General features: G+C 35.0%; 18 protein-coding genes, 2 long non-coding RNA genes, 3 other non-coding genes and 1 pseudogene across 30 annotated transcripts in view; 13 read left to right on the forward strand and 11 right to left on the reverse strand.

Moving 5' to 3' along the window:
• Positions 1-917, forward strand: part of LOC7465067 (BTB/POZ domain-containing protein NPY2) — a 5,277-nt gene extending 4,360 nt beyond the window's left edge. For all 3 annotated transcript variants that reach the window (XM_024596099.2, XM_024596095.2, XM_024596104.2), the window contains exons 4-5: positions 1-44; positions 237-917. The exon at positions 1-44 is cut by the window's left edge and continues 1,132 nt beyond it. In XM_024596099.2, the coding sequence (XP_024451867.2) occupies positions 1-44; positions 237-773 (581 nt within the window). In that variant the 3' untranslated portion in view covers positions 774-917. The remainder of the gene's footprint in view (positions 45-236) is intronic.
• A 4,007-nt stretch (positions 918-4,924) lies between these two features.
• LOC7478651 (LOB domain-containing protein 38) lies at positions 4,925-6,052 on the forward strand. Its single transcript, XM_002300225.4, has 2 exons — positions 4,925-5,317; positions 5,479-6,052. Exons 1-2 carry the CDS (start codon positions 5,134-5,136, stop codon positions 5,913-5,915), a joined length of 621 nt encoding a protein of 206 aa, XP_002300261.1. The 5' UTR covers positions 4,925-5,133; the 3' UTR covers positions 5,916-6,052.
• Positions 6,053-9,727: 3,675 nt separating this feature from the next.
• LOC7478650 (QWRF motif-containing protein 2) lies at positions 9,728-17,293 on the reverse strand. The gene is made up of 7 exons (XM_024592480.2): positions 16,923-17,293; positions 15,282-16,834; positions 12,562-12,681; positions 11,390-11,506; positions 11,198-11,287; positions 10,242-10,349; positions 9,728-10,154 (listed from the first exon to the last, which is right to left on the reverse strand). The coding sequence occupies exons 2-7, from the start codon at positions 16,719-16,721 to the stop codon at positions 10,074-10,076; spliced, it is 1,956 nt and encodes a 651-aa protein (XP_024448248.2). The 5' UTR covers positions 16,722-16,834; positions 16,923-17,293; the 3' UTR covers positions 9,728-10,073.
• Positions 17,294-22,207: 4,914 nt separating this feature from the next.
• LOC112326613 (uncharacterized) lies at positions 22,208-23,029 on the reverse strand. Its single transcript, XR_002980362.2, has 2 exons — positions 22,851-23,029; positions 22,208-22,665 (listed from the first exon to the last, which is right to left on the reverse strand). It is a non-coding gene; the product is annotated as an uncharacterized LOC112326613 (long non-coding RNA).
• A 6,575-nt stretch (positions 23,030-29,604) lies between these two features.
• Positions 29,605-30,761, reverse strand: LOC7478649 (40S ribosomal protein S29). Its single transcript, XM_052446240.1, has 3 exons — positions 30,596-30,761; positions 29,881-29,980; positions 29,605-29,801 (listed from the first exon to the last, which is right to left on the reverse strand). The coding sequence occupies exons 1-3, from the start codon at positions 30,655-30,657 to the stop codon at positions 29,793-29,795; spliced, it is 171 nt and encodes a 56-aa protein (XP_052302200.1). The 5' UTR covers positions 30,658-30,761; the 3' UTR covers positions 29,605-29,792.
• Positions 30,762-32,365: 1,604 nt separating this feature from the next.
• Positions 32,366-35,000, reverse strand: LOC18095178 (FAD-linked sulfhydryl oxidase ERV1-like; annotated as a pseudogene).
• Positions 35,001-37,932: 2,932 nt separating this feature from the next.
• On the forward strand, positions 37,933-40,424 carry LOC7465065 (probable polyamine transporter At3g19553). The gene is made up of 3 exons (XM_006369676.3): positions 37,933-38,199; positions 38,290-39,325; positions 39,703-40,424. The coding sequence occupies exons 2-3, from the start codon at positions 38,355-38,357 to the stop codon at positions 40,244-40,246; spliced, it is 1,515 nt and encodes a 504-aa protein (XP_006369738.2). The 5' UTR covers positions 37,933-38,199; positions 38,290-38,354; the 3' UTR covers positions 40,247-40,424.
• A 1,279-nt stretch (positions 40,425-41,703) lies between these two features.
• On the forward strand, positions 41,704-43,644 carry LOC7465064 (uncharacterized). Of its 3 annotated transcripts, none has more exons than XM_024584521.2 (2): positions 41,704-41,871; positions 42,136-43,644. In XM_024584521.2, exon 2 carries the CDS (start codon positions 42,284-42,286, stop codon positions 43,358-43,360), a length of 1,077 nt encoding a protein of 358 aa, XP_024440289.2. In that variant the 5' UTR covers positions 41,704-41,871; positions 42,136-42,283; the 3' UTR covers positions 43,361-43,644. The 3 variants fall into 3 exon arrangements, with proteins under 3 accessions (XP_024440289.2, XP_024440288.2, XP_024440293.2); XM_024584520.2 differs by having other exon boundaries at positions 42,152-43,644; XM_024584525.2 differs by having other exon boundaries at positions 42,160-43,644.
• Positions 43,645-44,946: 1,302 nt separating this feature from the next.
• Positions 44,947-47,052, forward strand: LOC127905648 (uncharacterized). Its single transcript, XM_052455165.1, has 2 exons — positions 44,947-45,121; positions 45,444-47,052. Exon 2 carries the CDS (start codon positions 45,581-45,583, stop codon positions 46,655-46,657), a length of 1,077 nt encoding a protein of 358 aa, XP_052311125.1. The 5' UTR covers positions 44,947-45,121; positions 45,444-45,580; the 3' UTR covers positions 46,658-47,052.
• A 225-nt stretch (positions 47,053-47,277) lies between these two features.
• LOC7478647 (uncharacterized) lies at positions 47,278-50,377 on the reverse strand. 2 transcript variants are annotated; one of them, XM_002298731.4, is made up of 4 exons: positions 49,831-50,357; positions 48,553-48,781; positions 47,825-47,949; positions 47,278-47,720 (listed from the first exon to the last, which is right to left on the reverse strand). In XM_002298731.4, exons 1-4 carry the CDS (start codon positions 50,182-50,184, stop codon positions 47,634-47,636), a joined length of 795 nt encoding a protein of 264 aa, XP_002298767.3. In that variant the 5' UTR covers positions 50,185-50,357; the 3' UTR covers positions 47,278-47,633. The 2 variants fall into 2 exon arrangements, with proteins under 2 accessions (XP_002298767.3, XP_024440307.1); XM_024584539.2 differs by lacking the exon at positions 47,825-47,949 and having other exon boundaries at positions 47,573-47,720; positions 49,831-50,377.
• Positions 50,378-50,693: 316 nt separating this feature from the next.
• LOC112325282 (uncharacterized) lies at positions 50,694-52,868 on the forward strand. Its single transcript, XR_002979337.2, has 2 exons — positions 50,694-51,895; positions 52,123-52,868. It is a non-coding gene; the product is annotated as an uncharacterized LOC112325282 (long non-coding RNA).
• On the forward strand, positions 50,706-50,866 carry LOC112326325 (U1 spliceosomal RNA). Its single transcript, XR_002979967.1, has one exon. It is a non-coding gene; the product is annotated as a U1 spliceosomal RNA (small nuclear RNA).
• LOC112326336 (U5 spliceosomal RNA) lies at positions 51,131-51,249 on the forward strand. The gene has a single exon (XR_002979972.1). It is a non-coding gene; the product is annotated as a U5 spliceosomal RNA (small nuclear RNA).
• On the forward strand, positions 52,514-52,673 carry LOC112326309 (U1 spliceosomal RNA). Its single transcript, XR_002979957.2, has one exon. It is a non-coding gene; the product is annotated as a U1 spliceosomal RNA (small nuclear RNA).
• A 1,239-nt stretch (positions 52,869-54,107) lies between the features above and the next one.
• LOC7478646 (leucine-rich repeat protein 2) lies at positions 54,108-56,937 on the reverse strand. Its single transcript, XM_002298730.4, has 7 exons — positions 56,587-56,937; positions 56,173-56,305; positions 55,972-56,043; positions 55,493-55,636; positions 55,322-55,393; positions 55,149-55,220; positions 54,108-54,524 (listed from the first exon to the last, which is right to left on the reverse strand). Exons 1-7 carry the CDS (start codon positions 56,663-56,665, stop codon positions 54,458-54,460), a joined length of 639 nt encoding a protein of 212 aa, XP_002298766.1. The 5' UTR covers positions 56,666-56,937; the 3' UTR covers positions 54,108-54,457.
• A 5,021-nt stretch (positions 56,938-61,958) lies between these two features.
• Positions 61,959-63,765, reverse strand: LOC7478645 (uncharacterized protein At2g23090). Its single transcript, XM_002298729.4, has 3 exons — positions 63,521-63,765; positions 63,396-63,436; positions 61,959-62,275 (listed from the first exon to the last, which is right to left on the reverse strand). The coding sequence occupies exons 1-3, from the start codon at positions 63,591-63,593 to the stop codon at positions 62,135-62,137; spliced, it is 255 nt and encodes an 84-aa protein (XP_002298765.1). The 5' UTR covers positions 63,594-63,765; the 3' UTR covers positions 61,959-62,134.
• A 526-nt stretch (positions 63,766-64,291) lies between these two features.
• LOC7478644 (uncharacterized) lies at positions 64,292-67,587 on the reverse strand. The gene is made up of 5 exons (XM_024592090.2): positions 67,232-67,587; positions 66,616-66,774; positions 66,363-66,535; positions 64,553-66,278; positions 64,292-64,456 (listed from the first exon to the last, which is right to left on the reverse strand). Exons 1-5 carry the CDS (start codon positions 67,376-67,378, stop codon positions 64,397-64,399), a joined length of 2,265 nt encoding a protein of 754 aa, XP_024447858.2. The 5' UTR covers positions 67,379-67,587; the 3' UTR covers positions 64,292-64,396.
• A 470-nt stretch (positions 67,588-68,057) lies between these two features.
• Positions 68,058-72,449, reverse strand: LOC7465063 (probable prolyl 4-hydroxylase 9). 2 transcript variants are annotated; one of them, XM_024592097.2, is made up of 8 exons: positions 72,109-72,449; positions 71,895-72,008; positions 71,218-71,438; positions 70,998-71,100; positions 69,535-69,630; positions 69,047-69,112; positions 68,839-68,958; positions 68,058-68,298 (listed from the first exon to the last, which is right to left on the reverse strand). In XM_024592097.2, exons 1-8 carry the CDS (start codon positions 72,217-72,219, stop codon positions 68,212-68,214), a joined length of 918 nt encoding a protein of 305 aa, XP_024447865.2. In that variant the 5' UTR covers positions 72,220-72,449; the 3' UTR covers positions 68,058-68,211. The 2 variants fall into 2 exon arrangements, with proteins under 2 accessions (XP_024447865.2, XP_024447871.2); XM_024592103.2 differs by having other exon boundaries at positions 71,218-71,375; positions 72,109-72,442.
• Positions 72,450-81,019: 8,570 nt separating this feature from the next.
• Positions 81,020-81,815, forward strand: LOC7465062 (uncharacterized). Its single transcript, XM_024595686.2, has 2 exons — positions 81,020-81,178; positions 81,416-81,815. The coding sequence occupies exons 1-2, from the start codon at positions 81,135-81,137 to the stop codon at positions 81,699-81,701; spliced, it is 330 nt and encodes a 109-aa protein (XP_024451454.1). The 5' UTR covers positions 81,020-81,134; the 3' UTR covers positions 81,702-81,815.
• Positions 81,816-83,929: 2,114 nt separating this feature from the next.
• On the forward strand, positions 83,930-85,932 carry LOC18095179 (probable E3 ubiquitin-protein ligase RHY1A). The gene is made up of 3 exons (XM_006369677.3): positions 83,930-84,427; positions 84,784-84,962; positions 85,407-85,932. The coding sequence occupies exons 1-3, from the start codon at positions 84,200-84,202 to the stop codon at positions 85,849-85,851; spliced, it is 852 nt and encodes a 283-aa protein (XP_006369739.1). The 5' UTR covers positions 83,930-84,199; the 3' UTR covers positions 85,852-85,932.
• An 11,583-nt stretch (positions 85,933-97,515) lies between these two features.
• LOC7478643 (probable protein phosphatase 2C 63) lies at positions 97,516-101,017 on the forward strand. The gene is made up of 4 exons (XM_002300218.4): positions 97,516-98,032; positions 98,672-99,045; positions 99,796-100,032; positions 100,434-101,017. Exons 1-4 carry the CDS (start codon positions 97,765-97,767, stop codon positions 100,701-100,703), a joined length of 1,149 nt encoding a protein of 382 aa, XP_002300254.2. The 5' UTR covers positions 97,516-97,764; the 3' UTR covers positions 100,704-101,017.
• Positions 101,018-103,090: 2,073 nt separating this feature from the next.
• Positions 103,091-106,956, reverse strand: LOC7478642 (pentatricopeptide repeat-containing protein At5g02860). Its single transcript, XM_024588704.2, has 2 exons — positions 103,800-106,956; positions 103,091-103,416 (listed from the first exon to the last, which is right to left on the reverse strand). The coding sequence occupies exon 1, from the start codon at positions 106,484-106,486 to the stop codon at positions 103,997-103,999; it is 2,490 nt and encodes an 829-aa protein (XP_024444472.2). The 5' UTR covers positions 106,487-106,956; the 3' UTR covers positions 103,091-103,416; positions 103,800-103,996.
• A 2,382-nt stretch (positions 106,957-109,338) lies between these two features.
• Positions 109,339-112,077, reverse strand: LOC7465059 (zinc finger CCCH domain-containing protein 44). The gene is made up of 2 exons (XM_002298725.4): positions 110,798-112,077; positions 109,339-109,663 (listed from the first exon to the last, which is right to left on the reverse strand). Exons 1-2 carry the CDS (start codon positions 111,098-111,100, stop codon positions 109,544-109,546), a joined length of 423 nt encoding a protein of 140 aa, XP_002298761.1. The 5' UTR covers positions 111,101-112,077; the 3' UTR covers positions 109,339-109,543.
• A 4,839-nt stretch (positions 112,078-116,916) lies between these two features.
• Positions 116,917-119,018, forward strand: LOC112327206 (classical arabinogalactan protein 9). 2 transcript variants are annotated; one of them, XM_052445503.1, is made up of 3 exons: positions 116,917-117,278; positions 117,309-117,544; positions 118,643-119,018. In XM_052445503.1, the coding sequence occupies exons 1-3, from the start codon at positions 117,008-117,010 to the stop codon at positions 118,721-118,723; spliced, it is 588 nt and encodes a 195-aa protein (XP_052301463.1). In that variant the 5' UTR covers positions 116,917-117,007; the 3' UTR covers positions 118,724-119,018. The 2 variants fall into 2 exon arrangements, with proteins under 2 accessions (XP_052301463.1, XP_024454909.2); XM_024599141.2 differs by having other exon boundaries at positions 116,918-117,544.
• Positions 119,019-124,644: the final 5,626 nt, after the last annotated feature.

The raw sequence follows: 124,644 nt of genomic DNA on the forward strand, positions 1-124,644 counted from the left end.
CTGCTCATGATGCACTTTACAGGGCAGTTGACATGTATCTCAAGGTAATCTCGAGATTTTCTTTAAATTCGCATCAAAAGTTTTCAAAATATAATAAACAGCATGTTTTACCCCGCAAATCCACATTCATGATTGAAATAAAACACGTTCAGTGAGTGTAGCCAATCATAAAACTTGGGTGCATTCTATTTCTTAGTGGTTACTGATGTGTAGAGTGCTGCTGTTCTTTGATGCAGGAACACCCAGGGATCAGCAAGAGTGAGAGGAAGAGGATATGCAATTTGATGGACTGCAAGAAGCTATCAGTTGATGCATGCATGCATGCGATGCAGAATGACAGACTACCATTGCGTGTAGTCGTGCAGGTACTCTTCTTCGAGCAGGTCAGGGTGGCTGCGTCATCAGGCAGTAGCACTCCCGACCTTCCTAAAAGCATCAGGGATCTTAACAATGGGTCTCAAAGGAGCTCAAGGTCAACCACTACTAACACTGAAGAAGATTGGGATGCTGTGGCCACTGCTGATGAGCTCAAGGCTCTAAAGGAGGAGGTAGCTTCCTTGAGATTGGCTAATGGTAGAAATGGTGTAGATAAGGCTGCCAGTAACAAATTGAAAGGGATGCTTAAGTCGAAGAAGATCTTTACTAAGCTCTGGTCAAGCAAAGGAGAAAAGGGTGAGAAGAGTGGCTCGGATTCATCAGAGAGTACTGGTTCTGCTAACATGGAAGAAGCTAAATCTACACCTTCCAGAAATAGGAGGCATTCAGTCTCTTAGTAGAATTTAGTTATTATGCAGAGTAGTTTTCTTGACATGTTTCTTTATCGGCCTTTTACCTATGTTAATGACTCCAACAGCTTGAAAAGAGCGGTGTTTTATCTTCTAAAAAGAGCAAAATGAAGTGTATACTTTGCAACGACAGTTTTTCTTTTTAAACAGATTTGCAGGGAAGAATAAATCTGTGAATATTACTGCTGCAATAAACGAGTATATTACAAATACTAGCAAGAACATCATGAATAGAATAAAAGTTTCCTGCTGACATAGATTATTGGAATTCCTTAGCAAATGGGAATAATTGAGAATCTAAATAGTTTTGATACGTTCATGTAAAAAATAAATTAAAAAAAAAGAGAGAGTAAAATGCGAGTTGAGTTGGGCCCTATTTTAATTGATTTGGCTTTCTTATGGATCCATGGTTTTATTTATTTGGGCTACACCTGACTTGCAAGTTCGGGCCACGATTTAAATGAATGGTTGGACCACTAAACTGGGCCGACTCTAGTTCAAGTTTGGGGTTGGAAGCATTCCTTTATCGTCTTTCTCACCGGTCACTGTCACTTGGCAGCCGGCACCGCCCTGTGTATATTTTACTGGAGAAACGGACAAGAAAAGTGCAGTGAAAAAGAGGTGAGGCTGCTTCGATGATAGACTAGGAATGTTTCAACCTTATTGGCATAAATCGAACAAAACAAGCTTAAGAATGATCGTAGTTTGCGCCGTCTGCTCTCCACATAATCGACTCTTTGAATGCCACTTTTCTACACGTCGAGTGGAGTGGGTATATATAATTCATAGAGTGACATTAAGGAAAACCACAAAGCACTGCCTTTCCTTTTGACACTTTATTCTTTCTTATAATTTGTCAAAATCTTAACTGCGAAGACATAACTCACTGAAGCACCAAGATTCGAGAATGGTCAAATACAATTTCTCGTATTTCCGAGGAATTATATGCAAACAAATCCAGAGTTTTTAAACCCGGTTCAAGGCCTAGATCACTTGGATCAACCTCTGTTGTTTTGGTTAAAAAAACAAATAACCAACGAGTTGCAAACAGATCTTTAACTTCCCAGATCTTGCCAGGTCGACTCATTAGAAGAAACCAGGTTTTAAAACTATAAAAAACCCTAACATCTTTGTACTGCTAACAGTAGCTAAGATCTAGATGTAATGCGGCTACAAGTTACCCAGAAAGAATATGGTTTTAATAATTTATGCAATCCAACGTTACTATGAAAGTTGCCAATAAGATAATCTTGTTGTTAATTACAATGAGTTGTAAGAACTGGAAGCTTGTAGTTTTGCTTGCCGTTAATCTCAAGGTAAATGGCCAGTCTAATGCCTAAAAACAGATTAAAATTGTCGCAATTAGTCTTATTTCCTATCGTTTATTACATAGGAAGTTACCAAAGTACAAAAAAACCAAGTGCCAAAAAATGTTCCATTTTTTCGTCAAATTGTTTCTTTCTTTTTTTCGCGGGGGAGGGCGGAGGGACTGTAAACTACGTACAAGACAAACCACTATTATACTATAAGGTTTACGAGTTCAGCGAGTTTCTCCTTGACATAGCCTTGAAAAATTATTTTTTTTTAATTTAAAATTAATTTTTTATATTATTTTGATTCATTGAGGTTAAAAATAAAATATATATTATTTTAATATATTTTTAAATAAAAATTATTTTAAAAAACAACAACGTCTACACCTCAAACTATTTTTTTTTTTTATAATTACCCCCTCGAGACTTATAGAACGTTTGGGAAAGCGGCTGCGGCTGCGTTCCCAAAAAATTTGAATTTTTTTTTTTGCTAAAATTTAATATGATTTCTACGTTTTGGATCGTTTTGATGAGTTGATGTCAAAAATAATTTTTAAAAAATGAAAAAACATTATTGACATGTATTTTGGCATGAAAAGTTATTTGAAAAGCACCCGCAACCATACTGTCAAACACGCTCTTAAGCTTTGATTTCAAAGTCATATCTCCGTTCAATTTTGCTTCGTTACTTTTATCTTTTGTGGTTCATGGATAACATAATCAATTTGTTGAGGGCTTTCAAGTAATATAATATATATATATATATATATATATATAGACACACACACACACACACAAAGAGTCTTTTTTTTCCCATTTGGACGATTTCGGTTTGCTCGAGGTCGAAATTTGGACTAACCTCGTTTGACTTTCTAAGCCAAGGAGAAGACAGACACTTATAAAGAGAAGTGCATAAGGATGGTTCATAGAATTGAAAACGCCAAAAACAGTACCTCATTCTTATAGCTAATGTGAGAGCATTGGAGAGTGCTTTCTTGGCAACACGCATGTATGAAGCCAAAAGTTATTTAGTTGCCAAAGCTTTTTTGAGATTTCATGTTTTTTTTTGCACATTTTAATCATTAGCTTATCATTTATGTCAGAATTAATTATGCACATTTTGATCAATTAATTAAGGCTTGTTTTGGGAGCATTTTTGTATTTTTATTATTCTTAATACGGTAAAATCACGAGATTAACTTTTACATCAGAATTGATTTAGGCTTGATTTAGGGGCAATTTTGTATTTTCAAGTAGGTTTTTTAGTTACAAGCATATTAGTAGAGAGGTAAATTGGCTTTCTAAATTAATTAAATAAATATATAAAATAACTTGTCAGGCGCATGAGAGAAGTTGTTGTGCTTCGGTGGCGCGTACGCCTTCATACGACCAAAACAATGCTTCTTTTGTATTGGATTCCTCACGAGGTCCTCTTCCATCCCAGGTGGCGCATGTTGAGTTTTGATTGATGGATATCATCAAAACTGCTTTTTTATTGTCTCTCTTTTCTCTCCTCACTTGAGATTCATGCCTTTTATTTAAAATCTCAGGGTAGTCCCCTTAGTTAGGTATATTTGGGTATTGATCTTTATTTTTTTTATTTGTTAATTTTTATCCTTGATCTTTTTGTAAGTTTTTTTTTCAATTGCATCCTTCAATCTAGATTTTTCATGTTTTTCTTTTAAAATTTGGTCCTGATTTGTTTTCTCTTTTCATTGTCTCTTTTATAAACTTTTAGTTTTTTTTTCAATTTTATCCTTTAATCAAAATTTTTAATTTGTTGATTTTTAAGATTTGGTCCTCATTCTTTTGGTGGTTCTCATTCTTTTAATTATTTATGCCTGGCATTTAAAATCTCAAGGTAGTCCCCTTGGTTAGGTATATTTGGGTATCGATCCTCATTCTTTTGATTTGTTAATTTTTATCCTTGATCTTTTTGTAAGTTTTTTTTTTCAATTGCATCCTTCAATCTAAATTTTTCATGTTTTGATTTTTCAAATATGGTCCTGATTTTTTTTTTCCTTGTCTCTTTTGTAAACTTTCAGTTTTTTTTTCAATTTTATCATTTAATCAAAATTTTAATTTGTTGATTTTTTAAGATTTTGTCCTCATTCTTTTGGTGGTTTTTCTTTTAATTATTTAGTAAGATTAATTTTTATCCTTTAATCCAAAATTATTCACCCTCTCATTTTTTTTCTTTAAAGTTTTTTCCTCATTCTTTTAATTAGTATTTTTTATTTTAAATTCTTTTTTGTGATTTTGTTTTTAATTTTGTCTCTTAACATTTGATTTTTTTAATTTTAGGATTTGTAGTTTTTCTGGATTTGATGCTTCCAATCAAATGGTCGGATCACGAGTTTTATAAACTGACATGGGTTCCCATATTTTTTTGGACTTATTTTATTTTTTGGTCTCATTACTAGATATTGGTTTTTAAGAAAAAATAGGATTCATGGTTTTTATTTATTTATATGATTATCCTATAATCATGACATGGCTCATGAGTTTAACGGGTTAAACTAGATGTTTCGTTACTTTTTTTTCTCCTTTTAATAATTGTTTTGTTTTTGAATCCTTTTATATTATTGATTTTTTTTAATTTTATTTTTTAATATTTAATTTATCAAGAATTTTTCTTCATGGTTTTTTTATATTTAGTGCTTCTGATTATTTAGCGCTTCCAAAATGAAAGAAGAAGAGGGAAACAGAAGAAAAGAGAGAGAATCCATTAGATGAGTCAAATGGCCCAGAAACCCGATTATTCGCGGAAACACGCAGCTGCTCTCTCAGACTCTCACCCTCTTCCTTGGAACTCAACCCGACAACAAAAATAGAGTCTTAATTTACTAAACCACGGTTAATTAAAGCTAACCATAATTAAACCTCTCCTCTATATATGAATACCTGTCCCTTACTTTTCTCTCCTGCTCAAACACCAACTATTCTCTCTAACCAGTATTACTCGTTACCAAAGTCAGAAACCTATTTTTCTTCGCCTAGAATCTTACTTTCATGCCCTAGAAAATTCTTGAACAATGAGCTGCAATGGCTGTCGAGTTCTTCGAAAGGGATGCAGCGAGGATTGTGTTCTTAGACAAGGCATAGGTTGGATAAATAATCCCCAAGCTCAAGCTAATGCCACCGTCTTTGTTGCCAAGTTCTTTGGCCGTGCCGGCCTCATGTCCTTCATGTCCTCCGTGCCCCAAAGCCAACGTCCATGTAAGTCTCGAAACCATACATCACACTAGAACAACTATCAGATCTGAAGTTCAATTCTTTTGCATCAAAAGCAATCTTGGCTAAATGAGAGCCATTGATAATATTTATTGAAGAACCATTGAAGCTAAAGGTTCTGTTTTGGTGTGGTCTGGTCTTTTCAGCATTGTTTCAATCGCTTTTGTTTGAGGCCGTGGGGAGAGCGGTGAACCCAGTAAGTGGAGCAGTGGGGCTTCTCTGGACAGGAAACTGGCATTTATGCCAGAAGGCGGTGATGGCAGTGCTTCGACGCGGCACAGTAGAACCACTGCCAGAATTGGAGGGCGGAGTCTCGGGACCAGAATTCGATAGTGTTTCAGAAAGTGGTGGTTTTAGGCCGCCGATAGATCATGTCAGTTCAGGATCACAAAAATTGAAGAGAAAGAGGAATGATGATGGAGCCAAATACGGACAGACGACTGATCTTGATCTTCGCTTGATGTACCAGGGATCAGAGTCACCATCAGAAGAGTCTGAAACCACGACATTGGAGAGTAGTTTAGGGGATAATTGCAGATTCCACGAGGGAGGTGAACCAAAGCTTTTGAGACTGTTTGTTTAACAAGCTATAGGAGCAGCTGAACCATAATTACTATTATAATTACCTGTAAAACGATGATTCTGCCAGAGAAACATATGAACAGTTACTCATGCACTACAGTTGAGGCATTCCTGTATGATATGATCAATCTTTCCACATGAGCGATTGTCCAGTTCATTCTTTTCCTTTTTAACTCTAATTTCTTCTCCAGGGCTTCCAGGTAACACGAACTCGAGGGTTCCTGGAGATTTTCCGAATAGCAAAAGTATCATTTCCCACTTAATTTTATCTAGAGAGGGGTTAGCATGAGTTGTTGATAGCATATAATTATGAGTTTTCTTACAACCTTGACATGCAGTGATTGATTAAGATTTGATCATACGAGGCATATATGATTTGAGAATGTTCGTATAACATAAACTTTGAGCACTTAAAGCTGGGGGTTAAGCTCAAAAGAGAAAGAAAACATGATAGTAAGTTTTATTAAACTCCCACACATGGTGAGTGTATTGGCTAAAAAAAGAAATGACAATCAAAACAGGACATGTGAATGAACAATTAAAATGAGCTTTTTCTTGTCTTATCGGAGAGACAAGAAACATCATAAGAATCAATGAAAGGTTTTGCTTTCTTTAAAGATTCGGCAATGTATTCTATTCTTATTCTTATTATTATTATTATTATTATTACACATTAAATGAAATGAAATGAGAAAATAGGTTTGGAACTTTCACGACTCCATGCACCGGCAGCTCATGTTGATGGTGGGGTCATGGACTGTAGCCCCGTTTATTCTCGTGGTTGAGTTGTGTTTTTAATTTTATTTTTATTTTTTTAACTTTAAATTTATTTTTTTAATTATTTTAATGAAAAAAAAGTAATAATAATAAAAATAACAACAACAAAAAAGTTAAAAAGAATGAGACATGAGCTCATCCATATTGGTTCCCAAATCCTAGCTAGGTGGAAGAGTGAAATTGTAAAAAAACAAAAAAAAAAAACCTTATTAAACTGGGTGAACTCGCAAATTCCGCGATTATGGACATAAAATTAGGATAATCTCTTAAAAAGAAAAGCAGAAAAAAAATATAAGGGTGAAATTGAAATAAAACAATTTGAAAAAGTAAAAAACAAAAACAAAACAAAAGCGAACTTGCGTTAACATTTGAAACCGGTGGGTCTAGTCATGAAATCAGAGCTAACTCATAGAAAGCAAACCGTAAAAAACAAAAAAAGTAAAAAAATAAGATAAAATAATAATACATTAGCTTAAAAAAAAAGGGGGGCAAAACTAAGCAAATCCGGACAAATCTCTTAAACCTGATCTATTCTCTAAAACTCGTAACTCATTCAATCAATTTAATTTTAAAATAAAAAACTTGTAAAAGCAAAAAAGATAGCAACATAAAGAACAAGGATAAAGTTTGATAAAATAAACCTATGGAGGATGAAATTAAAAAAAATAAAAAATGATCCCAAACAAAAATAAATATCAATCAAAAGAATGAAGATCAAATTTAAAAAAATCAAAAAGGGTGCAATTGAGAAACATTTGTGATTTAATATATTATTTATAGATTAAAAAATGACAAGAGATGAAATTGAGAAATATTTATAATTTTATAGATAATTCAAAATTAAAAAAATAACAATAAAAAAAGCATGGATCAAATGTGAAGGGAAAATAAATTGCAGGGGCTAATCTGATTTTTTGAAGGGGTTAACATGAAATTCAAGGTGGAGAGAGAGAAAAGAATAAGTTATCATCGGCACCAAAAACAAGGAGAGTTTGGGGCACTTGCCACCCTATTATATCAGGGGTACCGAGATCTTTTAAACGTTATCGTTGAAGGCAATGTTTGGTAGCCGGATGACCTCACACGCGTTACTTGAACGACAATGGGCTATCAACATGTTAACGAGTGCATAAGCCAACATGTTTTTTTTAATAATATTTAATAAATATAAATTACAACAATGCTCCTAAATAGCTTTAGAATTTACAATAAAACTAATATAAAATGACAGAAAAACCCTTGTAAGAGAGTTGTGTTGGTTTTGTCTTTAAGAACATTAAAGCAATTGCATTATTCTAGAAAAACTAGAAAGACAAAAATATCCCTGGATAATAAGTATTATATTATTTTATTTTAGGGTTAAATTAATAATTTTATTATTAAAAAATAAAATAACTTATCTAAACCATGTACAATTTGTAAAAAACAATTATATTATAGTGAAAACCACCTTACCTCCGTTGCCTAGTTTAAGGGTTTTATAATTCAAAGGTAATTTTATTATTATTCTATTATAATAAACAATATTTTGAGTATTGGTGTAAAGTAACTTTTATAGGAGAACTAGTTTTTCTATTCCAGTTTTGCCCATATTCATTCGTTGATAATTAGAGTGAGGCCCATCAACCATTTCCTTGCTAGGCACCGCCAAGCATATGCATAATTGTGATATTTAATAAAAACTAAGATCCATTGTGCATCTAGATATATACAGTATAGTTATTATTTTATCCTTTCAACAAAAAATCAATAATTTTACTATTGAGGATAAAATAGTTTTTTTGGGGTACATTAATTATTATAAGATTGTGGACAATTAGATCTTTTATTTTTTAAATGCATAATATAATGATTATATTACTCTAAAAAGCAAAAGATATTAAAAGTTTGAACCGGGGCAATTCTATCTTTTTACTTTTTAAAAACACTATGTAAAGATTATATTTATCTTAAAAATAAAAATTATTAAACTTGTATCTAGGGGTTTTTTCATTTTTTCAAAATTTTTTTTTTAAATGGGTTGACACGGGAGTAATTTGGTTTTTTAATTAATATAAATATTATTAAAAAAAAGTTGGTGGCGCGTGCATTGCAGTGCTAGCAAGCGGACAAAGTGTGTGACATCGTTCTACATCCAAAAGCAATCTTACAGAATGGTGTTAGAAGCATCTTGACGTCCTTTTTTCATTGGTGGCACGCGTGTATACAATGAGAAGGTGGTTGGGTTCTAATGAGCTTTTTCTCCTCCTTCCTCTTTTCTCTCTCTTCTCCTTGAAAAAAAATATAAAGGTTTCATTTAATTTGATTTTTTATTTTCAATTTGATTTTCATTCTTTTTATCAGTGTTAGTTTTGTTTTTTAACATTTTCTTGATTGATTGTTTTCTTCAATTTTGTCCCTATCATTTGATTTTATTTTATTTTTACATCAAATTTGGTTCTCATTTTTTTGATTGTTTTTTTTTTTTGCATTTTTCTAATTGAATTTCAATTTCAATTTCATCCCTCGATATTTGATTTTAAATTATTTTTATATCAAATTTAATTCACATTCTTTTAATTATTTAAAAATTAAGCTTTATAGTTTTATTTAGTATATTTTCAACAAGATTACTCCAATATCATAACCAGTTTATAGATTTTACATGCTAAAATAAATATGCTCAAGTCAAGGGTTTTTTTTTTTTTGTCAATTATTTACTATTGCTTTATTTTTTTATTTGTATTATTTAAATTAGACAAGTTTGTATAAATTCTCTTTTATTTCCCGACCAAGTTAACAACCTGAGCATTGAAATTATTTTTAAACTTTTTAGAAATACTTGCATCACCTTATTACTTTTTTTACATTGAAAGCTAGGCCGTGTCAAAGCGCACGGAATAAAGTACACAACATGAACATTTGGCAAATAGCCGTCACCATGATTGGTTTCACTCAACTCAGACGCTGTTTTGCGACGTGCTCACTTGTTCAGTGAACTACTACTAATTAAGAAGCCTTGTGACCAGACTTCCAACCGAAAGACAAAGAATGACAAGTTCACAACACCATGTTCAGATTACAAGATCAAGTAGGCCAAGAACTACATAATTTTGAGTAATCAGATGAACCACCGTAAATGTTACATATATATACACAATTACTTTCTTTTTGCATTGTATACAGCTAATTAGTAGGAGGCGACAAACCACTTCCTGTCATGGGATATAAAGATACATGGAATAAAAGAGATACAAGACCACAAGTGGTTCAAAAAATGCCAAACGTGAAGCCAAAACTAACTACTCAGTCCATGTTTATTACCTTCACCTCCACCCAATGGAAAAGGAAGAGTCGGGTGTCATGTTAGCATTTTAGAGTGAGTGGTCAAGTGAGATCAGTTCTACACATGTGTTGTCAGGCTGCTGGTATTTGGCAAACGATTTAGTTGTAATGTATGTGTTCTCATGCTACAGTCCTTAACCTGTTCGTATATGTATAATCTTTCGTAAGCAGATGGAGAGGAAAATAATCCACTAATCCTAGAGTAGCCAGAAGAAACAACCGTTACCTGCACGATTGCTAAGGCGGATAAGAAACCTTTACATTGTTCAAGCATGCGTCTTTCCTTAGCAGTCACATTCAAAAGATCAGCCACCAACGAATTCATGTCCTCCACCTGTGAATGACAAATTTTTTTAGATGTGAAGTACATGCATCTCTAAAAAGTCCATGAAAGCGGCAACCAAATGATGGTGAGCAAATCTATTTGCATTGGTACATCTTTTTCATGCCCCTTTCCCTTGATTTATCAAGTTCAGAATAAATCAAGTTATTTCCAGCCATTAAGTGGAGAAGTTGACAGTGAACTCTCAATAAAATTGTTGGCATTGTTCTAGATACCACATGACCACGATGACACAGTAATGGTGCTATTGGGTTTCAGGAATGAGAGTTAATGTCATAGGAGATGAAGATGGAATGACTTCGCTAATGTCTCGATGCCAATTGCCAAACAATAAATTTCTGTTCCACTGACTTGAAAGGACAAGACTGATTTTATTTCAGGGAGAATGCGATTTTAGGTCTTAAAGGATAAAAAAAAGAGAGAAAACAGGACCTGTCTTAGTGCCAGTACATTAAGTCAAACAGGACTTAGTGTACTTGCCAAACAATAGTAGTACACTGCACTTAAAAACAGGACCTGTCCAAGGTCTTCCTAGTCAAACCAGGCAAACCATGAGCCAGACTGCGCATAATCCAGCAAACTCCCTCAAACCGGAGTCAAAACTGGGTGACCGAGCTAGTTAGCAAATCCTGACTCTTCATCAACATAGCACTAAAAACATCTTTTAATGCTTTATTGCTCATATATTAAGAAATTAGAAGACAAGCTAAATAACTTAAAGTTTGTTGTCGGAGCACTCTGCTATGTTTTAGAAGAATATTTGGCATGCTTGTCAGTTAAACAACCCCTTTCTTGAGTTCAAGATATTACATATAACTATGATTACAAGAATGAGTTACCTTTGATGATAGTGAGCATATTGAGGACGCCATTGCTTGCATCACGTCAACAGCTGAACCGACAACTTCCTTCAGATTCTGTACATCGGCCTGTAATATAGAAAAGTAAAGTTTGTTAACGTCGGTATTGCTAGTGTTGAGCTTGTAAAATGCTGCCTTTCATCTTAGATGATTAAAACTGAAGGCATGTACCACTGCTTTTCCAACAACTGGAAGGCGAAGGGTACTGGCCTTCAGAGCTTCAGTTGCTCCTTCAAGGGAACTTGAATGATCTCTATCAAGAAGAGACCATTCTTCTAAATGAGCAATCTGCATTCACCAAGTAAAATGAACTTAAGTGATGAAGATGAGAAAACCAGAATGAATAAATACTAAATATGTTTCCGGATGTACCAAAATAGAGTAAAATAACACTCATCTACTTCAACACAACCCTCATGACTAATCCCTGGGTGTTAGTAAATAATCATTCATCATGGCATTGGAGACCCTTGATATACAAGGCACATGACCAACTTACATTAAAAAGTTACTCCTGAAAAAATGATCGATAAACTAAAGGAAATCTAGATAAAGCTCTACAAGCATCTATAGTATACGCAAACATCAAGGCCTGTAAATGCTTCACCAGTTCATAGGAAATTTTTTAATCTCTCAAAATGATTTTAGAAACAATTTTATGGTCTTAATTATTATTAGGTCAGGTTCCAAATAAAAGTAAACATTAGAAAAATGACTCTGGAAGGCATCTGGGGCACAGTTGGCTGGTAAGAGCAGGCAAACAGTATAGATACTCCAAAATCTGTATGCCACTAAGTTACATGAGAGAGAAATTGATCAGTCCAAATCCGACAGGTATAAATACCAAATGATATGCAACCTTTAAGGGCTAAATTGATCTCTCAGGTTTAACTTATCTACTAATTCTCAAGGTGTGAGTTTTCGAGTAAAGATATACTATACGCAGGAAAAAAGATGAAATGGCTGAAAAATTAGGTAACATGGGACAGAAAGGCAAAATGATGGGTTTTTATACCAGGTGCCAAAAATTAGAAATAAAAAGTTTTCACTATTCCCTGAATACCCCCAGTAAGATGAGACAAGTGTCTCATACTTGGTCATAGAATTCCGAATCTCTGTAGAATGAAGTTGTTGATTTCTAAACATTTCCAAGTTACTTCCAGTTTACATCACTATACAAATTGAAGTTCCCATTATGCATTGCCAGATCAAAACATCAAGATTTAAGCTTAGCATAAATTAATGAGGGCAAGAGATAATCCAGTGGTGAATACAGATAGTTTATAAGAAATATGAAGAGGTTCAATACTGTAACAAAAGTTAAGTGAATCTCTTAATCTTACTTGTCGCTTGAGGATAGAAGTTAGCTTCAGCTTTTGCCTCAGCAATATTAACTTGATTCTTCTGAGAGTGACAGAATGCCGTAGTTCTGAGATTGTTACCCATGCATTCCACAAATTTTTCTGGTAGAAAGAATAGCATTAAGAGTGTGAAATCAAAGTAATATGTCTGCTACACTTATCCTGAAATTTTGGCAACAAAGTAACTCATTTAAATAAATTGTTTCAGGATAGGGTATAGGGCTTAGAAGCCAGTAGAAACAGAAGTTTCTGTAGGCAGTACTGCAAGAACAAGCTCCTGAATCAAAGCAATGTCTCACAAGGTTAATGCAAACAAAAAATAGTCAATGAAACACAAACCTAGATGCAAAGTATGAAGTGGAGGGCGGGAATACAGTTATAAAATTATGAGGTGCATAGAAGTCCATTCATGCTGAATGCTGGTGATCCTATTTGGTTCCTGTTCCATTTTCCTGTTCTCTAAAATGTATTTCAGAAAACAAGACAGAAAAAACTGATGAAATTTTTCTTAATTGTAATTTTGTTTCTTCATGACCTCTCTTTAGTAGAGCTTTTGGAAACACATAAAACAACCTTTTTCCTGTTGTTAATTATGGAGCTTTTTTTGGAGAAACGGATTTTCAGAAAATTGTTTTCAACAGCTAGCCAAACAGGTTTTTCAGTCTGAAAAAGGGTTTGTCTCAAGAACAAAAAACAGATTCAGAAACACGAGCTAAACTTACCCTAAACTTTAGACTTTACTAGCTTGAGCCAAACATGCCAGGCAAGTATGGCTAGTACACAAACAGAAACAAGGTTAGACTCTAACTTTAGGATGCACTTTTCCATCCATATGCTTTTGGAGGAGAGGACACCACGTAAGGAGGAACAACCCTGAATTACTAAAAGAAGTTAAATGATAAGTCAGCCTTCTTTAATCTTGTACAAACATCAAAAACTGTTGCATCCCCAACATCACAAACTCTGAAACTATCCAGAATGGAAGTGTTCGCACCCACTCTCAATCCTGTACCACCTTCTAAACCTCAAAGGCAAGGAGACGAGAAGATAATCAGATACTGAAGCCTTCAAGCATTCCTATAACAGCATCAAGAAATAATTCTCAAAAGCAGGTCATTGACAACCATTAGCTTAATGAAAAACAATTATAGAAGAAGGGATTTAAAAGTTTTTCCACTGCACTCAATGCCAAATCAAAGCATCTCTCATAACATCCAAATAACACAAGAGGTGAGAATGAAAAATATCCCAACCTCCAATATCCGTCCACTTCCCTTGTTTGAGTTTACAATCCATCTCCACTAACTTCCCTTTCCCATGTTCATAACACCAAAATTACAGAACTAAAAGCGCTTTGCTCAAAGAAGCAACTTCCATATCCTATTTAAAATATCTATACTGACATTTACTGAAATGAAATCAGAACTTGTCTCGTATACCTCCTCAAACTGCCCTTTCCCACGTTCATAAGACCAAAATCGCTGATCTAAAGGTCCTTATTCAAAGTAGCAACTTCTTATCCTATTTAAAACATGTATACTCACTTTCACTAAAACAATATTTAAAATTGTTTTGTGTACTCCCTCCACTTTCCCCTTTTAGTACTCTTCCAACAGAAACATCCCTTTGAACCTTTACCAATCCCTTATGCACTCTTAATCTAATTGTGAAAACTGGATTATATTAAAAGGGAAGACTTGTATAGTCAACAATCTCTTTAGACAAATACAACTTCTGCCCTGCTAGTTCCCAATTTGTCTGCTCCACTGTTGCTTTTGATTCTAGCATGGACTTGAATGAGGAATCCAAATGCAATCCAAAGTAATGCATGGGCCCATATATAGGAATTGTTATTGATTACATATACAATGGCAAATGTTTCTTTAAGGTACTCATGGCATGCCTAAGCCCCAGAACTCCACTTAGGTTTTTGTGTAAATGATGCAGATCTCCTAGGAATAAAAGGGAATGGAGTTTTGGCCATTCCTTTTATCTTAGAGAAAGTACTATGATGTGTAGAATACTGTCTTAGGCATGAAGATAATCATGTCGCCTTGCCTCTTGGGAATTTAAGATAGCATAAATCCTCAATTTAAGCACGAAGTCTGTCCTTGCCCATAGTTATGCAGCACACTTTTTAATAAAAAGCATGCCAAAGCCATCCAGAAAGTAAATCCCATCTCTAGCAAGTATTTAATCAAGTTTGTAAACTCGTTAATGCTATCCTTTTGATTGTGAACCACCTTAAGTCAAGGTCCTTATTCTTAACCTATTATCTCCACCAAATTCTCAAAAATACACACAGAAATTTACTTGGTTAGACTTATGGTTCATGCCCCATTGTTTGGACTCTGGAAGCCAATTTATTGAACACTGTCCTTAATTTTTCCACTCCATAGAGTACTTTTGATGCTAAAAGTCTAAACAATATACATCATTACAAAGCAAATAACATACAGAAGCTAGCACCCGGTGAAAGAAAATAATAGCATTTTCATCGAGCATTCACTTTCAGATTTGAAATGGACGTTATTTTCACGTTCACACACCAAAATGAATACATCAAATATTAGCAATGAAAAGCGAACATCAACTATTACCAATGAAAAGGTGCATCCACAGGACATAAACTAAGCTAAAAAAAGAGAACTGAAATGAATAAATTGAAAACAACATAATCTAGATATTTCAGTTTATCATACCTCTGCACTCAGTCTTTGCACCATGAAGGTAGCATCTGCCCTTGCATTTACAAATCGCCATTGCAAATAACGGTTATACAGAAGCCTCAACATGTGTGCATCAACAATTCTATCCTCCCCCATCTTCCCTCTCCTTAAATCAACAGAGAAACTAAGAATGGAAGGTGTACTGCTGCTCATTGGTCTCACCCTTGAAGGACTAGACATCCCTCTAGACGGAGATGAAAATGAAGATGTCCAAAGCTTACCAGGAGATGCAGGCCTTGTAGCTCCCCTAATAGGTGATGCTGCCATCATTCTTGGAGAAGCCAAAGGACCATCACTACTAAACCTTTTTGATTGAATAGCCTTTGGTGAAACACCCATTCTAGAACCGGGACTAGTAGATAAGGGTGAACCTGGATCCTGCAACCTCCTCATTCTGCTATTAGTTTCCTGCCAAAACCTTGCCGAAACAGCAATGCCACGAGCCCCGGTTTTCCATTTACCAATTTCTGTCACTCCAGAAGTGCTACCAGAGGAGACACTATCACTATCAGAAGCAGTGAGATCACCAGTATAAGATGACTCATTAACTGAAATAGTATCTGGGTTTTGCTTAGCAATATTGCCTAAATCCAAACTCAACCTCCTACCCTCACCAACCATCATAGACTGCTGCAATGACTTAACCCCCATTAACCCAGATCCAACAACCCGCTTATCTCCACCACAACCAACAACAACACTACAATCCAAACTCCTAGACAACAGTTGATTCCGCTCCTTCAAATTCCCTTCTCTACTCCTCCCGGGCCACCTATGGTGATCCACAGGCCTAGAATTCTCACCCTGATCCCCCACAGGAGTAGCTCTCCTCTTCTCAGGAGTGGCTTTTCTGGCCACGTTATTTTGTGGTGGTGTCACAGACTTAGCTTTACTAATTGGAAGTGAAAAGGCCTCACCTTGAAAAGAAACTGATAAACTCCTTGTTGAAGTAATCAACATCTTCGTCGCAGCTGACATTTCAGCATTGCCTTGTGGGTTTGGTGTTGTTTCCCTTGAAGAAGTAACAGGCCTCCTTCTATCAACAGATTGGGATCTTTTAGACCCAGAAAGAAAAGGACTTGCAGTTGTTGTTGATGGTGTGTGTGAAGTTCCAGAATTGGTAGACCTTGAAAGTAACGGAGAAGGAAGTCTCTTTGGAAATGAAGAGCTTGAAGATGAAGAACTTGAAGTGGTGGTGGTGGTGGTCGTTGTCGTAGAAGTGGAAGGAGAGGGAGAGAGGTACCTAGAAGGGACTTGTTTGCCTCTGGGTTTTCTTGTTGCAATGTGTGTACTACCATTGTTTTGTTGTTGGTCTTTCCCTGAAGGTAAAAGTGGGGGTCTTGTTAGATTAGGGGTTTTGTCAGTTGAACTAGTAGCTGCTGCTGCTGCTGCTTGAGGAAAGGCAGCCACCATTCTGTGTGTGATGAATCTGGTTTACGAGTTTCTCACATTGCCTCTTGAAAAAGCTTAGGTTTTACGCTTCTCTCACATTAAAGACACAACATCGTGGTTTTCATGGTTAAATCCTGCAAAAAAAGTTGGGGAAAGTTAGGATTTTGAGCAAGAAATAGGTAACCCAAAATGGGTTACAGATGGATTTGTCTGCATTTTTACCTTGTACTTCTGTTCTGGGTTTGAGGGGGATCAGAGAGAGTAGGTGAGAGAGGTGAGATTTGCGAGAGGAGAATCACAGGTGGGCTTATGCGAGTGTGTGTGTTTTGGGTGTAGGTTTTGGTGAATCTTTGGAGAGAAGTAATGATAATTTAATTGTGTTTGCGCCATTTTTTAGTTCTGATAAAACTTTCAATTACGGTTAGAGCATGGTTTTCCTTTGGTTTTTCTACTCTACTCTACTCCACCCCTTCATTTTGTATAGAGCTCTGGTATTTGACTGAGAAGGTTGGTATTTGTTTTTTAATGGTGTCTCTGTCTCGCGCTACACCTACAGACCAGAGGAAACTCGTTATCCTTTGCTTCATTTTTCTTACTGATTAGGTATTTAGGATTGTGACGGTGATAACACACTTGAATGAATCAAGCATCTGTATAATAACATCATGCTTGTCATTTGTTAAGTACATTCATGATCATGCTCCCTGCCAAGCTATATAATTCAAGAGGGATTTAGTTTTTTTTTTTTTTCAAAGGTAATTCGGTAAATGATGTTTTCAAGTATGCAGATTTATATCATTCTAGTTTGTGCGAGAAAATATATATGATTGCCGAGAAAACAAAAAAAAGAAACTGGACACCGACAGTAATTGAACTGTTAATTGCTTTCAATTAATTTATTTTTGTAAAATGATTACGGGAGGTTTTCCATATTTACTCACAATTATAGTTCCCTGAAAAGGTAAGAGAATCAAAGCTGGGCTGCTGGGGTCATTTATTATAGATTTTTATCATCACATTACTTGATTTATGAATCTTTCCAATGATGCCCGTGAACCAGGTTCTTGGCCCAAAGGGGTCACTTGAATGAAAACAACGGTCAATTCAAAAAACAGAGAGCCTGAAGAAGACCCTCGTGTACCGTCAAATGAGCATGATTGAACAGTAGTCTTGATGAGAATTAGACAGTAGAGTTACGAATCTACCTGCTTCAGAACAAAGTCAAGTAGGATTCTGGAGCAACCACATCTATCCAACCGATCCACAAGCAAGGAATTGTTTTGTTTTATAACCTTGTGTTCATACGAATAATTGAAAAATTGGCGGAGCATCCTCCCACGTCCATGTTTTTGGCATTTTCCAAGCCACTCGTTAGGAAGTCACTTCTTTGCTGGTGGATTAGCGAAGAAGGCAGGGTATAAGTCAATAGGCTTTCAATATAGAGAACAAAAACCAATGATTTGGTAGCCTTTTATGGATATACTTGAACAATAATCTCATAAAAAAGAAGAAAAAAACAGTCAAGAACTTACATGTATATGGTGCAAGAAAAAAAACCAGTAGAAGGTAAAAAAACGAAAACAAAAAACAATTGTTTGTGGTGACAAACCTCCTAGGTCAATCAATAAATATACGAGGCTGCTGGAAGTGCAGAATTAACAAGATTAAAGAGCACACAGAGGTAGAGAAAGAGAGGGGTGGCTGAGCTAGACTGAGAGAGACAGCCTTGATGAAAAGAGCTCTCGAGCAGACAAGGAGGGAGTATGCTGGTGTCGTCAATATGAAAATGCTACTATATTGAAGAAAAGTTTAAAAAAGGCGACAAAAACGCCATGTGATTTTTGCAAGCTAAGCTACACAGCCCATTTGTTAGTTAATAATTTGTTTTTTTATGCTAATTAATGATGCAGTAAGATGCAACATCTCATTCCATCTTTCTCAACCTCTCTAAAAACCCTTGCTTTTAACGCTTTTTTAATCCTGTATTTCTTAGAATTAATTTCTCCCCTAATCCTGCTCAGATTACAGACCACTAGCCTTGCTTTCTTAGATCTAGGTTGTACTTAGTATTCCATTATTATAAATTTACTAACCTAGGAAAAGATGTCTTCAAGTATTCTTTTTTTTAAGTACTATTGTAGCTGTGATAAGATTATAATTTTTGCGTTTTTTTTTCTTTATATACTTGGTATTTTTATCATTTTACATTTAACCTATGTATCACTAATTTTTTTTTTCTTATATATATTTAGTTTTTTCTACATTTTTTGAGAAAATATTATTTTTACACTTTGAATATTTATCGTTCTACATTTGACGTATTTATATTATTTTTTGTTTTTATTTTTATTCTTTTATTTTTTTCTTTGCACTTTTTTTTTTGAAAACTTATTATAAGAAGATTATGAAAATGATGTTTCAATGTAACAACTGCAATTTTTTTTTATTCTTTTGTTATGTTAAAAATAGTTTAAAATCTTATATGTTTTTATTAACGAATATAATATATACTATATTTTATTATATGTAATCATTAACTTTTTAATTCACGGTTATATTTTTTACTTGATATCAAAAAACACGTTAATAACACCTATACATTGATTCTTTTGCATTGGAGAAACTAACTATTAAAGTTGCATCAAGGCGAGTTGAATAGATACATTTAACATTTTATTGTTTATATTTATTGACACAAATAGTTCTTGATGTCTTTAATTAAATGCATGGATAGATTTTTTTTTTAATTTATAATTAGATTTTCTTTAAAAAAACATATTTGAAACAATAACTATTTAATTACTAACTGAAAAAGTTTCGGACAAGAGGCAGCTTAATTGCCTGAATTCAACAATTATATATTGTTTCCAAACCATGAAACAATAAATTACATGTAAACAAATGAAGGTCAGCTTCCCTGGAAAATTCAGCAAAGTTTCCTTTTCCATTGAAGTTGTTTTCAATTTGGTGGTCGGTCCCTATGAACCCATATCTAGTTGACTTGTTGTGGCCAAAAAAAAGTGAAAGCAATTATAGTCAACTGTAAAAAGGGAATGGAGAGATGTAGGGTCGTATAAATTGATGCTTCTGGAGTACTTTTAATCCCCATAATATATTTCTTAAAATAAATACTTTATTGGTAGACAATACTTGAGAGCACAAGAAAAGAAATATAAATTATTTAAAAAAGAATTAAATTTGGTGATAGGTAATGATTTAGAAAGGATAAGATTTAGATATCATGGTATTTTGATAGAAAAAAACAGGTTTATTCCATAATATTCCAAATAGAGGGCATCAAAGGTTACTGAATAAAGACATCTTCCAAAAATTATAAAAAAAAAAAAAACCCAACCGAAGGTTTGGTCGAGTGGTTGTTCTGTCATCACCGGCTCTTACAAGCTACAAGGACGCCGATTAAACTATCATCACCCTTCACCGTGAACAAGCACAAGAATTGAACGGCGACCGCTAGAGGAGAAGGAGGCCAGCGGCTACGAGCAAAAATATAATTATATATATTTTTATTCCACAGGTGACTTCGACTGCACATGGCCACGTAATTATTTCTCTTGCCCTTTATGTTGGATCAATTTTATCTCTAAACATATCTTAAACTTTTCATATAGATAAGATTCTCAAGTTAACTCAAGGGATTAGACACATGATTTACTTAATAATCTAAAATCTTAATATATGTTCAAATAATCTAAAATCTTATATATGTTCAAATATAAATTTATTATTGCTGGTAAATTGATATGAGAATCCCATATAAATATCATATTAAAAACTTAACTTAGTTTTAAGAATAAAAGTGGCTAGGGGTGCTCGAGAGTGTAGTGGTGATTGTTTTTTAAAGTGTTTTTTTGTTAAAAAAATATATTAAAATAATTCTTTTTTATATTTTAAAAAAATTATTTTTGACATCAGCTCATAAAACTTTATGATCCAAAAACATAAATTTAAAAAAAATCAAAATTTTATAAAATGTCATTTGAAATGTAATTCCAAACGGAGTCTAAATTAGAAAAATATATAGAAGAAAAAACCCCCATTAAAAGTGGCTAGGGGTGCTCAGGAGTTTAGTGCGGTGGCTTTTTAAAGTGTGTTTTTACTAAAAAATATATTAAAATAATACTTTTTATATTTTTTAAAAAATTATTTTTAATATCAGCAAATTAAAACAATCCGAAAACATAAATTTTAAAAAGAAAAAAAATCAAATTTTCATGAAACAACATTTGAAATGTAATTCCAACCGACGTTTAAATTAGAGATATTTCAAAGAAAATACCCCCATTATATTGATACATTGAGCCATCAAGTCTAGATTTATGTATTAAAAATTAACAAACAACTAAGAATCAGTAAGGCAATTCAACATATCTAAAGATGAACATGGCGCATTAAGAGCTCTGTTTGTTAAGCTCTGGCTATATGGAGAAAAGAAGATAATAAGACCTGTGGAAGGAATGTGACTTAAAATAAACTCCATGCTACAATTAATTTAAAAGCAAAACAGAGCACTTAAGTGATGTTTGTTTAATTTGGTACCAATTAACCCACTTTGAAAGGGAGAATATAATTGGGAGTGCGATTTAGTCTAGACCCATAACTATCCAGCAATATTGGTTTACCTTTCCACCTCAACCCAACCCCACATATAAGAAGATTGCGACTACTTGTTATTAAAGAAAATTATAAAGAAAACAATTGGGAAAGCGATTTGTGGTGCATGCATTGAACTGTGCTTCATAATTTCCTTAGAACCGAAGATTCAGAGGCAACTAAAAAGAAGCACTGGGTAAAAAAACATGAGGGCAAAGTCTTGAAGAATTTACACAACCTCCCTTTTCGACCATTGCAATCTAGATCTACCATGGCTGACCTACAGGTTTTCTGGAATGAAAACATATTAAACAAACAGCTTAATCAGCATGTGTCTCTAAAATGTAAGAGATGCACTACTTGAACGCCTATAAGATTAAGATTTTATGTTATAAGAAGTTTCATGGATGACACGATTATATTCTCTCAGGGATTTGCATTCCAGGTAATGAGGATAAGGTTCAGGGCTCAGTTGTATATATCCACGAGTAAAAATAAATGATAATGGTGGGGAGGAGGAGGAAATGTGGTGTAATCCCAATTGGAGAGATGAAGCATTCATGAAAATCCCAGATGCGTGCTTCAATGATAGAGATGATTGATTGGTGCTTGAAAGAAATGTGAAAAGGGCACACAGAATACCTTGGAACAGAAGAAATAGTGGTTAAGGAGGTTGGTGAAGGAGATTATTGCAGTCACTTTTAGCTTGTATGTGCTTTTATTTCTCATTTAGGTGATTGCAGTGTATGTGACCATTTAAGGTTACTTAACAGCATGCATCAGTAGTTAAATATTGTTCGGCTAAACCTTATCAGCTGGAACGATGCCTGGGCACTAAAAGAAAGCAAACTGATGCCTAATTCAAGGTTTCAGTTTCAGGAGTCACAGAATGAGTCTTAGCTATGCAAAACAAATGCCATTTTCAGAATCTTCAAGCCAAAAACAAGCATTAGAAAAGTAAGTTTGCTACAACGGAGTATGCATGTTTGCCTTTTAGACCATCATACAGGCAAACAAACTAAGGGCAGCTTGCGAAACATGCTGACCCTGATTTAAGGCTTCAGACAACAACCTGAACTTTGAAATAGCCCAGCCTTTCAAAACTACTAAGGACTTGCTTTTGGCTGGAGATAGAATGTTTAAGCAGGTGGAGGTGAATCGAACCTGTCATGCTTTGGGGGATACGGTGGTGTCGGTCCTGGAATGTAAGGTACGATAGGAGTGCCATGCTCAATTGGGCTGGATACTGTAGTGACAGTAGATTTCAAAGCTGGATCAATCTGGCTGTGGCCCTCGAATCTTCGTTGTCTGTCTGAATCTCCTCCCTAGAGATTCCCTGTCTCTAGCTTCCCTCCTGGATACAGAGAAATCACATAAATAATAGGAAGAAAATCCATTAATTTGACATTTAGCAGTCTTATATTTCAAGATTCTGAATTTCTCATCCTACAGCACAAACAAATGCCTTCTTGGCAACTTCATAAATTCATGTACGGGGCGGATTTAGGATTGAGTCAGATGTTAAAGAATTAAGTATACCTTTAGTTCTTTCATTGGTATGCTAGCTGTCATACCATCTTCAGTTTTGGGGAAATTCACATCTGGGTTTAACGTGATATAACAGAAATGATCAGAAAAGAGACAACATCGGACTTGAATTAACAATTTGAACATTTTTTATGTCACGAGTCATAATCAATGTTCAGATGATCAGTGCAAAACACTCTGATGAGCTCGAAATAATCGATCTCGTATGACATCTCCATTAATATGGAAAAGGTAGGGCCACTCACTTTATTAACTATGTGCAAAGGTGAACCACCTATACAACTATGTTCAGCAGAATCATGAACTGTCATGTTCATTGTTTAGATCCACGTAAAGCTCAACTGGAATCTAGGCTTCTATATATTTTCCTTCGGCGCCTTTTTTTCCCCAAAGCATTTAACATCTCTAAAAGGGTGCACAGGTATTTGTTATTATCAGGCGATCTGCTCGACTTGTAGCTAGTAAATAATTGCAGTAACAGTAAAAGAAAATGGATACGCTCTGACTAAGAACAAACAAAGAATTGGGAAAATTTAACATGAGATTGGCAAGCACAAATTTAACTTTACATGTTTTCTGTGGTGTGTTTATGCATGTCATCACAGAAACCAGATCAAATAATATGCCCGAATTTGTTAAGAATTGATAGGGTGATTACAATAAAAGGTCAGTCCTCCATCATCCTCAAGGACACACCAGAGAAAATGGACTTTATCCACTCCTATCTTCTACGTGATTATCAGTGGTCCTGTTTGGCGAGTGTGAGATAAAATTAAGAATCATTATTGTTCTGGTGTCAGGGATCCTATATAAAAAGATATCAGTCCCTACTCACACCCAGTTCGGGCAAAGTGCTCAAGAATAGTTGAGTTGAGTAAACGTTTGCAGTTTCTCTTTAGCTCTACACGGATGATAAGAAACAGTCTTTTCGCAGTTCGGTGCTTCTATGTCTGTTGGTGCAGAGCACGTTCCATGATTAAGGGAAGTCCATTCAAAGTGCAAGCATAAATTACATGATAGCACAAAAAGGAATGTTAGCATCATCAGGGTCAGGACCACTACATATGTGCTTGTTAAGCAGCCAGCTAAAATGGAGAGGACACCACACGCTGTAAAGCATTGTCAAATCATACAATACATAAAGGTAGGATAAAAGTAATGATATGGAATTCTTACGTCAAGAGCTCATTCAATGTAGATCAAGGAAGTGAGATAAGGGAAAAGATAGTAAACAAAAAGATTTTACACTATTAGAGCATAATCTTCGAACACACAGTTGGAATTTGCGGCAAAATCTACAAGGTTTAAGTGCCAAAAAGAATTGCCTCCGGTCTTCCTCCAGTTCTTAGCTCTATAAATGATAATTCTGGATCCATTACTTAGTAATGATGGTGAAACTTAGATCATGATCCTTTAATTACAGACCTTGCTATCAAAAGAAAACACTTGGTGATTGCTTACTCTACTTTATGCTCGACAGGCACATGCATAGATGATGGACCGTGAAAAGGAAATTGTTGGAAACAGAAAGATGCATGGCCCAGTGGTCCAAGGGGCTCATTGCTTAAATGGTAATGGAGTTCGCAAGGGAAAGTTTATGCATTACTTTGGGGTTTGGCAACGAAAGCGAGTCCATATACAGTCGTCTAAATAAACTATAATGGTACTATTAAATCAATCAGAAGATCAATAGTTTTTTTTTTAAAAAAAAAAACATATTTTTAGCTTGTAAAAGACAATGACCAGAACAAAAATAGTGATACCTCGATGAATATGAAAGCATTTTGACACTGTACTTTTACCAGCACAACACTACAAGTGTTACAAATACAGCTAAACTGTGGCAGAGAAACAGAGGGAAAATATGGCAAGGAGCAAGGAACTTATAGTCGTTCCTCTTGAAAATTTACTTAGAATCTATATGCAAAGATAGAATAAAATTCAATGAACAAGGTATTAAAATGGAACTATATATATATATACCTTGGGTTAATAGAACTTACCATGAGAAGATGAATGACTGGAAGACATAAAGGCCGTCCCAGCAAGGACACAATAAATTTAAAGTTTTGTCAAAATAACACTATTTAAAAAGATTTTTAGTGAAATAATATACTTTGTTCGTGTCGCGTTTTAAAAACATGGTTTTAGTAAATATTTCTATTAAGAAGTGCAACATCAATTAAAATTTAAGCTTTTATTGTTTCGAAGAATACACAAACTAGATGTCTTCTCTCTCTAAAAGCCAAACAACACCCTTATAGTCTCCCTAAAAAAACCCATCAAATACTTTTATTTTTCCCTTAAAACAACAAAAAATCAAACACATTCTAGTCTTTAAGTATCCTCATACGTGTTCTGGGTTCAAAATTGATCGTTCCCTTTATTGTCATCGTTGTCACCACCTCCCCAACCCTTTTTCTAGTTTTACAAGCAAGGTAAATATACTACATTGCTATGAATTTATGTTTGGTTTGGTTGAAATGAAATAATTATTTAGGTTAAATTTAGGGTTAGTTGAATTAATATTAAATTAGTTAACAATATCATCAATTATGGTTGATTTGACATGGTTGAACATGGAAAAAAAAAGTTAAATTAATTATGAATTAATTACTTCAATTAGTTATGTGTTGCGTTTAATTGATATTAAGTTTTTGAATTTAAAATTTTATGTGTATTTTTGGAATCAGCTAATATTGTAATTAACTACATTTGATAATATCATATAAGAGAGCACAAATGCAGTAGAATTATGATGAATTACATGTTACATTAAATTGTTGATAAGTTGATGAATTTGATATTTTCTTTGAATTATATTAACTTGCTATGAGTTTGGGTTTAATTTAATGCAATTAAGCATAAAAATATCAATTAGATTCCGTATCATTAATTATGTTTATTTTTTGTTGAATTTGCTTTAACGTTAAGTTTTGGGAATTTGAGTGAATTTGATATGGATTTTGCCAAATAATGTTGGGGTAATGCAATTTAGTTAAAATTGCATCCAATTGACCAAAATCTGATTATTGTTTTTACAGAATATCTTATGATATATTTTTGTTATATCATTACGGTGGAACTATTGTTCATGATGTGAACAGTGGTATCACATACAATGACGGGAGTAATTTATTGATAAATGTTAATTTAGGCATGTCATATACAGAAATGAAAGAAACAATTTGTTATGGATTTGGGTAAAATTATAATAATATTGATGTTGAAATAACTTGGAGGTGTCAAATTAGTGAACATCAGTATTATCCTGTACCGATTGTGTATGATGAAAATTTTAAGATAATGATTGTTTCTTTCATCCAATACAATGACGGGAGTAATTTGTTGTTAAATGGTAATTTAGGCATGTCATATACAGAAATGAAAGAAACAATTTGTTATGGATTTGGGTAAAATTATAATAATATTGATGTTGAAATAACTTGGAGGTGTCAAATTAGTGAACATCAGTATTATCCTGTACCGATTGTGTATGATGAAAATTTTAAGCTAATGATTGTTTCTTTCATCCAAAGTGGTTTGAATATGATGGTATTATATATGAGTAATAGATCAAAATCTATATATGACTCAACTTTTGTTGGTCCTTCAAGTTCAAGTTCAATCAGTAGAGGTAAAAATAGTTTATTGTCAGATGATTTGTTGTAAAGGATAGATAATATTATGTTTGACAATCCATTTGCTGATCAACATAGATTTGATTATTTTGAGCCTAGTGATAATGAAGATGATGATATGTTAAACTCGAATGTGATGGTAAATGATGATGATGATGATGATGATGATGATGATGAAATCATACCTTCTATTCCTAAATTTATAGATGTTTTTTGGTCTAGTTTTGATGTTTCTAATGATTAGGCTCTTAATCATAGACATACGCCAAGAGGGTCTGATTTAGAGGTTGGACAAACATTCAGTAATAAAAATGAATTGGTTAATGTTATTAAACAATTATACATTACACATTACACAAAATGTCGACTCCAACAGTCGAACTCTATATTTGTTCAATTACAATATGTGCAAACACCTAGATGTAGGTGGTATTTGTGTTGGGGTATCATAAAAGGTCAACTTCATTTGAGATAGAAAAGTTAAAAGGGCCACAAACATGTGTTTCGGCCTTTGTAAAAAACAAAACCATTATCAGCTTGATGCAAATTTTATTGATAATTCTATATCAACCCTTATAATAAATAAGCTTTCAATAACAGTTGCAAACATACAAGATGAAATAAAATTGCATTAAAAGTATAAAATTTCATATGACAAAGCATGGGTTTCAAAACAATAGGTGATTAAGCATCTTTTTGGTTCATATGATAAGTCTTTTGAAAAATTATCTGGGTTGTTATTGGTAATAAAATAATCAAATCCTGAAATAATTGTTGATTAGATATACAAATGAAATATTGATGATATTATAATGGTTTTTGGTAGAGTTTTTTAGTCATTTGAACCTTATATTGAAGGTTTCAAGTATTATAGATCGCTCATTAGTTTTGATGGCACATATTTATATGAGTGATATGATGTGAAGTTTTTTATTGTAGTTGTTTTTTATGCAAATAACATGTGTGTTGGTTCTTTATCATAGCGAGCTGACAAGTAACATGTTATCCATGTATTTTTCGAACCATTTGTTTAATAGAAATCATTAAACTTCACCGAATTATTGTTTTTTAATATTTAAAAAAATTATATTAGACACCTTATTCGGATGAGAAATTAGCGGTTTCTTTGACGTTTCCATTAGCAGGAAGGACATATGGACATTAATTGTCCCACTGATATTTTTTGAGATAGTCAAGCCACATTGCCCAAACCAAGTAATGTGGCAATTCAACTACAAAGTCTAGAAAACATATTCCAGTTAATATTGATATGAGTGATGCATTGCACACAATAACTCGTCGGGGTAAAAAAAATGATTACAATTAGTTAAGCCTTCATGAAGCTTATATATCACAGTGAGATGTACAGAGAAATGAGATATTTACATATATACATCTTGTGATTACAAATGGGGAGTATTTGATTTAGTATATGAGTATCACACGTTAGGTTATCACTCTCGATCCTAAGCATGTTCTTCCACCTAGATACATGTAGTACGAGCAATATCCCCAACATATTTAAAATCTTGTAAGTAATCAAATCTTTTAATAATTAATATATGTTCAATTTTGATTTTTATGTATTGATCTTTTAATTTAACAATAATGTTTTATTAATATTAGGTTGGCTTCATGCTACAAGAGGGTCGAGAGTCCGCATCTTTTCTTCGTGAAACCAATGAAGAAAGCAAATGTCACACAATTGCATCCCAGTGGCTAAATGTTTGTCGCTTGATACCATTAGAGAGAGGTTAACTCTTGATGATGTCATGACAGAGGATAAGGCTACTCAGGCAGGTTCAAGAGCGGGATCCAGTCGTGCTACTTATGAGCCTAGATCATCCAGTAGACGATGTAAATATAGAGAGATAGATGAGTTATGTTTATATATTCTGGAATTTCAATTACTTGAGTATTGTATTATTAAAGAATTTAATATTCATTTTGCATATATATGTTTTTTTTTTTCATTCCTGAAACTACTTGTGATTATGAAATTTAATCATTTATTGAGTTTAGTTATTTTGATTTTTTGCATGATTTTTTTAAATGGAACAAAGTTTTAGGTATAGCCCTTGTATAATAGAAACCTGTCTAAATTTTGTTAAAATTATAAAAATTTTAACTGCAAAATCATTAACTAAATTAAATGTCAGGTTAACAAAATAAATAATAAATCTCATAAAAAAACCTCTTTTTTTTTTGTTATATTGAGTAAATTTTTTGGTTATATTGAGGAAATTTGTTGTTGTGAGTGGCAGTATAGTTCAGAACAACAATATTTAGATATTGCAATTTTGATTCACAAACTCCAAAGCTGGATTAAGAAGCAATTAAAATATCACATTTCCTTTTCACGGTTATCATCGGCAAACGATCTTCCAGTGGCCGATCGGTAACCACATTCGCCAGATACTATTCTAAGCAATATGGATGGAAACAATCTCCATACATGATTATTGACAAAGTCATCTCGGAAAACAATTTCTCTGACCTGTGCTCCATTTCTCTCTGCCAGTCATTCAAGATCGCATTGAGTAAAACTCTCCGCCTGATCAGTACCCACATTCGCCAGACTAGAATCGAGCCATGCATTGTATGTGAAATTGAGCCGTGCATTGATGCAATGCATATGAACCTCTCTATTTAACAGCTTTTACAGATCAAGCATACAAGGGGATCCGAGCGGAAAAACTGAGTCATCCAACAAACTCTAACAAGGTTCGCTCAAGAGCTTGTTTGTTCAGGACAAAGCCACAAATCTTAATTACACTAGATATCTTGGATTCAAAAAAGAGCCTGATAAATCCTCTCCAGCATTACCATGGAGAATATTAAAGAAAAAATTGGAGGCCGTTAATATGTTCATCCACATTTACAATGCACTCTCTTTCTAGACAAACCATACGCTGGCTTGCGAGGACCACTGGCGGTAACCATGATTGAAGTATTGGCATTTTGCAAAAATCTTCAGCTACCAATAGATGGCAGCTATCACCAGATCATTTAACAAGTACGTGATCTGAACAGGTGCATGACACAGTTGAAAAAAAGTAGTAGGTTTGGAATATGATGCAAGACAAGTTTAAGAGAGACAAGTATAACCCAGGAGACAATTCCAAAATGTTATCAAGTAATTCGAAAACATTCCATTCGCAACATCAATCCAATTTCAGTAATACATCAACTAAGCAAAACATTGTCTTAAGAGTTCACTTCAAACATAAAAATTCTAACAAGATCATACTTGTTCCAGACCCATCTGCTTCTGTGGAAGACACCATCTTCTTCAGCGGTACTGTAAAAGAACCAATGCATAGAATAAGAATGAATTACAGAAATTAAATGCTATTCAATTAATACATAATTGAATTTACCTTGATGAATCCAATTTCCTTGGCATTGCTACGGAAGCACTGTCTGCAGCACATAAGCCCGTACTTCCTGATAATACCGTGGGGATTTCCACACACACGGCTGACAAATCAACAATAAAACAAACATCAGAACACATAATTCAATATTTCTTGTTTCTATCCAAACCATTACAATCTAGTAACTCAAAATAAAAGGAGAACTCAATTTTAGCTTCATCTAACTGAATAATAGGAGAAGATAGTAGCGTAGAAAAGAAAGGTTAGGGATCATTGGACTTCAAAATTAAACTCTAACCAACACATAGCTAAAATCATCATCTTAAGCACTAGCTAATAGCTCTCATAAACAATAAATCATCATATTTTCTGGGAATATCCAAACACAAACATAGATCCGCTTAGATCCCCAGTTACGCACATGAAATAGAAAAGCTCTTAGGATAACACGAACATGAAAATAACAGAACAAGTTCCTAGAAACCACACTCCCAAGGAAAACTCTTTCAGACCCAACGCATATTAAAGAAGCATAACAAGAAAAACTGATAGAACCCTTTCTGTCGTAAAGTAAGCAAGTAAATACATCGATTTAATATAAAGTTATACTTCCATTCAAGCAGAGAGAAGGAAAGTATAGGTTACCAAGTGCGAGAACCAGGGCGTTAATATAAAGTTTAACTTCCATTCAAGCAGAGAGAAGGAAAGTATAGGTTACCAAGTGCGAGAACCAGGGCCGTAGTTCTTGGGGTGAGAGTTCCAGACATTAGAGTGACCCATCCTTTCTACTACCGATCGTTATGGTGAACGAAATCTTGAAGCCGCTAGGGAGAGCTGGAGTTTGCAGAGGATTTTTGAATTTGTGAAGGAAAGAGAATATTTATAGTGGTGGTACAAAACCCTAGTTTTCTAGTGGGTGTCATACGAGCCATGAGGTTGTCGGGTTTGGGCCTTTTTTGGTATTTGACCCAGAGTGACTACTAGTTTGGGCCTGTAGCTCAGAGGCTCGGAGCCCTCTGTAGCATAGATTTTAGGCCCTTCTGTATTGATCCGCTCCCAATTTTTTGATATCAATGTATTATGGTAGTAAATTAGACTCTTTAAAAATAGATAATTAGCTACTCTCGCTGTATGATTTTTTTCACTAACAGGAATGAAAATGGGTCATATTATTAATCGTCTTTGAATTTCATGGAGCACTGCCTTAAAAATCTAATCGTTTCTTATGTATGGGTAAAAGAGAGAACAAAAACAATTTCTCGGAAATTGTGGCAGTGATTGCATTTTAAAATATTTTTTTATTTAAAAAAATTATTTTTGACATTAATATATAAAAACAATACAAATTTATAAAAAAAATAATTTTTTTAAAAATAACAATGGCTTTATAATTTTTACCTTCAGAACAGTAATAAAGGATTTATTTGTCCCAAAAAGACGCATTTTGTACATAAATTTTACTGATGAGCGTTGATTGAGTAATTATTTGACAGATTCATGCAATTGAGAATTTTTATTTCTCTGGGGTAAATTATATTTTAGTTCGTGTAAATTCAACAATTTGGCACATAGTCAAAGACATTTGACACTAATTCCATGTTGTTTTTAAGAGATTCCATTGCGACTCATATTAACTGTTAAATACCTAATAAAACTACCGATAAGCCTACTTTATTAATTATTATTATTTCAGTTAAAAGAAGTCTTTAGAGTGTTATCGTATCTAAGGGAGTTTGAAAGGAAAATATTAGAGGAAATCAAGAAAAAAGAGGAAAGAAATAAGCTGTTAGTTAGGCTGCCTGAGCTACTCGACAGCCATAGACTAGACTGGAACTTACAGCTATAAGCTCGTAACTTTTAGCAGTCACTGGGCGGTGTCGTTTCAGGCATCCCGAGCTCTTTCCTAAACCTTACCCATGAACTTCTTTATATTTCTTCTTTCCCCGCTTGTATATCAGGGCTGCGTAGTTAGCAGGAATTCAACTGGGTTTGATGTTTCTGTTGAATCAAAATGCAAAAGAAGAAACCTTGTTTATATTTTCGTGACAAGCATTTTGTGAACGAGGTTGAATTTCTCTCTTGCTACCATCCATTGAAAGCTATTTAATTTGATATATTCCATCTTACATCGACGAATTTTCTTGCTGCTATGAGTCTGGCAACTATCAAGCTTTAAATAGTTATATGGTCAGCCTGCAATATTCCCAAGTGACCCATTGCATTTCACAGGATGGAAAAAATTGCAAGAAAGATTTCAAGCAGTTTTCTTGCTGGTATGACAAACTGTCAAGCTTTAGAGCGTTGCAAGGTCAGCCTGAACAAGATCTCTCCAGTTGCACATCCCATCTTGCTAGATGGATTAATTGCAAAAAGTTCAATGGAATATGAAAAGAAACTGAGCAGGGGGGCCTGGAAAAGCCTACTGAATTAAATTTTGTCTTGCATCTAAATGCTAACAGAAGAGTCGATCAAAATGATGAATCATAAGTTGAACCAATACAAAACAATCAAATGGATATTGCCTCAATAAACTGTCATTGACAAATAATGTGTATAACTCATAGCATGGTTTTTGAACTACAGTGCAGCGGTACAGAGGTACATAAATCTTCGTCAAAATTTGTGGTACCTTGAAGATCACATGCTCGTCACTCACATTCTAGCTTGCCCCACCTGGCATCAACTCGTTCGTAAGGGAGTACAAGTTTACCAGGGCTGTTCAAATTACATGTTAGCAAGAATACATAGTCTTGCCAGGATTATTAAGCAGTTAGTCTACAAGTCCAATGGTGAAATTGGCATCTTAACTCACCTTCTAATAACTACATTATGCAAACGGCACAGCCATTGTGAGAACTCAGTATGGGTCCAGCTTGTACAGGATTTACTCTGTCAAACACATAAATGCAGCCATAACTAACAATGTTTGAAGAGACTTGATAATCATAAGATTAGAAGTTACCCCTTTGTAGTTTATAGCATCATGGTGAAATCAGATATAATAAAGTGTCCATAATAACAGAGTATCAGATAGAAACTAGATGGAAAGGATACTCGGGCAATGTAAAAGAACCATTTCAGAAAGAGGGAGTATAGGGTGTAGAAAACACTTGTAGCCTAGAACACCATATCTGGAGACGGGTACAAGTTGAAAAAAAACAAAAACAAAAAACAGCATTAGCATACCTTAGAACTTCTTTAAAGTGATCTGCACATTCCTGGCAAGGTTACATCCCTGATAGAACTGCCATCTGAATGCCAAAGCAATCCTGTTACTTGCTCTTAAAAATCTTACAAGCACACTGAATTGAATCTGATGTTCTATTTTAGACAGGATAAACAAGGATAGAGAGAGAAGTGAAAATTAAGACATCTAGTTATATATTGATGAACCAAATGGCACAGCATCATGAACTTTACAAGCACACAAGAATTTACCATTTGCGTATCAGCTTCCCCCAAAATGGCTGTTCATGTCCAGAAATGCAACTGAAGACAAAGGAGATTTTCCTCAAGATCATCTGCCAAGTCTAAATACAGTTGGGTCACATCAATGGCAACTACTGGAACAGTAGAACAGAGCATACTTCAACTACTAAAATAGAACAAGCTTCCCACGCCACAGGTATACACTTTTGGTCAGGATTATAGAAAGCTCCTGCTCTTTGGTCAAGACAAATCATAGGTACTCATAATCAAATTTGGTTTTTCTAATATTTTAAACGAGGTTCTCTAAGTCTTTACTGTGCCAGGGATTGCAAATGGTTGGTTTGCTATTTCGACAAAACTCACCAAGGCTGTGTTAGAGAATAGTATAAATTATATTTTAAAACCTCACCTAACAGCTTAAGCTTTTGGGTTGAATTGATTCTTTGATATGATATCAGAGCCTTGATGACCAAGTAGTTACGAGTTCAAATCTCATCATCCCTATTTATTTGATAAAAATCAAGCATAAAATGGTGTAGACCTATGTAATTTTCAAGCCCAAAGGGCTTTCACTTGGAGGGTGTGTTAGAGAATAATATAAATTATATCTTGGAACCTCACCTAACAGTTTAAGCTTCTGGGTTAAATTAGTTCTTTGACAGACTGAACTTAATAAACAATTGAGTGACAGATTTAATATGCGTAGGCTCAAGAATGATAAATTCACCGGTTCAAACAAATTGAAATAGTTACTTAAACAAATAATAATAATAATAAACTCCTTTGCTGAGTGCTAGCCATCAAATTGAAATAGTTACTTTAACAAATAGTAGAACCGCATGCAGCGAGGATAAAAGATTTACCAGTTCTTTTACATCCTTCTTTTGCTGTCCTGTTGGATGTTCAGGATACTGAAAAATGAAAAAAAAAAAGTTTTAAAAACAACTCCTCGACACCGTATGATTAAAGGGTTGTTTAATTGTAATAGATAATTGATGCACAGGGCATTTAGGGGGTGAAGCTGCATTTTGAGTGTACCTGAGCAGCAAGCGTGTGCGGGAAAGCCCAAGTAGTTTTTCCAAGCTCTTCTTTGGTTACAGCAGCAGCAGACTTTCCCTAAACAAATGGATAACAGAAGTTTAATCAAACATGGTAGTTATATAAATGGCTGAAGCAAAAGCAATGCCAACTAAAACTGCATGAGATTAAGGAATTCTATACTAATCCGGACACCATGTCCACATTTTACAAGTCTTGACGTTCACCTTTAATAGTCTAATTCAGGCAGAGGAAACCTATACTGGAAAACTGATCGTCAAAAACACAATAGCCCATTCAGGACTTTTGTCAAACAGTTTGCTGAGTTTGATATCCTTTCCATATAAACCAGCCAGACATATATAATTGGGAACTCAAATTCAAATTCGATGAAGGTTAGTGATGATCTAAGAAGAGACAGTAAATGGGGTTAGCTTGTTAAGAATGTCTACAGGTCGGACTGTAGGAGTGTCAATGTTAGCTGGGTATGTTTTGGATGATGAAGGTGGTGGTGATGTGAGAGCTAAAAGAGGCTTCTTGCTTGTGGATGGTGATGGGTTTTGAGGTTGTCCTGTGAAATTAGACAGATGGGCTTGGATGCAATTTGAGACTTTCTGAAAGGTTTGGAAGAGATTCAGCAATGGATTGTCAGCCATTTTTTTTGCAGACACAAGAAGGCGGTAGAATGTCCTAGGATGGATTAAGGCTCGTTTGGTTTATGTGTACAAGGTATCGTTTTATTTGGTACTTTCAAGAAGTGTTCATCAGTTCAACCGACGTGCCCATTCAATCAGATCCGATTTTATACCTGGAAAAAGTTTTTTTTTCCCAGATTTTTTATCAAATAATACGTGACCTGACGACCTTGAAACGTAGTTCTTGGTCGATTCAGATAGGCTAAAGATCATTAAATTCTTAGAACTGGATTGTTCTTGAGTTAAGTTTATGTTTTTTATGTAGAGAAGCTTGAACATTTTAAGAGTTCAAAGAGTATTTATAATTTTTGAACGTTGTTTTTTTTCTGGATAGAGAGATTGAAGAATAATTTTATAATGATAACATTTATAAAGGATAAAAATTTCTTACATAAATATTAATGAAATAAAATATTTTTTAAATAAGCATTAATGAGTATTAATATGAGATGATATCTCCCCCACAAACATTAACGACTATTAATTGGAGAAGAAAAAAAAAGCACATAGGACATGTTTTTGGGTTTAAAGAGAATGTCAAGATTTAACGAGACACACCTTTGAAAGTTGGGCTTGGGCTAGCACCCGAGCCCATTTGAAAGGATGTTGGGTGAATACCTAGCATTTAGGCTTGGACGTCAATCAAAGCCCACCCCGATATCTTGGCTCAGGTGTTCTACCTGAATCCATCAAAGATGCATGGAAATGGATCGAAATTTCGGATCATCATCGTTATGTATTTTGTGCTAAAAATGATATATATTATTTATTTTATTTTATTTTTTTTGTTTGATACATCATTTTCAAAAGAAAATTAAATAAATAAAACTTGGTGGTTAGTGTTGTCTATACAATTATATATATATAGTATTTTCAAATAGCCACCACCCCAAATGTGAATTACTCGTGCTCTATTCTTTCTCGTTTATTTTTTAAATTAAGATATGGTGTGCATTTTCAATGCCTTAAACAAGCCTCTAGGTTTTTGGCCTTGAGGATGCCATCGGGGTAGATAAATATCCTTGTTTATAGCTTAAGTTGAACTGGTTTTTATTAAATTTGATTTTTTTATTTAATATTTTTTTTTAGTTTTTCTAAATCGTATTTACATACTGATATCAAAATAAATTTTAAAAAATATATATTATTTTAATACATTTCTAAACAAACAAAAAACATTTTAAAAAACAACTTAAACAACAATCACAAATAAACCCAAAACTAACCCATTATCCTATGTCATGTCGAGTTAGAGCAAAATGTCTTTTCAAGCACAAAAAATAATTATCTAAATATTGCCGCATTTTTTTTAAAATAAGTTTTAACCATGAATTAAGATTAGCTAGATATTAAACGATATTTTTATTAAATATTGAAATAAAAACACATTAAATTTACTTGGATCAACACGAGTTGACATGTGAAACTCGCATAACAATATTGAAAAAAATAAATTGAAAAGTTACTCTAACAAACTCATTGTTGAAGGAAGAAATTGGTAAAAAAAAAAAAACACTTAATTAAAAAAAACCCAATTGAACTTGAGTCAATAAACCAAACTCGTGACGCAAGTCATGTATATTATTGGATTAAAAAAATATCTCATAAATTATTCTTCATTTAATTATACAACAATAAAACGCATGATACTTTTTTTGTATAGAGTATTTTTTTAAAAAGGAAAAAAACCACGACAAGCGTGTTGGACTAAGATAGCAAGAGTAGATCATTGATAACAAAGGATGAAATTATATTTTTTTAGTTTTAAGTTAAATAAAAAAAAGTAAATCATGGATAACAAATGGTGAAATTATATATTTTTTTAATCAAGGGACAAAAATATATATTAAAAAAAAAAGATCTAGACTATAGACTTAATCGAGTTCAATAATTTTTATTATAAATTTATATCTAACCTAAATATTATACAAAGAAAAGAGCCCATGTGTTTGGGCCTTCAAGCTAAGGCCTGCATACTAAGACTTTTTTTTTTAATCTTTTAAAGAGGAGGATGATCTATATACACCGGAATGTGGAACTCTCTCTTTCTATTCTTAACAAACTACGAACTTAAAATGAAAAAAATAAAGTTTTGTATTAAAATTGTATTTCCAACAATTAAAATGATGGATTACCTATTAACTAAAAAAAAATAAAAAAAAAATGAACTTTTTAAATAAAATTCAAAATTGCAACCTATATTTCCATTTTTTTTTCACTTTGGTCATCTGCATTTTAATTCAACCATTTCTTAAAAAATAAAAGCAATTAGGTATTAATTTGGGCTCAAACAAAAAAAATTTAATTATAAAATTAAAAAAATTAAAAATTCATCATTTTATTTTACAGTGATTTGTGAGAAAATACATAATTAAAAAACCTCACGAATTAGTTTTTTTTTTTTTTGGTAATATATCAACTAAGTTTTGCATTTGAGACCAACCAAAATATATCGACTGGGTTCAATTTCTGGAACAATTTTCATGTGGGGAATTGCAATGGAGCAAACCTTAGTTTTAGTGAACAAAAGAATACCTTAGTTTTAGTGAACAAAAGAATCTTATTAAAATTTCAAATTTGTTTAAGAAATTTTTTAATTTGACAATAAGAGGCCTTTTAAATAATTTTTTACTTAATTGAAATATATTTTTTCAAACGATTTTAATAATATACCTTATATATATTTTATACAAAAAATGATTTTAATGGATACCCATTCCAAAATTCAAACTCAAAAAAAAGAGAGAAAGAAAATATGTTTGACTTGTAGTTACCGTTAATGGCAAGTAACAATGCATTTTGGACAATGTTTCGGTTTATTGACATCTTTAGCCCTTATAATATGGGATACGGGGCCAATAAGCATACTTGAGATACTGGTAATTTAAGCTCCCGAATGCCAAAAGTCTGTTGCGTGGTCAAATCTGGCACCCATGGAAATTATCAGTTAAATTACTCCCTACGCCCTTCAAGCAGGAGACGGGGGCACAACTTTCCTTGAGTTTCCGAGAGAGAGATGATAGACTGATAGGAAGCCCAAAGCAAAGATTTGACCTCCTCATAACATGAAAAGCCGACCGGGTCTACCTTTTGTTCATTGTATCTAAAGATCTAATGGAGAAAGTACTACTACTTGGTTTCTCTTGAAATTCAGGCACAGGTACTTTCCTCGGACAAATTCTTTTTACTTTTATTGATCGGTGTGAAGAAACTAAACTAGCTTCATGGATCCATAAATATCTGATTTCAGGCAAAACCCAGTTCAACTAAGTCCAGGGTCAAAGTTTAAACCTCCTCTAGATCCTGTCTGTGTGGATGGGTGAAGAGGGAATGGCAATTGATGCAGAGAACAAAGCTAGAACAAGTCCAAAACTAACTCTATTGCCTCTTATTGCTTTGATATTCTATGATGTATCTGGGGGTCCATTTGGTGTAGAGGATTCAGTGAGGGCTGGAGGTGGCCCTTTATTGTCTTTGCTCGGTTTCTTACTATTCCCTTTAATTTGGAGCATACCAGAAGCTCTAATCACCGCAGAGCTGGCCACGAGTTTCCCTGAGAATGGTGGATATGTTATTTGGATATCTTCAGCTTTTGGTCCCTTCTGGGGTTTCCAAGAAGGATTTTGGAAATGGTTTAGTGGGGTTGTGGACAATGCCCTTTACCCTGTATTGTTTCTTGATTACTTGAAGCGTTCGTTTCCTATTTTTAACCATTTAATAGCTCGAATTCCAGCTCTTTTAGGCATTACAGTTTCTTTGACATATTTGAATTATAGAGGTCTGCATATTGTTGGATTTTCAGCAGTTTCCCTTGCTGTTTTTTCACTTTGTCCATTTGTTGTAATGAGTTTTCTTTCGATCCCTCGAATCAGTCCTAAGCAATGGCTAGCTGTAGATTTTAAGAAAGTAGAATGGAGAGGATACTTCAATTGCATGTTCTGGAACCTGAATTATTGGGATAAGGCTAGTACTCTAGCAGGTGAGGTTGAAAACCCCAGCAAGACATTTCCAAAGGCACTTTTTGGTGCTCTGATTTTGGTGGTGTCTTCATACTTAATTCCACTTCTTGCGGGCACGGGGGCATTGAAGTCGCCCTCTAGTGAATGGAGTGATGGGTACTTCGCAGAAGTTGGGATGTTGATTGGAGGGGTTTGGCTCAAATGGTGGATCCAAGCAGCTGCTGCTATGTCTAACTTGGGATTGTTTGAAGCAGAAATGAGTGGTGATGCTTTTCAACTTCTTGGTATGAGCGAGATGGGAATGCTTCCATCTATATTTGCTTCAAGGTTAGTCATTTTGTCTTAATTTTTTTTTCTTACTGATTTGGATTCCAATAATTGCTGTTTTCTTTGTTATTTGAAATTAATCTATTATGAAGCAATTCAAGCAAAATATTCCCCATGACCTAATTCAATTACTTGAGACAATGTTAACAGGGTGAGGCTCAAACATAAATGCTGCACATCAATTTTACTTTTTCAGTATTTGAAGTTGACGTTTTCTTATATTTGCCAAATAAGCTCTTTTAGTGCACCTTAAGGATGTGGATTCCTCATCAAATTGATTGAACTACCTATGCTTCCCAGGTCCAAAGATGATCAACTAGACCATAATATTTTGCACTTTTATCACATCATTTGAGAACTTTTATGTGTTTCTGCAGGTCCAAATACGGAACGCCTACCATCAGCATTTTGTGCTCTGCTACTGGAGTAATCTTCCTCTCTTGGATGAGTTTTCAGGAGATCCTGGAATTTCTGAACTTCTTATATGCTATAGGAATGCTCCTTGAGTTTGCAGCTTTCATAAAATTGAGGATAAAGAAGCCAGAACTTCACAGGCCTTATAAAGTTCCCTTGCAAACACTTGGTGCAACACTGCTTTGCCTGCCTCCTGCAATGTTACTTGTTCTTGTTATGTGCCTGGCTTCTGTCCAGACATTCCTAGTTAGCAGTGTCGTTATTCTGCTGGGGTTCCTCTTATACCCGACTTTAGTTCATGCCAAGGATAGGAAGTGGGCCAAATTTGATACAGATGAACCAGGATTGCCTTCCAGCACATCACTAGAAGAGAACTCGGTTCTGCTACAGCCGCATCAGGAAGTAGCAGATGAGGCTTCAGTCAGCCTTCTTTCAGACTTGTCACCAACAAAACTGGGTCAAGAACGCGGTGAAGTTTTGGTGGAAGGAGTTGTGAAAGAAGAATGAGAAGTCCATGTATATTTTTATGCTGTAGATCATACTAAGAAATTAGCTTCAACGTTATCACTAGTTTATAAAATACGTCAATTATCTTCATGGCTTGTAAAATGTTATTCTGAAGTGCCGGACGGCTTCCTTGAATTGCAATAGTATTTCGATGTCTTGGTAGTTGAATTTTTCTCAATGAGCTCCAGGAAACTCTGTAATTCTGATTCTTGCCACCAAGTAACTTCAGGGCAGAAAAGGGCGTGTTTCAATCAGCAAACCAAGTTTTAACCTCGGTGGCTTGAAATCAATAGACTGGCAGTCTGGAAAGGATTTTCAGTGCCTTGGAGAACAAACTTATGTTCTTGATGGAATCTAATTATAATTCTTAAAAACTTTTCAATGTACTTCTGGCTTTTAAGCAAGCCTTGTTAGAACAAGAGTTAGAAAATAGATCCCTGAAAATTAGAAAGGGGAGGCTTATAATTAACAATAAATGACACCAGGGGTAACAACTTTAACCCTGATAATCTACTGATAGACTGACATGCTGTCTTCAAAAAATTATTACACCCCGTTTTTGGGCTGTATTCAGAAAATTATTACAACCCATTTTTAGAGTTCAACTTCCGCCTTATTTTTTAAATTGTCTTTTTTTAAAATAATATTAAATTTATTTTTTAAATATTTTTTATAATTTTAATGTAAAAATATATATAAAAAATATAATCTTAATACATTTTCAATTAAAAAATATTTTTTCAAAATATCACCTTTTGCATTACTAAACATACATATAATAGAATACTTAAGCGATCTTTTATAGCCTAAGACTAGATTTATTATTATTATTATTATTATTATTATTAATTTAAACGTTCATTCATATTTGTATTAAACAGATACTAAATTTCTTTTTAAATATCAAAGCAAAATCCAAAAAGAAAATATTAGTGCTAGTCAATAAAAAAGATATGAATTGTTTTTTTCTATTTGAGAATAAATAATATTTTAAAATTATTTTATAAGTTAATCAAAATTAACCATTATTAATATTATTTAAGATCATTAAAGAAAGATTTAAAAAAAAAACTAAACAGATCTAAATCAAAATTAACCATTATTAATATTATTTAAGATCATTAAAGAAAGATTTTTTAAAAAAACTAAACAGATCTAAAATTAAAAGTCATTGGACTTGCAAACATTTCCGAGTGTTTAATTAATTTTTAGTTTTGGATGTATTTTATAAATATATTTTACTTAAAAAAATATTATATTAATTTTTTAATGATTTTGATGTATTAATATAAAAAATATAAAAATAATTATTTTAATATATTTTTAAATAAAAAATAATTTAAAAAAACAATCTTCCGACCCCACATGATGTTAATAGTGTGCAAACTAACAACCCTTCTGTCAAAGTGCACGTGTGTTGACTTGTGTCCTGAAAAACGACCCGCCAAACGCTTTTGGTCTATGACTCTATGGTCTGCTTCTCTCCTCGCGGGGGGAAAAAACACGAAGAGAAGGAAGGAAAGAGTGAAAGAAAGAAACCAAAAATAGAGAGAGAAAAAGAAAAAAAGTTTAAAAGAAATAGTTGCAGAGTAACACAAAAAGAAATAAACCCAATTCACAGTTTGGTACGTACTTCACTCCATCTTGTTTCAATTTCAATTAACCATTTGGTTATTGAATTCCATTATAATCTCAAATGGGTTTCTATTAAGAATTCTGAATTTCTTTTTTTAATCTTTTCAGTTTGTGTAACTTTGTTTTAAATGTTAAGTGGTGTTCTTTAGCTAAATTTATACTTGGGGTTTGTTCGTTTCTCATTAGAACTAGAAAAATGTGTGAGCGTTCATTGAATTTTGATGAGTTTTTGTTTACTGTGCTGATGTCAATAGACTGTTTTTGGTATAGCCCTACAGGGTTTTTGGTTTTGGATTTATGAGGAAGCTTTGTGAATCTGGTGATGTTGTGGGTTTTGCTTGAAAGTTAAGATTTTGATGAGGATTTGGATTGGCTGAACTTAAATTGTTTTGGGGAGTGAAAATGACACTATCCAATCAAACATCTATGCGAATTGATACTTTAGAGCTCAAATCCTTGATTGTTAAAAAGATCGGGCAGCAAAGAGCAGATAAATACTTCTATCAACTTACAAGATTACTTAGTTCGAAGGTTACCAAGTGTGAATTTGATAAATTTTGTGTCGGGATTATTGGAAGAGAAAATATCCCTATTCACAACCGATTTATTCGATCTATTCTCAAGAATGCTTGCTGTGCAAAAGTTCTACCATCCAAAGGTTTTAGAAGAGGGGGAAGTAACCTCACTGTTGCTACTGCAAATGGATACCAGAAAAACAGTCTTCAATTGCTTTATGGAGATGCCTTGCCTTCTTCCCCTCGCAAGGGAAGGTCACCTGTCAGTCGAGATCGCAAGTTTGGGGACCACCCAAATCCTCCAGACCCACTTGAAAAGCCTCAAAGCGTAGCATGTGAGGAATTGAATGCAGGGGCACAAGAACAACAGAGTGCTACAGAGTTGCTTTCACTTGGTAGTAGACCCCCAGTGGAAGTTGTTTCTGTAGAAGAGGGAGAAGAGGTTGAGCAGATGACAGGAAGCCCCTGTGTTCAGAGTAGAAGCCCGGTCACTGCTCCTCTTGGTATTTCCATGAATTTCAGTGGATCTCGGAAAGCTCTTTCAAATGCATCTTTAAGCAGTGATTACCTTAAAGGGACTTGTCTAAGAAGTGGCGGACTACCTGATTCTAGATCATTAAGACATCGGTTGGAGCGGAAGTTGGAGATGGAGGGCATTAGCATGTCTTTGGACTGTGTTAACCTGTTGAATAATGGTTTAGATGCGTATGTGAAGAGGTTGATTGAGCCTTGTATGGCTTTAGCGGGTTCAAGGCATGGAAATGAGTACTTGAAAAGAGCAAGTGGTCAGTTCGTTCCTGGTTTGAATGGGGCGTTACCTGGGAAATACATCCATAGAGAGACAGAATCAGTTTATGCATCCATGTTGGATTTTCGTGTGGCAATGGAGTCAAATCCCCAAATACTCGGAGAGGATTGGCCCACACAACTTGAGAAAATTTCCTTGCTTGGGTTTGAAGAGTGATAAATACTGTCGTCGTTTTAGTAGTTAAGTGGTTGATGAAACTGGAAATCAGTTCCTAGTCACTGTACACTGATAATTAGTTTTCTTTGTCATATATGCCGATGGAATGCTTCTTATGTTTTCAGCTTTAATAAAGTTGTGAATAAAGAAGCCAGTGCGTCACCGGCCTTAGAATGTTGTTATCTTGGTGCAACTAGCCTCGATCTCGTGCTGTTGCTTGTTTTATTTATGCGCCTCTGGCTTATGTGCAAAAATTCTTAGTTAGAGGTGCATTTTTTTTTTCTGGGATTCTTCTTATACTAACTTGAGATCACGCAAAAGGTATAGAATGGGCCAAATTTGATACGGAAAAACCAGCAGTGCCTTTCAATACTTGTGTGCAGGGACAACTGGGTTGTGCCAGATCCACAATGAAGAAATAGCCAATGAGGCTTTAGTCAGCATTCTTTCCATTTCGTCATGCACAGAAACAGATCAAGAAGACTGAAGTTTTGGTGTAAGGAGTTTTTGAAACCATAGTGAGAAGTTCTTGTATACTTCAGTTCTGGAAATCATTTTTAAATTTTGCTTCAACAGGGTGGCTAATTAAAAAATGTATTGATTTTCTCTCTGCCTTGTAAACTGCTGTTCTGGTAAATGATGTTCTTTTCATTGTCTCGGCCGGTTAGTCTTTCTTATCGAGTTCTTGGAAATCCTGAAATGGTTGCCCGTGGAGACTTTTATGCCAAAGGAAAACAAGAGGGAAAGACGTACATGTCTCTCCATAATTCTGCCTCCTAGACCCGAAGGGGGTATGTTTCAATTAGCAAAGCAAAGGCAATTCCAAGCGATTTCAAGTATCACTCGACTGGTTGCTTGGCAATAGTTTTGTCGCTTTACATTATAATTTTCTTATATGCTGCTCAAGAAACAAGTTTTTCCTTCTCCCCCGAAATTGCAGGCCCAGGGATGCCTTACAAGTTGTAGCTTTCCGTCATCTCCTCAGCTACAAGCTACGCCACCTGTCTCAATTTTCACTACCAAGATCAAGATTCGTTGAAAAATAATCAGAAACGGAGTTTTCTTTACAAATCAACCCAATGTACATCCTTTTTCAGGGTTAAATAAAGCCACTAGCTGGATTATTTTGTTGAAGAAATATAAGGGTAGCTACGACCCGAAAACTCTTAGAAGAGTTTAAAATCTGAAAATTTCTAATATCTGTGAAATAAATTATTCATGTTCTATTGTTTTGAATAAATCAAAGAAATTAAACAAAACTATCCAGACTCTCAGACCAAATTATAGAAAGTACCCCAGCGTGAATAAACATTTGATCAGATGACAGAAATCCGATCATGATCAAACCACAAGAAATACAATTTTGGTGCGTATAAGTTAGTCCCAAGTACCTGCCAGAAAACGAAAATAATATATATTTTTTCTTTTATTTCTTGTTCTTTTTTTTTTCTATAGGTAGTAGAAAGCTTTACAGTTTTCACCCGCATGATCTGTGTTGTGGACATTCCTTTCATGCGGAACATGTAGGAAACAAAATTAGTTTTTTTTTTGAAAAAAACTAACAGGTCTTTCTGAAAGTGCACGTGACATGTGTTGTGTGACTTGTGTCCTAAAACAAGCCCCTGAGCAGTCCTTACTGGCTGCGGTTTGTTTCTAGACACCCAAAAGCACATAACCAGCTAAAAAAGAGGTGTTGCGTCAACGGGAAAACCATTGCTTGCACAAGCACAGACTAACATTGGAAACCCTAATTCCAATTGGGTACGTATCTCTTCTACTTTGTTTTAATTCAAAATTAGCCATTTGGGTTTTCGATTTTCATTGAAATCTTAAATGGGTTTCTACTATTTTTTCAATTCGATTCTTAATTCCCCTAATTGTCTTTCCATCTCTAGAAATTCTGTTCATGTAGTTCTTAAATTAAAATAATTATATTCCCTGTTTTGGTTGTGAATATTTTTATATTAAACATTACAAGCTGTTATTTTAGCTGAATTATCCTAGGGTTTTTTAATGTTTGATTAGAACTAGAAAAAATGTATGAACTTTGTTGAATTTTGATGTATTTCTGGTTACTATGCAGATGGGAACGGTGCTCAGGGAATTAGGGTTTTAGGTTTTAGATATTTGAAGAAGCATATTAATGATGTGGGTTTTGCTTTAAAGTTCAAGATTTTGGATTTGGTGAAGATAGATAATTTTTTAGAGAGAGTTGAAACAATGGGGTCGAATGAAATGAATAGTCGAATTGATACTTTGGAGCTCAAATCTTTGATTCTTAAAAAGTTTGGGCATCAAAGAGCAGATAAATACTTTGATCAGCTTACAAGATTGTTTAGTTTGAAGATTACCAAATGTGAATTTGATAAGTTTTGTCTTAGGATTATTGGTAGGGAAAATATCTCTCTTCACAACCACTTTATTAGATCTATTCTCAAGAATACTTGCCTTGGGAAAGTTCCACCGCACAAAGGTGTTGAAAGAGCAGGAAGTAACCTTACTGTTAAAACTGCAAATGGGTATAAGAGAAATTGTCTTCAGTCGCTTTACAGGGAAGCCTTTCCTTCTTCCCCACGCAAGGGGAGATCGCCTGTTAGTCGAGATCGCAAGTGTAGGGACCGCCCAAGTCCTCTGGGCCCACTTGGGAAGCCCCAAAGCATGGCATGTGAGGAATTGAATTCCAGGGCCCAAGAGCAGCAAAGCGCTACAGAATTGCTTTCAACAGGTAGCAGACCTCCAATTGAATTTGCTTCTGTGGAAGATGGAGAAGAGGTTGAGCAGATGGCAGTAAGCCCTGGTGTTCAGAGCAGAAGCCCAGTTACTGCTCCTTATGGTATATTGATGAATCTAGGTGGATCCCGTAAAGCGCTTTCAAATATTTCTAGAGGGAGTAATTACATTCCAGAGACCTGTCTAAATAGTGGAGAGCTACCAGACACAAGATCATTAAGAAGTCATTTGGAGCAGAAGTTGGAGATGGAGGGCATCGGTGTGTCCTTGGACTGTGTTAACCTGCTAAATAATGGGTTGGATGTGTATTTGAAGAGGTTAATTGAGCCTTGTATGGCTCTAGCTGGCTCAAGGTGTGATAATGAGCAGTTGAAAAGTGCAAGTGGTGAGTTCATTCCTGGTCTGAATGGAACATTACCTGGGAGATATGCACAAAGACAGAGAAAATCAGTTAATGCATCCATGTTGGATTTTCGTTTTGCAATGGAGTCAAATCCCCAGATACTCGGGGAGGATTGGCCCGTGCAACTTGAAAAAATTTCCTTGCGTGGTTTTGAAGAGCGATAAATACCATCTTCACTGTTGTATTAGAATTAAGTGGTCGATGAAATGGGTTTTCAGTTGATAGCCACTTACATAGATAATTCAGTTTTTTGAATCGATCATTTACTCCAATTTTGCTCTCCTCTTGGCGTGGAGCTTTACAGACAGTCCCAAGGGGAATAATAACTAGCAGAAGCTGTGGAAATCTTTGGCCAGCTTGACCAGGTTGCCTTTAAATGCCAGCAGTCATAATCGTTGAAGGGAAACTTGTTTATACAGTACAGTGTAATTCTAGATACAGATTAGAGCTTAGCTATTTTAGGAAATTTACACGATTCTTCTACCAATCTCTTTTGGATTTTGCCTCCCTGTAGCGTGTGGGGTTATCAATGAACAAAAGTTTCTTTGATTTGGAATGATGTTTACTTGTTAACAAATTTTCATTTTGCATTTAATCACCACATCCTCACAATTGCGATTTGGAAGACTGATGAAGGTATCGAATCTGATGTGAATTGCTGAATATTGAATCCTATTATTCCCAGTAAGGTCTGAAACTTTCTGCTATAGAAGGTGAAAACTGATGCTTATTCTTCTGTAGTATCAATTTTTCCAAAAATAGTAACATTTTTCCCTTTGTCAGCTTTTAAAAATGGAGTTTGATATAAATTAAACGTAATCCCGGAGGGCAATGTTTCAAAGAGATGTTTCCAATGACATTAAGCCATTGCTTTTCAAAACACTAAGTTCTACATTACAAATCTAGTAAATTATCTCAAAACAATCATGAGAAGACAAGATCAGGTTGCTATTCTCAATTATATCAGAGATCTAACTCGCAAGTTCAGCCATCGTACTATTTTAGATACCATAACAGCATGTCATTGAAGGCATCATTGAGTTTTCGTTGAACTGATTATGTACGCAACCACCAATGCAGGGCTGTGTAGTTAGGAGACATGATTTTGGTGAAGGAATGAATTGGTAAGCATTGAGCCCATCATCCGGAGGAGCCTGCTTTCTCTAAACTTGCCATGTATGTCATGTAGACAGTCCATAGATATGAAAACGAGTTGCTCACCAAGGGCTGCCAAAATGAGAACACCAGAGGCAAAAGTCAGAAGTGCATAAACCAGATCATATCAAAAGGATGGACAATAGTTTTGACTACAGCAATGAACCTACTTGTACCTGTAAATGGACAGGAATGAATTTGAATGTTACAAAATCACATACAGGCCAGTACATAACACCGTTTATCATTGTAGGCACTAAATCTCGCTTTAACCGGGCAATAATCTCGGCACTATTCTCACCTGAACCAGGCAATCAAGGCAACAAACACTTTACTATAAAGTTTAAGTAGCTCGTACAGGTGATTGTGTCTTCTGTGGAACCCACTTGACCATCATGAAGATCAAAATGGAATACATTTTTATTGATGACCAATTTGACAGTACAGGATCTGCCTGATGAATACATGTGAACAAAGATGCAAGTGTAGTAGAGAAGGCATGCACATTGACATAATGTTGTTAATTCCGAGAACTATGAATTCAGAACATTTTAGTACCTATAAAGTCAAATTGAACTCAAGAATGTGCCAGAGGTTGCACTTCATAATGTATATTAGATATATTGTCAACAACTCACAGTTATCATAGGTCAAATCTTCTGAATTAGTGAATTACTTAAAAACACCTCTTGTTTCAGAGTTACTAAAAACACCTGCTCATTTTAATTATTCCATGCTTATTAAATGGATTTTTCACATTGAATGAACTGGCCATCAACAGCCAGGGAAGAAATAAATGAACAAAAAATTTCATACTCAATCTAGTTTATTTGTTAGTTTGCAGACTTCTATGCTCACAGCCAAAAAGTGGTATCTCAAATTGCAAGAATTACCCTGTGCTTACCCTGTAGGCGTGCATTCAATGAGAAGAAAACAACAGTCATGATAGGTCCGTAGATGGTCTGACCCATGAGAATTTTCTTAAATGTCGTGATTAGATCTCTTTTTGGAAGGAGTTTTGAGACAAATTTGAACCAAAAATGCAGTGATGGTCCTACAATCAGCAACCCATATCCAGCCATGCGCAATGTCCTCACCAGATCATAAGGTTCCGAACTTGGCAGTGAAATTGTCTGAGCAAAAATCAAAGAAATTTTTGTGGAATAGTGTCAGGGAAAATAGTTTCCTGGGCAAACATGCAAATATTAATCGCAGCTATTTGCATCTAATTCTGGCAGAGACTTGCATTAAAGTAGGCAAGGAGAAGAAATAGGTCAAACAAAAATGCAAATAGGAAGAGAAGAGTAGCGATGCTGTGTGCACCTCATCCCAATCCTAAGATGACTTGAAAGCATGCTTTGTCAAGACATTCTAAACAGAGAGTACAATGCAAGCTGAACAGAGTTGCTGGTTTATAGTTTTATTGTCCTGTCCCTACTAAAGAGAGAGGACTGCTAATGAAATGCTTGCAAGGAGTGCCTCTTGTCCACAGTAGTGAGATAGAACAGAGGTATAAAGCAGATAAAACAACATAAACAAAAACATGATAGGTCATTCTAACCTGCAGATAATTGGAGCAATCATAGTTTAATCCAAGCTACAACTACAACAAATGAAGCAACGTCCAGAATTTAACAATTTATCATAACAGAAAAGGCCCATCCATAATTTCCAACCACATTAGTCCAATCAACAAAAGATTCTTCATCACATAGAAAAAGAAGAAGGCTCTCTACCACATTATAAACAGCTCCCTAGAAATACTAAATCCATCATCTCACAGGGCAAAATAACAGAACTTGCCATCAAATCAAACAGCTCTGGGTAATTGACATCACAGTTATAGCTTAATAAAATATAACTCAAGTTCATATCTAAAAGTTCACCCAAAACAAGAAGAGGAAGGCCCTTATTGTTAGAAATAAAAAATCATTTCTTGAACCATGTATAAACTATTCTCTTTTTCAATATATCAACATGACCCCGGTTTAATTCTCTCACGTTTAGTTTGTTGCTCCGTGTATAACTACTCTGTGAACACAAACTAAATCCATCAAAATTGAAAATTAAACAGTAAAAAACAAATACTTAAAAAGACCCCATTTTAAAGCAAACCACTTAAAACAACAAAGACCCAGTAACCTACAAGCCATGTTTAACAACTCGGTGGCTCTACATTTACCTGAGACGACAAGTCAGCAGCAATGTAAATAAGAGAAGAAGTGGCACTTTTGGTCAAGATAGGCCGTGACTTAACCATCCCCAGGTACCAACCAATAAACCCAATTTTGTAAAACGCAGCGTTTTCAGCCTTTGAAGAGAAAGAAGAAGTCAAAAGAGAAGAAGGAGAGAGCTCATTATTGCACTCCTTTGATCTCTTAAAACCATTTGAGAAACCAAAGTAAGCTTTTCTTGACTGTTGTTGTTGTCTGAAAACCGAATGAGCTGCTGTTGCTGCTGGGTCTGTGATGTTGGTGATGGTGTGGGCGCGTAACAGGCGGGGGATGGTGGAGTTTCTCATGAATGAGCCGCTCATTTTGATGGTGTCTAGAAAGTGAGTTGGGGGTTTGGGCTCACAAAAACAACTTTTACACTTTCAAACACCCTCTCTGTTTAAAGAGCTTCTAGCAGTGGTTGAACTCTTTGAAAAAGTCCCTAAAAACCACAAGTTCGCCAAAACTTGAATACTCCACCTTCCAACATTGCAGCACAACTCCCATCGACTTTCTGACACGTGCCCTTCCCACCATTCACTTGAAGCCACGTATCTTTTATTTTTACTCGTTTCCTGGAAATCTTTTCAAACACGATTAGCTCCGTCTATACGAATGACACGTCGTTTTAATTGAACCAAGACTATTTTGGACGACTCCAACACGCGTTGGTATTCTCGCACCATCCACGAATCACGTGTTAGCTAGTTTTTTTTGTTTTTTTTCCTAAGAACCACATCCAAGGTTAGAATAGAAGGTTTTCGAGAAGTATGGTATTATAACTACATTAATCTGCTTGGATGTAACTCAACGTTAGCTTAAAAATGATTATTGAAGTGATTGGTTACTTACCTGGACGGGGTTAATGGACGATCAAGAAGGTTCATGGCCTCGGTCAGTGACGTCTATTGCACTTAGGATGGGTGCTGGCTTGAGGTCTCCCCAAGAGGAAGAGCCTACGTCATGATCTGTGGTAGAGAGGGATGCGCAAGTCGCGGCCCCTGTGCCCCTAAGAGGGAAAAAAATCTTTTGCTAAAGTTCATATCCAGTTTTAAACACTGATCAGACATTCTTCAATTCTGCCAGCGGTTTGATTTTCATGAAATCATTCTTTTTGTCTAGTTTTTGTTTTCATCAAATGATCTGATTGTCTCACTGGTTGTGGGCATGCAGGGACAAAACTATAAGACATCCCACATCGGAGAAAAACGAAATAACCTGTGAGCAAGTGCCTATAAACATCGAGCAGACAACATGGTGAAGGCACGCAGCCGCGCGGTGAGCACAAAGCGAACTATTCTTTCGCCTTTTACTAAAGAATACCGTGTGCGCGCCGCAATCAGCGGCATACGCTTATTTTTGGAGGGTTCTTTACATTTTGTGAAGGACCCTAACTGAACAGTTTAAAGTTATTCTTCTCTGGAGACAACAAAATATATGGTCTCTGTATCAGTTTTTGCCCTAGATTCTTGTTGACGACTCGAAATGTGAGGGTGTATGAAGTATATGGGTCACATTATTATTTTCGCTTGCTGTCAACACTACCGTTAAAGCCTTTGCAGAGTTACCAGACCACCTGCTCCTAAAGTGCTGAAGGGGATAAAACTTAGTCAAGACTCATGATTAGGGGTGATCTAGCTATGTTTCCAGACATGCGAGCTCTTGTACAGTCGAAAGGGGATAATTCATTTTCACTGAAATTCACTTTGTGAGATCGTCAAACATGGTACCGAGGGTTTCTTTAAAGTATTACCAAATCAGTATAATCAGTCTCGAAACGAAGTCATGATAATAAGTTCTTGCTTTTAGATTCCATCTTTGACTAACAGAGTAAAAGCCTTGAAATTTCACTTAACAAAAAAGGAGAGCAGTGATCTACAAGTATTTATTCAGTCCTCAATCCTTAGCTCTGCAACTGCATCAGTATCTGACGTAATAAACAGCATGTGGTTTGCCATTATTTTGTGTCTGAACAAGTTTTATGGCATTGTAATCTGCTGTCAGACATTGCTTGGTACTGTCAAATACGCATAGGTATGTATTTCTTCTTAGTATAAATTAGATTCTATTGCCAGTCATTTTTCAGTCTTATGATCAAGAATAGCATGTCTTTGTACAAGAATCATCAATGAGAAACCTCAGATTTCTGTGTGTGTGTAATAACTTTTCTATTCACTGTATCAATAACAATGAGCTACATTTTCTCCTTGGTAATTTCTGATAGGTTATTGTTCTTTTTTTTTCCTTTTGTTCCATGTCAGATTATCATCAATTGTCACAAGATTGGGGATGATGCATTGATCAAGTTGAATAAGGTCTCGATACAAAGCTTCGGAGGAATCTGCCCAAATTCTCTCACCAAATCAACCTTTGAAGTTCATTTTTGGGAACAGATACTTGGGATGGAAATGCTTTACAACCTTCGCTAATTCTGGATTTTGATTCTCTACCATACAATCAATCAGTTTTTTAGGCATCAACATATCTCTACTTGGTATTAAATATAACTCATTGGACTAGAGAAAATGTGTGCAGGTGCATTGGGAATGCAATGAAACGTTGTACGTTTAACTTTACAATCCCACACAGAGAAAATACAAAGTTTAAGCAAGGAATGTGTCTATAAATAAGAAGCCCGAAGCTACATGGTTCATACTTACCTGGACGGGGTCGATGGGCAATCAAGAAGGTCCATGGCCTAGGTCTGTGACATCCATTGCACTGAGGATGGGTGCTGGCTTAAGGTCTCCCCAAGCGGGAGAGCCTGCGTCAAAATTTGTGGCCGAGGGGGCTGCGCAAGCCGCGGCCCCTGTCCAATTCTAGCTCAAGACTTCTTTTAAGTCCTATTTGTAATTCTATGGCAACATTTCCTTGCGAAATTATTTTGTTGTTTTTTTTCTCTTTCATTATTTGTTGGTTCCGGTCTTAATCCCCTGTATTGTGAACAGAAATTTGTTACACATGATGCATGGTAACTTTGAACTTCCATGGCTCATTTTCTTCTCAAGATTCCTTTCCTTTTCCTTAAAAAAAAGTCTTTCATTACCTTTATCCTACGAATAACTCAAAAGTTTTTGAATGTTTTGTCCATGATGCGTTCAGGGAGGGCAAAAGATTTCATTCAAAATCAGTGGTCTCCCATTGATTCTGTTTAGTGTTTCTGTTAAGAGTGATGTCAAATTTCCAAACACAACCAAAAGTCTGACATTTTATTGGAACCGATAGGACTTGATTTCAGACAAATGGTTCGTCAAATTTTCTCCTTGTAGGCAAATGAAGCAAAAAGAATGATATTCACGAATCACAGCGGCAAATGATGCTGCCCGATTGTTTCTGGGGAATGATGACCTGATATCGAAATGGCAACACGCTCAGCTGCAATGTCACAGAGAGTTAAGCTTACCAGCTAATGTTCAGCAAGGCAAAGATGTGAGTCATCTCTTCTCGAACATTAAGAAAGACAGCAGAAGCTGGTCAAGGATTGCAAGAAAAAAGGAAGAAGGTTTATGTGAAAGTAAGGTCTTTTTATGAAATATCTTTCTTTCTTAGACTTTAGGAAAGTTTCCTCACGATTTTTTCCAATTTTGTTTTGAGTGATGGCATGAGTAAAATCTTTTAAGTTACGCAATGAAAGGGCCTTGTATTCCTGGATTATAATATGCTATCCAAAACAGATCATTGATAAGGAAATGATCAAGACTTCCTTTCTTTTCTTACAATGACTGGAAATATATTGCAAGAAAAACCCATTTGAGATGCCTCAGGAGAACATGATGCCCTCCCTTTCTATCAAGGATGTAGTTGGTGCTCTGGAGATAGAAGACCCAGTTTCAAAATCAATTTCTACATATCTATTGAATGAGAAAATGTAAGACGCTGCAGATGCGCAAGGGATTGAAGAGGATGCTAATCTCTCAATAAAGAGGGAAAGGAATTCTGATCTAGTCAATTGCTAAGTATGTACAAATCAAACAGCTAGTTCTAGTTCAAGTTCAGGGTCTTTTATTTTTTAATGGCCATTCCCGTTTATCAATAAATTTTACTTTACAGTTCAAATAGATATCCTTCTTTAAAGGATAAAAGCTAATGTTTCCGTCCCCATGCGCTTATGTTTATATCCAAATACTTTTATGTTTATATTCCTCTTGTATATATCCCATTTATCATGAAATACTAACCAACCACAACCTAAGAAAGATCACAATATGTCCAAATCCATCAAAAAGGCTACCAAAAATTGTGCAGGTTCAGAGTGAAAACACAGAAAATATATAGCAAATGTCGTGCAGAAAACTAATTTGGCTGCTCACTTTTACATATTAATAATGCGGACACTGTCCTCCATTGCCTAATGAGGGATGTTTCCCTGCGCTCCAATATCAAAGATACGGCTTAGCACCGAGGAAGGTAGGATAAGAGTCTATGACCAACTCGCAGATCTTGTATAACCATTTTATTTGCTAACTTGATTAACTTCTACGCATGAACAACGTGCCATTGTCAACTACATATCGTAACAAGGCAGATCCCCAGCTAAATTATCTTAGATAAGTTTCGGCATTACAGTCTTCGAGGAAGGTCAAGTTCAAGCTTTCTTCAGCATCCAAAGTCATAAGGCACTAGTCCCTTCAGCTCAGGTCCATTAAGCTTGTTGTTTTCGAAACTGAAACAAGCCAGCAAAAATCAACCAAGTTCACAGAAAATAAACCAAGACAGAGCCATATCACGCTTCATGCATGTATTATGAAACAAATTATTTGTTTTTTATACCGTAACGTACGATAAATTTACACATAGCAGCTTTAGACATTCCATATTTTTTGTGTTTGCAACAGTTCATTGAATTTATTGATACCTTGCATGCATCAAAGTATTTGCATTGCTCGTGACTTGTATCAATCCATTTGCTGGTGTACTTGCATCTCCATGTGGCTGATGCAAGCAGTGTTGACAGCTAAAGTGGACATAAGTGGGGGAAAAAACCGGTACTTCCACAAAAAAACCTATGGAATTCTACATGATTGAGGAGTTCCCGGTTGTCACTATTGGGGCAGAGAAATTATGTTTGGCTAGTTCATAAATGCAACATGCCAGTCACATGTTCTGCACTGACACACGCAGATAAACTGGCGCTCGTTATATGGGATTTTTAGGGAGACTAACAATTATATTTCAGATATTCAATTGGCCATAAGAAATACAGTAAATGACGAGGAAGTAACTTCCATGCCCTAGTAATTCAAGAAAACTACAAGCAAGACACGTTGTGTTGACAGGATCTAGATACCTTTCCATTGGAAAAGAGGTAAAGGGACCGTCGACTGGAATTGTTCCACAGAGATCGTTGTTAGAAACATCACTGCAAACAAAAGCAAAACATCAAAAAAATTAGAATACTCATAAGCAATCTAAATAGCTATTATTTTGTAATTTCAAACATCTTCCTTGTTCTCTACTTACAAAACTTTGAGGTCTTTAAGAGTTGTGAGCTCCCTTGGAATAGATCCTGATAGCTTGTTGTTGTTTAGTCGACTGTACCGTCAATTCAACCAAATTAAAGTTCAAAGTTGAAGTAATTTCTGAGTTGTGTGTGTTCAAATTGCTTAGGGCGATTAAAGTGAAAATGCTTACAGGAATCTGAGAGACTTCAACTTGGCAAAAGACTTGGGTATTTCTCCTTCAAACCTGTTGCCATACATGTCCATGCTAACAAGGTTTTTCAAATTACCCAACTCCTTGGGAATTTTCCCTCCTATATCATTCCTATAAAGCTCCCTGCAGGCATTCAAGACCATCACAACCCAGTTATTTAATATCATATGAAAAACAAATACAGCGGCTTATTCACAGAGCAATTGATAGGATGATATATAGTCCTAGAATTGCATGTAAGCTTCTTCACATAATGTTTCCGAGGAAACAAAAGCCTGAACTCTACTAGGTCTCACTCAACAAAAAATACCAAATGCTTCTTTCCTTTGAAGAAAAACAGAAAAATCAGAGCAGAAACGGGATGTACTTCAGGGTCTAAACTTCTCCTGTTTTTGGCTGATGTTTTCACAGCATAATAGATAATAAGGTGCAGCAAAAGGGGAAGACAAATGACATACAGGTACTTTAGATGCCTGAGTTCTCCAAGCTCTGGCCCCAAAGTTCCAGAAATATTAGAATTACCCAAATCCCTGAAATTCAAAAAAAAAAAGTTGGAAATAAAACAACATAATCATAAATAGAATTGCAACATATCTACAAATGTAGAATGAAACAAGCAAGAGAGAGAGAGAGAGAGAGAGAGAGGGCCAAGAAAATACAAGCGAGTAACATGATTGCTGGAATCACAAGTGACATGGAACCAGGTGCAGGGATTGACAAGAGTCGGGTCCCAACTCTGCAACACATTGGTTGGATCAGAAAGCCTACTCCTCAGGGCATGCAAAGCATTTCCTGGAACCCCAATACAAACAAACAAAAGTCACAAAACAACAAAATCAGAATTCAGAAATCAGTAAACCCAAACCCATCCACGTTTTCTTACCAACAAAAGCAGAATCAAATGCTAAAAAATCTAAACAAGAAATAACCCAAACCTAAATCCTTAAAACCATCACACTACTCTCTTTTCATGCCAAGATACAAAAAGAAAGGTAATATTATCATCATGTCAGTGCAGTGCTAAAGGTTGAAACTTTGAAACTCAAAGGAGTGAAGTTGATGAGCAGCAGTACCTTCAGAGTTGGTGGAAAGGGAGGGGGAGATAGTGAGAAGAAAGGAGAGAAAGAGAGCTAGAGGGTAAAGGCGAGCCATTTTTTTAGATGGAAGCTAGACAGCGAAGGAAGGAGCATAAAGAAACAAGAAAAACAAAGAGAGTCAAGTCAAATGGAAATTAGTTCTTAAGAGTGGGTTTCGCTTTCACACGCTATTTGTTTCGAAGAAAGACCACAGATGTTGCTGTACCACACCACACTACACAACAAGAAGAGAAGATAATAGTGCGAGTTGAAGGGAGTGGGAAGGAGAAGACAGAGACAGCCAATGGCAGTGAAGTGTTGGGCTTTTGACTCTCACACTCACGAATTGGGTGTGCTGTGAGTCTTTTGCGCGTTCATTTTCGGGTGTGTACTGTTAAGGATCTGTTTGGAAGGACAGTAGAAACTGTTTTTAAATATTATTTTTTTAGTTTATTTATTTATTTTTTATAACAAAACATTAAAATAATTTAAATATATATAAAAAGATAGATTAAAAATTAAAAAATATATATTTAAACTGAATCAACACCTAACAATTAATGACTTTCGAGTTTTAAAGCTTAGCAGTTGAGGTTAATTAATCACCGGGAAGACTTTCTGAAGAGTAAGAGCAGTTAAAAGGGCATTTTGGGAGGAGAGAATAAGTTGCTCTGCTGGGGCCCGCTAACATGCTATGCCACGTCATCCAGACCCAATCGTGGTTGCAGTGCATTCCATTTATAGGTTAAATTACTTCCTGTATTTGATATAATTTTTAGAATATAAATCTGATTTTCAAATAGAATTTAATTTATAAAAATATATAAAATCAAATAAATTTTTTTTATTTACTATAGTAATATTTATTTAAATTAATATTAAAAATAATATTTCAAAAATATTCTTAACAACACAAACTCTATTATTGTTTTCACAGAGAGAAAGGTAGCATTTGAATGGATTATTTTTATTATTTTTTTTTACCTTGAATACAAGATTTCCTTTTTGTTATGGTAAAAATGTTTAGGACTGTTTCGTGTACAAGATAATTTAGCTCTAAAAGCTTAAATATACTAAATACTGTCTAAATTAATTAAAAATCATCCTAAGCTTTTTATGCACACCAACCTCGTAAATAAAATAGTATTAATAAATATGGTTGAAACTGTATTTTTTTTTAATTTTTTATCTAAAATAATTTTTTATATATTTTTAGATCATTTTAATAAAAAATAATTTTTTTTAAATAAAAAAAACTTTAAATCACAATCAGAACCTTTCCAGGCTAAAAATCTCTACCCTTGGGGAGAGTCCTTGATTAATCACCCGGAATCCAGTCAAAGTCAAGCAAACAAATGGCTCACAAAATGTGCAGCCATTTGTGCAAAAACTTGAGGATTTGACAGGGAATGGGCCATCAGGACAAGAAAAAAGGCTTACGGGTGAGGTGATCATCCTTGCATCTGCCTTCAGGGAAGCAATTTTTTAAATCCTTGCAACCATGTGAGACTTCATTTGATCTATTTAGAATAATATATTTTTTTTTAATTTAAATCTAGTAATTGGCAAGATTGATTTCTGGGTCTTTGTATACTAATAACCATCACTTGCATTTTTATTTCAAATATGAGATGCCCTTTATTTATCAAAATACTCTGAGGTTTTTTTATTTGATTTTATCTCAAATGAGATTTAGATTTCCTTACTAGCTTATCCATTGATTTTGGACAGTGGTATACTTTGAATTATTAAAAACAAATAAACTCCATTGACCTTTTATTATAAGGCTAAATTCATTATACTGTGGATGTCACAGTGCAATGATATACTTGCACTTCATTGCAAAAATCAAATGGTCTCTTTATGGGGGTAAAATAGTTTTTTTTGGAAGATTTATTTGGTATTATGAAATTAATTTGGGGTATAATAGTCTATCAACTTTTTTTTACATGGTTAAATAGCATAAGTATCCTTAAAAGGTAAACAAGAAATTGAAGGATAATCGGGGCTTTTGCATCTTATTTTTTTTAAAAAAATATTAAAATTACTTCAATGTCAAAGATGAGGTCAAGGGGTATTTTGATATTTTACTTATGGTTTCTTCGTTATAGTCTAATCGAATTAAGGGCAAACCAGTCTTTTAACATATATATATGGTTGGCACAAGTATAGCACGCGTTAGTGAGTGGACACCGTCAGCACCTTTCAAGCGATGCATGCAGTGTCTTCCATACTCCAAAAAAGTCCAACCAATGTGTCTTCTAAAGCATTCAGTGGTGGCGCGGCTAATGGGATGGCACATGTAGTCCAATTCGTAGTGGTTCGACACTGGTGGAATTTTTTTCTTCTCCACCTCTTTTCTCTCTCCTCTCCTTGAAATCTACGCTAGGTCAGCTAAAATTCAAAGTTGTCTTCCAATTTATTTTTTCTTTCGATTATGGTCCTCTTTCTTTTGATTGGTTTTTATTTGTTTTTGGTTTTTTTAATTGTTTTTTTCTTCAATTTCATCCCTTTCCATTTAGTTTTATTTAATTTTTTTTTATCAAATATGGTACTCATTCTTTTGATTGTTGTTTTTATATCATTTTCTTGATTTGTTCTCTTTTTTTTTTAATTTTGTCCCTTGACATTTCATTTTCAATATTTTATTTCATTTATTATTTTATCCAATTTTGGTTCCTATTCTTTTAATTGCTTTTTTTTTTATTCCTTTTTTAATTTGTTCTTTTTTCAATTTTGTCCCTTGACATTTTATTTCACTTAGTTTTTTAATTCAATTTTAGTCCTCATTCTTTTGATTGCTCTTTTTTTTTTATCATTTTTCTTAATTTTTTTTTTAAAAAATTTTCCTTGACATTTTATTTCAATTATTTTTTTATCCAATTTTTGGGCCTTAATTCTTTTCATTGCTCTTTTTTTTGTCTTTTTTTATTTATTTTAGGGGTTATCCCAAGTATCACGTTAGTCAAGTTAACTCAAGTTGTTTTATATTTTTTTTCAATTTCATTCTTTGACATTAAGTTATTGAGTCTTGAACTTTCTTATTTTTATATTTTTCTCTTCTATAAGGTTCTCTCTAGTCGCAGGTTAGTCAAGTTAACCCATGATGACTCATGTCTTTTCTTCAATGTTTTTTTTTTAAAAAAAATTGATGTATTTTCAATTTTAGCCTTTGAAATTAGGTTATCAAGCCTTGAGTTTTATGATTTTTTTCACTTTTTATTTTATGGGGTATCGTGATCTCACATCTTATGTATTTATCAAGTTAATTTAGGTTGACTCAGGTTATCATAGCATGAACATCTTTTTTTATGTGAAAAAAAATTTGACTGAACTTGCAGCATAGCGTGGGCAAAATAATCTTAGTTAGAACTAAGAATTGTAGTGTTTTTTAAACAAAAAAAAAGATTTTTGAATTAAGGGCAACATAGTCACTATTTCTAATTCAATTTATTTTCATATGTATTCCAAACAATATAATTGAATTTAATTATATTATTTAATATTTTATTTTAAATATAAAAATTATAATAAGTTATTAATTGATTTTAAATTTATTTATGAATTGAATTTAATTACGCGTGATTATATAAATGAAAAACCTAATGGGCCCTTAGGCCTGATACTGTGAACTTTCATCATGGGATGGGATTATTAGCACAACGTTCCTTGCCATGGCACTCCATTTTTGTAGAAAGATTAGAAAGTTGGATCGCGTGACTAAACTTATTTCAATGCTAAAAATAAAATAAAATTCAAGTGATGATAATTTGATAATCCAAGTTAAATTAAATAAAATGGACCTTGAGATATTAAACCGAAAGAACTCACAAAAAGAAAAATAAAAAAAAAATTATAAAGTTTAAAGCTTAATAACATAAATGAAAACAAACAAAAAAAAACTTTAAAAAATACAACGTCGAAGAAGAAAACCCAAGTCAGCTCGGGGTAACTTGACAAATCAACAACCCGTGATATGAGATTGGTATATAAAAAAAAAATTCAAAAGGATGACCTAGTTAAAAAAGCCCAAAGTTCAATTAAAAAAAAAAACCTTTAGTCAATTCAGATTAACTTTACTAACCTACTCTCAGAATAACCAAACAATAAGAAAAGTGAAAAAATAACAAATCTCAAGGGAAAATAATTTAATGCAAAATGATAAAATTGAAAAAAAAACGATCATAAAAAATCGAGAGAAAAATACTTGAGTCAGATCGGGTTAACTCAACTAATAAATTAGACCTCCAAAAAAAGAGCCTAACAAAAAAGGTTCAAGTTAAATAAAAAAACTATGTGAACAAAAATGCAATTTGACCTGTGTTAGCTTGACCAATCCACTCTCGAGATAACGAAATAGAAAGAGATGTGAAAAATTGACAAAGCTCAAGAGTAAATAATTTTAATGCAAAGTGATGAAATTGAAAAAAAAATGAAAACATAAAGAAATTGAGGAAAAAAAACAAGTCAACCCGAGTTAACTCGACTGACCCGCCACTCACGACATAAGATCGGGATAAAAAAAATAAACTTTCAAAAGAAAAACCTAAGAAAAAAGACCAAAGTTTAATAAAAAAACATTGAGTAAAAAAATACTAATTAACTCGGGTTAACTTGATTAACCCACATTCAGGATAACCAAACAACAAAAGTAAAATAACCTTCAGCCTAAGCAGACCTCCTCCGCATGTGCCATTTTTCTGTTTTAAAAAAGTAAAATAACCTTTGTTTTTTCTATTTGCAAAGTTAATTCCATCGTTTTATTACTGTATAAAAAGAACAAGATGGAGAAATCTCTTCATGCATGTATATTTTTTTTATCTTCAAAGTACATGATCATAACTCCTATTCATTTTTTTTTTAAAAGCCCATCACCCAAAGATTATTTTTTTTATTTTAAGGACAAAATAGTTATTATACTGTAACAAAAAAACATGTCTAGATCATTTTTATCCCCAATTAATTTTACAATGACAAATATATCCCATAAAAAAAACATTTTTAACCCAAATTGCAGGCTTAATCAGTTGTTTTTTGCCAAGAATAAAATTATATTTACATTCTTTCAATCCATAATTTTCTTATATCTAGGACCACCATGGAAAACTGAGCTTATTTAATTTTTTTTTATAATGTGTTGGAGATGGTAAGTATAGGAGTGTCGTTGACATTTTTCCATCGTTTGCTGACAGTTTTACCTTGCATTATATGAAAATTGATATGGCTCGTAAGCAACTTGCCGTTTGCCCTTTCATGCCAAAAAAAAGCAGCAGCAGCAGTAATTCGTTCCCGCCCCTGAAAGAATGCTATAATATGACATTCAAAAGGGCCACCCCCAATGAAACAATCTCTACTCCCCACAAAGAATAGAATTCAAAAGGTCAAAATATGAAGCGTAGAACCATCAACGTGTACATGGGAGGGAGGCGCATCAAGACAATTAACCAGAATTTTCACGCATCTAAAACCCATATGGCGCGAATCATGAAATTGTTCGAAGAGTAGCAAACGTACTTAAATTCTATTATGGATTGCAGTTTGCAAGTTACTGTTTTACACTTCCAGCGTCATTTTTAAGATGCGGGAAGCAGGCATACACATCGGACTTAGCGTGCTTTGCTTCAGCGTGTTCCCGGCACTTCACCTCTGTTGTGGTACATATGAATGTCTGCATGCACACCTTGCACTGCATTCAGCATCCATTATCCGCCAGATCAACAATATGGAAGGAGCAGGCGACGGTGTCAAGAGAGACAGTAACAACAAGAGATCAAGTCACAACCTTGTAAAAGACTGAATAAAATATGTCAAATTTATAAAGAATGAGAGCAAATTCATAAACAACCAAATACAAATTTACGTCAACCACTAGATGACTATATTCTAAAAACGAAATGGCCAAGAAACATGGTAAGACTCCAAGCATAAATCAGAAACAAGAACTTAAAGAACTCGGTACTGTGAAACCTTAAATGCAGAATGGTCTAATGTTCACGAACAATGAAATAAAGTTCTCACTGTTCATATTGCTGTTTGTATTCCACGGAGGGTCACAGATCTCTATAATAAATCAGTTCAACTCTAACTTCTGCGCAGAAATAAATAAATAAAAAAATTCCAGGCCCAAACTTGACGAAAGTTCCTAGACATATTTGCAAAAATGCATTCACGGATGATCCTCAAGATCATGTAACTGGCATTATCTGCTTAAATCGAATCCTGAAAACATGACCTAATTCCCCCCTTTTTTCATTGTTCTATGCATATTGTTCTATGTATATCAATCCATCCTAATTTATGCAAGACACGATCAGACGAGTTTATCGGAACTGAACTAAAATCCAAGAGTGTATCGGATCGACTTGTACCAAATGGAAGGAAAAGTCTGATCAAGAAAGGCATCTATTTTGAAAAGCAAATCTACAACCAGAAGTACAACTGGAGAAGCTTTGAGTAAGCTTAAAACAAAGGTAGAAGCTTAAAAAAGAAAATTCAAACTAATGCCAAATTTCAGGCCGAAGCATGGAAGAAATAAATTCCTAATTCTCACAAAGACGATCCGATTACTTATTGCAAACCTCACGAAACTGCTATTACTAACAGAACAATCATTAACCAAACAAATTAAAATCGAAGAAAAAAATGATGCTGATTTGCGGTCAAATGGCTATAAGATCATATAATTCAGAAAAAATATACTGACAAGAAATGATACCATAAAAGAAGGAAAAAGAAACACAGACAAGAAATGCTATAGCATATATGTGATAACAAAATTTAAAAGCAAAAGCCTGCAGAGAGACTACCTGGATAGTCATAGCTTTTTTGTTAGACTCAAGTTGGCTTCCTATACACACAAAAATCAAATTATAATCACTGAAGAAGCAAACTTTGGGGAAATTATATAAGGTAAAAAGAAATATGAAGTTACTCTTTGCAGCTTTTTGCTTCTCTATGTTCCTCTCACGAGCCATCTTTGATTTCTGACCGTTGCCTCCTCCCATGGTGATTTGGTTTAATATTTTTCTGGGTTTCTGATTGTGTGTTAGGAATTACAAGGTAGAGGGAGGGGAGCAGGAGGTGTCTTGAAAGAAGAAGAAGAAGAAGAAGAAGAAGAAGAATAGCCAACAGAGAAAGGCAAAGAAAAGTTAGTCATGAAGTACCCCAACAAGGAAGAGAAGTTACTGGTTGATGCGAATAATTAATATTGTGGGGTCCTTTAGGAGAAGAGGAACAGTTAGGACAAGGATTTTGTTTGCCATTGGCTGCCTTTACTTTACTTTCCTTTTTGTTTTTATTTTTTTGGTTCCGATGTTTGTAACTGGAGTAGTTTATAGTTATTTTCCTAGTACCAAAATTAACTATAAACTTACATTTTAATTTGTATGGTTTTGTAGTACCCATGTGTTTTAATTTGTCATATTGAATAAAGATTCAGAAATCTTTCATTGAGACAAGTTACTTATGTTTCTTTTTCAACTCTGAAATTAACTATAAACCTTTTGCGTTGTTAATTATTTCTCTTGAAATGTGACTAAGAACTATTTTAACTTGCACTGCATTCTTGCTTAGCTGAATCGCGAAAACCATCCCAGAAAGGTTCATGTCCAACAGTCCTAACTTAAGTGGTCTGCAGTTTTTTCGTTATTTACGTGCCTGTATCTCAACTTTTGCTGGTTGAAATGAAATGGAGGGCAGCCGATTCAAAGGGTTTTCTAAACCCAAGATGGAAAATCAGTTCATGTTATATAATGAAGATATATATACAGAATCTTCCTACTAGCATTGGCGATATGGCTGAAAGAGTTTACACCACCTCCTCCATGGCTCGCCTTCTTGCCTCCTCTTCAGCTTTAATCCAAGCAGCCTGAATTAAGGAAGAACCAACATGAAATATTACAACAAGACTGCGAAAAGCAAATCCCCAGAAATGGTGAAAGCTAAAAAAATTGTGACAACTTGCCTTGTCCCTTTCAAGTCTGGAGAGATGTGGGCGGATGGAGTTTCCTAAACTCAACCCTCCCCATGCCTCTTGCAACTCTCTCTCCCTTGCTTCTCTACGAGATACGGAGAGCCTAGCTGGCACTTCTTCTCCGGATTGCTGAGCAGAAGCCATCTTCTCTCTCTCGAGCTTTGATTTATGTTTAACCAAAATTTGGTCCAGACCACCTTCATTCGTCTGCATATGAGCTTTTCTGCCACTTCTTTCCACATGCATCTCTTCTTGGTTTAGACTCAATGCCATTTTCTCTTTCTCTAGTCTAGAGCTATGCTTGACCAGAACTCTGTCCAAGCCCTCACAATCTGCAGTAGCATTTCCTCCGAATTTGTTTTGGTGCCTGTAATTTCCACAGCTGCTTCCCAATGACAATGCTTGCGTTTTCTCCGTTTCCAGTCCATTCTCTTCTTTATTCAAGTTCACATTTTCTTTCTCTAATCTTCTTTCTTCAACGGATTCATTTTTCTTTCTGTTTTTTGCTTCTTGAACCTCTTTTTCTAGTCTTGACACATGTTTAACCAGAATTTTATCCAGGCTTGGTACTTCTGGAACATATTTTCTTGGAGAGTTTGGTGCTCGACGTCCAAGTTCCTTGCCATCGATGTCAAACGTTTTTCCTGAGTTTTTTCTCATCTCCTGAACTTCCTTTTCAAGCTTCGATGGATGCTTAATCAACATACTTCCCAGGTCAGAAATGCCCTCGGATATGGTTAAGTCACTTGCCAGTTTCTTTGAAATAATTTTGAAACTTTTCCTCGTATTTTTCTTTGCCTCTTCAATCTCTTTCTCTAACTTTGAGGAATGCTTCACAAGAATAGTTCCCAGATCAGAAATACTCTCGGATGAAGTCTTTTTACCATCTAAAGTGACCTTTCCATCACCAGTTGTATCTGTATTCCCTTGATTCCCTTCCATGAGTTCGTTCTTCCTCCTATCCTTAGCTTCTTGCACTTCTCTTTCAAGTTTTGACACGTGCTTGACCAAGAACTTGTCTAGACTTGGGAGTTCCAACTGAACCTCGTTCCTTCTTATTGTTCCTGAACCAACGGAAGACATTCTTCGGTGACGGTTAACAGCTTGACTCGAGGTATAATCAGCAGCAGAGCCTGGATCATGCACCTTGCTGTTTTCCACTTCTGCTAAGGCAGCATTTAAACCACATGTAGCAACAATTGTTGCCAGAGAAGAAAGCTCATCTTCATTCAAACATCTAAGCCTCTCAAACATCATATCCACAATCTTGGTCATATTCAACGTGTCCAAAGACTGTCTCCTCTTATATTTCTTGAGTCTTGTCCCAGGAATCGGCAACGTAAAATCCATGTCTTGAGATATTGGTTCAAATTCTGACCCAGACTCTAATTCATATTCTGAAAATTCAGAATTACTATCAAGCAGATCTTTAAATTCTTCATTGTCAAAAGTAGGACAGTTTGCAAGCCTGGTAAATGCAGTTTTGACTGCTGCAGCTACTTGTTTATCTACCTCAAATACACTTGCAAAAGATGTTGTGGCCGTATAAGGAGTAGATCCCCCTCCACTAACAGTAGATGTTTGAACTTGACAGGACACTTGAGGGCTATTTGGTATATCGAACATGATTACTTCCATAGCTTTTGCAACTTCGAAAGCTTCGGCTGCAGTTTTCTCTGCCTTAAGCAGCAGCTCTTCTGCTTCCTTGCTTTGGATCCTACAAATTCAATACGAATAAACTAAGCGAAAGAATGGAGAATGTTAAGATATTTCATATTCTCCATGCATCAAGAAAGTTTACCTGGCTGCTTTTAGTATCCGACACCAAGATGCTTCCACCAGTGCAGCTTTTCGAGCCTCCACCGCTTTGTTTGCGGCCTCTCTTGCTGCAATTTTCTCTCTCAGTACTCTTGAATAATGTGGATTTGAATCACCAAGCGCCTCATCAAGAGTCATACTCATTCCATCTAATTCCTGATCAAAATATAAAAATCAGATAAAAATGATGCGTGTTCTAACTTCTTTTACATAGTAGAATATAATACACAACCAACCTGCAGCATTTTGATTTTCCTCTGCAAGTAGGAGTCCCCCTTTTTGCGTGGGAACCAGTTGATGGGAGAATTCTTACGGTGAGAAGGCTTCTTAATTTGGGATGTAAATTTGTTTAGAGCATTCAATGCTGACTGGCCAGTCCCTTTTGGTGATTTATTCTGCAATATTCACGAGCAGGAAATGAAAACATCACAATTAACCTCCACAAATTTCAAATATCAGCTAGTAAACCTAACAAAAATGCTACTGGCCTAAATGACAACAAATGTATTGATGAAAAGGTGAACCATTAGAACTTAAGACTTAATCACCAAGTACTTAATATTAGGATTTCTAGAATTCTAATGAATTTCAACAATAATATTTGTTTCAAACATCAAGAAAAGTAAATCGAAACGACAACAAAAGAAACCAAATTCTTTTGTTAGGAGATTTTAAGGTTTTGATTCCAGTCAAATCAAAACAAAACCCTAAAGTAAACACTCGTAAGAAAAAACCTTAATCACCTAGTAACTCTGAAGTTGAATAAAATGAGGCAAAATTTAATGATACAAATTAACAAGAAACCAAAGAATCCTAATCGTTGAAAAATCAACAAAACGAAAAAGGATTTACCTTTCCGGGCTTAGAACCCGAAGAAACCTTCTCACTCGAATCACATTCTTTGTCAACAGAATCAAGAACAGTGTGGCCGCTGTTCTTGTCTAACACAGATATGCATCCCAAGTCCAAGCACCCAACATCCATTGATTGCCAAATCATACAATTAAATCTCTTGAAAATTGCAAACTCGATGGTATTAAAAAGAATTCAGTGGATTCAGTAAGGAGATATTTGGGACTTGGAGGGAGAGAGAGAAGTGAACGAAGAAAATTGTATGTTTTTTAGGGGATCTGATTTTATGAAGAGAAAATAACGACGGTGTAACGGTTTGTTTTGTTTTGTTTTTTTTAAATGAACATAGCCGTTACGGCTTGAGGGTTGTTGGTCTCTAACGGCTAGGTTTTGCTAAATCCGGTATTGGGTTGTTATCCGGTGTATTTGGGGTATGGTGGCGCTAGTTGTGGACTACTGCTAGCAAGACACGTGGGTCATAGCCTAGTATTTATCTCGCGTTCGGATCCTTGCTCAGAGATTTTAACAATTAATGCTAGTTTTGCTGATTTTTTTTCCAGTGTAACTTTTCGAAACATCATAATTATAGGATTTGTGAAGCCCAATTGTAAGATTTTCCAGAAAGTTATTTGTAGAAAAACCTTCGAATAAAGTTAGCTTCGTTCTATATTTTGGTGCTTAGGAATTAGATTCGGGCTCTATCAATTACAGCATGTAAAATAGGAAAATATGCCTATTCTGCTTGTAGCATTTTTTCTCGTCTTTTTTTTTTTACATGATAAGCAGAGAGATATAGAAGTATTCCAAAAGTAGTAGAAGAAGGCACTGATCAAATTCTCTGCACGTTTCACTTATAAACTATACATCAGCGAGCCAGAGTTAAAATGCTTTTACATGAAAAAGTTTGCATTGAGTGATGAAATTTATTGTGAGTTCCGACAAAGATGATGAGCGAATTGCAGAATATTATCTACTTCTGCCTAGTCCAGTTCCATTTGATCTCTAATCCACTTCGTTGCCACCCATTTCTCCCCTTTGATAACTGGACAGCTTCCGTGGAGAGATGTCTGCAAAAGTTTGTGACGCATAAGGGTCAGAAAACACATGCATAAACTAGAGTAACGACAGCTAAAACAGTCATTATACATGAAGAATAGGAATGTCAAAAACCGATGGCTAACAATACGGCCTCCATCCGTTCCCTCCCCCCACATACTAACTCCTTCGCAGTCAAATGAACTAAAGAGGAGAAAAACACGGGGTGCAAGTTATGCAGCAAAGGCGGCAAAGAAAGTATGTTGGCTCTACACTGTACACCCAATCCAGACACCTTACTGCAAGCTATGAAAACAACTTTCAATGAACCGAAGGATGAAAAGCAGTTCAACTGAGGAGGTCTTCTGCTATATGCTCTATCCTAAGGAAAAGGACGGCTTGAAAATTGGTTTGGGTTTTGATGCTACGCTCATCATTACCATTTAATTAACTGTCGCAGGATCAATTTATTGGAAAGCTCTTAACTTGGGTATTAAAACAAGAAAATACATGTACAGTTATATAAACATGATCATGGGGTGATTATGATCTGGAAAAAAGGGAACAATTACCCGATCAATGGTTCCATTTGGAAACAACGAGTAAAATAGAAGTCCATCACCTTGCCGAGGCTTCACTTTCAAACCAACACATTGCTTGTACTCAAAGCCAGAACTTACTGCAGAGCCATTCTAAAGATCAAACCAATAGGATTATTATCAGTTCGCAAAATGATTCAAATCATAAAGCAACAAAAAGATACAGAATTTGGGTAAATACCTCAAAGGGGAACATGGTTTCTCCACCTTCTTCCACACTAGACAGATACAACAAGAAAGAAGCAACCTGCACGATGGTGAATCAATCACAAAATTATAATTTTGGAAAATACAACTTTCATAAGGTACAGAAAGATCTTGTGTTTTTTTAATGAAAAAAAAAGAACAATCTTTGAGAATCCCGTGACTACTTCAATTGATTCACGGATTTTCATTGGGAGCATGTAAAGCAATGCTATAAAAGGTCAAAGAAGTAACACGCTGCAATAAAATCCTTGTAAATAATCAAGAACAAGATAAAAGAGCTTTAAATACGATTTTTGGGTATGATACCATGCTAGAACAAAAGACAACGAAAAAAACAATGGCATGCAAGGGAGCAATCTAATTTACTGAACTCCCGATTTGGCACGGCATTCTACATTTAGTAAGTAGAAGGGAGTGGTAAAACTAAGCATTCAAGATGTGATAAAGGTGTTTGTTATGTACCCTTTGGCTTGGCTGTGGACCATATTCATCTGGGTTAAATGCATCATAATGTGAATCATACTTCTGCCCGATTTCATAACGCAAGATATTGAATGCCTGCAACACGGTGATATCCACTCAGACTAACATAGAAATGAACCTGTAAAGAAAGGTTAAGTATTTTTAAATTTTAAATGCAAGGGGACAGAATATCAAATATTTGATTAGCTAAGAATCATTAACTGCAAAGGTCAAATCATGCTTGTAAGAAAATGTGTGATATTTTCTACCATCATACATCCCACAGATCAGAGATGCCAGACAGCACCCCGAGTAGCTCATATAGGAGGGGAAAAAGTGACAGTTGCAGTATCAGATATCACATGCATTTGGTAGCATTACAAAAGCATTGGACTTCCTTTTAGACCATCAAAGTAAATATTTATTGAATATATGTATCTACCAAAAATATGGCCACTCATTTTTCTCTAGTTTTCCGTTTTCAAACTAAACACTGTAGGAAGACTAGAATAAAAGTCTATAATAATCATGTCAAGTTGCAGGTTCTAGAATCAGGGTCCATAACTTCTTTTCTGGAAAAAAATTAGAAGCAAATAAATTGCTTATAGCCTTATACCATTTCTGAAAATGCAATAATGAGCAGGGTGCCATGGAAAAAGGGCCTAATTGGGTTGGTCAATGAAGTCATCAGAATGAAAGGTAGAAAAGAGACTAGCTAAAACAGGCAGTCTCTCAGACGTAAAAGGCTGAATTGGTAGATGATGTTATTAAAAGCATGTCTTTTCAGTCAGTATTTCATTTTTTACAGGTATTTTTAAATTTTAGCATTCTGAGTAGATAAGTGACCAGAAAAAAAGTCTCTCAGAGGTAAGTTGTGATATCATTACAGGGTTCTTCTTGTAGATCTTTCAGCTTTTCTCATAAGTATCCTTAACCTTGTTGCCAATTATTTTAACCATTAGCTGCTAGTGATGACCATCTAAATTGCAGCAGTTCCTTTTCTTTCTTGAACATTTACTAACATTCTCGATTTATTAGTCATTAGAACCTCACAAGCATGATTCCAAAAACTTGCAAGTGTAGCCCATAAACCACTATAATTTACATAAAGGCCAGAGATCCATGAAAAAAGCAAATATTTAGAAACTCTCTGGACAGAGGTGCTTCACTTAGTTTAACAAAAAAATACTCAAGAGTAAAAAAGCAAGTCAGAGATCCATCAGTTGTTACAGTCTGGAACATTAGCTTATATAATGTTATAAAGCATTTGCAACTGTTAATTGAGTCACAATTGAATGTAAGTTATTAGCTTAGATTTACTGAAAGAAAGAGAAAGAAGTAAACACCCAGATACAAAAGTAGCATTACTACCTGTCACAACAGTTATTATCGCAAACCTCTGAATTCCAGTCCCGGATACAAGCCATACAAAATCAAAGGACATTTTAACAGCAAGAAAATACCTCTCCATGTGATTGTGGGATCATTGTAGCCTTTGCAATTTTCCGCTCAATGAAGTCCAAGGTTCCAGTTTTATCTTCTGAACCACCAATAAATGTGCCTGAACTGTTGCCGTGAGTTTTAAAGTCAAACAGATGAGAAAAGCCCATTGATCTAAAGTGTTTGTGAGAGAAAAAAAAAGTATATTGTACAGAAAAAGGTAATGAAAGTGAAATGGCTTGCCTTGTTCTAGTTCCTTTAGTACTCTCAGTAGTTTCTCCCTTTCGCAAAGCTAAAGTAGATGGTTTCAATTTAGATTTTGCCATTTTAATGATGCTTTCACATTGTTCAGGAGTCGCAAAGTTCGGGAAATAAAGTGCTCTTGGTTTCCAACTTAAAACCTGAAACCATACAGCATAACATGATCCACGAACCAACTCAGAATCACATAATTCAAAACCTTCCTATAATAGCACAAAACAATTGCAACCGATTAGTTCTATCTGCCACAAAAAAAAAAATTCGGTCTATTACAAGATCGAGGCAGCAAAAAACATCGGCTTATTACAAAATTGAAACTCCGCTTCGCCTTTTGATGCATCGACTTTTGTTCTATTGCCTGCTCTCAACAACATCCACAAAGGACCAGATATCTTTCCACGTTTCAAATTTCCCATTTTCATCTCTGTTTGACATCATTTCACTTTATAATAATAAATTAAATTCCTTTTAAGTTTCTCAAGCAAACAATTTCGAAATAGAATAAACAAACTATGATCCAATCAATATTAAAGCAAATCTTTCTCGCATCAAATTATATTAACCTAGCTTAATTTTAAAGCAGCTCCCCAGTAAATCTCCAATCTATCACTAACCCAGAACATTTTTTCTATAACCTCAAATTATCAGACCTTGATTACCTGAAAAGGGATGGATTCAATAAAAGCTTCGCCAGTATCCCCATGCGGCATCGCGTCATGATCCACTTCCGCTACTTCAAGCATTCTTAACCTTGGTTTAATGACCGGGACATCCTGCAAAACCATAATTAAACACGTAGGCACCCTCTAATCAGAGTAATTGATTAAAACACACGACCAATGCATGCATAGAGGGAGAGAGAGAGATACAAACGTTGGAGATAAAAGTAGAGCTGTATAGACCCCCAAGAAAGAACAAAGAGCAAAGAAGTATTGCAGCTGGTAACCCTAGCTTTCTTTTTGATCTTTTCGTTTTGATTTTCATTTATGATTCCTTTTTTATTTTTGGGTGTGGATCGTGGATCTTGAAAAGCAGAACTGAGAGTTTCGGGTTGATTGTGTGTGTGTTTTTTCTTCCGTTGATCTGAAGAGCAAAGCGCGTTAATGGCGGGAGAGGAGAGGAGGGTTTTTTATTCTTCGCTGTGACATCACGGGGCAGACATAAGTGCGGTTACTGGAGGACATAAAAAAATTAATTAACACAGCGGGGCAAGTCTAACGTTTTCGGGGGGGAAAAAGTACAGATAAAGTTCCATGAATTTGATTTGCCGGTTAATAATCCAACTTATGGAGTTATGGCCCACGACCACGGTACCATAGTGGTCATGAAAGTAACTTCTTGTCTCTGAGTGTGTGTTTTTTTTTACTTTATTTGTTTTTTTTATAGTTTTGATGTTTTTATTATGTTAAAAATTAAAAAAAATTATTGATATATTTTTAATTTAAAAATATTTTTTTAAAAACACTCATACTTTATTTAAAAAAAAAGTGATTTTTTTTCATCTTTTCTTCTCTCCTATCACTTTTTTTTTTTGTCTATGGATCTATAACCTAAGTTTGCGCGGTCACGTGTTAGCTACTTATTGTCCTCGTTCATTTTAATTTTTGTTTTCTACGTAATGATTTGAAAGTTGTTTATATCTATATAAAAAAGACATGTCAATGGAAAACTCTTGATCATCAATTGATAGAACTAATTATTTCACCAATGTCAAATATTTTTTTATAAAAAAAAATATATAATGTTTTTTAGAAGATTTTTGTAGTTAAGAAAATTTAGAGTGAAAATAAAAAAAAATTATGCATATATATAATCATATAAATCAAGAACTATGTGTTAATAAATGAAAAAAATCATAAACAATAACTAGAAATAAAACTAGAAAAATCAAGAGGTAAATATAGAATAAGATATTTTATTTTGCATGACAAGATATTTATCCGTTGCTAGATTTATTTATTTAAATAATTTTTTTATTTAATCAAATGATAATAGAAAAAAAAACATTTTAAATTGATTGAATAAAATAAAAGAGAAAAAATATATTATACAAGTTTGCACATATTAGAAATATTATATGAAAATAAATATTTTTTATTTTAAAAAATAAAGTTCATCTATATAAAAGATAAAAAAAATTATAGATGAATCAGAAAAATCTCTTCAAATATTACATATATACGAAATAACTAAAAAAATAATTTTCATTTAAAAGAAAATATATAAACAAAATAAAAGAGAGAAATGATATTGATTTAAATATAAATAAAAAATAATTTTGAAAAAAACATATGAAAAAGAATTTAAAAAAATAAAAAAAAAAAGAGAGAAAAGGTCAGGCATTGTTGAGCCTGGAATCCAAGCCAACCCGTCTGACCCATTTTATTATGGTCCACGTGCTTGGGCTTTTATTTTTTTTATTTCATTAAGGGTGGGCGACCTTTTTTTTTAAAAAAAAAAAAGTAAACCAAATGATGTGTCATCTAATTTTGCCTAGATTCAGTGGCCAGAATATCAGAGCTGAAGGTTTTTATTGAAAAACACATTTATGACCCAAAATAGTTAAAAACACCTTATGAACTTTATTATTATTATTATTATTAACGTGGGTGTCCGGGTCAGCTTGCGCGCACTTTGACTAATCCCACGGGCCCTGAAGTTAACGACCATGTAAGTCTCCAGTGGCCCTGAGGTTTGTGGGACTTAAATCGGTGACCACTAGGGAGCAAATTTAGAGTCTGACCAGTTGAGCTACACTTCTCAGGGTCCCTTATGAACTTTGATAAATCTATAAATGGCCTCAAAAAACTCAAAAAAGTCATCCAAAAACTCGAAACTAAATATCTTTCAGAGCTCATATCTATTTTTTTAGTCACTTTCAATGTTAAAAAAGCACCTTATGAACCCCCCCATCAAATAAAACTATTTGACACAAAGATCAACTATTTTAGTGGTCAGAATTGGTTTTTCTCTCTACCGTCAAAATCTAGCGATCTCTTTTTCTCCTCTCTCAGACCAGGGACTAAAAAATAAAAAATAAATAAAATTTTAAACCAAATTGAATTGAAAAAATATCAAGGGACCGAATATGTATAATTTTTAAAGTGTGAAGACCCAATTAAATTTTTGTGTGAGCTTTGGAACCATCACCCATTTAAGGCATCTTTTCTTCTTCGGTCACCTATCTTTTAATTTTGTTCTTAGTCAGTGAATTTGATTTAATTTCCCTTCAATTTGGCCTAAAAATGATTCAATTGAGGAAAAAAATTTGAGGACCATAGTGAAAATAAAATCCAAACAGTAGATCCATAGTAAAATGTGAGAGGACGAACAATGATTTGCACACAAAAAAAAAATCACACACTTTAGTGTTTTATATAATTTTATAGTGTGTTTTATCCTCCATTAATTTACAATGATTTCAACTCATTTTCTTAGTCTGGATATTGTATTATGATATAAAAGACGATACAATTTAACACAAACATGTTTAGTTGAAGAGAAATGAATGTAGAAAGATATAAAAATATAAAATAAATTTATCTCCATGATAATTTTAGAATAAATTTATGTATTTTATAAACAGGAAATATAGAGGTGACATATCTTCATAAATAATATTTATTATTTTTAATCCATAAAATATCCTTATAAAAAACATTTAATTCCAAAATTATTTAACCAAAGAACATGAAGATAAAAGTAATTATTATTATAGTTTTGAAAACCATCCCAAAGTAAGGCTCAGGTCACGAGCCAAAAGGTCAACTAGGTTGACAAAAAAAACCCTTAAAAGGTCTAAACGACATTGTTTTGACCCAAAGAAATAATTAAAAAAAGACAATGGGTTTTTGATCGAGTCAACCCTTCCTCTAGTTTTCTTTAAACTCGAACCAGTCCAGGCACTAAGTCGGTTGGGTTATAGGTCGACTTGCTGGGCTGGTTCGGGTTTATAAATAGGATTATTATATTATTATTAATTTTAACGTTCAATATAAACTAGAGTTAAAAAAAAATATCTAATTATTTTTTAAAACATGCAAGTTTGATAATAATACATATTAAAGGTAAAATAGTTTTTTTTATATTTTATTTTATCTTGTCTACCATGAACCAAACAAGATATAGAAACACTCATGTTATCTTATATATCACTACCAAACATAATTATGTCTTCATCTCTTAGAGCCTATTTGTTTTTGCATTTAAAAAATATTTTTGAAAAAAAATGAATATTTATTTTATTTTATTCCTTTATTTCAAATTATTTTTTTGTATTTTCAAATTATTTTTCATATTATTTTGATGTGCTGATGTCAAAAATAATTTTTTTTATAAGAAAATTATTTCGATGTATTTCCAAGCGATAAATACTTTAAAAAATAACCACTACCATATTACCAAACTGACTCTTATTATGTTTTGTCTCTTATATTATTACTATTTTCATATTTTTTTCTTGAAGTTAGTAACCAGTTTTATGTTCAAGATGGTGTGTTGGGGCTAGATAGATTGTGATTTTAAAATTTTTGATTTTTTTTTTAAATTAATTTTTTATGTGTTTTGAATTATTTTGATATATTGATATCAAAAATATTATAATTTCAAATAGTATAGATTTCAAAGAAAAGAAAAAAAAAAAACAAAGGATTCTGCCTCGCAAATTTGTAGACATTGCATGATGTTTGTATATCTGAGCTCAGAAATCATGCAGAGTTCCTAACCTCTTCTCCTACGTTTTGTACACATCTGTCATGTGTAGATTTGATTATTATTCAATTGCCAAAAGTTAACTTTGTTTATATATGCATTTTTTATTATAATTTTCCATCTTTCATGTTGGACCGTATAAATGTAATGTTATATATAATAGGAGCCTGTTTGAGGTTGTAGTTCAAAGTGTTTTTCACTTAGAAATACATGAAAAAAAGATTTTTTTATTTTTAAAAAATTATTTTTGACATCAACACATCAAAACGATTTAAAAACATAAAAAAAATTCATTTTAAGCAAAAAGAAAGAATTTAAAATTTTTGAGATTCCCAAACACACCCATAGGTAATAGAAAATTTTTAATTTTCTATGTTAAATGTAATGTAATGTTAGAAAATTTTTAATTTTCTACGTTCATCTTTGTAAGGTGGATTTTTGTTGAAGAGCCGCATGTTTTTTTTCATGATCAATTTTTATTAAATATTTTACATTTATCAAACAAAGTTCATCAGAGAAATCCTAGAAAAAAAAAAACCAAATAAATCATTATATATATTAGAGTGCGGAGTTCCATCGAGGATACCCCACCTCCACACCCAAACAAACCATGTATTTTTATTCACCTCTGGAGTCTAGACCCGCCTTCTTTTAAATAAATGATGGTAAATCTAGGTATAGTTATACCACACTCTTTGCTCTGGATTTTAATATAATAAAATCATTCATCATTAGAAATAATAAAATTTATTATGGAGGTAGGCATGCGCAATTTAGGATGGGCATGCGCAAAACTTCTTCATTTATAAGATACGAGATGGCATGCCCGCGTGTTGCCGCGAGTTTATAAAACAAATATATTTAATAGTGTTATAATTGTGAACCAATGCTAGATAAGTTATAGAAACTAAAGGTATGATGGAGCCAATATTTCATGACGAAAAAAAAAGTTGTGTTAGTGATCAAAACTTAGAGACTGAACAAAATGATTTGTAGCAATCCACAGTGTTTTGGGAGGAAAGATACAGTGCTTTCGCCACATGATTTAGCTTTTCTGCTAATAAAAAGCAAAAAAAACTTACAAAGCTAAATTCTCTACCAATTTAATATTAAAAAAAAAACCAAGAAAGATAATTTTGGAAGGAAAAAAACCCATGAGAAAAAACGTTGTAGCAATTGACAATGTTTTGTGAGGAAAACTACAGTGTTTTCCCCAATAAAATAAAATAAAAAACCATTTAGAGAAATACTATATCAATTCATAGTGTTTTGTGAGAAAAACTACAAAGCTTTCCCCATATGATTTAGCTTTATTGTAATTATAATTTTTAACCAATTCAATATTCAAAAAAATAAACAAAAATAATTTTGGAAAAAATTATAAAAAAATCATATGAGAAAACATTGCAACAATTCACATTGTTTTTTAAAAAAAATTACAAAGCTAAATTCTTAATCAGCTCAATATTAAAAAAATCAATTCGAAAGAGATAATTTTAGAAAAAAAAACACAAAAAAAGGAAAAAAAATCATGTTGGAAACACTGTAGCAATTCACAGTGTTTTGTGATGAAAGCTACAATGCTTCCCCACATGATTTAGCTTTATTTGTAATGATTTGTAATTGTAATTCTCAACAATGTTTTGTGAGGAAAGCTACAGTGCTTTCCCCACATGATTAAGCTTTATTACAAAGTTAAATTCTAACCAACTCAATATTAAAAAAAAAATCGATGAAGATAATTTTGGAAAAAAATATTTCAAAAAAAGAAAACATAAAAGAAACTGGAAAAAAACCATGTGAGAAAAAACTGTATCAATCCATAGTGTTTTGTGAGGAAAAACTTGTATTTACTTGTAATTGCAATTCTTAACCAGCTTAATATTTAAAAAATAAAATTGACAAAGACAATTTTAAGGAAAAACATAACAAAATAGAAAAACACCATATGGAAAAAAATAGTGTAGCAATCCACATTAATTTGCGAGGAAAGTTACAGTGCTTTCCTCACATATTGTAACTGTAATTTTTAACCAGCTCAATATTAAAAAATAAAATCAAAAAAGATAATTTTGAAAAAAATCATAAAAAAACGAAAACAAAAAAAACCATGCGGAGAAACACTGTAGCAATCAACAATGTTTTAAAGAAAAAAAATTACAAAACTAAATTCTCAATCAGTTCAATATAAAAAAAATAAAATCGACAAATAAAATTTTAAAAAATAAAAAAAATAAAATAGAAAAACTATGTGGGAAAACACCATAGCAATCCACAATATTTTAAATGAAAAAAATTACAAAGCAAAATTTTTAACCAACTCAATATTTAAAAAGTAAAATCAACAAAGGTAATTTTGGAAAAAAAAATAAATGAAAAAAAAAAGTGAAAAAAAAAAGAGGAATGCACTGTGGATTACTGTTGTAATCCACAATGCATTTGGGTGTGGGGAAGCAGTGATTTCCTCACACCTTTTAGTTTTATGTATAATAAACCTTTAGAAAATGAGATGCGACATGGCCCTAAGATATTAATACTGTTTTTTATATATATTTTTTTAATATTTCAAAATTATCATTCTATCATTAACAGAAAAAAATTCTACAACATTTGCTTTCTTGCATTAAATTTTATTTTATTTATAAATACAGAGAAAAAAAATCATAAAAGTAATAAAAAATATTAATAAGACAAGGAAATAAAATAAAGAGATAGAATTTTACTCAAAAAGAATTCAGTCACAAATCAGCTCAAAACTATCATCAAATAAAAACTCTCATGATAAAGGACTCATAAATTCACCATTGATATTAAGAGATATAAAGATTTGAAGGTTTAGATCTAAAACCTTAACTTTGAATTTGAATTGATTTGTTGGTTAAAATATTTTTTTATAGATTATATTTGTGTTTGGAAGGTTTAGGGTGTTAAAAAATATAGAATTATTTTGTTTTATTTATTCAGGGTAGAATATTATTTTTATTTTCTTTTTAGTTTAGCTTATATATAATCTATTTGTATTTAGTTTAAAGCTATTCATTTAGATTATTGTGGTTATATTATGCAGTATTAATAAAACTCCAACCTCCTCCTCTCTTATTTTTATATTTCACCCTGTTTTCTTAGAATGTTTAACATGGTATCAGAGCCAGATTTCATGAAAAGAGGATTAATCTCAAACACAAACTTTCACAAATCCAATTTTGAGAAGATATTTGTTCAATTTCTGCAATCTAGGATTTTGTTTTCCTTTCTTTTACGTTCTAGTTTTCTCTGTTTATTGATTATGGCTACTAAAAAAGATGATTCGCTTCAGTCAGTTAATGTGAGGTTGGATTGAAAGAATTGTTCATACTGGAGTTATGTGACGATGAATTTTATTAAGGGTTAAAAAATGTGGAGATATATTAGTGGAACTCTTATGAAACCTAGGAATATTGATGAGAGTTATGCTGCTTTGATAGATGTCTGGGAAGCAACAATGCAAAGATTATTATTTGGATTAACAATTTTGTTGAGCATTTCTTAGATATATAGTTAGCGAAGTATGAGACAACAAATGAGGTTTGAGATCATCTACAAAGGTTATTCACGCAATCAAATTTTGCAAAGCAGTATCAATTAGAGAATGACATATGAGCTCTTCACTAGAAAAATATGAGTATTCAGGAGTTGTATTCTGCTATGACAAATCTTTAGGATCAATTGGCTCTTACAAAATCAGTAGAATTAAAGGCATGTGGTGCCTAATTTGCTTTTAAAGATCAGCAATGATTGATACAGTTTTTTATTATAGTGGATGTAAACTGGTAAGATTTTCTGCTTTACCTTTTAATCAAAGTATTTTTGTTTCTTCTTCTTCATTTGATTTGATTCATTTTAATGTATGGGGACTTTCTTTTATTTCCATAAAAAAAGGGTCTCGATATTATATTTCTTTTATTGATAATCATACTCATTATTTTTGGGTTTATTTAATAAAACATCATTCTGAATTCTTTGAGATATATACAATATTTTGAACTCTTGTCAAAACTCAATTTTATTGTTATCAAATGTTTTAGGTGTAATTTGGGTGGGGAATACACCTCTAATAAATTTTATCTTTATATGTTGATGACTTGATTATTACTGGTAATGACATTGTTGATATTTTAGTTTTGAAGACAGAGTTAGCTAAATAGTTTGAAATGAAGGATTTGAGTTCTCTATAATATTTTTTAGGTATTGAAGTAGTCTATTCATTCAGAGGTTATCTTCTTTCTCAATTGAAATATGTTGTAAATATTCTTGAGCAGACTAAACTTACTGATAATAAAACTGTAGATACTTTCATTGAGATTAACACAAAGTATTTTTTTTTCTGATAGTTTACCTTTGTCAGGTTCTACTTTATACCATATTATTGTTGGTAGCTTGATATATCTCACTATTGCTCGTCTAGATATTGCATATATTATTTATGTTGTTAGTAAGTTTGTGTTTTTGATTTGGTTTTAATATATTATTATTAAAAATCAATTAATATTTTTTTAATATATTACAAAAAAATATTTTAAAAAACAATCATCAACACAAGAAAAATCACTGCCTTACAATCATTTCCTGATTTATTCGAGAGCTCTTTGATGCGTTCTATTTCTGGCCCAAGACTATATGCCACTTATACTTCAAATTATAAAACCCGGAACAAACCACAACTCACTCATCACCACTCTTCACAAAAATCCATATATTCCAAGTTGCTAAAATAAGATTTTGAATATTATCAATGATATCACAATCCCACCCACCCACCCACCGGCCCATTCGATACCCCTTTCTTTAAGCAATTCATTAACGACGGTGATTTTAGGACCACAGATTTGTATGATGCACCCATATCGTTTTTCTCAAATGGAAAAAACGTTTCTGGTTACCGTGCACTCTTGCTTTCTGAATGTTGTATTTTTATTTGCGACTCTTCACCACCAGATGTACAAAAGAACTTATTCCTTCATGGATATTGACAGGACACCACTTAGATTATAGGTACTTGTGTTTCCATGCCTGGATTCCGTCGTTTTCGATTTTTCATAACATTACTATTATATAAAGGACCTTAGACCTCCAAAGCCTTAATTTGCCCTAGCAGCTCTACGTGCATCCACCTGGTTATAATAAGCTCTTGTACTTGTGTCATCAGTCATATGGCTAGAGCTGTGCTTTCAAATGCAAAGATGCTAGTGCTTAGGTGATGCTATTGCCTTCTTATTAATTACTTTTGACAGAACATTGGAGACCTGGAGTTATCTAGAGTTTCGTTGAATGCATGATCATCAGTATTGTTTTGCTAACGAGCATTAACTCTCTTGCACTTCAAGTGATTTGCATTTAATTTCATTTGTTTCGGCATCTACTTACGTTCGTGGGTGCACTTGTTTTGTGTTTCCTTCTTCTTCCCTGATATTGACTTTGAGGTCTCGTGCAGGGAAACGTCTAGGCCACTCCAGTGCCATTTTAGCAGTCCTCCAGCAGTACAGCAGCCAGAAAAGTCAGGGAACTCAGTGAAATGTAGCAAGATGGGGGATTGGGTACCTCATCCTCGCACAGGAATTTATTTTCCAAAAGGCCATGAGTGGGTGATGGATGATGTACCAGAGAATGCAGCTTCATTCAGTCAGACTTATTGGCTGAGGAATGTTGATGGTGTTGAGAAACCAGGCCCTGATACACCCCATGACCATTACTTGGCCACCAATCTGTATCCAGTTTAGTCAAGAAGATATAACGAGTGCCGCTGTGGCCCTGAAAGTTATACACTAAGATATATCCTCCTAGTGTTGAACGCTATATATAAATGGAATAACACAAATCCAAGAAATTACGCAGCCCTTAATTTTCTTTTTCCCGAATGGCTTCTTTGCTGTTACAGCTCTGCAATATTCATATTAATTAAGATATATATACATGCAGCTTACTTCCTGATTACTCCCAAGGCTATAACTGATCACAAGGAAAAGAAATCCTTGATTAATAACATCGATCATGCTAAATGAATTAGAATTAGTTATGTTTAATTGAAGGAAGTGAATTCTGCTGTCTTTCAAACGAGGTAACCTACCAGCATGCATAAACTTACTGGTCGGTGTGCGAATACGAATTAGTTTAGTGGGTATCAACTGCCTATGAAAGTGAAGGAGGATAGTCATGGCAGGGCCTAGCAAGGAACTTATTCTTCGATCGAGGCAAGGCAATCGAAATCCTTCAAAATTTTATTAGTTTCTCTCGATCTTTTCTTGGTTTAACCCTCTGGTGAATTATCGTTGGGAGATTGGCAGGTTCACATGCATCGTAAGATTTGCAAATCTATTGGAAAACTCAACAATTATGGAAGTATGTTCCCAAAAAGGTCATAAGAGTGCTAAAAATTGAAGGAAAAAAATGATTCTTTTAATGAAAATGCATTTTTTGAAAAAATTAGATTTTTTTATATATTTTTTGAATTTAAAGAGTTAAAAATGAGTCCGACAATTAAAAAAAAAAAACAATTACATCCAAATGAAGTTAAGAGTGAGAGGTTAAGTATTAAGAGTGTAAGATAATAGTTCATTGGTAAATGTTCAGACTTTTTTAGTTTGCAAAAATATCTTGTATTGTAGCGGTGTTTTATAAAATGTATTTTATTTAAAAATATATTAAAATATTTTTTTATTTTTTAAAATTTATTTTTGATATTAACATATCAAAACGATTTAAAAATATAAAAAAAATTATTTTTAAAACACAGAAATAAAGTATCTTAGCCTCACTGTATCTCATACCTTTACCTAGTTTATCAATCACCCTCTATGTTTCCACTTTACACCAATCGTTGTCAAAAACGGTTTCACACGTCTTCGCAGGGACTGTCGGTTAAAATTCAAGGCCTTCGGTTTGGGATTTCAAATGAGAGCTGAAACATAAGAGGGTGGTTGATGAAAAAAAATAGTTCGAGGGGTTAAAAGATAAACCTGGTACAATTATGGGGGGTGGGGGAAAATTAAGGTTTGCCAGTATTCCACGAAGAAACCACAATAGTCAGAGAGTCAGAAGTTTGACTCACCGTTCATCACGGGAAAATTTCTTGACGGACATTTTCCTTTCCATCTTTATCACTGCATTTTCTTTTCATTTTCCGTTTTTGTTCTGTCATAAATCAAGCACTAACTACGAATCTGACCCCACACTATGATGCATACTTTTAGCCAGTCCTTAAACTTTGTAATATTTGGATTTTTACACCCAACAACACTATATAATTTCGCTGGTATGTGAATGCCAGGCACGTGATATGTTTTCACAGCTGATTTTTTTCAAGGGATAGAGAATAGAGATCTAAATTCACTCCACGTAAACAAATTACTTTGGATTATTTTAAACAAGATGGTTTTTTTTAAAAAATAAAAAGATTATTTGCGATGATGTTTTAAACAAGTTGAATTTTTTTTAATTTTTTTTATATATATTTTTAGATTGTTTTGAGGTACTAATTGTTAAATAAATTAAAACAAATATTATTTTAATAAATTTTTGCTAGTGGTATCTTATGTGCTTGAATTATTATTATTTTAAAATTTTGTTTGTTTTTTTATTTTAAAAATATTTTTGAAAAAATCTGAATTTTTTTATTTATTTTTTTAAATTAATTTTTTTTAGTGTTTTTAAATGTTTTAATGTGATGATATTAAAAATAAAATTTAAAAACTAATAAAATATTATTTCAATATATTTAAAAGCTAAAATTTTTTTAAAAAAATATTTAACACGGGCTCTAGAAATTAGAATTGTATAAACCAAACGCTAGGACAAGCTGGCATTTGTGAAGCCTACATGGCTCGATGCTAAATTGCAAAACAATTAAAGTTTGGGACCTGAATTGAGATCTCTACCATACTCAAGGGATTGTTTCTAATCCAGTCCCAAAGTTCTATTACCAAAACCATTTTCTTAATTTTTTGTGATAAAACTCCATCGTCGTTTCATTTCCTGCTCGGCACCAAGCAACGGTCCCTTCTTCCATCCCTTTCACTCACTATCAAATATTAATTCTGCATTTCTACGAACCCTTCCCATCTCTTCATAATCCCTCTCCTATTTTAAACTCCCGTTTCTTCTTTGAAACCTCACTGAAACTTCACCTTAATTTTTATCTCCGATTTTTCCTTTTCTTTTTTATGCTGCCGTTTTAGTGGCAAAAATAAATAAAGAAACCGGATCGTGAGCTTCGTGGTGCATGACGAGCGCTTCGGAGTTATTTTATCAAAGAAGGTCCCGTGTGAGCCGAGCCGATTCCGATCTAGGGCTCGAGCCTTCTCTCTCTGACCGTAGTTTTTACCAAAATTACAATCGCCGCCATCACCATAATCATAATCATAACCATCGTCATGATTTGGACGGCTGTGATCCTCTCCGCAGACCGCCCCACGTGCGGACCCCCTGCCACCGGCTGTCATCCCCATCTGTAAGCAACTGAATATTTTTTGGAGTTTTAGAGTTCAAGAAACGGGAGCTTAAATTCTTTGAGTACTTGACTGGTAACTTGTAATTCTACTATTTCTCAAGCACTAGTAAATACACCAACATAAAAAGCTGCAAAATTTGTTAAATTTGGGATGTGATTTAAGTGGGTATTTAAGGTGATGTTTCTTTTATTTGTATTTTCTGAAGTCTAAAATCTGTAAATCACTGTAACTTTAAGTGCATGGTCTGGTGGTTAAGTAGTTATGTTCGTAGGACATTTTCATTGCTGTAATCAGTGTGGCAATGCCAGGATACATTCTCTTTAGCTTATTGTTGTATTGTGTCTGGCTTGCATAGGAACGTGCCTCAGCTCGACTGGATCAAGATACCGACCAGTTTGTACCAAGTAACAATCTCACCGCTGAAACTTTAAGCCGGCCAAGAGTGACTGGAAATGGGAGGCTTCCTGGAGCTGTGCTACTAGCAAGGGCAAGGCTTCTTGAAAGGTTAAGAGGAGTGTCACTTTCTGTAAACAGGTGATCCAATTTACCTGTTGCATTCACTGTATAATGCACTGAGCATTGCATACATAGTGGTATTTGAACCCACCACAAATTAGCAGCCATCGATGCTAATGATGGTAACCTCTGGTATTTGTTACATGTTGATGCCATCCCATCATGTATGTGCTGTTGCCACCACGATTATTGTGGCTGCTGCTTTTGGTCCCATTTCTTATGCCACCCACTACTACCACTACTTGATGTCTTGCTGTAACTCGGAGACACCTGTCTAATTATGTCACACCACACATACGACGTGGATCTGGGTCATATTTGGGAGAAATTATATAAATCATATCTCGATTCTTACCTAATAATTTAAACTTTGCTAATGCAAGCGTGTTAGATCATGGATATAACTTTAGGAACTGACCTGTTTATTTTGGTTTCTGACCTGTTTATTTTGGTTTCATCCAGGCGAAGTGGCCCAGCTTCCTTTGGCATCTATAACAGGGAGTATACGCTTGGTGACGAATTGAGGGTTGTTGATGCAGGAGCCTGGGGAACTGACATTTCTACAGGGTTGTTTGCTGGAGTTTCTCCTTTCAATGACTCAACCTTTCAAACCGAAAGACCTCACACCGTGCAGGAATCATGCAAGAAGAAACCGCCTGGTCTAACTCAAGATGCCCTTCAGTGTTTGCAATCAGAGGTATTTAGCTGTTTAGGGAAGGGTATTGAAGGGGGTTCATCTCCGGTGTCGCGGGATTGTAGTATATGTCTCGAGAGTTTCAGTGAAGGAGACGAGCTTATTCGTTTGCCCTGTGACCATAGATTCCACTCTGCTTGCCTGGATCCTTGGGTCCGGACTTGTGGGGACTGCCCATATTGTAGAAGAGATATAGTTGTAAGTAATGATTGACAAAAAAAAGAACATGAAGTCATTTGGAAGCAGTCTATTTCATTGTCATGAATTCGAATTCAACTGCATTAATTTTGTTTAGTGATCTGAATAATTCCTGGTTAATAGAATGCATCGGAGTTGAATGGAAAAGAATTGAACATAATTGATGTTTTGGTTTAACGTATTGTAGTCTGAACGATAAAGATGTTCGCTTCTTTCAACTCTCTAGCATCCTTCTATGGAGCTTATAATGCCGATGAATTTAATTGGCCGAGATTTTACTAGCACCCCCTGCATTTTTTATTCTGCAGTTGCAATTTTTCGTAAGTGATTTAGCTCGGCATTTTTTTTTCACGTTATTTCTAAAAAGATAATCACCAAATTATGGAGAGCTTATGAAGGTTCATACGAATAGCTAAACTCTTTTGTTTAACTTAGATTAATTAAGAAGACAGATTAGTAAATTTAAAATTTATCCACTAAACTGGGTTTACCAAATAATTGTTTACCACCCGAATATTTTTATTCCAATAAAAAAAATTGATCCTATATGGAATATACGGAACACGGTACTGATTTGCTAAATCTAATTTTCAGGCTTTAAATTACGCAAAGGTAATGCCCACCTTGGTAATTTTTAGGGGTTTTTATTTGGGGCAATTCCAGCTTCGAAGTCCTTGGTCACCAGGCGAATACTCCATATAAAGACACCTTAATGCCTGTTATCTTCAAATTGCCACTGCCACTTAAAATACCAGGCAGCACCACTCAAGTTTTGATCATTCTCGTTCGCATTGAAATGGCTTGCTCTTCCTTCCTCCTTGGCCCACCAGAGATTCACCGCTGCCCCCACCCACCATCACCATCGCAAACTCCAAAGAAACACCACTTTCTTCAAAACCACTAACAGAGTCTTCTGTGTGGTACCCTCAAATTGGCATCCCCTCCCTAACCCCCTGGAATGACGATCCAAGTACCACTCTCAAGCTCATTTGCCATCTTGGGTTAGCCTTCATCAATGGCAAACCTAATAACGATGCATTCCTTACGTCAGTTCCTTGGCTTCATGAGAAAGATTTTTTACTTTCTTGAGTCACGTATTCTCGCAGCCCTTGCACAACATGGGTACCTGAAAGATCTTCCTGAGATCTTGTATCGAATCCTGAAGTTAGAGATGGAACGTAAAGCTTACAGCAGAGAAGGCCCTTTGTTTCAAGAATCGAGTGTGAAAAGTGAGAACCGGGGTGGTGAAACTGAGATGGATAAGGAGAAGAGGAGGGTTTTGAGGAAGGGGAAAGATATGTCTTGGGCTAGAATTGCAGCTCTTCTTCACCTCGAAGTTGAAAGATATCAGTATTTGCACATCAGCATTGCAGATACTGATATCTGAGAGGTGATTTGAGTTTTCCAGCAAGGCAATTCAATGGAGTGACAATGGTTAATGGGTATTCAAATGGTTCACTGGCAGCATTGCTGGAGAGAGGTGTGGTTCCATTGCTAGAACATTTGGTGAGATTAGTCAGTCCTGGTCGTGTTATGAAATCAGCCATTTCTAGAGAGTTGAATGGTATATAATTGGTGGATAAACAAACACTCCTAACAAAAAACTTGGCTTTCAGTTGTACGTCCACGATTAGTTTGTGCAAATCTCTTGATCAAATTCCTCTTCTCAAACATACAAAGCTAATTTGATGCAGCATTTGCTCACATTAGAGTTCACGACAAGAGAGAACATATAGAAACTGAAACTGCAATATTATTGTAATACAACTCACACATTTTCCATTCATTTCTTGTAATCTTTATACAGCCCTGAGTGCTTAATTTCAGAAATTCAAATGTGTGTAACGGATGAATATTTACAATCAGAATCAATAATAATATTTGCAGGAATAACATACTGATCCTATAGTTATGGAAAGCACATAATCTGGCATTTCATATGATGACAGCTACACTTGATTTGGCAATGATTTGAATTCATCAGTTTCTTTGATACGCCCCTGCAAGAACGGGCTACCATCGGATAGGCCGATCTTGTCATGTAGGAAATCTGTTCGTTGCCTGGAGAGAGGCTTGGTTAGCAGATCAACTAGCTGGTCAGTGGTGTGGACATGTTGAACAGCAAGAATATTTTTCGCAACCAAATCTCACACAAAGTGGATATCAATCTGTATATGTTTCATCTGGGAATGCTGGACAGGATTAAAACTTAGTTGTGTTGCACCCAGATTATCACATAAGAGGAGCGGTGGTTGTGATAGACTGAACTTCAGTTCCTGGAGCAAGGATAGCAGCCCCACAGACTCTGCTGCAGCCATTGCCAAGGCCCTATACTCGGCTTCAGTCGATGATCGTGCAATTGCACGTTGCTTTTTAGAACTCCAGGAAATTGGTGTGTTACCAAGGAATAGTAGATAGGCTGAAGTGGATTTCCTGTCGTCCAGATTACCAGCCCAATCAGCATCCGAGAAACAAGTTAATGTAGTGCTTGAGGTTTTGCTGATAGTAACACCATGAAAAATTGTGTTCTTCAAGTAGCGCAGCAATCTTTTTGTTGTTGTCCAGTGAGTCTGCGTGGGATGATGCATAAACTGGGAGAGTTTATTGACAGCAAAGCTGATATCAGGTCGTGTGAGGGATAGGTATTGCAAGGCGCTAATAACTTGGCAGTATTCGGTGGAGTCAAAAGAGGAGGAACCATCATCTAGTTGTAAGGAAGCAGATGTTGAAAGAGGTGTGGTGACATCCCTAGCACCGTCCATACTGGTCTTGGCAAGTAAATCTCTGATATACTTGTGCTGTGTGAGAAACAAGCTGGTTGCAGTAGGGATAACCTCAACACCAAGGAAAAAATACAGTGACCCCAAGTCTTTGATGGAAAATTTCTGGCCAAGATGATCAATGATACTTGCAACAAAAACTGAATTATTGCATGTGATAATTAAATCATCAACATACACTAGGCAATAGGCAAGAGTGGAACCAGTATGATACACAAATAGAGAGGGGTCAGATTTAGAATTAATAAAACCAAACTCTGTCAGTGCATGTTTAAGTGCAGAGTACCAAGCACGAGGTGCTTGTTTTAGGCCATAGATGGCCTTGGTAAGACAGCAAACATAATCAAGATGTTCTGGATTCCTGAAGCCAGGGGGTTGCTTCATATACACTTTTTCGGTGAGATGCCCATGAAGGAATGCATTATTAACATCCAACTGCCTCAAAGACCAACCCTGCATCACAACAATAGCTAAGACAGTTCGTATGGTGACTGATTTAACAACAGGACTGAATGTTTCTTTGTAGTCCAGTCCTGGTCGCTGATTGAACCCTTTAGCCACTAGCCTGGCTTTGAACTGATCAACAGTCCCATTAGCATGCCTTTTAACCCGAAACACCCATTTACAGCCAACAATATTACAATCAGTTGGAGGGGGTACTAATTGCCAGGTATTGTGAGTGCTGCAGCAACACTCGAGGGTTCTAAGGAAGATGGGAGAGGATGTTTGGTAACAAGGAATGATTTTTTGGGTTTATAGATGTCATTCATGGACCTAGTAGTCATCCGGTGGACTCGCACCTCAGTGTTTTCAGAGACAATAGGGGCAAGCAATTCCATTGAAGTATTTGGATTTAAAAGCAGGGGAGAAGGAGGAGTACTTACCTAGAGAGGGGATAATGCAGAAGGTGACCCATGCTCAGACGATGGTAAGACTTCAATACCCATATCCGGAGAAGTGTTGGGACTAGCAAAAGAAAGCTTTGGTAACGAGATCATCACAGATGAATGTTGCCCAGCAGATGGAGAATGAAGGGAACTGTTATGATCTGGTTGATGGAAAGGAAAGGACCTTTCATCAAAAATGACATGGCGAGAGGTGATGATTTTTTTGGTTAATGGCTCAAAACATAAATATGCATTTTGGGATAGGCTATAACCCATGAATATGCATGGTTTGGATTTCGGCTCAAGTTTATGTTTATTATATGGTCGAGTTAATGGATAACAGAGACAGCCAAACTGCTTAAGCTTGAGATAATTGGGCCTTTGGTGGAATAATTTTTCAAACGGTGATTGCTTATGCAAGGTAGCGGTGGACATACGATTGATAAGATAAGCAGCAATTTGAAATGCATAGGGCCAATAATAGAGAGGCATGTGAGCATCGGCGAGTAAAGTAAGACCAGTTTCAACAAGGTGGCGATGTCGCCTTTCAGACATACCGTTTTGTTGGGGAGTATGGGGAGCAGTAGTGCAGTGACTGATGCCATGAACAGAAAGATAATTTTTTAGGCCAATATATTCCCCACCATTATCAGAATAAAGACTTTTAATTTTTGTGTTGAATCGATTTTCCACAAGATTACGAAATTGTGGAAAAATGGTTTGAACATTTGATTTATGAGTCATGGGATAAAGCCAAATATATTTGGTATAATGATCCACAAAAATAACATAATATTTTGAGCCATTAATTCCAAGATCATGAGATGGGCCCCAAACATCCGTGTAAATTAGTTCAATTGGAGCAGTGCTGGTAAGTCCATAAGTACTAAATGTTTGACGATGAGCTTTGTTTTGAGAGCATGAAGTGCACAGAGAGGAATGACCATTTTTATTGGTAGGTAAAGAAAAAGCATGAATGAGATGATGAACCAATTTGGACGATGGATGACCAAGATGTTTGTGCCATCCATCAGGTGTAGTACGTTCATGAACATAGGCAGCAATATTCTTCTTGGTAGATGGTAGATGCTCCGGAAATGAGTACACTCCATCTTCACATGCGCCTTTGAGTAGAATCGCCTCCGTGATCCGATCCTTCACCAAAAAATAAGTAGGATGAAATTCAAGGTAAACATTGTTATGCTTGGTAAAATGGTGAACAGAAATGAGATTTTTATGAATAGTTGGAACACAAAGAGTGTCATATAAATGAAAGACACGATTGGATGAGTTAAGAGACAATGACCCAATATGAGACACAGGCAAACCTGATCCATCACCAATTACCACCTCATCAGTACCATCATATTCAGAATTAATTAGTAGATTAGAGAGATCAGTGGTCATATTGTGAGATGTTGCTGAGTCAACAAGCCACTTTGGATGTTTTTTTGTTGAGAGGAAGCTGCACAATTTGCAGTGAAATCGGTAGTAGATATTTTGGGACAATGTTTGGCTGTATGACCCAGCTGATCACACCATTGACATTTTGGTTTAAACCACCTGTGACCCGAAGTGAATGACCCATTTCTGTGAACCCCACTGTGGCCACGGGAGTTATGAGAAGCAACCGGGGGGCGCCATTTAGATTGTCTGGAATTAGAAGAAAACTGAGAGCTCCATCGATTAGAATAATTAGCAATGGGGACAAACTGGGTTGCAGATTGGTGCTCAAGCCGCTGAAGATAACTCTCATGACTGACGAGAAGGTCATGAATTTCTTCAAATTTCAGAGAAATCTCACGGGCACGAATGGGAGCTGCAATTTCTCTAAATTCAATACCCAATCCATTGAGTATGTATAGTGTTAAATCATCATCTGAAACAGGATGATCAATGATTGCTAATTCATCTGCAATCACTTTGATTCCTTGAAGGAATTCGGTAACTGTGCGAGACCCACGATTGCTCAAGGTCAAATCTTCTTTGAGCTGCATCACTCACGTCCTTGATTTGCCCCCATATAAATGGGAAAAGTGCCATCCAAGCCTCATGCGATGTTTTGTAGGCAGCAAGAAGAGGGGTTATGGTGGTGGAGGTGGAGGCGAGGATGGCATGTAAGATGAGCTTGTCTTGACGAATCCAGTGGGAATTCGCAGCTTTGGAGGCAGTGGAATTTAGTGCATCAATGGCAGGCATTTGTGTATACCTGTTACAAAGTCAATAAGGTCATAGCCAATAAGTAAGGCTTCAAATTAAGCCCTCCACTGAGGAAAAGTAGAGGGAATGAGTTTTCTGTTGATGGTTGTGGTAGCATTGATTGTGATGATGGGTGAGTTTGGTGGGTCGATGGTAGATGCAGAGATGATGGTCATTTTTCAGGAAGCAGAAAGAAGGAAGCAAGAAGGATGAATACTCGTTAGAGATTTTTAGGCTATGATACCATATATATAGAAACTGACACTGCAATATTATTGTAATACAACTCACATTTTTCATTCATTTCTTGTAATCTTTATACAGCCATGAGTGCTTAATTTCAGGAATTCAAATGTGTGTAACGAATGACTATTTACAATCAGAATCAATAGTAATATTTGCAGGGATAACATACTGATCCTATAGTTATGGAAAGCACAAAATCTGGCATTTCATATGATGACAGCTACACTTGATTTGGCAGTAATTTGAATTCATCAGCTTCCTTGATAGAACAAACTAATGAAATCATGTTTTCTTAGAGTTTCCAATTAAATCCTTCATGCTAAGAATATAAAGAGATAAAAAGGTCCTTGGACTTATTGCCAATGTTTCCGATGCTTTGATCCTCAGTTCAAGCCAGTTAATCGAATATGACATCAGATGCTTTGTGATTATTTGTCCTTGCGTATTTTTGAAGAAATATTTAGAGGCCACCGCTTGTTTAATTGGATGATAAGAGTATTGAGCTTGCATTCTCGAAATAAATGACAATTCTTTGCTCATTGAAGAGATGAGCTGAAACTTTATGATCGGCTAGAAGATTCGTATAAGCCAGAGTTCGTTGTTATTCTCCAGAATTGGGGCCTTCTCAGATCATGATTTGGTTGCTAGATCAAATGGATAGGTTCTTTTGCGTTTCTATATATTACATCAGACATATATTGTTTTGTAGTTTTTGTCTCGTATAGTTTTGGATTTTAGTGACAAGATTGAATCATTTTATGTTTCATGGCCATGGATTCAACTGCAGAATCTGGAATTTGATTTGATTTTTTGGAAGAAGAAAATGCAGCGGGGTTCATTGAACAGAGTTCTTTAATTTTCGTGATGGAACGGAGGAGCAGGGAGAACTTGATTCTGAAATAACTAGTCAGAGATTATGGAATGCAAAAGGAAGTTCTTGTGCATATAGAGTTCGCAATCGATCGCGAAAGGAAGTTCTTGCTCCATTGCGCTAAAGCCCTTGAGGAATCCAAAGAGATTCAAGCTCCAGTCAAAAGGCAGGGCTTACTTATGTTGCCATGAAAGCATACAAGAAGCTAGTTATGGAACCTGATGAGAGGAAGAAATCCAAACAATACTCGAAGATTGTGGATAAGTAATGGAAGTTCAGTGCATATTATATACTAAAAGAAATTAAAGAGAGTGAGGGAAAGGCATGGAAGCCGAGAGAGAGAGAGAGAGAGAGTTAATGGACAATCTGTTTTCTTCGTTTGAAACTTCGTTTTTTTTTTTTTTAGTTTTTTTTCATATCACAGGTGTTAGATCTCAGAACAAGATTATAAGTTTTGGTGGCTTGAAGAGACAATATTATTATTATTATTATTATTATTATTATTTTTTTTTTTTATTTTTTTTTTTTATTTACGTAGGTGTCCGGGCCAGCTTGCGCGCACCACGACTAATCTCACGGCCCACTGAATACCCTGCAAACCCAGTGGGCATGTAAGGCACCGCGAGGATGACAGGCGTGCACATGAGGACTCGAACCCAGGCCAAGACCCTCAGTGCGAAGAGACAATATTATTGATTGCATAAGCAATGGCTGTTACAGAGAAAAGGAAATTAACAGAAAAACAGACTTCACGTATTTTACTCCTAAGAACGTGTACGTGAATATAAGACTAAATCAAATAGCAACTGATTGCCCTACAAACTAGGACATTATTAACAGAACAAGTAAACAACTAAGCAGTAAGTAAGTCTTGAAAATTCTAATACTTCAACAACAGGAAGCTTACAACATCACATATATATAGAAACTAAGATATGCAGCCCATGACCACATATTTTGGTCTTACACAGAGGAACTATTGGAGAAACTTCAACATGCATCGCATGCAGCCCCACATCTTGACTTTGCATCTCATGCTATGCGCTTACTTAGAAGATACGGAAAATATAACGTAGTTTTTTCAAAGATCTTACTGGAAGAGTGTCACTTTCAACAGTAAGTATGGAACATGGACAGATGATGATGGAATGCAGCTCCCTCACCCAAGTATTCATTCTGACGAACAAGAAATCTGAAATTGAAGAGCGCTGCTGGTAGAGACTTACAGAATTGTTCTCAAAGAACGAGAAGTTGAAGAGTTGTATTGCTGTATGTGATATTTCTGAAGGCGTGAGTGGCACAATTGTGGACGAATTTGATGTCTCTATGGGCTATTAATTTATGAGGTTATCTATAACCCGTGGAGAGAAGATTTTCACATTCAATGATCATCCTAAGCTCTGCAAGATCAATGTTCTTGATGGGAGATTATCATTCTACAAATGATTACACAAAGCAAGAGTAGAATTTGACAGAGAAGAGCTTGGCTCCAGAGATGGAAAAGATTTTAAGCTCTGCAATTAGCAGGGATGAATTGAAGAATCTAGCTGTGATGGATTGATGAGCTGATAAACTGAACAGTATGTGTTAGCTCAAGATTTTTCATTTTCAAGTTCAAGTACAGAGTTTTCCATTATTCTTTTATCTCCTAGCATGGTCAGTGGTTTCCCTTTTCTTTTAGCAATACTGAAAGTTAGGCATGCTCTGTTTTTCTTTTATCTGTTACGCATCATCTCTGTTCATACACTTTATTTTCAAGGAATATCGAGGATGAAAACTATGTGAAAAATGAGGATAAAAACTATGTGCAGGGAAACCGTGAGCAGGAAAGTTGTGTCCGAGCTCAAAATCCACTGGCTACCTGCCAAATGATTCATATTCAACATTTAACCGGTTCAGCCGGTTTTCAATTACATCCAATCTCCCTCTCCCTTTTCTTCCTGCACAGTAAATGGCAAGTCTTCTAGATGTGATCGGTAATATTGACGGGAACCGGAGGATTATCTGGTTATTAGATTTAGATTCTATAAAGATTAATTGAGGTATGTTTAAGCTGGTCTGAATATTTTACATGAATAAATAAAATAAATAAATAGCAAGTCTCCTATAAGGTTTTTGTCTATGTTATAAAGTCTGTTATTTAATTTAATTTTATCACTGAAAAAAGAAGAGACCATTACTGGTTGCTTGCATTTGCAGCCCTAATCACATGGTCACTAGCAACCTGGAAGAATGTCCTGCGTGTAATTAAAGTCAGACAACACGTTAATTAGTGTTTTAATCTAGCTATTTGACACGTGTTCTACCTAAATGAGATAATTTTTATCTATAAAAAAATTATATACACTGATTTTTTTCAATGTGTTTTTATAATTTAAAAAAATTATGTGAATTGAAAAGCTCGTGTGTATATATATTTAGATAAATTAAGAATTATATATGTTTATAAATAAAAAAAAAATCATTAATAATTACTAAAAATAAAATTGAAAAAAATCAAGAAACATTTATACATAAAGATATTTAACCTCGCAAGACAAGATATTTATCTGGTTATGCTTGCTGAATTTGTTTATTAAAATTAATTTTTTATTCAATCAAACGATGATATAAATAGATATACACATTAAATTGATTGAATAAAATAAAATAAAATAAAAATTATGCAAGGCTACACATATTAAAAATATTATCTGAAAATAAATATTTTTATTTTAAAAATAAAATTCATCTATATAAAAGATAAAAAAAAATTATAGATGAATAAGAATATTTTTTTTCCAAAAACTAAATACACACAACACCATTAAAAAAATCTCTATAAAAAAAGGCTAAATAAAAAAAATCACAGAGAATGGATATTAACTGAACTATAAATTTAAAAATTATTTAAAAAAAAAGAAATTCAAAGAAGATATCAATTAAAAAAAGCAAAATTAGAAAAAAAAAATCTGGATATTGTGGCTTAACTCATCAAACATATGTTTCGAGCCATGGACTCAATTGGATTTAACAATTGTTTTCTCTTAAATTTCTATCTAGCCCCTGGAAAAAGGGCAAAAAAATAAGTCATTGCAAGGAAAAGCAGGGGCATGTGGTGGGCCTTTAAGCCTAGACCCACACGCCTAGGCTTAGTTATATATTTTTTTATTTTTTAAAGGGGAATGTAAGTTGTCAACCCTTATTTTTTTAAGGAAAAAACACTTGCTTGTCAAGGCAGATGACGTGTCGTCTGCGAACTCATATTTCGGCCACAACTATGATAGCTGGAAAATAGGAACAACGCTTCTTTTGGTATAAAAAAAAAAAACTCAATTTTTAAGTCATTTCAACCCTAAAATACCTCACCAACACCCTTATAACACCCAAAACCATTATGTCAACTCCAAATACCTAAAAAAAATTGCCCAAGAACCCGAAATCAAACCGGGTAAGTTTTGGCTTTCTCGGTTTAAATCTAGTTTTTTATGCAACACTGAAACTCCAAACAACCACCATAAAACTCCTCTCATCTCTAAGAACTCATAAAAACCCATTTTGGTGGGCAAAAATAGAATGAACGATAACTTTTCTCTTATCACTGAAATCCAGTAACACATCTCTCGAATTAGGGACTGAAAAATAACGCAAATAAACTTGTGTATCTAAATTGATTTTTTAAAATTTCAAGAGGTCTAAAATGTATGAATCATGTTATTTTTAAAGATCGAGGACTTGGGCGCCTTTTTCATTTAAATTTCTATTCTTTTAATTTCATCATTAACTAAAAAACCAAAAGTAATTAGTTTTCAATAAGGATCAAATTACACAAGATAAACTTTGAGGATCAAAATAAATTAGTAGAAAATAAATAGTAAATCCACAATGTTTTGTGAGTGAATGAACAATGCCCAGCTACAGTAGAAAGATAACGCGTCTTAGAGTTTCAGATTTATTTTTTTTAGTTCCAGATATTAATTTGGTTAGTGGTAAATCTGGACTTTATTATATGTGATTAATCACATCTGTGCACAATGACATCGGATTACCTTTTTTTTTTACATGTTGCTCAAGCATCAAGTTACCTTGTGTGGTGGGAGAAAAAAAAAACAATTTCAAGAATATATACAAGTTAGTAAATTAATAGTTATAGAATATCATGACACGATAGCTCACATCATGAATATATACCATGTATGTATCCCACGTATTATGATAAGCTCACAATTTTTTAAAAAAGTTTTTTTATAATTTTCTTTACCAGGAAAATATATATATATATATATATATATATATATAAAAGAAAAAGCTAATTTAACCATAACTCTTTGTGCTCACAAGTTATGTTTAACTAGAAAACGGATAAAAAGAAGGATCGTTCCAAGAAATTTGATGCTAACCCTAGTTTCCAACATTTCTTGGTCATGTCTAAACCTTAAATACACATTGGTCCAAAATCTAGGGTGTTTTTTATAATAATATCTTGGTCCTAGTCCAGAATTTCATGTCAAAAGTCAATGAAACGACCCTGTCTAATTTCCTATCGCAATTAAACAATAAATTAAACAAGCACGACTTGTAGACTCCAAGAACAAAATCAAAGGGCAGCAGAAAATGTGAATAATAATGAAAAAAAATAAAAAAAAAAAATGAAAAGCAACAAGAAAGTAAAAAACAAAAACGAAAGGAACCGGAAGTTGCTTATGGAGAGAGAGAGAGAGAGTTAACGCGGAGTGTACACCAAAAGCAAAAACCCAAAAAGCTTTCCCCCAGTCGCTCTCCTCCTCCTCCTCCTCCACGCGGTATATCTCTCACTGTCCCTTCTTTCCTCGAAGAAAAAAGAAACCCTACCTCCCAATATTTATTTACATAGGAACAAGAAGCCCCATAGACGAAAAGCAAAAGAGACGTCGATACAAAGTTCCAGAACCAAAGAAACCAAGAACATTCAAAGTTGCTAAAGCAGATGATGTTGAGATCGTGTTACAGACCGTTGGAGAGGTGTTTTGGTCGGGTAGCAGGTGGTGGTGGTGATGGATTGATGTGGCATGCGGATTTGAAACAACATGCTTCTGGTGATTATTCAATAGCGGTTGTCCAAGCCAATTCTAATTTAGAAGATCAAAGTCAGGTTTTTACGTCTCCGTCCGCTACTTATGTTGGTGTTTATGATGGTCATGGTGGTCCTGAAGCTTCCCGGTTTGTTAATAAACATATGTTTCCTTTCATGCATAGTGAGAATTCTCTCCCTCCCTCCGTCTTCCTGTTCAATTTTCTTTCTTAATTTTTTTTTATTAGGATGTTCTTCTATGTTGTTTTCTTTTAGTTAGGTGTTTTCTTATTTTAATGATCATGATCATGGTGATTCTCTTAAACCATGAATTTGTTTGTGGCCTTTTGCTTTCTTTAACTTTTAGTCTAGTGGTTAAGGACTCAAGGCTGAGGTCCATGTTCCATAGAAAAGAAAATTGAGTTTTTATTGAATGAATCATGTATTAGCTTGTTCTTTATTTTGTTCTAACTTCCCTTGTGTGTGCGAGTGCGGTAGGATGTATTGATGTCTTTTCTATTCAATAGAATGAAATTCGATGTGGGAGGTTTAGGTTTGCTTTTGTGGGATTAACTGTGTTAGTGGTAGGATGATAAGATGTAGAAAACTGAAGTTTAAAACCTGCATTAAACTGCTACAGATATCTGGTTTTATTGAATTGGAGCTTCCTTATTCTCATATTCCCCCAATTGAAATAGAAACTAGAGAATATGTGATAAAAATAGCAATTTTGACAGCCGATGGTGTGGACTGAAACGACCTGTAGGCAACAGACTTCTGTCTCTGTATCATTTTCTGTCTAAGATGTTATCTTTGATTGCAGAATTTGCTAAGGAGCATGGGGGGTTATCAGCTGATGTCATAAAGAAGGCTTTTAATGCAACTGAAGAGGAATTTTGCCATTTAGTGAAGCGATCATTACCTTTGAAGCCGCAGATTGCTTCAGTTGGATCGTGTTGTTTGGTTGGTGCAATTTCAAATGATGTGTTATATGTTGCAAATCTCGGGGATTCTAGGGCAGTTCTTGGCCGAAGAGTTGACGAGGATAAGAAAAAAACAGTAGTGGCAGAAAGGTTATCGACTGATCACAACGTTGCTGTTGAAGAGGTGAGAAAGGAGGTTGAGGCACTTCATCCTGATGATTCACATATTGTAGTCTATACTCGTGGAGTTTGGAGAATTAAGGGCATAATCCAGGTACAGTGGCTTCTTGTTGCTAGGCTTGTTTTCTTCTTCTTGTTTTTGCTTGTTAGTTATGAGAATTCAGCTTATTGAGCATTGTTTGTGTTGGGGAATAATACATTCATTGATTGAGGGGCGAATATGTTTCTTCCTCTCCTTTTCTTTGAATGTCTTGCCAGGTTTGTTTTGAGTTAGTTGGATAACCTTCATCTTAAAAACACCATTTGCAGTGTTTGTTTGACATAAAGTAATTGATCTGAGGATGGATCAATTCTAAAGGTATCCAATTTTATGTTTGGTTATCTTATCTTTATCTTTTGCTTTTGCTTTATGATAGGCATCTGTCTATGGTGGAAACACTATAGTTAAAGTTGGTCAGAGGGTTAGGTTCATGCTCTTCCAGGAATCTTATTCTCTGTCTCCTGGTCTACCATTTCATGCAATCAAGTGAAACAGTATAGTCTTCCATGCATGAGATGTACATGAAAACCCCCGAGGCCTAACAAGAATGCTTATGTAATTACAGGGAGTCTTGATCCTCTCTCTGTTTTTTTTTCCTTTTCCTTTTTGTTTTTTCCATTTAACTTTTCTAGACACTAGGAACATCATACTGTGATCTTCTGATTAATGAACTGAAACATTGTCTTCTGTTGTTACTCGACTCCCTGAAGTTGTGGAGCTGATCACTAACTTACTCCACTAACTTAACGCATGTGGTAGATGAGGGTGGAATAAACCTTTCCTGTTCCTTTTTGTCCTTTTCAGGTATCCAGATCCATTGGTGATGTGTATCTGAAGAAACCAGAGTTTAACAGGGACCCAATTTATCAGCAGTTTGGTAACCCTATTCCTTTGAAACGGCCAGTAATGACAGCAGAACCTTCCATTGTTTTTAGAAAGTTGAGGTCAGAAGACTTGTTCCTGATATTTGCTTCAGATGGTCTCTGGGAACAATTAACCGACGAAGCAGCTGTAGAGATTGTTTTCAAGAACCCTAGAGCTGTGAGTGCTGTCTTTGACTTGCATGTTTTGCGTACTTTTTGTTGCAACTCTCATCGATAGCTTAGATCTCAGTCCTAATTTATACCTTGAGAGGCAAGTTTTAGCTACAATGGGATCATTGGGAATGAAATAATTGAATTCCTTTTTCACATCACAAGCCTGGTTGAGCCCATGAAAATGCAGTAGCGCTGTTAAATCTACCCCTAGCTTCCAGACGTACCATATTCTTGTTGAACATGGACATACTTTTAGAAATAGGATATTCCAGACTTCTGAAATTTTAAGCAAATGCATTGACAAACAAACTAGATGTCATCAATGTTCAATTGTATGGAGTTATTTATGCCAGTCCAGATTTTTCTGTTTGCTTGACGATCCTATGGGCTGTTTGATACCTGCAGGGGATTGCCAAGAGATTGGTTAGAGCTGCTATTCAGGAAGCTGCAAAGAAAAGAGAGATGAGATATAATGACATTAAGAAAATTGAAAAGGGAATACGAAGGCATTTTCATGATGACATCACTGTGATTGTAATTTACCTTGATCACCAAAAAGGTTCTTCCAATGGTAGATTAAAGAACAATGCCATTGGCTGCACCAGCGCTCCAGTCGACATTTTCTCCCGTGACGCAGATCAAGCGGAGGCAGACATGCTTCAAACAATTTCTTGAACAAAGAAAAAGAAAAAACCCTCTGAAGGGTCAACACTGACGTCTTGATTTCTTCAAGGTAAATTGAGATGGGTATAGTATGCATATGGATGATGCACACAAGGAATTCAAAGTAGAAAATACATTTATGTGGATAAGGTTATCAATGGATAGCGGGTTCTGGGTATATACTCTTGCAAGTGAAGATCTAACTATACTTTCTTTCGTTCTATTACGGATTGGATAACTTCTCAGAGATTGTAGCACTGATTTTGTGCCTTTTTGTGTTCCAAATTTTAGAAATTACAAGTCTTGATTGATTGATCATTGCCCCATTACGAAGTTTGTTCAAGGTATTTTAACAGTTTTATGTGGTAACTCGCACTACTTAACAGGGTACAGAAGCAGTGGAATGCGTGATTAGCCGATTCCTGTTTCCTAGGATCCCTGCACTAATTAACATATATTATAAATTTTTTTTTAAAAAAAAAGAAATGTATGTAGAAGAACACATCTTATCAGCAGAAGACTCCTCTAAGCAAAGTAACAGTCAAAGTTAATGTTCTCTTTAAAGTCCTTGGTAAATGAGTAATGAAACTTGATGGGCATGCATGTGCACTTCATGTACCAGCATGTGAGAGCTATCCACCATGAGCAAGCAACTCGTGTGGTGAATTTCAGTGGCCTAACATTATCGTTCGCCATTGAATTGGATTCCTTGTGGCGAGAGCTTCTCGTTGAGAGGGCGCGTGTGCCGTTGGGAAGCATTTGGCAGCCAATTTTTCTTTTTCTCCTCCCTCTTTTCTCTCTCATCTCCGTAAAATTCACGCTATTCTGCCATTAATAGAAAGTGTTTTGCCATTTTAATTTTGTTTCAAATTTTATCATCAGATCTCTATCTTTTTGCTTTTGAATTATTTTTTGAATTGATTTTATTTTTTAATTTTTTCCTTGATTATTTGTTTTGATTTAGCTCTTATATTAAATCTTATCATTTTTTTTTATTGCTCTTTGTTTTATATCATTTTCTTAGTTGATTTTTTTTTATTTCATTTATTATTTAGATTTTTTTTAATTTTGATATTTTTTTATGATTGTTATTTATTTTGTTTTAAATTATTTTGTTATTAATATTTTTTTTTTAATTTCATCACTCAACATTTAATTGATTGAGATTTTAACTTTGCGATTTTTTTGAATCTATCTTCTATGAAGTAATCCCAACCTTTTAACCGAGGTCAAGAGTTTGGAAGATTAGCCCTTCAGTATTTTTTTAGGTTCTTTTGTTAAAATTAATTTTTTTTTCAATTTTATATTTCAACATTTTGTTAATTGGGGGTTTGACTTCGTGATCTTTTTTATATTTTCTATGAAATTATTTCAATGTCATGCAAGGTTTTTTTTCATTGTTTTATTTTAATTGATTTTTTTTTAATTTTTCACTTCAGCATTGAGTTGATTTGAGAATTGAGCTTTGAAGTTTTATTTAATTTGGTTTTTTACGGGGTTATCTTGATCTCACAATTAGATCAAAGATTTGGCTAGCTAACTCGGGTGGACTCGGGTCAGGATTTTTTGTTCTTTTTAAAAATTATTTTTTTTAATTTCACCTTTTAACATTTTATTTACTGGGAATTGAGCTTCAGATTCTTTTTTTATTTTTTTTATATGGAATTATCACGTTCTCGTTTATTTTTTTTTTTGTTACTAGATAAAATCATGAAAACTTTTTAAGAATATTGAGAGAATATATTTTCATAACATTGTTATTTTTTTTATTTAACCTTGTTTACAATTTATTTATTGTCACTATTTTTTTTAATTATTTTATTAAATTAATCAAGCTAACCCAATTGAATCAATGAATAAATCTTGATTTTTTATTGTTTCTTTAAAAATACTTCTGTCACCTAACCATCAATTTTTTTTAAAACATTGATTAGAATTTAACTTGGCCGGTGACATAGCCAACATCAATCTACTTCATTGTTATTCATGTTACCAAGAAAGACAAGCTCTCTCTCTCTCTCTCTCTGGGCTACTTACTTTTTTTCTAGTGTGCCAATGGCAAATACAATATCTATATATTAAAAAACCCGGCCCAGTCGAAATCCATTTTTTTATATATATTTTATGCTTTATGCATAGAAAAGCACAGTAGGAAAGGAAATATGGTTTTGACAACCACTCTGTTTTTGGCACTGTGGCCATTGTTTAAGCCAGTCATTATGCAAGTTGTTTGAAGTGGAAATGGATCCTACAAGATCTTGCTCCTCGTAAGGATGACTGTAAGCACTTCTCATTGATAAGACACGTCCCATAATTTCCAAGACAGGCACTTACAAGTTTTTCGTCGTTAACAAGGTTTCCATGATCATTCTTGAGGATAGAACAGTACAAACTACAGAGGACCACTGAAACACACTGTTGGCATTCATGTTTCTGAATTAGGTTATAACTGTGCTTCACAAAACCAACAAATGGAATTTAAACGCCACATCATCGTGACCTGTAGGCATAGCTTTTCATCAATTCAGCATTTATATATAGTTATACTCTTTGTTACACCTGCTATATACACACTGCACAAACATCTAGCTACTTTCAGTATATATCCCAGAAGCCAGAACTTTCCGAAATCACGCATCATCAGCTAATAAATGGCCAATTAGCAGCTCTCCTGGCCAAACCGTTCACTCTTCTTTCTTTACCACGTAGCTCGATGCTCAAGAACCTAACAACATTACATGGAAAATCACATCTTATCAATGAAAATTGTCAAAATAAATAACACCAACTCAGGGAAAGGGTAAGACAGGTGTAGGCCAAAAAATGCTTTGACAAGGAGATTCAGAACTAAGTTCAACTAACAAAAGAATACATATAATATTTGTGGCCCATAAGAACAAAACAACGGCAGATATCCCAATTCCGTATTTTCAGAGGGACTATTTTCTTCTTGAGTAAATATAATAAAAAAAAATGCCATCTTCTTGTATATTAAGAGCATCAAATTATTAATCACAATGACGAGAAGTTGCGGATAAAATTTTCGTTTTCATAACCACCAAATGTTAATAACACAAAATGGTTCATATTTGATAGATGTATACATACCTTGAAGTCAGTAACTCCGCCTTACCCTTCTTTTCATGTCTTGTCCGGATCCATGCTCAGCCCTCCAAATGGATGTGTTCATGAGTACTTGCATATCTTCAACCTCCAAGAGACATTGGGAAGCTTTTACAAGATCATTCATATCAACCATATCTCCATGCCTAATCAAAACATGAGACAGATAAGAAGAGGATTGCCTATGACCACTTGGTTAAACGTTCTGATAACCTGCACTTTTCCTCCCTAGAAATATGTGGATCAAGCTCGTGAAGACTGCTTATGAACATGATTGCATCATCCCGATGGTTATGTTTACAGTATCCATCGACAACTGAGTTATATGTATTTTGGTTCGGTTTACAGCCATGCTTGATCATGTATCGCACAACATCAATAGCGTCCTCAAACATTGAATCAGCTGCATAACTTGCAACAAAAGTATTATAAGTGATTACATCTGGAACAAGCCCAGATTCCCTCATTTCTGAGAATATCCGTGAAGCCTCTTTCATCCTCCCATTTCGACAATATGCAAAAATTACGGTGTTGTAAGAAATTGTATCTGGTTTTATTCCCTTTGCTAGGATTTCTTTCAAAACTTCTTCTGATCTCTCAAAATTCTCTGATCGGCTGTGCATATACATCAAACTATTGTAAGTTGCCAAGCTAGGAGTGAATCCACTCTCATTCATGAAGTTCAAGATCTCATTTGTTTTGGTAAACATCTGCCTCCTGCCATATATAGAAATCATGGCATTCAGAGTACTCAAGTCAGGTGAAAAACCTTTTCTCTTCAACTCCAGGAATGCAACCTCAGCTTCTACCAGTAGGTCACATTTACTATTAACTAAAACAAGGGTCTTCAAGAGTACGGCATGGGGTTCAATTACACCAGAGCATATCTCCTCCGCAAGAGCAAGCATCCGCCCAATCTCCTTGCCATTGGCATAAGCATGAAGCAAAGAACAGTATGTCAGCTCATTGGGCTTGCACCGACCATCTTTCATTTCAGCGAGTATTTTCTCTGACTGTTCCCAGAGCCCTCCTCGAGCTAATGCTGCCAAAACAGCATTATAGGTGGAAAGATCAGGTGTAATCCCAGCTTCCAGCATTCTCTTGTATACATCCATGGCTTGGTCAAATGATCCACACCGGCTGTACGAGCTGATTAGGGTGTTGTAAGTGTCCCTCTCAGGTACAAAGCCAGCCCTCTTCATCTCCTTGAAAACTCCAGACACTTCTGAGTCCATCCCATTTTGCCCAAACACTGCTAAAAGGGTATTCCAAGTAACAATATCCGGTACGCAACAGGAATTTTTTATCTCCTCAAAAACCTTCATCATTTCTGCAAACTTTCCCCTGTTACCATGCATCTTAATCAAGGCATTGAAAGTACAAATATTAGGTTTGCAACCTGCTGCTCTCATTTCAGCAAAAACCCTCATTGCAGACTCGTCCTTACCAGCCCTCACAAATCCTGACAAAAGCGTAGTGTAAGTAAAAACATCCAGGTTAATCCCACCTTCAACCATCTGGTTTTTAAGCTCCACTGCTTCTTTCAACAGACCATCTCTTGCATAGGCAGATATCAAGGAATTGTAAGTCACAATGCTTGGTGAACATCCATTAACCTCCATTTCTCTTAATACCTCCATGGCCTCCTTAGTCCGCCTTGACTTCCCATAAACATCCAATAACGCATTATAAGTGACCTTGTCAGGCACAAAACCCATCGATTTCATATCCTTGAAAACCGCAGCAGCTTCTTCATGCAAAGATCCTCGTCTACAACAAGTTATAAGCGTATTATATGTATACTCATCTGGCAAAACTCCAGCATTCTTCATTCCCTCAAACAGACCTTTAATCTTATTCCAAGGCATGCCCATTTTCCCATACACATTCAAAATCACATTATAAGTAATCAAAGTTGGTTTGCAACCTTCTTCCTCCATCTTCTTAAACACCATCACAGCTTCCCTATACCTTCCATTACTAACACAAGCAGTGATTAAAGATGTATAAGCATAAACATCAAGTCCAAACCCATCTTTATGCAAATCATTCAACAAAGATGCTGCCACTGAAACTTTTCCTTCTTTACCAAGCATGCTAATAATCACAGCCACAGCTGAATTACTCAAAACAGATCCACAATCATTCCTATTCTTAAACCACACAAACACACTCATAGCCAGGTCACGTTTTTTATAAAACCCTAAACCCTTAATAACACCCAAAACATCATTACTTAACCCCTCCTTGCCACCGCTACTTAAACTCAACTCTTCTTTATGGTAATCAAGTAAAAGACTCAAGATCTTATCTAATTCACTGCTTTCAAAAGATGGGTCATTTAAGGAATCTAGAACTCGCTGACCTTGAAGGGAGAGGCGATGGTGGGTCCAGGGTTTGCCACGGTTGCTGTCACGGGCCTTGCCAATTCGGGTTCGGGCTCTTGGGATGGGAAATGGGTCAGGTTGGGTTTGTGAGGTGATGGGTTTGGAAGGATCAGAGCTTTGCTTAAAAAGGAAGTCCTGCATAAGCGATGTGCCATGCTGAGGCGGTGGTGAAGTGGGCGTTGTTGGTTTTAGCTGTTGATGGTGGACGTGAGTTTGGATAGGGAGTGAGGGTTTTGTTGGAGGTGGGTTCGAGAGGAGAAGAGGCAGAGATAGTTTCTCTGTCATTTTTAGAGTGAGAGGGGGTTGGGTGAGTTTCAAGGATTATAAGTTGGTTTTTTTCGTTGAGTTTGTGTGGTGTTTCGACTTGATGGCAAGATTTTTTTGTGCGGTCTTTTGACTGGAGGAGCATGTTGAGATACTCAAGGCGATTACCTCTCTCAATGTAGTGGAGGTTTGCAAGGTAGCAGACAAGAATATCTCCCAAAAAGCTAGCTTGCCATGTCAGCAAGAGTTGACTATCTGATTTGGAGGAGAGAAAAAATTAGCAGAGAGCAGAATCACTTTAAGAACACTTATCCTAATCTTAAATTTGAACAAAGAAATTCTCAATTCATATCTCAACACGGGCACTCATGTTCTCGAATTTCAGAAATTTTGAAGAGTCTAAACCTAAACATCACGATGGGAATTTCTCTAAGCTGTTCGGACTCGAGATTCAGAGGAAAGCATTTCACGCATGGACTACCACACAGAAGTTTGAGTTCAAGTCTCTCTCCAATCTTGTGCGAGATATATATTAAAACTCGTGGGAAAAACATCGTATATTTACTGTAAATATAGATTCATTACACTTTGGTGTAACTATAGACTATTTGTATTGTGGACGATAAGACAACATTATAACTATAAACTGTTTGTACTGTGTACGACACTGTAATACTTGTGAGAAGCGTTGTCTTTGCTGTGTTTAGTCAAAGATTGTTACTAGGAGTGTTGTTTTTTCTGTTTTATGCCAAAAGTTGTTGAAGCTAGCCTGATAGCAAGATTTAATATTATTGGGTCTGACTTGAAACACAAACTCAAATCGCTTCTAAAAGGTTTCAATAGCGTTGGGTCTTACTGTCTAGTAGAACCCAATAGCGTTTGGTACAGATATTTCCATTTTTTTTTTCTCTTTATATTTTTTTTTCCTTTCTTCCTACCGAAAACAGGCATGGGAGTAGTAAGAAAGAGTGTCTGCTATGACTATGGCTGGAAATCAAACTCTTCCCTTTCAATTCAGGCCGGTTCATTCATTAGAAAAACCGATTCTTGACCTCCTATGACTTCATTCATGTCAATCGAATCAGAGAAGCTTTTAGAGAAGGGGCAGGGGCTAATCTTCCCTTTTCTGTTAGGTGGAAAGAAAAAGACAGATGAAGGAGAAGCGGTTTAGCCAACGAGAGGAGGGAGCTTTCTAAGCAACTCAGCCACGATGAGCCGAGTACCAAACCTTTTCTTACCATTCACTTAAAAAACTTATCTAAGCACTTGACCGAGGAGAGTTAGGGGGGAAAAAGGCATTAGACTATGTTTTACGGTAAAGAGGAATTTTGAGTCCTGCTCCTAGAAAAACCTAAAATAGCTTTGGGTTCAATTGCATATCAGGACCCATAGCTTTGGGTCTAGCCTCAGCTAGACCTATTGACGCCAGTTCTTGCCTCAACATTACTAATCAGTGCTGGATCCTGCTCCCAGCAAGACCCCATAGCTTTGGATCCAGACCTATTAGAGTTAGATCCTGACATATTAGAGTTGAGTCCTGCCTCTAGCAAGACCCAAAATAGCTTGGGGTTTGGCCTCAGCTGAACCCATCAACGTCAGATCCTGCCCCCAGCAGGACCCATCAGCGTCGGGTCTTGCCCTAGCATTACCAATCAACGTCGAGTCCTGCCCCCAGCATGACCCAAAATAGTTTTAGGTTCGGCTGCACAACAAGACCCATTAGCTCTGGGTTTGGCCTTAGCAAGACCCATCAGCGTCGGGTCCTACCCAGCATTACCAATCAGTGTCGGGTCCTGCCCCCAGCAGGACCCCATAACTTTGAATTTGGACCTATTAGAGTAGGGTTCTACCCCTTCAGGACCTAAAATAGCTTTGGGTTCAGTTGCCTAGCAGAACCCAATAGCGTTGGGTCCGGCTCCCTACCATGACCTAATAGCGTTGGGTCTGACTTCAGCTGGACCCAATTAGATGCCTACCAATAGGACCCAACACTTTAAATTGTTTTTCTTTTCTATTATGTTTTTTTTCATATGATAAAGAGAAAATAAATTGATGAGAGTTTTTTTTATATTGTACAAAAGTTGGGTGATGATAATTTTTTTTTCATTTGAGGTTGGGTTGAAATGTTTGTTTTTGCTTTTCGAAAATGCTTTAAAAAAATTGAGAATTTTTTATTTTTTTTCTTTAATTCAAATTAATATTTTTAATATTTTTGTATTATTTTGATGTGATGATATAAAAAATCAATTTTAATTTCTTTTCTCTTATTAAATTTTTTTTTCATACGATAAATTGAAAATAAATTGATGAGATTTTCTATATATTCTACAAAAGTTAGGTGATGATAATTTTTTTCATTTATCAGGTTAAATTTTCTTATTAAAACATTTATTTTTACATTTCAAAAATACTTTTTAAAAATTTAAAATTTTTTATTTTTTTCTTTAATTCAAATTAATATTTTCTTTTCTTATAAATTTTTTTCTTTTTTTTAATGTAATTTTTTTTCATACAATAAAGAGAAAATAAATTGATAAAACCTTTTTTATATTGTACAAAAATTAGATGATTTATCTTTGTATTTCAAAAATACTAGCACATTAACCATGGTGACAAATGTAGTATATGCACAATTTATTTCAATAAAAAATAAGGAACTCTAAGGAGGAAATCCCGAGTCCAGAGGACTTGCACGAGACGCTTGATAATTCGAGGTAAGTTCTTCAGCTTGTAGATAAGAACTACCTAAATGAATAACAGGAGCCAGTTTTACGCATGCAAAGAAAATATATAGCCAGAACCACAGCTGCTGCATCCATGATTCAACCTAAATTAAGATTCATCAACATAAGCATAAACTGCAGACAGCAATATCATCTTGAAAATCCTACTATTTAGGGGATCCATAAGCAAAATCCTTAACAAGGCTAGTTCTGTAAGCAAGTACTAAATTGAACTAAAAACAGAAATTGCCGACAGCAGCAGGCATAATTTTGGCTATTATCATCAACAAAAAAGATAGCCCTGCCACAGGAAGGAAAGATGACCCACGAAGACTGGAGTTCATCCCCTTGAACTTCATTTGAGGAAGTGAGGACTAATCAACCCAGCAATCTCAAGAAATCCGACCTGGTCTCTACCAGGAAATATCTTCTTCAACTTCTCGTCGCAAATTATGTTCTTCTTGTTACTAGGGTCCTAAAAACGTTGCAGCAAGTCCAGTCAGCTCCAAATTTATGATATAGTCATATATGCATGCATTATAGATGTTCTATGCAATGGCTCAGAAGCAGCTAGAAGAAGAGACACCAAGCCATGTTTTTCTTTCAACCAAATTATTCATCCGGAAGTTAACCATTATAGTGAAGGGCAATAGCTGCTTGGAAATAACATGCCAACAACCATTCCCCGCGTTGGCATCATGATTTTATCACCACTGCCTGGCATTTTCACATTAGTAAAATCTAGTGACTTCTAATTCAGCCACATACATAACATGCTGCGTGTGGCTGAATCAACAAAGTACTACATCCCACATTCATGTACTATAGACTTGAAATTATTCGGAGTCATTTCTCAAACTTGACGCTATCTACAAAATCATGTCTCAACCCAAATTCATGCGATAAAATCCGTCCCTAACATGAGAGATGCCCTGTCCATACATCATTGTATTCAATAATAATCATCAGGCCATGTGAGTAACTCAACTCAACATGAGAAAAAACCTCACTAAGATATTACTCAACTCGAGATACAACAGCAGATAAGCCTAGTCAGCATAGAAAGAGATTTCAACAACAAGTAGATCCAAAAACACATGACATGTAAGAGCAACAAAAACACTCAAGCAATCACGCTATGTCCCCGTCTTTTTTCAAACCAAGACACCCTATAAAAAATATAAGGCCAATCTAAAGTCTAAACATTCAATGTATCCGAGTCTACTCGGATATAGCACACTCAACAAAACATCATGGATCCTGAAAATCATAGATGAGGCATAAAAGATAGCAAACAAACATTACCCAAAAGCCCAAAATAATTCAGCAGCCAAACAGGCCAATAGCATCATCCAAAACCACAAACGAAACAAAGCACAAAACGGAACTGGAACATTTCCCTGACACCGCCACAACCTTATCCACAAACATGACACATCTCCAGCTAATTAATTAAATAATCAACAATATAAAAACCCATGAACAAACACAACCCACATTTTACCGTCTCAACACAACCTTATCCAAACATTTAATTAAAAATTAAGCACGAAAAATAATACGAACCCAAAATTTTAAATAAAAATGCCGAATTTTAATCAAAATATACCTGAAGATTGCGCTCCTTTATATGGGCCCAGATAAGCTTGAGAACCTGGGTGCGAGAGACCTCAGGAGCGCCAACAAAGTCTGCCATTTCAGGTGAGACTCGCTTCGGCTTCATTATGCCGCTGGGAGCGCGGTTGCCAGTCGACGCCGTAGCGCAGGTAACAACAGTACGCCCCATGCGCAGGTTAACAGGACGCGCAGCCAGAATCCTGAGAGAAGGAGAGGATGTATGAAATGGAGGCTTGAGAAGCGGCACCGTTTCGGTGGATAGGAAAGGAAAGCAAGTCCTTGAAGAAATTTCCATTTGAAAAAAAAAAATTGGAGATGCTTAGGTTTCTGAGAGAGTAGAGGGCTTTGAGTTATCTTGATTTTTTTTTCTCGTTCTTTTTCAGCTTCTAATTTTGGTGTTTTGATAGAATATGAAGGGAGATAAGGGTTTGTGTGTGTGAGTGAGTGAGTGAGTGAGTGGGAGACAGAATTTGGCTGATCCCGCCTTATTCATGACGTAGACAGTGTTTATTTCTTACGTCGAAAAAATTTAAATTGTTTTTTAAATTAATTGTTTTTGTCTTTAAATTATTTTAAAATAATAAGGTTGAGAATACATTTTAAAAAATATAAAAAAAATCAATTAAAATAAAAAATATTTTAAAAAACAACCATTATTATAATTTCAAATATTTATTACTTTATTTTTTAACTTTTTCAGGATTATTAAAATGACTTACATGCCCTCTATTAGGCAGGTACTGTAGGGGATATCATGTGATTTTTGTTGGGTTAAGAGTGTCCAAGTGTGATGACGTGACAGACATCCTCAAGAAATCTGGGCCGTAGGAGGATGGAGTTGGGCATATAAATCCAGTTCGGCTCCTAAGAATTTGAAAAAGAAGTAAGCCCATAAATGCAAGTTGGGCTTACGTAACAGACAAGTTGACAAGAAGCTGAGGACTTTTTCTATTTTCTCTTGGGGTTTTTTTCAAGGCAAAGACAGAGATGTTGATGGACACCTCGGACCCAATATCACTGTACATCCATAAGCTTACCCAAATACAAATAACCCTAACTGACCTAATATGACTACAAGCCCAGATTTGGACTTAGAGGCTTCTTGGTGGCCCAACAGCCCAAAGACATGCGCTCATGATTCAGGCTTAGGGCCCATACCCTGGAGGCATAAGCCCATGAGGTGGCCTTGGGGTTCTCCGATGGTCTGTTATGTTCTCCGACCGGTGAAAGCCAACCGGGATCATGTATCGAGTCACGTTTTAGCCAAATTGATCATAATTAAAACACGCAGTACAGATTAAGTTGCTGTTGAAACACATTATTATAAAGCTAGCCTTCGATTAATTAATTAAGAGGTAGGAAGGAGGTCAATTTAAACACAAGGAAAGGAAACAAATGGGCCAACAAGAGGAGGATAGCACGTTACCATCATTCATCTAGCAGGAAATTCTCGTTAAAGTAAACTCGGCCCCTCCACACACTCCCTTTTACTCTACTCTGGGCTACATGGACTTGGGAGCTACCATTTGTGCGAGCATGAACCGTGCCTGGCATGGCAATGTTTCAATCCAGACCAAGACATTCAAGATATGATATTCTCGCCGTGTAAAATGCGAGGAGAATTTTATGTTGTTACTCAACCGAAGCGTACTCGTAAGAAAAACTGGGGTTAATTTGCTGTCAATGGAGTTATCGAGGAGGTTGAGAGGGCAAATCCTCGACAGGCTTTGTAATGGCATTTCGATGCATGCGGACAAGGTTTCGACGAGGGGTTGAGGAAGAAGCCATCACTTTTGGAAGAGCTAGCTAGGTGCGTGCTAGCAATATCAACTTCATGAGCTTTCATGGAATGCCCTGTCAGTCGCTGCTTTTTTTGTCTTGAAAATAATTAACCACCTAAATTACTGCTCTCGCAACTGTAGAATTAATCTTCACTTTTGCGTAGGACTTCTTTTCTTCCTGACGTGTAAACTAGTCGTATCTAAATTTAAAGAGTCATTAAAACTCTACGTAACGTACCCCTCGCGCAGTCACTTAATTTTGAATTTATATATATCACCAAGAAAACAATATTGCAAACCCTAACTATTAAACCAATTGCGTTCCAACCATGTTTTTAAAATTTCTTGGATTTGTTTAGTTTCAAATTAATTTTCTTTATATTTTTGAATTGTATGTTAATATCAAAAATAAATTTTAAAATATAAAAAATATTATTTTAATATATTTTAAAACTTTACTTTAAAAACCAATTATTATTACAATAACAATCATTTGTTGAAGAAAATTACATTTCATTGCTCCGCCAAACCTACATGTGCAGCAAGAGTGTTTTTTCTTCTTTTTTTTCTTATCTCCAGGTAAAAAACAATGCATGCCCACGCACTACCGTGGCTACGGAATGCCATTAATTACTGCTCTCCTGCCATCAATCTCCAAACAAAAAAGAAAGAATAGGGAAATGGATTGTTATAATTAAACGTTTGTTATGAAGAAAAAACTACAAACCTGCAAGGACTTGTGCGATGGTTATAGGTCAATGAAAATAGGGCCCATAATTAAGCCATTAATTAGTAATCATAATGTAGGCGAGTTAATTCTGTGGGATCTTATGAAAATGAACTTCTTCCATGATCATGTTACAGAAAGAAGATAATCAAACAAAAGGATTCGGATACGAGCAAAGATCATCTTCCAATTTTATTAGCATAGTTTATCATGTTGCGTTTTGTTTTGAAATAATAATATTTAATAAATATCAGCTTTTGAAACACGATATGTTCAAATTATGTTATTTATGGTCCAATTGTGTTAATAAATATCACGCTTCTGAAACACGACATGATCAAATTATGTTATTTATGGCTCAACCAGTCGACTGGTTCCGAAAATAACAAGAAAAATCTTAAAACTGTCAAAATCGAGGGTCCTCATTAAGATTTCTGACATCTAAATATTTGAATGTCTGTGTAGGGACACAATAACTAATATAGAGGAAATGACATCTATAAGCTCCTATAAACATTTGAGCGCGATCCAATAGTCATATCAAAAGTTATGATTTTTTTGAGTTGTTATTCTGGTCTGACGTGACCAAACCTCCTCTTGAGCCTAGACCTGTCACACTGGTCTATAAATACATTTGCTAGGTTATCTATGTAATCTGTTTGGGGGTAAATTCATATTTAGTTATGGCAGATTCACACTTGACTATTCAAAATCACTCACTACTATATGAACAATAACTTTTGAGATTTTAATTGGCATCTATTTTTGAGTTTACAAGTTAGATAAAGATAATTTTAACTAATAAAATATATTTGGAAGAAATACTTTCTAAAATTATAGTTTTTATGTAAAATTATCTATTGATTAATACAATTGGATCTAACCGGTCAACATGTTAAGGTAGGAGATTGGAGTTTAACATGTCACACTTGGTCAAAATATGTTATATCATCAAAAAAAAAAAAAAATTTAAATGATTTTATTTTATGGAATTTTTATTGTTATTATGCTAATTTAAAAAAAAAAATCATTTATTTTCTTCGAAACTCTTAACCAATTTGGGCGACACACGTGAACCAAGTTTAATGATCCATCTCACTCAACAGGCTTTTAGGACATACCCAAAAAAGGGCGTTGTTCTGCGAGGCCTGGTTACAGCGACGTTGCTGGAAATCATTACAAGTTCAGCTCTCGTTATCATCAGTTTATCTGTATGATTTGCATCTCTAAGTCCACTTATAAGTGTTTATTGTTCAAATTCTTCGACAAGGTGGAATAATATTTTTTTTATTATAGAGTATTATCATGTAAGTTTATATATTGATCAAAATTAATTTTTTTAATAACTTTGACAGCACATCTTTTATACTGACTTGATGAATTCAGAAAAAAAATATTAATCTTTTTTAAAAATACCATTCACGAGATTTGAATCGAGAAATCAAATAAAGAAAACGTGCCTCTTTAAGAACCACACCAAACTCTTAACATTACAGATTGTCGAAGATTATTCTGCATTCAAGTTGATTCGAGGGCAGCTATCACGGCGAGACAGCACAGCATGGGCCACCACAAAACAGGCGGCGCACCTACATAGCATCTACAGTCGGTGGACTATAGACAAAACTTCAGCGTAAAATATACAACTGCCAGTGCCAGTCCAGTGGCGATGCTATGATTAAGGACCAGCACATATGAAGGAAGGCAGGGTCCGCTAATCATAATCCTCCCCTGTTGCTTCTTTAGTAAGAAGGACTGTCATTATGCTCATATGCTGTGCATTATTCTTGCCTGGAGAAGTTAAGTGTTAGCTAGCTTGGCTCAATGGGGTAAGAAGGGACAAAAATTAATTTTAAAAAAAACTTTGTACCACAATATTTAACACTAATTGAAAATTAAGAGTTAATAAAAAAATAAAAAATTTTCATTATGAAGTTGCTTTTTTGTGATTGGATACGGGTTTATTTGAATCTAATTATAAAAGAATGTACTATGAGACATAGAAATTAATTAAGAAAACACATCAAGTATTAAGAAATAGATAATATTGATTGCTAAAATCAACAAACTAATCATACAAGTGATTGAGTATAATTTTTCCAACATTTTTATACAAAGGTTCCTCTCCAGCTTCAATTTAAACCCCATAGCATGATGTGTAATGAACCCAAAAAAAAACATAATGTAATCATAATTTATTTTATTAAAAATTAAAATAACACTAAAAAACATGGATAAATCACTGAAAATCACACGGGTATATAATATTCATTATGGACAGTGATTTATTTTTTCACTTTAGTTATTAAAATTAACCAAATTAATGTTCAATTTAAGTCAATTTACTAAGAAATGATAGAATTGAAGATTAGAGAACCAAAGTAGAAAAAGTAAAGTAAAAGAAAGCAGTTTTAAAAATTTGTGTGAAAAATTCACCTTCACCGTCCTTTTTTTTAGGTCCCTCAATATTTCAAGAATTCAAATTTGATGTAAATTTTTTTCTTTATTTTTAATTTTTGAGTTGAGAGATAAGAGAGAAAAATCACTGAATTTTAATAATAAAAAAAAAAGTTTTGGTTGATAATGATTCCAGCCATTAAGAATGTCGTTCTTGATACTTATAAATTTCTTTAAATAAATAAAAAAATTTAATTTTCACGTTGTTTCACCTTATAATTGCATGAAAAGATATATTTGATTTTAGAAAGTTTCTAGATTACGAATTGATTCATTATTTTTGGACTGATTTGTAATTATTTAAAAGTATAAAGAGATTTAAGTAGATCTCTGGATTGTTTTCCAGGTTGTTTTTCGGTAAAAAAAAAATGCATTTTTGGATTGAAAAAAACCCTACCCTTTTTTTCAACAAACCTTAGATTGCCGAATACTAGAGATGCAAGCAATGTATCGTCTGTGTTACTTGACAAAAAAATTTGGCTGGGTGGACGAAAGAAATTAAAATGGGGAGGCCATAAACTAGAGAAATCAAAGCCAGGAGAATAAAGAATATTTGCCGAGCTAATTTTGTAAAATTGATCCACTTACTAAAAAAATCATTTATTTAAACATCCGAAACTTTGATATTAATCCTACCATTCTCAGATTTGAAATGACAGATTATTAATCAGCGAGGATCTAAAATAAAAGGATATTATGTCACATTCGAGTCATCCCAGCCCTCTCCCCTTCTAAAACCAGTGATTGACAAATCCATCACCGTTTTAAGGACAAAATAAAATCATTCCAACAAACAAACATATTGATGATCAAGATTTTTTTAATCATATATTAAAGGTCCACTCTACCATCCTGTCTTTCACCCCTCCCTCTAAGAGGGCACCCCCCCCTACGCTAATAAAAGCCCAAAATCATCATTAACACTAACACAAAACCAAGGCACTAAACAACAACCCAAAAAAAAACCACCAAGCTGGCCATCAACGTGTCACCCAGATCTCATATCCAAAATTCCAAATCACATGCATGTTGGTCCCACACATCAAACTCCGTAATCAGACGCCTCAGATCTGTTTGGTACCCAATTGGGCCCACTGATCCCTCTCAAAATTCCGAACCTTCCTAGCGCTCTCTATTTATCACCCTCCCTTCCATTCTCAACTTCCTCACTGGTCAGTACTCCAAGCCTCTACACACAAAATAGCCCGGGGAGAGAGAGACTCGGAACTAGACAAAAATGGTGCGTAGAAACGCTGTGATCTTTCTTTCTTTGATCTGCATTGTTATTGCTGGTGTTAGTGGTCAAGCACCAGCAACATCACCAACAGCAACACCAGCACCACCTACGGCAACAACACCAACTACGTCTCCTCCACCAGCAACCTCCACTCCCCCACCAGTGTCAGCCCCACCTCCAGTCACCCAATCCCCACCTCCAGCTACACCTCCTCCGGTCTCAGCCCCACCACCAGCCTCCCCTCCTCCAGCCACACCACCCCCAGCAACACCTCCTCCCGCCACACCTCCACCAGCAACACCTCCTCCCGCCACACCGCCACCTGCTACTCCACCACCAGCAACCCCTCCTCCAGCTGTTCCTCCACCAGCTCCCTTGGCTTCTCCGCCAGCTCTTGTTCCAGCTCCAGCTCCCAGCAAGTCTAAGCTGAAGGCTCCAGCTCCATCTCCCCTGGCATCGAGTCCTCCAGCTCCACCAACCGGTGCTCCTGCTCCAAGTTTGGGTGCCTCTTCTCCTGGACCCGTAGGAACCGATTTGGTAAGTCCTTTGATCCCCTTTTATGTTCTCATTTTTTTTTGAAATACTCATCTGTAAATTTGTTTTACCGTTTGGATTTAACAAATATGAATACTCATTTATTAAAAAGAAAAAAAAGAAGAAAACAGACCAGTCATATTAATTTATCTATGATTTTAATATCAGATCTACCTCGCTCATCTCTTGCATTTAAATGAATATCGCGTTGTTATTTTTTTTCAAAACCTGGTTGGTGTCATTGTAGTACGGAGTAGTTAATTTAGTTAGGAACCGGCGTAATGTAGAGAAAATATAGTATTGTTTGCTGTTGTAAGCTGGAGTATCGTTTGTGTTTTGTGGTGTCCCAAAGCGGCCTCAAGGCCCTCAACGGTCTCTGGCTGTGGTTCTATACGTCTGTTTACTAGGGCTGTTATCCGGTGTGGATATAACTACATTAAGCTTAAGAGTTGTGAACCAATCAGTAGTTTACGGGCCTGATTTAAAAGTCAGTGTTTGACCTGATTTGATCGGCCTTGCTGTAACAACGTGGAGGAATCAACGCTATTTAATCAAAGGTAAATCTTCTCCCTTTTTAGGGAAAACTTAAAAGAGCAAGTGTCGTTGCAATAACTCAGTCGGGTGGTTTCACGTGATTGCTGACAAAATGAAATAAAAACCATAATTTAAGCCAAGGAAACGAGGAGTTTTTTGAAGGGTCTCTGTGTGGACGAGGAGCACGAGACACAGAATCCCAAGGACTGCCTGCACTGTCCTTGGAGGGAGGACCACCCCTCCTCTGCTCTATTGCAGGGTTATACGTCCTAAAACATAAATTAAATTGATCTTAGTGCCTTCATTTAAGGGGGTTGGAAATTCTAGTCTCGTAAAATCTCTGGGCTCGAGATAACTGCCCCAAGGCCTGATCTGGGTTACATTTAATGGGCCTCAAATGATTTATATTTGGGCCTTGAAGTTTAGTGGGTCCAAGTTAACTGCTAAATTAGGTTTGAATATGCGAGTGTTGGTTCCCACGCTTTCTTAATTGCATTGCTAGAGGTACCTTTCAAGCCTATAAATGTTGCGTTCTGATGTTTTAATTTGACATGTGATTTGTTGCAGAGTGGAGCGGAGAAGATGTGGTCATTGCAGAAGATGGTCGTGAGCTTGGCCCTCGGATCAACTTTCTGGTTGCTGCTCTAGACAAGTCATCTCTTTGTCTCAGTTCTTCGTCTTCCTCCTATTATTATTATTATTATTATTTCCAGCGGTCGTCTACATATATTATTTTGCTGCCATTTTAGCCCCTGCACGGTGATGAGTTTAATCGCCTGTGCTGAGCTACATGTTATACATTCGGTTGGATTCTTTGGGTAGATTTTTTGAGGGAAGCTTTTGCATCGGAGGGGAGTTATTTTGTATCTGGGATCGTTGGTAGTCACCTCCTTCACTCATTTAAATTTCCCTGATTAGTATTCGCCTATTCATTTATTTTTCATTTCCTTCTTCTTTACCCGTGCGATTCCGATATAAGCAATAGCTTACGGCTCCTAAAACGGGTCCTTCCAAGGCCCGTCTCATCACCAATACCAAGCTCTCAAACGAACGCAAACTCTCATTTTAATAGTGTTTGGAATTGATATTAAAAATGAATTTTAAAAAATAAAAAATATATTATTTTAATATATTTCTGAATTAAAAATAACCGTTCTTCTCCGGCACCATCCATGAAATAAAACGTTTCGAACAGGGATGTCAGCTGCCAGCCTCTGTTAAGGTTGTGGAATCATTGCATTTGCTTCGACTCTGAAGGATCCTACCCTATCCTGCCAGTGCTTTTAAGAGTATCAACCACTAGCACCCATTAAACGACAAGGTGATAGGCTAGCTACATTATTACGTTGTTATAAATATAAAAATACAGATCTAAACAAATTTGATTTCTAGTCTTGTCAATTTGGTGAAGTTGCTGTGTTTTGGCAATACATCATTACGTTGGCAATTCACTTCTACATGGTTTGGAAGTACAAGATTAGCTGTAAAAGTCAAAGGCGAGAGGGTTTTCTTAGTAAAAAATTATTTTTATTATTTTCTAGTTTTGAGTAGTAAGAGAGGTAAATGGACTTGAATAGTAAAGAAAAACATGTTATTAATACTAATTTAATACCATTAAAATAAATAATATTTGTGTAAAATGATTCTATTTGATCAATAAAATTTAATTTAATACCATTATATCATGTGTTTTTTTTTTACTTTTAAAGTTCATGAAAAAATATATCTGAGCTCGGGTTGGTTTTTGATTTTGAGACTTTTTGAGATGTTCTATAGGTTTATTTTGAGTCAAAATACATTGAAAAAAAAAGATTTAAAGAAAAGTGAACTACAATTTATTTTTTAACTTTATATAAAAAATTATCTAGTCACCACAGAACAGGAGTTACCTAACTAGTTTAAACCTACAAGATATAGTTGCTTAGAGGTTTCAATTATCAACTCCCCCGTACTACAAGTTTTGTAGTTCTTTGGATAACATGATGCATTGTCCGACTGGAATGTAATAATCATAAATCATTTCATGATTAACTTTTATATTATTCTTGAAATACATGTAATTTTATGGTGTTTTAAAGAGTAACTAGTGATATATTTTTTTAAAAAAAGTGGATACAAATAAGTGAGATAAATCCCACGTGTAAATATTTTTATTTATTTTTTAAGTCATTAATTTTTATTTTTTTTTGTATTTATCTTTTTTTTTCAAGGTAATCTCAGAAAATTACTAATAAAACATAACCGGTTACTCCCAATCACCGTAAGATTTTCCTTGAGTTTTCAGATTTTCCATTCTTTTGCTCTTCTTTTTCGAGAAAAAAAAAAAAGAATTTCCGAGTTGGATTTAACACTTCAGTCTTCGAACTTGAAGGAAACTGGGCCTCTGTAGCTCAAACTAAAGGGGGAAAGAAGTAAAGCTTCGGCCTTTCGGAGATAATACCGTTGGCCCGTTAAACACGATCAATCCTTCATGGTCCGTGGAACCCTTCTTGATCGGATAATATGGGCCTAGCAGTGCCATGTCGCCTCTGTACCCTCTAAATGTTGATATTACTTCGGCATCAGCAGTTGTCATCAACTTTAAACGTGGATATATTAGTGTATTCAACGGTCATAAGAAATGATTTGAATAGAGTTTTTCACTGATATATCACACATGCAATTGATTTGTCTCAGCCTCCTTCAACTCTTTACAATATCGAGAAGGAAAAGATGGAGTTGAATATCTATGAAAACATATTTTTTGATGAAACTAGAACCTTGACTCGATTAAAGGAAGGACACGCACATCAAGATGAGGTAAATCGTGAGAATTTCACCTTGCATGGTCTGGTTTGAGATTTAAACTCTGGTGGTCAAAAAGAGGAGCATACCTCTTGATCTCCATGTCACCTCCTCCAAATCATTTAATTAAAACATTTTAGTCCTTTTAGATTTTACTGCAGAATTCTAAGCTGGTAGACAATGTTCTTCGTTGCATGACGATATAAACAGTTGAAGAGGGACCTAATCGCATCACAAACCCGCCTGTGACTTGCGGATGATATCTATATCGAACCAGACAGCTCGGCCCTGCCTAGAATAACCACTCAAGAATTGAGCAGTGGGATTTACAGATGATGTTCGAGCCCAAGCATATCATGAAGGAAACGGATCTCTGACATGCTAAGCCCTTTAACTCAAGGGTTAATTCGATGGTTGTTTCTCTAGCGATCAGTGCTGGACTTGAAACAGGACTGTGAGGAATAAATATCATTGCGACAAGCAACGTTTTTCATGCATTATTTTTAACAAGACCAGACAAGAAAGATGGAGTTGATCTATTCTTACAAAAGTGTGGACATAATACCAAAACAAACAAGAACTCGAGCCCAGCATCAGGATTTTAATGCTCTCTGTTTCGATTATCGGACTGTTAAAATTAACCCCAACACTCTTTATTGACGTGCAGGCAAATGCGTGGAAGCACATGTACATTCTCTTTCAAGTGTTTCCCTTCCCTCACTGACATTCGCATATGCAATGCAACCACGCACGTCCACATATAAAGAGAAACAGATGCAACTACGAGCTTGGATACAGATTTAACCTCTCTGTATTTTCTTAACAGCAACTCCACTTGAAGCATGGGTACTAAGTCAGAGGCTCAATAAATGTTCATCTATTTTTGGGGACAGCTACTCTATCATTAATATTGAACAATCTATCCCTTGTACTGCTCATGATCTGGTGCAATGTTTCCTTTGCCGACACTGCCTTGGTAGTATTCTTTTTTCCCCCTCAGCAAATACAAGTTTCCAGCTCTTGACATTACTATCTATGCATTTTTATCTTGATGTGCTCAAAATGTAAAGAAATCTAAGAACGTTTCCTAAAATCCTGGTGCGTATGTGGGATTTCCGCTATTAAACTAAACATACTGTGGGATTCTCAAAGTCAAATCAATTTTATTCAAGAATATTGAAGGTCATTTCCCATATGCTATGGCATAAAAAAACAAAAAAAAAACACTCTAGATTCCGCTCCTGTATATTTTAGAAAACAACCCAGCCCTGTACCTCATTAAAGATTTTATCCTTGTATAATCGTTTCATGAAAAATGTACACTGTCATCTTTGACTTCTAATTGAAAGATTCACGGCCTCCATGCATATGCCAGCTAATTAAGCTTAACCTGTAGTTGATCTGAGTTATGCACTTGATCCTCACCCTTCCTTGCACATGAAATGGTGGGGTTTCTTTTCTTTTATTTTCCTTCAGGACTGGTTTTCCCGCAATCAAATTGCATGAAAGTGTTAGCTAGGAAGCACAGGGTGTTAAGATTTTTGAATTCGTAGTTCAAGTCAACTTCAGAATCAACAGAGCCATCTAGGAAAGCGCTAGGAAGATCATGAGCTAGCTGAATGATACCTAGAATAATTAGATACCATTCCCCCCATAAACAAACACGGAGGCGTCTGCTCAAATTATGTGTACGACTAGTCTCTTAAACTTCAACAATCTCGATAGATCCCTACTTCCTAGACAATTAATTAAGACCAGCCTTCAACTCGTACCATCTTGACTCACTGGTAGCAGATCTCCCATTCCCATATTGAATAAGCTCATTTCCCCAAATGCACACGTGTGTGTGTGTGAACATAGACACACGGATAACTTAAACCACGCAGATTTCTAGCTACCTGCCATACTTTCCTTCTGTCAGGCAAGAAGGGAGGTTGAAGTTGTAGGCCAGCAGCTTCTATGCCAACAAACTCGTGAAAAAAGTGTCTAAATCGTTGTGTTAACCAATTAAACAGAAAGCACGCATCAAAATTATGACATGCATAAGAGGTAGGGTTGATATGGATTGACAGTGGTTATGAAAGGAGACAGCTAAGAAATTGTCATCTCCGAGAGTGACTGATTTTAGGGTTACATTCGTATTTTAAGGAAGCTCCCATAATGGCTATTGCAAGCAAGAGAACTATCGTGCTCTTCCTTCTTCCCCTCTGTAAAAACAAGTCCAAAAAGATATCCTTGTTGAACAATGGTGAAGAAAATCGAATGGGATTTAAGAACAAGAGGTTTTAAAACTATCAGTCAAGTGCCACAGAATGCTTCCCCAAGCTTTCTGGTTAGCTTCTTTTCGTTTCTTTTTCCTGGAGAGGGATTTGTCAGATTTAATTACTAAATAAAACAAAAGGAGGTCGCAGCAAACATATGTGGTTGTTGAATCAATTAGCTGAAAAAGGAATATATACCAAATGTGAGGACGTTATGGAAGCTAAGATATTATTAATTCTCGTTTGACAGTCGCTGGCCGGTGCCCAGCACAGCCTATCTGCATTATCTATCCACTGCGCAGACCCAAATTGCATAATGGCCGAATCAAGAATAAAACTCTTGAAAAATGTAACTGGGAAAATAATAAATAAATAAATAAAACCACGCTTTTCTACTGTAGGTTGGTTTCTACATTCCATGTAACAATATCACATGCCCTGCTTGAGTTTTTTAATTGTGATGCCTAGTATTTTTTTTAAAAAAATTTAATTAAAAATGTAATAAAATAAATATTTTTTTTATTTTTAATATTAACATATTAAAATCATAAAAAAATACTTAAAAATATTAATTTAATATTTTCTCAAATAAAAAAATTATTTGAAAAATAATTACGATAAAAAAAACAAACCCTTTGCATGTACTTTCGTTTTTCATCCTATAAACGACTTCAAACTAAGTAAATAATAACTTAATCCCTATAGTTTGTAACATCGAACTGATCAGTCCCTGTACTAAAAAATTGATCATCCTCAAATTTGTGATTTTTTTGTTCCAAAATCACCTTCTTTCCTAATCAAACTCTCCCACGCTGTTTATTTAACATTCTTTCTTTCATATTTAAGAAACAACAATAAATTGAAAAATAGCATGGACTAAATTGTAAAAAAAAAAAAAAACATTTCAATTAAACATACAGGGTTTCAAGGGCTGATTAATTAATTTTATTAAAATTTAGGGACAAAATTAAATCAAGTCGAAACTAGTGCAAGGCAAAGCCATCATCAATTAGGAACCGTCAACCTGACCACCCAAGGGCATACATCATGAAAAAAATATATTATTTTATGATTTTAATGTTCTAATATTAAAAATAAAAAAAATTGAAAATAAGAAATATTCTTATAAAAACACCGCCAAATTAACAGACATACACATTAAGGAACCTTCGCACTGTCTAGACCATGGAGTGAACGTAACACAAGTGGATTAAAAAACCCTGTGGGGTAAAGAGGTGAAGAGACAGTGCCTGCAAAAGGCAGGATGATAAAACAAAGCACAGCTAAGGACGAGAAAGCAAAAGAAGGGGTAGAAATCACATGGGGTTTGGAGTCCTTTTACCCCGTGCCTTGCTGTAATGATGCTCCGTGCACAGGTTTTGCCTCAAACGATGCAAACCCATATTCAACCTCTCTCCATGTTAGTTCCATGCCGATGCGTTTGGGTCAAAGGGTTCTCTAATTTAATACACAGACAGACTTTAATGAAAAAGTTTTAGACCCCACCGAGAAGGGGGCAGTGTA

The sequence above is a fragment of the Populus trichocarpa genome, chromosome 1 (genome assembly GCF_000002775.5).
Source record: "Populus trichocarpa isolate Nisqually-1 chromosome 1, P.trichocarpa_v4.1, whole genome shotgun sequence".
NCBI classification, from domain to species: Eukaryota; Viridiplantae; Streptophyta; class Magnoliopsida; order Malpighiales; family Salicaceae; genus Populus; species Populus trichocarpa.

Coding starts and splice junctions, on each gene's coding strand:
- LOC112327206 (XM_024599141.2), top strand. CDS start 117,008: ATGGTGCGTAGAAACGCTGTGATCTTTCTTTCTTTGATCTGCATTGTT. Junction 117,545..118,642: donor GACCCGTAGGAACCGATTTG/GTAAGTCCTTTG, acceptor GATTTGTTGCAG/AGTGGAGCGGAGAAGATGTG.
- LOC7478649 (XM_052446240.1), bottom strand. CDS start 30,657: ATGGGTCACTCTAATGTCTGGAACTCTCACCCCAAGAACTACGGCCCT. Junction 29,981..30,595: donor GGCCCTGGTTCTCGCACTTG/GTAACCTATACT, acceptor TTGATTTGTCAG/CCGTGTGTGTGGAAATCCCC.
- LOC7478647 (XM_002298731.4), bottom strand. CDS start 50,184: ATGAGCGGCTCATTCATGAGAAACTCCACCATCCCCCGCCTGTTACGC. Junction 48,782..49,830: donor CTGCTGACTTGTCGTCTCAG/GTAAATGTAGAG, acceptor ATTTTTGCTCAG/ACAATTTCACTGCCAAGTTC. Junction 47,721..47,824: donor TCATTCCTGTCCATTTACAG/GTACAAGTAGGT, acceptor TCATTTTGGCAG/CCCTTGGTGAGCAACTCGTT.
- LOC127905648 (XM_052455165.1), top strand. CDS start 45,581: ATGGGGTCGAATGAAATGAATAGTCGAATTGATACTTTGGAGCTCAAA.
- LOC7465064 (XM_024584521.2), top strand. CDS start 42,284: ATGACACTATCCAATCAAACATCTATGCGAATTGATACTTTAGAGCTC.
- LOC7478644 (XM_024592090.2), bottom strand. CDS start 67,378: ATGATTTGGCAATCAATGGATGTTGGGTGCTTGGACTTGGGATGCATA. Junction 66,536..66,615: donor GGAAAATCAAAATGCTGCAG/GTTGGTTGTGTA, acceptor TATTTTGATCAG/GAATTAGATGGAATGAGTAT. Junction 66,279..66,362: donor CGGATACTAAAAGCAGCCAG/GTAAACTTTCTT, acceptor TTGAATTTGTAG/GATCCAAAGCAAGGAAGCAG.
- LOC7478642 (XM_024588704.2), bottom strand. CDS start 106,486: ATGACAGAGAAACTATCTCTGCCTCTTCTCCTCTCGAACCCACCTCCA.
- LOC7478650 (XM_024592480.2), bottom strand. CDS start 16,721: ATGGTGGCTGCCTTTCCTCAAGCAGCAGCAGCAGCAGCTACTAGTTCA. Junction 11,288..11,389: donor CAGTTGTTGGAAAAGCAGTG/GTACATGCCTTC, acceptor TCTATATTACAG/GCCGATGTACAGAATCTGAA. Junction 10,155..10,241: donor CCGCCTTAGCAATCGTGCAG/GTAACGGTTGTT, acceptor ATATACGAACAG/GTTAAGGACTGTAGCATGAG.
- LOC7478651 (XM_002300225.4), top strand. CDS start 5,134: ATGAGCTGCAATGGCTGTCGAGTTCTTCGAAAGGGATGCAGCGAGGAT. Junction 5,318..5,478: donor GCCCCAAAGCCAACGTCCAT/GTAAGTCTCGAA, acceptor TGGTCTTTTCAG/CATTGTTTCAATCGCTTTTG.
- LOC7478643 (XM_002300218.4), top strand. CDS start 97,765: ATGATGTTGAGATCGTGTTACAGACCGTTGGAGAGGTGTTTTGGTCGG. Junction 98,033..98,671: donor TATGTTTCCTTTCATGCATA/GTGAGAATTCTC, acceptor CTTTGATTGCAG/AATTTGCTAAGGAGCATGGG. Junction 99,046..99,795: donor GAATTAAGGGCATAATCCAG/GTACAGTGGCTT, acceptor TGTCCTTTTCAG/GTATCCAGATCCATTGGTGA.
- LOC7465059 (XM_002298725.4), bottom strand. CDS start 111,100: ATGGAAATTTCTTCAAGGACTTGCTTTCCTTTCCTATCCACCGAAACG. Junction 109,664..110,797: donor TAAAGGAGCGCAATCTTCAG/GTATATTTTGAT, acceptor CAACGTTTTTAG/GACCCTAGTAACAAGAAGAA.
- LOC18095179 (XM_006369677.3), top strand. CDS start 84,200: ATGACGAGCGCTTCGGAGTTATTTTATCAAAGAAGGTCCCGTGTGAGC. Junction 84,428..84,783: donor ACCGGCTGTCATCCCCATCT/GTAAGCAACTGA, acceptor TGGCTTGCATAG/GAACGTGCCTCAGCTCGACT. Junction 84,963..85,406: donor GTGTCACTTTCTGTAAACAG/GTGATCCAATTT, acceptor GGTTTCATCCAG/GCGAAGTGGCCCAGCTTCCT.
- LOC7478645 (XM_002298729.4), bottom strand. CDS start 63,593: ATGGGAGGAGGCAACGGTCAGAAATCAAAGATGGCTCGTGAGAGGAAC. Junction 63,437..63,520: donor GAAGCAAAAAGCTGCAAAGA/GTAACTTCATAT, acceptor TTGTGTGTATAG/GAAGCCAACTTGAGTCTAAC. Junction 62,276..63,395: donor AAAAAGCTATGACTATCCAG/GTAGTCTCTCTG, acceptor TGCTGAATGCAG/TGCAAGGTGTGCATGCAGAC.
- LOC7465065 (XM_006369676.3), top strand. CDS start 38,355: ATGGGTGAAGAGGGAATGGCAATTGATGCAGAGAACAAAGCTAGAACA. Junction 39,326..39,702: donor CCATCTATATTTGCTTCAAG/GTTAGTCATTTT, acceptor GTGTTTCTGCAG/GTCCAAATACGGAACGCCTA.
- LOC7465063 (XM_024592097.2), bottom strand. CDS start 72,219: ATGAAAATCAAAACGAAAAGATCAAAAAGAAAGCTAGGGTTACCAGCT. Junction 71,101..71,217: donor ACTAAAGGAACTAGAACAAG/GCAAGCCATTTC, acceptor TCACGGCAACAG/TTCAGGCACATTTATTGGTG. Junction 68,959..69,046: donor AAACCATGTTCCCCTTTGAG/GTATTTACCCAA, acceptor TTTGATCTTTAG/AATGGCTCTGCAGTAAGTTC.
- LOC7478646 (XM_002298730.4), bottom strand. CDS start 56,665: ATGGCTCGCCTTTACCCTCTAGCTCTCTTTCTCTCCTTTCTTCTCACT. Junction 55,394..55,492: donor TTGAAGTCTCTCAGATTCCT/GTAAGCATTTTC, acceptor TTGACGGTACAG/TCGACTAAACAACAACAAGC. Junction 54,525..55,148: donor ACCTCTTTTCCAATGGAAAG/GTATCTAGATCC, acceptor GGCTTGTTTCAG/TTTCGAAAACAACAAGCTTA.
- LOC7465062 (XM_024595686.2), top strand. CDS start 81,135: ATGGCTAGAGCTGTGCTTTCAAATGCAAAGATGCTAGTGCTTAG. Junction 81,179..81,415: donor GCAAAGATGCTAGTGCTTAG/GTGATGCTATTG, acceptor GGTCTCGTGCAG/GGAAACGTCTAGGCCACTCC.